Source organism: Silurus aristotelis (assembly GCF_946808225.1).
Source record: "Silurus aristotelis genome assembly, chromosome: 4".
NCBI lineage: Eukaryota > Metazoa > Chordata > Actinopteri > Siluriformes > Siluridae > Silurus > Silurus aristotelis.
This window is the reverse complement of record NC_139577.1, coordinates 19858611-20002789: the sequence shown is the minus strand read 5'-3', so window position 1 is coordinate 20002789 and position 144179 is coordinate 19858611. Positions and strand designations below refer to the sequence as shown.

At 38.8% G+C, this 144179-nt stretch overlaps 5 protein-coding genes and 1 pseudogene across 11 annotated transcripts; 4 read left to right on the top strand and 2 right to left on the bottom strand.

Moving 5' to 3' along the window:
- Nucleotides 1-32566: 32566 nt before the first annotated feature.
- Nucleotides 32567-38279, top strand: fgf8a (fibroblast growth factor 8a). The gene is made up of 5 exons (XM_083539662.1): nucleotides 32567-33355; nucleotides 33457-33493; nucleotides 34127-34307; nucleotides 35789-35895; nucleotides 37187-38279. Exons 1-5 carry the CDS (start codon nucleotides 33324-33326, stop codon nucleotides 37460-37462), a joined length of 633 nt encoding a protein of 210 aa, XP_083395788.1. The 5' UTR covers nucleotides 32567-33323; the 3' UTR covers nucleotides 37463-38279.
- A 7900-nt stretch (nucleotides 38280-46179) lies between these two features.
- Nucleotides 46180-97006, top strand: LOC310724763 (annotated as a pseudogene). The gene is made up of 15 exons (XR_014538343.1): nucleotides 46180-46563; nucleotides 51681-51776; nucleotides 52543-52728; nucleotides 55197-55329; nucleotides 55709-55803; nucleotides 65631-65696; nucleotides 70837-70977; nucleotides 72365-72506; nucleotides 72599-72731; nucleotides 79610-79673; nucleotides 81893-82046; nucleotides 82228-82377; nucleotides 87069-87171; nucleotides 91163-91324; nucleotides 93278-97006. The product of XR_014538343.1 is annotated as an uncharacterized misc_RNA (transcript).
- A 619-nt stretch (nucleotides 97007-97625) lies between these two features.
- Nucleotides 97626-100130, bottom strand: cyp17a1 (cytochrome P450, family 17, subfamily A, polypeptide 1). Its single transcript, XM_083539431.1, has 8 exons — nucleotides 99757-100130; nucleotides 99477-99615; nucleotides 99109-99338; nucleotides 98924-99010; nucleotides 98632-98841; nucleotides 98293-98462; nucleotides 98084-98187; nucleotides 97626-97987 (listed from the first exon to the last, which is right to left on the bottom strand). The coding sequence occupies exons 1-8, from the start codon at nucleotides 100066-100068 to the stop codon at nucleotides 97695-97697; spliced, it is 1545 nt and encodes a 514-aa protein (XP_083395557.1). The 5' UTR covers nucleotides 100069-100130; the 3' UTR covers nucleotides 97626-97694.
- A 4698-nt stretch (nucleotides 100131-104828) lies between these two features.
- Nucleotides 104829-106616, top strand: borcs7 (BLOC-1 related complex subunit 7). The gene is made up of 5 exons (XM_083539462.1): nucleotides 104829-104994; nucleotides 105261-105323; nucleotides 105451-105494; nucleotides 105617-105637; nucleotides 105746-106616. Exons 1-5 carry the CDS (start codon nucleotides 104863-104865, stop codon nucleotides 105795-105797), a joined length of 312 nt encoding a protein of 103 aa, XP_083395588.1. The 5' UTR covers nucleotides 104829-104862; the 3' UTR covers nucleotides 105798-106616.
- A 2264-nt stretch (nucleotides 106617-108880) lies between these two features.
- Nucleotides 108881-128364, top strand: cnnm2a (cyclin and CBS domain divalent metal cation transport mediator 2a). Its single transcript, XM_083539412.1, has 9 exons — nucleotides 108881-110795; nucleotides 110967-112711; nucleotides 120919-121062; nucleotides 121180-121317; nucleotides 121618-121787; nucleotides 123935-124028; nucleotides 124439-124501; nucleotides 125294-125472; nucleotides 125649-128364. Exons 2-9 carry the CDS (start codon nucleotides 111262-111264, stop codon nucleotides 125859-125861), a joined length of 2451 nt encoding a protein of 816 aa, XP_083395538.1. The 5' UTR covers nucleotides 108881-110795; nucleotides 110967-111261; the 3' UTR covers nucleotides 125862-128364.
- Nucleotides 128365-129389: 1025 nt separating this feature from the next.
- On the bottom strand, nucleotides 129390-142234 carry nt5c2a (5'-nucleotidase, cytosolic IIa). Of its 6 annotated transcripts, none has more exons than XM_083539417.1 (19): nucleotides 142124-142234; nucleotides 141247-141363; nucleotides 139259-139297; nucleotides 138087-138160; nucleotides 137358-137475; nucleotides 136423-136518; nucleotides 135979-136070; nucleotides 135807-135864; nucleotides 135447-135540; nucleotides 135291-135344; nucleotides 135091-135174; nucleotides 134401-134442; nucleotides 133725-133832; nucleotides 133496-133562; nucleotides 133234-133404; nucleotides 132907-132958; nucleotides 132623-132683; nucleotides 132337-132513; nucleotides 129390-131943 (listed from the first exon to the last, which is right to left on the bottom strand). In XM_083539417.1, exons 2-19 carry the CDS (start codon nucleotides 141342-141344, stop codon nucleotides 131713-131715), a joined length of 1716 nt encoding a protein of 571 aa, XP_083395543.1. In that variant the 5' UTR covers nucleotides 141345-141363; nucleotides 142124-142234; the 3' UTR covers nucleotides 129390-131712. The 6 variants fall into 6 exon arrangements, with proteins under 6 accessions (XP_083395543.1, XP_083395542.1, XP_083395544.1 ...); XM_083539416.1 differs by having other exon boundaries at nucleotides 142111-142212; XM_083539418.1 differs by lacking the exon at nucleotides 142124-142234 and adding an exon at nucleotides 141917-142098.
- Nucleotides 142235-144179: the final 1945 nt, after the last annotated feature.

Sequence of the window (144179 nt, the reverse complement as noted above, 5' to 3'; positions counted from 1 at the left end):
GCCTTCATTCTTTGTTAAAAGATTCACATATAGCACTATATTTATTAAATCCTCTGCAATATCCATACTCGTCTGGTTTCATAGAGATCTTATGATATGATACATTTTCAATAAGCACTCACGTCTGGTTTCAAAGAGTCTTGGTTCAGTTTTTATCACACTTTGGTTTTAAATCTCTTTGAAGAATTTAAAATTCTTTAGTAATTCAGACTGATGAGTATCCAAACTGGTTCATCTGGAGATTAACATCTTAAATTTCTTGTTAACCCTGTTGTGAATCATTCATTTTGGCCTGTTGTCTGGAAATCTGGGTGGAAAAAGAACTTTAAAACCTAATGTGAACAGATCATGTTATATGTTCTGCTCACCAAATTTGTTTGCTTTTGAACTTAAATTAAATTAAAAGTGAATAAACACCGTATCCATCTACAGTAGGAAGTATAGACTTAAATCAGTTACAAAGGCTGACATAAATAACAAATTATATCATAACATACCATATACTCTTTCTCTCTCTCTCTCTCTCTCTCTCTCTCTCTCTCTCTCTCTCTCTCTCTCTGTCTGTCTGTCTGTCTGTCTGTCTGTTTGTCTGTCTGTCTGTCTGTCTGTCTCTTTTGAATAATTTTCTATACAAATGACCACTAGAGGGTGCTCGGGACACATTTATAATCTTTAGGTCTGAAAAACTAGAAGCCTTTGGTGCAAATAAGGGTCAAAGGTCATACGTTTTAAGCTACAGATGCTAAAAGGAATGTGTGGCGCAAATAATTAGGTCTAACAAAAATAAAAATATATTTTTTAAGGTACGTCATTTAAGATATAAAACCTAATAAAATTAAGATTAACGGTTGTAGAAGAACATTCTAGTCTTCATAAATTAGACATGATACATTTCTCTAATTCAAATAGGCAACTGTTACCAACTACCAGATACTAGATCTGGGGGGAAAAAATGCTTTTAAAACATAGATGTATATATATATATATATATATATATATATATATATATATATATATATATATAATTGCATGGATTATAATACATGTACATTAATTGTTTATTCCACCTACTGTCTTTTGTAAAAATGCATGCACATTAATGACAAAGTGACAATTAAATTTTTTGTTCCTTTAAATGTAGAATAAATACCCATACTTTTGCTTTTTGTATGTACTCCTTACTGCTCATTTAATGTTTAATACATGTATTTATTTTTTATTTTGTACTTTGCCTGTACTTACACGTTTTTGCCTTGGTACTACAGGGATAAATAAGGTTTATCTTATCTTAAATGGTTTGTCTAATTTGCTGTGAGCATGAACTCTACACCCCCCCCCCCACCCTTTTTTTTTTTTTTTTTTTTTTGCAAAATGCTGTGAAACTCAGCCCAGTGTTATTTGGGGACACCCTGGTCATCCCAGGTCACCCTGTATTATTGGCTACCACGACTCCACCAAGTTGCCATGTAGACCCCTGACCAGTCATATGAAATAATGCTGCTGTGTAACACAATGCAGTAGTTAAACCCTGTGGATTTGCATTTATTTCACTATAACTCTGACTCCGAGCATCATCAGGGACTGTCGGTTGATGTTATTCTGGTTCTAGTGGCAAATGTAAAGATCAGAGATTTTATATAAATTCTCAGAATTCTAAACTATCTCATTCTCTCTCTCAAAGGTCATGAGAGAGCCAAGACATCGAATCTCCATTCATTCACAAATGCTGGGAGACATTTTACGTCTTAATTTACAACTGCAAAACAATAAGCCAATACACAGTTAGAATACGCAAGGTACGTGTGTCTGAGACCTGTATTTCCTTTTATACTGCTCTAAAGGGAGTTTACCTAGAAACCTATTTGAAGTCATTGTGCTTCCATTCTTTTTGTGTAGTGGGCCGAAATTTCAACGAGTGGTGATAGTTCGCAACTACCTGTAATGGTGGAGTACACCCACTAAAAAGAGCATGCTGAATGTCTGCCCTCTACGAATAACAATAAGCACAATTTCCCAGTTTGCATTGTGCTCTGTAGTCAGTGAGTGTGAGCACGACTCTTTCTCAATCAGACAGGGCATTTCTTTTACTCTTCAGGTGGCACTTTACAGCTCTTTAAAGTAAAAGCAATGAAAGGCTGTAACCGGCCAGGAGTTATTAAGTGTTCTTGAAGGCAAGGGCTTTAACCTTTAATGGTCTAGGTCATCTGTTTGAGATGACCACATAGTCCAATTACTCCTTTTAAGTACATCTAGATTACCTTTCAGAAATGATGCACTTTAGTTTAAAAAAGGGGGGAAAAAAATACCCACTCGAAATGTCTGAACTTTCAGCAGGCCGTCCATAAGTGCTGTCCTGTCAAAAGCCAAACAAACAGCTTTTATTCAAAAAACTAGTATTAGTAAAAATATGAGGCACTGGCAGATATAGTGAGCATAAGAAATCGTGGTGTAAGCTTTTGGGACTGTTCAGCAGCTCTGTGCGGTGGTGTCTGGATCTAATTAGCACAGACAAATGAGCACTCCCACAGCAGCAGGTGCTGAAAAAATGTCCTAATCGTGTGCCGATGAATGGTTTGTATTAGAGGAATGTTATCTGTTGGTTAAGTGTGTATATAAGTAAGTATGTAAGAGTGAAAGCTTTGTGTTGGAGGAGAGGAGCCCCAGCAGACATCCCTTATGCCATATATTGCAATAGTAAAATATTTTCTTGAAAAAGAGAGACAAACAAAGGAAATCTATCTATCTATCTATCTATCTATCTATCTATCTATCTATCTATCTATCTATCTATCTATCTATCTATCTATCTATATATATATATATATATATATATATATATATCAGCAAAATACTTAAAGCTTTAACCTTTAACTGTGTATTCATTTTTAAACATAACATCTACACACCATTATTCAGTTATAACGGTGAAACTAATTGGGAGGGTTTGTAGTTCAGAATTGTCTTGTGAGTTTAAAAGGATTAAAGTATCTCTGTCCCTCTAAACCAACACATCCAGCACTGTGTGTATAAGTAATTCTTCTTTAAACAAAGTGAAATCATTATCCAAGAGTGAGGAGAAAGCTTCCGTCCACTGTTTGTCTGACACATCCTTTGCATTAAAACAGATGTTTATCAGCCTCTTGGAATGTCAGACTAATTTGTCAGTTTGTCAAAAGCAGCTTTATTGGATGTTGGTTCATTGGAAAGTAATAGAAATGTTATCTCCTAAACAACGTTTCATCTTTTCATTGTTAATTAAACATTTCCACAGCCAGCAAAGGGAAGTTTTTCCAGACTCCACGTGAGTCTAACAATTTTTTTTGATACAAAACAATTTTGGAATAATTACTCTTTTCCTCCCTTTAATTTAATGATGTGCTCCTTTTGTGTGGCAAAGGGACACATCCCCAGTGACTACACACACACTCATTGTAATACTCCCAATTGACTTTTTCAAAGTAAGCCTAATAACATGTCTTTATACCCAGTGGGGGCTTTTTCATGTCGTATTTATGAGCTAGCTGCACTTTACATATTCATTCTGCTGGTGTTAAACAATTGCCAGTGGGTTGCCTCTCATGTCCCCAAAGCTTTTGCAAAGCCGCCTACCACTTTGGGTCACAGCTGTGGGATCGGACTGGCACATCATTCAACCAGTGGCTGACAGAACCCACCCCTCTTTTCTGCCACACTGCTACAAAACAGTCAGAAAAAACATCTTCAAGCTCAATTAAAAAGATACTACTGTATCTAGCTATAGTTTTGCATGTCTAAGCTTTGTCATTCAGAGCAATGAGTTACAGGACAATATGGATAAGCCCTTCTTAAAATCTTTCCCTGTGCTCTTACAGAAGTGACGCAGTGACGTGAAAGTGACATCCACAAACACAATGAAGTAAGGATAGGAGTCGCTCTACTCTGGACTAACTGAAGTGTGATGATGATGGCGGTGGAAAGGTGGGGGTATTGCTGTAACATCGCAGCCTTCAGCTTTACAGAGCTCGTTGAACACAAACAGGGCATCCCTAGGCTCCGGGAGACAGGCAGGCAGATAGAAGGCCAGTGATTGATAAGTCTCCCCTGCTAGCACACTGACAGCTCATGTCAAGGATCTAGTGAGTTCTGTATCAAATGTATCAACTGCTCTCCAAAACAGGTCTTATTTCAATGACCACCCCCATTCTCTCCTCTCTTTTCCCGCCGACAATACATCAAAACTCCTATTCAGCCCGTTCATTTGTCAGGCCCTTCTATTTCCTCTTAATGTAATGTCAGTAATAAATCAAATTTTGGCAATGGTGCAATCTGCTAGTATGTGTATCTAATGCAATTAATATAACTGCCGCATTTAATACATACAATAACCATAGATTACTGAAAGTATCTAATCTAGGAAGATCCTATGGTCTGACTGGATTAATTTTTTCTCTTAAGGTTTTTCATCGTTTTGATCATTCTGAGGATAAAACACGATCAAACACAGCAATACTGAGAAGAACTGGTCTGTTAAGGAAAATGATGTGATAGTAGTTCGAGGTGGCCAATATATAAGTGGCAACATAAGATGTTATTTGACACTGAGGTCTATTTCTGGGGGCTTTGATAAGGAGTTTTTGAGCTGGTTGGGTGGCGGTGAGGGCAGAGGGGTGACACTCAGAGACAGGGCAGCGTGTGAGAGAATAAGAGAAAAGGGCAGCAGAGTCCAGTACAGGGTTATCAGGACGTTAAAATATCTGGCTCCCTCTGTCAGCAGAGCAGGGTGATTAACACATCGACAGCCTCGAACTGGAAGACAGGCGGGCAGAGGGGTGAGAGTGGAGAGATAACAAGACTGATTGACGTATGAAGGGTGAGAGGAGAAAAAAGCGAGACGGGGAGACTGAGAGAGAGAGAGAGAGAGAGAGAGAGAGAGAGAGAGAGAGAGAGAGAGAGAGAGAGAGAGAGAGAGAGAGAGAGAGAGAGAGAGAGAGAGAGAGAGAGAGAGAGAGAGAGAGAGAGAGAGAGAGAGAGAGAGAGAGAGAGAGAGAGAGAGAGAGAGAGAGAGAGAGAGAGAGAGAGAGAGAATGCCAGTGGAATGCTCTGTTGTCCACCACTCCCCTCTCCGTGTCTTGCATTTACCCTGTCCGACTTAACATTCTTAAAAGCATTCCTGACAGTTCAACCACTATCGTCCTAAATAGCCCATGTTTACCAAATTAGGAATTTTTTAAAGGATTATAGGAATACAGAGATATTTTATTAGATGCAATGATATTACAATAACATAATTTTTAAATAAACTACTTAATATTGGTCAATTCTGCAATGACTATATTTTATGGTAAGGTAAATTAGATCATTTCAAAATATTCAACATGTAATAGAATCACTTAAAAATCACATAAAACGTGTAAACACTATAAAACAATATAAAGCCGTACTCATGAAGGGCCCTGTTGACACATTAAGGCCCCTGTCGAATTTAACAAGCTCCCTGTCCCTAGACAACCCAGGCCCACTTGAGCTTTGGCCTCTGCGAGGTAGCTAGTTAAGCGTGTCACTTAATCTAGCTTAATAGAACTTGCCTCATATCCTTTTTTTCAGACACTGAGTGTGGTCTAGAGATAAGTGCTCTTATGTACCTACTGGCTATTCAGTTGGTCCTATCTCTGTTTTAGCAACATTTTATTCATGCAGCCTTATTTCATTAAATTTGGAACATCAAGGTTTTGTCTATTCTTGGATGCATGAGCTAATTTTCTCTGTTCTTTAACAGTAATGGAAATTACACATAAGTGTAAAGGTCAATCAGTGTCTGTAATTCAAGGGTATGGAAATATGTACTTTAGTGAAGTGTAGCTGATCTTTGGCCTCTTTGCTGCTGGGTCACCCAATACGTTAGAAGTTAAAACAGAGCACATGGGCCTCATTTCTGGACCGTGCGTGTGTCACGTCTAATTGGTTCCCCAGGTTGTCCACGAAGGTAACATCTTGTTTCCATGCTAATAATGCTTCACTATGGTTTTACAGCTGCAAAGAGACAGGAGGGTTTAGAGGGTCAGGCGAGGTGTGAGGACGGCAGGCCTTCACTCTGCTCGTGTTGCCTCTGAAACTGACCTCAACACAATGTGGATACAAGCATAGCTTTTACTGCCGGAACATTTGGGTTAGCTTGTGTTAGTGGCATGTGATGTTATGTTAACCTGACTTATGACTTAAATTGCTATCATTGGGAATGTGGCTATAATTTTGGATTATTTTTGCAATGTTTTTTTTTTTTTAATTGAAGTTGTTTTAGTTAAGATTTTTAAATATATATAATGTGTACATGTAAGGAATTGTCATTAGAAGAATATAATAAAATGAATAATTATTTGAATACATTTTACAAGTAAAATATTTTAAATGGACTTTAATTCTTGATTTGTTATGTTAATATTATTGTTCAATTTTTCAAGAATTAGCCTGGATTTTACTGACCGGAATTCTTGACTACTTGAATTATTTTTTTTATTTTAACCTTGAATAGTGCTTAAATGAACAGTACTCAGAGTTATGCACAAATTGCACAAGGTACTGCACTGTCACTGTGTTCACTAACAAATCAACTGAAGCTGCATGCAATGTGGTTGTAGTATGGAAAAATAATTAAGCTATCCTTTGAAGAGGACTATATAAACACTATAGGTCTCTACATGCTGCTTTTTCAATCTATCCATTCGCTTTCATTTGCACAGTTCTTATTGAGCATTAGCTTTCATTCATTCCTCACCTTAATCACCAATCCTAAAACAGTCTTTTCTCATCCTTCACTCTCAATCTCACTTGCAAATTTGTGATTAATTTAACATTTAATTTCACAGCTATAAAGGCTAGCATTAGGGTTATAATTGACTTTTATACTTTTTCACAAATTAGTTGATTAAGATTGAAGAAACTTGTCTTCATATGTTTGAATCCACATTTTTATTAAGATTAGATTCGATACTCATAATCAACACCCTACAGACTTTGTCTTGGCTATATCGTTCAAATGTTTATAAGACATATCTAATTGTATATGCATATTATCTCCTGCATGTGTGTTGCCAGTGTAGTGTCTGCTAGACAGGGGTCTGTGATGGGAGTGTTGGGAGGCCTCTGGCTGAAACATGATCTGCAGAGCGGGAATTCACTGAGGCATCTCTGTCTTTTTTCCCCTCTTTCTCAGCTCTCTCTGCAGCACAGGGATGATTGAGAGACGAGTCAGTCTCCCACTGGGCCACTGAAATCTCTTTCTTCTTCAATGCTGCCTTTTTCCAATTGGTTTTGTTGAAATCACCCTTACCCTAACCTTGTCTTCACAGCTGTTCTGGCCAAATGAGTGTCTATGAGGCCCAAGATTGAAAAGGTGAGTTTTAATAGAGTAAGAGAAAAAGGCTGTGAAACACATTGATCTATGACAGGGTAACAGACACATGGAAATAGAAAGAGACAGTTTTAGAAAGAGAAGAAAAGGCCCCAGAAACTTGAAAATATTGCATGGTTTATATTAGATTATTAGATGAAGGACAATAAATTAAGAATAGAAAGTAATTAAAAATTAGTGATAGAAATGTGTCTATGCTCTACAAGCTATTGGGAATATAAAAAAACAGGGCCAAAAGCAGGGTCGAAACAAGAAGAGGTAAAAATACACACACACACACACACACACACACACACAAACACACACACAAACACACATAGACACACACGCACACACACACACACATATATTTATATATATATATATATATATATATATATATATATATATATATATATATATATATATATATATAAAGAGAGAGAGAAAGAGAGAGAGAGAGAGAGAGAGAGAGAGAGAGAGAGAGAGAGAAAGAGAGAGATGGGTCTTAAGCTAATATCAAGACCAGAGTGCTGGGTTTGGGAGAAAGGCAAGCCATTTTGAAACTAAGAAAAAAGTGAAAATGATTCACTATCAATATCCTGAAGAAGAAAGAAACTTCTGGTGAAATAACAACTAGACATCTAACAGATCAGCCAAGGAAAACAACAGCAGTTGATGACAGAATCATTGTCAGCACTGTGAAAAAAGTCCCAAAACAACAAACACTGACATCACCAACAACCTTCACAGGGCAGGGGTGAAGTTATCACAATCCACAGTTCAAAGAAGACTTCAAGAGCAAACATTTAGAGGCCATACCACAAGATGCAAAACATTCATCAGCATAAAGACGCTGATGGCAAGATTAGACTTACAAAGAAATATAGAGAGATGTACCACAGATATTTTGGAACCTAGATTAACCTACCAAAGTGATGGAAAGGCAAAAGTGTGAAGAAAGAAAGGATCTGCTCATGATCCAAAACATGCAAGCTCATTGGTGGAAGTAATGCCAAGGCTTGAGCTTGCTATTTCTGAAATTGACTCACTTTATTGACACTGCAACTCATGATGGTAGCAGCAGGATGAATTAAAATATATTCAATCTAATTGGGAGGAACCCAAACCCATTAATAGGGAGAAACCCAATCGTGCAACATGCACATTATCAGTCACAGACCCTACTCGAATAGAGCATAAAAAGCATATCACCTCCGGAACAGTAAACTGAATTAAGAATCCCCAAAAACAAACAATAAATGAAAGAAGCTGCAGTATAAGCCTGGAAAAGTAAAAAAACAATAAGAAAAATCTGGAACAGTGAATGAGAATCCTAAACCCAAGGTTGCAGTGCAAGTTATATACCATCAAGCCCACTTAATGCAGATGATTATATCGAGCTGTAATCTGTAAAAAAGAAAACTGCATAATTTTTGCAGTTATGTATTATATTTTGCATTTACGAATAGATTTTACAAGTGAATGCTTATTCTATAATCTAACCAGGGTCATAACTGATACTCATAGGCCAAAGGTAAAATGAACACAACTGTAATTTTCATTTCCAGCAATATACCTACAGCTTTTGATAGCCTGCGGACCCTGCATTTGGATTCAGTATAACTCTTTGAAGGTTCTGCTACTTTGTGGTTTTAAACATGCGCCTGTCTGTGCAATGCCATTTGCCAACTAAAAGGGATTATTTCCCACGTTTTTCCCCAGCTTTGCTTACACAAAGAGTAGTGTTCAGTCTCCTTTACCCACATTGCTTTACCTTGTGCTCCTGCAGGAGTGTGTCTTTTTATGTTAAGTCCACCACTGTCAAATTGAATCTGCTTAAAGCTGTCTCATACATTTAGTCACTTCTGGTGGCTAATACCCAGTGGTGCTGACCTGCCAGTGCTTTTACAACTTCTGCCTCTGTCTCTGTGAATGTAAAAAGCAAATGCACTGAGAATGGGGCAACACTTGGAGGGAGTCCAACACAACATTCTCACAAATGGACCCCAGACCCTAGCACAAGGCGTGTGAAAAATAATGACACAGTTGTGGAATTTTTTGATAAAGCATCAATACAACCAAGTCTATACTTAGAAAATAATTATCAGGTAAATTGTTTTAGTATCATTTAATGGACTTAGTATATATTAGCTTTAATAAACCTGCCTAACAGGTTGACCTTAGACCAATGTAACCAAAGCCTATTGCTTGCTTATAAAGAAACCACAACAGAGACCATTTAGAAAAAGACCACCATGTTTATTAAGGACGACACTCCCAGTGGGAACACTTAGGGAAAAGATGACAAGGACGACAAACCAGCCAGGGACTGTTAAGAGACAGACTATGGTGGGGCTCAGAAGACAGGGACCCACAGGGGTCAGGCCCAAAGCCAGACTCAGGCTCAGACTCAACCATGATGACACTGTCAGGAGACGCCCAAGGAGTAGGAGGAGAAGAGGGCCCATGAGGAGGATTGCAGGGAGAAGTAGGGGAATAGGAAGGAGAAGCACCTTGACGAAGATCAGGCGAACTAGGCCCTGAGTCAGGCCCAGAATCAGGTGCACTGTCAGTGTCAGAAGAGAGGGGAGCCCCAGAAGGAGGACTGACAGGCAGAATCAACACAGGGTCAGTCTGAGTGCCCACATCAACGGAAGAAGGAGAGGTGTGGGCAGTAGGGGAAGAAGTAGGACGATCAGGACCATCACAAGGGTCGACCAAATAGTTGTCCAAGTCATCAAGCAAACGGGAGATCTGAAAATGGCGATAGGGAGAAATGGGAGAAGTGCAAACCCTAGAGTAAGGGAGAGATCTCTTGCGTCTAGTGGTCTTGTAACGAGCTAAAAAAACACACAGAAAGAAGAGAACAAGACCAAGGTCAATGAATAGCATGGTGGCAACTAAATAGGAAGAACCAGTCTAGTACACTAGGTACTGAACTAGTGCACAGCCAAGCTTAAGAAAAATATCTAACACACAGCCATATAATCAACTATAACCATAGCATTAGCAGGAAAAGGTACATAAGAGCATTAAAATGAAGGTCTAAGGAGAAATATATAATCATAGAATAAGGTAAAATAAGAGAAGAAACTTACGCATAATCAAGAAGAAGAAAATAAGAAAACAATCCAAAGGAACTGAAGGCTAGTCCAAAACAATGTTGCTCAAACGAGAGTTAAGACAAGAATGAGGAAGATAGGACAAGTTTTAAAAAATAGATCCCCAAGAAGGCCCGAAAATAAGGGGATATAGGTAAGAGAGATCACGTGGGAGAAATGACGAAGGGAAGAGGAAGAACCAGGAGGGAACGAAAATAATGGGAATTAGAATTCACCACGTGATGCATAATAATGAGTAGGAAGGGCCCAAAAATTAGATAGATCAGAAATAATGGGATTTCGAGTAGAACCATGCAAATTAAGGTAGGAGGCGCCTAGAGGCGCCTGCACATAAATAAGAGATACTCTCAGCAGGGTGTGTGTGGTAGTCGAGTGTAGTCTCTTGTTGAGCAGTAGGATTACCTTCAAGACCGGTCTGAAGACTTTCTTTTCGGGGTTTTATTTGGTACTTTCATCTTTTGGTGAGCTCTGATTTTTGGAAACTACCTAGAGGTTCAGGGTGGAAATCACCTTAGGTGATTTACCCCTTAGGTTTTGGGGACTTTCCTTTTGAAGCGCTTGCAAGCATCTATTATTCTGAAAAGGAGTTTTTCTACTGGATTATATCTGTTTTGGTGATTGATCTTCTCTGCAGAGAAAAGAAATAAACTTGTATTTTGCTGTCCTTCTCATCCAAGTCTCTGGGCCTTTTATTGGGAGTTCTGACCGAGTTAGTGTCAATTAAGAACCAAAGAGGTAAACTTGGAGCACTCCTGAGGTGTTTGGTCTCAGAGGGGATTCTGAGATCCGACATTTTATTGGTGCCGAAACCCGGGAGCTTCTTCAAGGGATCGAACCAGGTAGCCTGAAAGCCTGATCCAGGGACCACTTACCCAGCAGTCTACAGAAGCCGGCCTAAAACAGATCAAGGTAAGCAGACACCTTTTTGAAATATAAAGTCTGTGTAATTTGATATATCTGTGGCCTGCTGTGGTGGGGTGGCCCCGGAGAAGGGTGGACGGCACCTGACCCAAAGCCAAGAACCAAGGCAAAGGGAGAGGCTTGGATTGTGGAAAACAGCCAGAGTGAAAAGACAAAGATTACTGGCGGTGAATCAGCCAGGGCTGACGGGATAGTCAGGCACTGTGGTATAGCAGTGGGATAAAGATACTAGCGGTGAAACAGCTAGGGCTGACGGTATAGTCAGGTGGTTTGAAGTACTGGCGGTGAAACAGCCAGGGGCTGCACGAAAGCAGTGGTTGGGGGGCCCCCGGTGTTTAATGCAAATGTGTCTATGAATAATATGTGATTAAGCTCAAATGTGTTATTGATATTACTGTGATATTGAAATGCAAATGTGTTGTTGATGTATTGATGAATGACTAAATGCTGTGTGTTTGATGCAAATGATAGTCGAATAAATTAAAGAAGGGTGTAGTAGTAGGATAAGGGATTAGGGTGTTGGGCCACCAAGAGTAAGTTGCAGAATATAATAGAGTGGATGAGTGTGCTAGAGATAGAAACGAAAGGAATCAGGACACATTTCTTCGACGAACGAACGTACCTAGATATAAACGGAGTAGAGAAGTGGCAGACTGAAAAGGAAATAGCAGACAAATTGTGGGAACTGACAACATTCGACAAATTACAGGCGCTAAAAAGGGTATTCCCAGAAGACAATTGGGAGAGGGTGATTAGAGAACTTTGGCGACCCCGAGTATTGAGTCCCGTAATACGCACGTTGTTAGAAACACCTAAACCAGGACAGGCAGTAATACCGATAGCAGAATTAGTACAAGACCCGTGGGACGAAGACAGCGAACCAATTGTAGAAGTATTTGCAGCAGGGCCAGAACAATATAATTATTGCTCAGGACTGACAGCAACCGTAACCGTTGAACCGCGAGTGGTGCAGTGGGAGAGGGGAGCGGCAACCTCAATCCTAGTAGATAAAATAAATTCATTGGGGGGATTAACTAGGAAGAACCCATACAGAAGCGGGGTAACAGTGAAAAGAATACACGCAAAACTAAATTGGGTAGAATCAAATAGAAACCCAGGACCCAGATCAGACGCAGCAAGGGCAAGGCAAGGGTGCATGATGGAAAAGAAACAAAGCACACCACTGGTAACCCCAGTGTGGATTATAATAAATCACCACAAGGATGCAGGAAAAGAGATAGAGAAGTACATGAAAAAGTGGCACGAGCAAACGAAAGGGAGCGTGCAGTGGCCTGAGGAAGGGTCATTTAATGAAGAAAAATGCAAAAAACTGAAGGATTGGATAGAATACAGGGGAGAAGGAAAAAAGGAAAAATTGGATAAAATGAAGAGAAAGTGGGAAATAGTTAACTGGTTTCAGGAAGAAGGAATGAGAAGAAGAATGAAAAATGCAGCAGAAGGAAAAGAAAAGAAAATACCACGATGCAACTGCCGAAATGATTGCTGTTGTGAAAACGGCGAGGCGTCGGGAGAAAGAAAGAAGGAAAGGGAGAGTGAAGGGACTGCCCCACCATGGGAGAAATGTGAGGAGCAGCTGAAGCCACCCCCTTACAACGAGAAACCGCCTGGATATACAACAGGGCTGTATCCACTGCTGCCGCAGGAACTTGGAGACCCGAAACGAGTCACCATAGAACTAACAGGTGGCATGGTGGAAGGACTTGTCAGAACAAGGCACAACGTTGACAACAAGCCAGAGATGGCTGAAGATGAGAGGGTCCATTCAAGAGGGAGAGAGAGCAATAACCGGAGTGAAAAAGACCTAGAGGAACAAGAGGACATGCTGGAGAGAGAACAACCCCGAAACAGGGAGGACGAGCTGACGGCAGGGCATGTGTCGGACCCTGGAACGTGCCAAAGTGATACAGAAAGAGTGGCTGGATGGCAAAACTACAGTCTCGGATGCAGAGATAAGCAAATCAAGTACAGCACCCCATATTCAGGCAGACAAAGAGAGCAGGAACAGGGGGACACACAGGAAGAACAAGAAGAAAGCTGGAGAAGTGTGACACCAAAAGAACTTGCAGATGCCTGTAAGGAGGAGCGAGGAAAGAGAAGAAGGTCATCAGAATCAGTAAACCTAGGAACCCCCATGCATTTTGGTAGCGAGGGATCCCTGGTGAGCAAAAGGCCAGCAAAAGAGAAAGACCCAAGAGAAGAGCAACAGAGCTGGGAGGAAGGAAAAATGGAGTATGATGACCTGGACTGGGACCCCGTAGGGGTACAGTTAAAACGACCGGAAGACAAGAAAAGAAAGCAAGGACTGGGAGAAATAGTACATCTGGAAGGAGAAATGCGACTAGTCCCAGCGAAAAACATGGAGAAAGGAAAAGTGGGAACACAACAACTCCTGGAGCTAAGCCATAGCATGCTAAAAAATTTGGATGAAATGAACCAAAGCATGTCCAAACTGAGAATGGAACAGAAGGCTGCAGTGAACAGAGAACACCAAACAAGAGAAGCACAGGCAGAAGCCATGTATCACTTAAAAAGACGGGTGGAACAAGTGAAAACTGAACAAGGAGCAGCAAAGGGCCACGAAAGCCAGGCTAAATCCAAAACAGCTGCAAGATTGCATAAACCCTTCATAATATCCACATCCCGCATAAGCACCCGCTCCATGACTAGGCAGAAGCAGAAAGGAAAAAAGAAGGAAGAATACCCTAGAAACCAAGGTCAGGTCAACGAAGACACGAGCAGCAGTGGGGAAGAGACACCAAGGTCCGAGGACGAGGAAATGGATGAAGAAGAGGAAGCCAGCGAACTGCCTCGCACAAAAATGCTCCCCCTGCTGGTCAAAGACAGGAAAGTTACGTACATACCATGGACATTTATGGATCTGACGGGCCTGATAGGCCGCCTTCCGAACATATGGGAAGGAGCCCAGAAGTGGATCACCAAGCTGGAAGAACAAACAATGGGCCAATGCTTGGCTGTGGGAGATATAAAAGCGATCCTGTCCCAAATACTAGGAAAAGCAAAAATGACGGAGATCCTGGTCCAAGCCCATATCCCCAAGACAGCAGATGATCCAAGCTATGACCATGTACAACTGGGAAAAGTGAGACAACAACTGTGGGATGCTCTGAGGGTACTGTATCCAACAAAAGCAGACCCAGGAAGAGTGGAAAAGATGAAACTGCAAGACGACGAAAGACCAGCTCAGTTCATCCTGAACCTACAAAATGCCTGGAGAGAGGAAATGGGGTCAAGATGGGATGAAACAGAGACCAACCGAGCTCTGTTCAGAATGATGCTGAAAAGAGCCCTCCCGGAGGAAGTACAGAAGAAACTGGAGGCAGTGGTAGGGTTGAACACCATACCCTGGTCAACCTTTGAAGCCAATGTGATTCACTATGTGGAGCTAGAAAGAAAAAGAGAAAAGGAGGAAAGAAAAGCAGCTGAGAACCTGGTAATGCAACTCCACAAGGCACAGTTGGGGGAATTGGCAAGGACCAAACAGAAGGGTCAGGAAGAAAAGAAAAAAGATGACAAACCAGTGACCCAAGCAGCCATGATGGTACCGGCGACAGTGCAGCCGATGATGCAAGTATCTCAACAACCAGCGGTGCCAATAGCGCCCCAACCTGTCATGATGCCACAGCCACAGCCACAAATAATGTATCAACCCCCAGCGCCAATGATGGCGCCGGGGAACTACCAAATGGTCCCTCAGTATCAAATGGGGCCCCAATACCCCCAACAAAGAAATTGGGGAAACCCCAGAGGAAGAGGAAGAGGGGGACCACCAAGACCCATGTCCAGAGGCCAGTGGGGCCAAGGAGGACAACCAGGAGCCTGTTGGAACTGTAACAATACAGGTCATTTGAAACGAGATTGCCCCTACCAGCAGAATACGGGACAAGCAGGCCCACCTGGAGGAATGGGAAGAAACCACCAAGGACCAAACAATTGGGGAGGACAATGGATGGGACCGGCCCATAACCAAGGACCTGTCCCACCTGGAGGCAGCCCTATGGGGCCAGCCCCAGGAAACCAATGAAGATGCCCAGAGAAGCCAACAGGGGAGTTGGTGCAGTGTGCCACCTCACTGCATCCAGTTCAAGAGCCAACAATGATGGTGGTAATTGGAGACAACATAAAAGCGCCATTTCTGGTAGACACTGGGGCAACATATTCATCGATAGGAAAAGAAGGCTCGAAACTCCCCCTTACCCGTAAGGCAATAAAAACAGTAGGCATCTCGGGAAAAACACAGACCTTACGTTTCACCGAACCCCAGTGGATAACAATCGCCGGAATAAGCATCCAAACACCTCTACTCTTCTCACCAGCCACACCAGTAAACTTATTAGGCAGAGACGCACTATGTAAATTAGGAGCCAAAATACATTGTGGGCCCACCGGTGTATGGGTCACACTACCAGATGCAATCACATCCCAGTATCCAGTATTATGGAGAGAACGAGAAGAAGACTGTCCAAACTTAGACAAAGTCTATTGGCTAGAGATCTGGGAGAAAGAAAAATCAAATCTCTGGAAAATATTCAGTGAATGGAAACCTTGGCTCCAACTCATGAGACCAGATTGTCGCGAGGCTAGAGACCCATTACATTGCACAATAAAGTATGATGATGGGGAACAAGATGAAGAATACAACAGACTGTGGGATCAAACTCAAGAAGGAAGAAGGTGTGGACTAAAAACCAAGTCCATCATTATAGGGCCAGAAGGAATAGCCGCTGAAGTAGAACTAGCGGAAGATGTAGAAGAATGGTACCAAGTACATCAGGCAGCACCTCACATCACTCTAATGATCGGGCAAAATTTTGAATCCAAAGATTTAGGGACAATGGTTAGACAAGCACGAAAAGAACAGGAATGGTGTCAGACACATAATACAAATGTAACAATAACTAAAGATAGGAAGTATTTGAGGATCAAAGGGGAAGGCACAGAACAAGTAGTGGCAACTCAAGTACTGGTTAGCCCTAAAAATAAAAGTGAGGGAAAAGGAAAAGCGGAAACGCAAATGACCCTAGTGTCGGCAGAACAGGAACTAACAGAACAAGAGAAAGAAAACGCCTTAAAAATAATCCCAGAACAGCTGTGGACAAAGCACGCCACGGATGTAGGTCTAGTCAAATCATCAGGACAAGTTAAGATTCAGGTTAAACCCGAAGCTACCTTACCTTACCAAAGACAGTATCCTATATCACAACAGGCTGTAGAAGGGATAGGACCAACCATAAAAGGCTTAGTGGAAGCAGGGGTATTGATCCCAACTCAAAGTCACTGCAACACTCCCATCTTTCCAGTGAGAAAACCAAATTCAGACAAATGGAGGTTAGTGCATGATCTGAGACCAGTAAATCAGATTGTAATCGCAGAAACTCCCGTGGTCCCAGATCCTCACACATTGTTGTCAAACATTCCAGAGAGTACCCAATGGTACACGGTAATAGACTTATGCTCTGCATTCTTTAGTATCCCTCTGCACCCAGACTCGCGCCATTTGTTTGCGTTCACATATGGGGGCCAACAGTACACGTATACACGGTTACCACAAGGGTACTGTGAAAGTCCATCAATCTTTAACCAGGTGTTAGCGCGTGACCTCCAAAACTTGCAAATTTCGAGCCGCCTCTTGCAATATGTAGACGATCTACTCATCTGTTCGGAAACAAAAAAACAGTGTCTAGAAGACTCACTAACAGTGCTAAAAGCCTTAGCAAAAAATGGACACAAAGTCAGTAAAGAGAAGTTGCAATTCTGCAGCAAAAAGGTAGAATACCTGGGAAGGGTACTAGAAGGCACGACACGAAAAATTTCGCCCGCACATCTAGAGGCAATAAGAAATGCACCACGACCGGAAAACGTGCGTCAAATGCTGTCATTCCTGGGTATGGCAGGATTTAGCAGACCGTGGATATGTGACTTTGCACTCAAAGCACAGCCACTAAGAGACATGATAAAAGCAGCAGGTCAGAATAAACCCAGTGCAAAACTAGAATGGACGTCAGACGGTCAGGCAGCGTTTGAATTAATAAAGAGCACAATGGCTTCGGCTCCAGCCTTAGCATGTCCAAATTACAGCAAGCCATTTCACCTGTACGTTTCTGAACGACAGGGATTTGCGTCGGCTGTACTAATGCAGCACCAGGAAGGAATGGGGAACCAACCCATCGCCTATTTTAGCACCGCGCTAGACACAGTAGAAAAAGGCATGCCCCCATGCTACAGGGCTATAAGCGCAGCAGCGTTCGCTTACCAAAAGGCCTCATCCATCACAATGGGGCACCCAGTAACCCTGTACACATCACATGCACTGTTTTCGCTCCTAACAAGTCAAAAGTTCGTAATAACCAATGCAAGGAGAACAGGGTATGATGTGATTTTGTCATCACCAGAATTGACAATAGAACGCTGCAATACAGTAAACCCAGCAGAGAGGATGGTGCTGCCCAACGATGGCACACCGCACTGCTGTAGAGAAGAGTCAGAGAAATTTCTAAAAGCACGAGCAGATTTAGAACCAGAACCGCTGGAAGACTCACAGCGGATATTTTTTGTAGATGGCTCATGTTACCGGACAATGGAAGGGAACAAAGCAGGGTATGCAGTGATAGAGTATGACCCTGAGACACAGGACCACAGAACAATAGCACAAGCCCAGGTCCCACAGCCATGTTCAGCACAACTAGCAGAAATCAAGGCACTAACTGCAGCTTGCAAACTAGCTGCAGGAAAAACATGCACAGTGTACACAGACTCTGCATATGCCTATGGGGTATGTCACGTGTTCGGACCAATTTGGGCACAGAGAGGGTTCCAACGTGCAGATGGGTCTACAATTACTCATGGGCCGGCCATAACAGATTTGTTGCATGCTATACAATTGCCACAGAAACTAGCAATAGTTAAGTGTAGGGCCCACAAAACAGATGGAACAATGGTGACCAAAGGTAACACAGCGGCAGATGAAGCAGCGAAGAAAGCAGCAGTAGGCGAACAGAGTGTAATGGCAGTATTGATACCCGGAGAACCAGAAGAGAGATCAGAAAATCTAACACTTGAAGAGATAGTTCAAGGACAGGAGGCAGCAAGCCCAGAGGAGAAAGAGTGTTGGAAAAAGAGAGGGGCATGGCAGGCAGAAGACGAAAAGATATGGAGAAGTGCAGATGGTATATGGGTGGCACCAAGAGCGCTACTACCCATGCTGATCAGGGAGGTGCACGGACCAGACCACTGCAATAGAAAAGTAATCATTGACACAATCAGGCAAGAATGGTGGTCGCCCTATTTGGCAAGCATGGTAGATCATGCATTGAGACAGTGTGAAGTATGTGCCAGGAACAACGTTAGAAAGAACTTCACAGCCCCCATCAGTCACATTCCAGTCCCGATGGGACCATTTCGACACTTGGTAATGGACTTTGTGGATATGCAGGATAGGGTATCAGGGAAAAGATACATCCTGGTGGTAGTGGACAGATTCAGTCGATGGGTGGAAGCGATAGCAACAGCTGACAATACTGCAAAAACAGTCGCTAAATTTCTGTGTAGGGAAGTGATCCCTAGATTTGGAATCCCTGATCAGATTCAGTCAGACAATGGACCACATTTTACCAATCAGATAATGAAGGAGGTACTGAGAGCATTGTGTGTAAAACAAAAACTAGGATGTGTGTACCATCCCCAATCCCAGGGAATGGTGGAGAGGGCAAATGGCACTATCAAGGCAAAAGTGGCAAAGATATGTGCAAGCACCAAGTTAAATTGGGTACAGGCATTACCATTGGCATTGATGAAAATGAGGGCGCAGACAAACCGGACCTTACATCTGTCACCTCATGAGATAGTGACAGGACGGCCAATGCCAATGTCGTTCACAAGAGGACCCTATAAAGGTCCAGGATTGGAGCAATTGGAAAAAGAGATGTCTAGCTATGTGAAGCACCTAACCGAAATCCATAGAACTGTATACCCACAGGTGTGCGCGGCCACACAGGCAAGTGAGGGTCCAACAGACAAAGAGGCAAGGAAGCTCGCGAGAGTTGAGCCTGGAGACTTTGTCTACATTAAGGTGTTTAAAAAGAAACATTGGAAGACACCCAGGCGGGAAGGCCCGTTCAAAGTGGTGTTGGCAACCCCCACCGCAGTAAAAGTTGAAGGTAAGCAACACTGGTATCATTTGAATCATTGTTGCAGGGCTCACGTGGAAGAACAGAAACCCACAACCAGTGCACAAGACAAGCCCTCAGACGACGACGACTCGGACGACGAAGACGGCCCGAGCACCTCGCAAGGACCAGCAAAACGTACCCGCGCACAAGAGAAGAAGAAAGCAGAGAGATTAGCCAAAAGGCGGACAACACCAGAACCACAGGCTGAAGACTCCCCGGCTACCCCACAGCCGACCCTTCAGTCATCTCCAGCTCCGCAACTCACACCAGAAGACGCGCAGGACGACAGTGCAGCCATCACAAACGTCCCTGCAGACATCCAGCCAAAAGCACCAGACGTATACCTCCCGCTCCCGTTTTCCCCGTCTGACTTCTTACCTCTAGATCTCCCAGATTTATCGCAATATACAGGAGAACCATCAAACGACCCAGTCACGCCCACGCTTTCCCCCTTTGCTATATTTGACCCGCCACCGCTGTACGACACCCTCAACCCCGCCGACATAGCCTGGGAACACCAGTATGACTAAGTTGCAGGCCGGAATGTTAGATCCCAAACACAGACAATACCTTAGACGATATAGACCTAAAGAATCAAAACATATAATTGTCCTTATAACAATTGTAACACTGTTCTTGTATGGCATCGTATGTGCAACTTTAGCAGCAATACAAAATACCCCGCAAAACGGTACTGTAATCTCCAATGAAACCTACCCCAACATGACCAATCTCACGCAGGCGCCGCAAACGAATCATTCCAGAAAACGTAGGGAGACAGGGCAGGGATTTGCCTACATAGCAGGGGTCGAAGTGTTTCGTTCAAACTTCACCCCAGTACTCCCTGACTTGTGGCCACCAGCAAACGGCTCAATAGGTAATCATATGTGGTGTGCCCTAAATCTAATGGTAGCCGCTAACCATTCTCAACTTGCCCAACCTGCGGCCCTGTTCAGAAACAAACACTGGTATCATATTAGCTACTCGGTTAGTTACACCGGCCCCGCCATCCCGCACAAGGTAGACATACAAAGTTGGGCCGATAATGCATCCAATTCGCACTTTTTACTTACGGTGGAGGTAGGCGTACGACGGCCAAATGTGCTAGACGACTTAAGTGATCCGACAATAGCCATTGTAATTACAGGAAGACCCAAGCATGGTGCCTGTAAAAGGCTTCATGGCATCTGGCTACATTATTATTATACGAAACACTCATCATCTCAATCCGCATCGGTACAAACGAGCAGCGTGGATTCTGACACGGGAGCACGAGTCTATGCTCCTGGGGGCCAACCAGGCCTCCAACCCCGCCAGGCCGCTATAGATTTCACAATCAGATGCGAAGGGTCAGACAACAGTAAACCATCCATGTTCCCCGGGATTAAAAACCAGAACTTTACTTCGTACTATGTCCCATGTCACAGTGGCCAACAGCTGAGCCATTTCTTTCTTCATATGGCCCTAAACGACTCCTGCCCAGACACTTGCCAGTCGCCGGAAGGTAGAGTGTGGGGAATTGATGGTCGCTATAATGTAAGCGACTCTCCCGTCTTTCCCCCAAACGTTTCGTCAACCGTCACCCTCCTCAGCGTCACCATACACAACGATACGGACTATCATGCCACTCAACCAAATTTGTACTACGCCTGGCTTCAAGACACGGCTCGTCAAGCGCACCCCAACAGCACGTGCATAGTATGTCATAAACGATCAAGGCACATACCTTATGCAATGCCCACCAGAGGAATTCGCGAATGCGCAAAGACCCCTTATAATAGCACCCACTTATGTCCCGCGGCGTGCTTACTAGGAGCAGCCGCTCACACACATGGAGCAGAGTGGATGCAGAATTACAGCAGATCCTGCTCACACACACCGGATACAACTGAGACCCCCACAGCTTTACGAGTGCGTATCCATCCAGACCAGAAATTCCCACTCTGCATTAGGGGAAGAGGACCCATACCCGTTGGTTGGGTCTCTAGAACAGCATGTTTAGATACGCTGGAGGCCAACCACCCCATCATTAACATGATACCTAGTTGTAACACCTCACAGTACGGGTGTGAGCCCAACACCACCGTCCAAGTAATCATCCCTCAACTTAAATTAGGTACTTCACCGCTGGCTGACGTATTCTGGTATTGTGGAGAACCACAAGTATTGCAGGTCCTCCCGAAGTATTGGGGTGGACTTTGCACGCCAGTCCTGCTGGAAGGACATCTCACTGTATTCGAGCTAAATGAGACCAGACTGGAGCAACTCCTCAAGCACCCCGCACACGCGCGCACTCGCCGTGATGTCTCCACGGCCTTGAATGGAATAACCCTTAATAAGTATTTTACATTAGGAAACTCCACACACCTACCGCAGTGGGATACTGACGCTCTCATATATGTAGACTGGTCCGGAGAACCAGCCGGCGTACCAGAACAATATCGCGCCCAACAAGAAGCATCCTCCACGGCCTGGACTATATTCCTCCCCCACGTACAGACACATAGAAACATGAAGTGGATTAATTACATATGGTACAATCAGCAACGATTTATTAATCACACCATATCAGCCCTAGGACTTATGGCAGAGCAACTCCATGCCACCACAATGATGACTGTACAGAACCGCTTTGCCTTAGACACCATGCGCGGTGCAGACCAAGGAGTCTGCACTCTTTTCGGTTCAGACTGCTGTGCACTAATACCCTTACATACCGGCCCAGCAGGACCCCTGAATGCTGTATTCAACAAAATGAAAGCAATGCGTAAGGAAATGACTCAAAATAATGCATCCCCCGACCCCGCCTGGTACAAATGGTTAATGTCAGGTGATTGGTTGGCGGGCCTGATAAGAATTCTTACAATAGCAGGATTCGTCCTACTAGCGGTCTTAGCAGTAGTATGCTGTGGCATCCCACTTATTCGCTCTCTTATTGACAAGACTGTACACTCCCTTTTCGGCCAATATCTCATGATGAACGCCAGATTGTCAGACGACGACGAGGACAATCAGGCACTTTTGAACCACTCTGACACACTCTACCCTCTGCTCCTGGCAGAAGATGACAAGGCTTAAAGAAACAAATCTCTGTATAGATACATGTACCCTGCCCTTTGCTTAACCCCCTTCTAGTTAGTCGCTTTGTGTGTCTCTTTCCCTCAGATCATGGCACTCCAACAGCGAGGTCCCTTACGAACGCACGCCAGACATTTACCACAAAGTATTCAACGTCCCTTTGGTACCTGTTACCTCACATGCACCTCATCCTGCGTTTGTCCCACAGACATGCAACCTCACAGACATTACCATTTCTTCACACGACACAACCTCGGCTGCGGTGCCTGCCAACGCCTGTTAATGTATCTCCGACCCCTGCCAGATCCCAGTCTTCAGCTAGTTATGTTAGAAGTTATCTCACTTGCCAACGCAGTTACTGCGCACCCCTACCCCCCGTTGGCTGAGGTTACAGAACTGAACCATGCAACCTGGTCTCCCCTGACCACTGACCGATATGTCTCCTTCCTTATTCATAACTGCAACCGAAGAGACTATCGACCGCTTCCATACATCATGGCACACGCCGACATCACCCTGCGATATACACAGTGGATCCATGATGGACCCACTGACATGTCCTTCCCTCTCACATCCAGGCTCACCCTCACCGTACACACTTACACATGTCGTCGCATTATCACAGTGGCACACGCCTATGGAAGCCACTCCCATCACGCGTTCCTTATTACCCCGAATATCCCACTACAGACTCTGATCCAGTACCACACCGTCTCCTTCTGTGGTTACCAGCTATGGACGTCACTAACTCCGCACTGCAAACGCCTTTTGCAACAGCTCCCGAGGAAACCACCATACCGCGTCCCAGTCGGTGTGGACTCCATTGTGTGTGTGTCACCTACACTCCGGCACCAACCCCTTACGAAACAAGATGTATGGCAGAACCTTCGGGCTGGACACAAACTGAACGTTCCTCTACCCCTCAGCATGAAACAGTTGGCACCACACCACGAGTGGTGGTGGTAGCCGGACCAGACACTTCAGCCATTCCGAGGTTTTCTGTGTTGTTGCTCTGTATATGTATGTTTCTGTATAGGTCCAGACAATGGCAGCCGCCCGCTTACCTCCTGGACTGCCCTTGCCTCCGTCACGCCCAAGACGAGTGTCCTGCCGTCAGCGCCTTGACTTCTTATCCTGCACTGTCCGCTGCGTCTATGATCCAGGCTACCCTTCGCAGTCACCAGGCAGCGCTCGCTATGCTTACACCTTCCTTTCCAACAACTGCCACTGCGGAGCCTGCCACACCATCGCACGCTATGCTCAGGCACCTTCGACCTGGCTCACCCCACAAGCCCTACAGCAGCTCCCAACCCACATCGTCCGACGCAGCATGGCTCAACCGTACCCACCGGACCCCCACATCCATGGCTTGAACCAACAGCTCCAGTGGACCACGCTCGCTGAAGATGGCCCTCGACCTCTATCCCTCATTCTAAAACACGCTGATTTCACTCTGTCCAGTCAACACTGGGTCCACGAACATGATAGTTGCACGGACTATTCGCTTCACCACACACGTCCACTCACACTCACCACTCACACATACACCTTACGCCGCCTCATATCTGTAGCCTCGGCGTACGGTGGTATAACCACACACGCGTTTTTGCTCACCCGAGACATTCTACAGGAAGCCCAAGTGGAATATCATTTTGTCTCCTTGGCAGGATACAAGCTGTGGTCCAGCCTGTCCAAGGACGAAGTGCAGATATGGAACACCATACCCAGACAACCACCTATTCACCCACTGTTTTACAATACAGACTCGTCCATACATGTTTCGTCACGTGCACATCTCACAACCACCGACAAGTTCGACATATGGGCCCGAATGGAGGCGGACCGCAGGATTACCGCCCCCTTGCCCTTCTGGACTCGTCACATGACCCCACGACACCATTGGTACTGGCATTGACACCCCTGTCAAGGCCCCTTCACATACTGCCAACCACGGATCTGGTGATCATGTCACACTGTCGCGCCACGGCGGGCAGAGTGGGAATTTTCCCTCACGATCGGCTACCGAGGGTTTTTCGCCCACTCCTGATCCATGTTCGAGAAGGCCAGTATGTCTCTGCTTTGTAACAAGTAATGTAGGGGGTCATAATGTGGATGGAAATATGCTATTTTTGTGGAAATATGCTATTTTGATTTTTATTTGTAATGTGGATGGAAATATGCTATTTTTGTGGAAATATGCTATTTTGATTTTTATTTACTATATTGATTGGATTAATGTGGAATTATGCTATTTTGATTTCTATTTACTATATTGATTGGATTCTATCGTATGGACATATGCGATTTTATTGGAAATGCTTTACTGACGGATATATAACCTTTCTAAGTAATACTACTGTTTAACGTTTAATTTTAACTTCCTGACATCTCGTGTAGTTTTAGGGCCAGGGCTTAGTAGCCGTGGCCTGTTGATTTACTTTACCTACAGAGCATATGTTAGACATGTAAGATGTATTTACTATCTTTTGCTATCAGCAACATGTTTACTATTATTTTTCATTTATCTATGGTCTGTAAAGATGCATGCAAGCGCCAACATGAAAAGAGTAGATTGTGTGAAACTTTTCAGTTTCAGAGGGGGAAGTAATGTGGAATTTTTTGATAAAGCATCAATACAACCAAGTCTATACTTAGAAAATAATTATCAGGTAAATTGTTTTAGTATCATTTAATGGACTTAGTATATATTAGCTTTAATAAACCTGCCTAACAGGTTGACCTTAGACCAATGTAACCAAAGCCTATTGCTTGCTTATAAAGAAACCACAACAGAGACCATTTAGAAAAAGACCACCATGTTTATTAAGGACGACACTCCCAGTGGGAACACTTAGGGAAAAGATGACAAGGACGACAAACCAGCCAGGGACTGTTAAGAGACAGACTATGGTGGGGCTCAGAAGACAGGGACCCACAGGGGTCAGGCCCAAAGCCAGACTCAGGCTCAGACTCAACCATGATGACACTGTCAGGAGACGCCCAAGGAGTAGGAGGAGAAGAGGGCCCATGAGGAGGATTGCAGGGAGAAGTAGGGGAATAGGAAGGAGAAGCACCTTGACGAAGATCAGGCGAACTAGGCCCTGAGTCAGGCCCAGAATCAGGTGCACTGTCAGTGTCAGAAGAGAGGGGAGCCCCAGAAGGAGGACTGACAGGCAGAATCAACACAGGGTCAGTCTGAGTGCCCACATCAACGGAAGAAGGAGAGGTGTGGGCAGTAGGGGAAGAAGTAGGACGATCAGGACCATCACAAGGGTCGACCAAATAGTTGTCCAAGTCATCAAGCAAACGGGAGATCTGAAAATGGCGATAGGGAGAAATGGGAGAAGTGCAAACCCTAGAGTAAGGGAGAGATCTCTTGCGTCTAGTGGTCTTGTAACGAGCTAAAAAAACACACAGAAAGAAGAGAACAAGACCAAGGTCAATGAATAGCATGGTGGCAACTAAATAGGAAGAACCAGTCTAGTACACTAGGTACTGAACTAGTGCACAGCCAAGCTTAAGAAAAATATCTAACACACAGCCATATAATCAACTATAACCATAGCATTAGCAGGAAAAGGTACATAAGAGCATTAAAATGAAGGTCTAAGGAGAAATATATAATCATAGAATAAGGTAAAATAAGAGAAGAAACTTACGCATAATCAAGAAGAAGAAAATAAGAAAACAATCCAAAGGAACTGAAGGCTAGTCCAAAACAATGTTGCTCAAACGAGAGTTAAGACAAGAATGAGGAAGATAGGACAAGTTTTAAAAAATAGATCCCCAAGAAGGCCCGAAAATAAGGGGATATAGGTAAGAGAGATCACGTGGGAGAAATGACGAAGGGAAGAGGAAGAACCAGGAGGGAACGAAAATAATGGGAATTAGAATTCACCACGTGATGCATAATAATGAGTAGGAAGGGCCCAAAAATTAGATAGATCAGAAATAATGGGATTTCGAGTAGAACCATGCAAATTAAGGTAGGAGGCGCCTAGAGGCGCCTGCACATAAATAAGAGATACTCTCAGCAGGGTGTGTGTGGTAGTCGAGTGTAGTCTCTTGTTGAGCAGTAGGATTACCTTCAAGACCGGTCTGAAGACTTTCTTTTCGGGGTTTTATTTGGTACTTTCATCTTTTGGTGAGCTCTGATTTTTGGAAACTACCTAGAGGTTCAGGGTGGAAATCACCTTAGGTGATTTACCCCTTAGGTTTTGGGGACTTTCCTTTTGAAGCGCTTGCAAGCATCTATTATTCTGAAAAGGAGTTTTTCTACTGGATTATATCTGTTTTGGTGATTGATCTTCTCTGCAGAGAAAAGAAATAAACTTGTATTTTGCTGTCCTTCTCATCCAAGTCTCTGGGCCTTTTATTGGGAGTTCTGACCGAGTTAGTGTCAATTAAGAACCAAAGAGGTAAACTTGGAGCACTCCTGAGGTGTTTGGTCTCAGAGGGGATTCTGAGATCCGACACAGTGATATGGAAAGCTTGGCTTTGCCTTCACCTGAGAAAACTGAATGAAGTATAAAAGTAAAGGTTGTGGTGGTGGCATGATTGTTTAGTTAATTTTCATTTTCATTCTTATTCTTTTTCTAAATAGAACGTCATCAGATACTATGCTAGAAACAAAAGTCTTGGTTGTTCATATAAAATCGGGTTAGACATAAAATACGAAATTGGAGCCACAAGTGCAACAATGTACATTTTGCTTATACAGTCCTCTTAGCATAAGCCAAATGCTTACGATAGAAAAAAAGCAAAAAGACCAGAGAGGCACAATCTATTTAAAAAAGTCAGAATAACTTATACATACACTCGAAATGCTCTCTATTTACTGACTCATTCTTTACTTTTTCATTCCCTCAACAAGATATTACAGTTCCTCAAAAAGAATGTGTACTTCACAAAAGATCAGAATGCAGTTTAGACCGATATACATGCTAAAACCAAGATAAAAAAGATAAAGAGAAAGGTGTGGGCATGTAGTGTGTGCACATGCATGTATAAGGTGGTAGATCTGTTCTGGTGCATGCCTTACTGCATGGCCTTCACCCCCCTGCTGACGGAACCTTTTGAACAGGGCAAGATGCTGCTCTTTAATTTACCACCCAGGAGTCAACAGTGAAGCAGTAAGTCTGTGTGATGGAGTACAATTGCACTGTAGGAATCTATTTTATGTCCAAATTAAGCACTGTCCTCATGCAGTACAAAACAACAACACCAGAATTAGAAAATGTGCATGATTGGATATAGCCTCATTTGCCATTATTCTACATTTCTTTACTATTGTACAAACCACATCTATATTTCAGTAGTAAAAACTGGTAAATTATTTTTCAAAAGCTGCATGAATAGATTTCTTGTTTAAAGACTATATTTTAATAACGGCAGAACGCTCAATGTTGAAACCATAATGTGCAACATGTCCATATGGAATACATATTACTAACATATGCTCAGAAAAAAGGTATGTTTGGGTGAACCCAGTGGGGCTATGAAAAAAAAAAACACTGACTTTTTGGTATGGCAAAGTTACTGTATTTGCAACCAGAGATTTTCATACGTGGATACTAGGGAAAGCCATTTCTCCATATGGATAAATATTTTAGAAGGTCCTTATTTAACGAGCACTGTACTTGCTAAAGAGTGTTCCTGTAGTGCTGGACAGGGATAAGAACAAAGAAAATGGCTGCACGTTAATGGGGTGCTCAAACGGTTACATGGTTTTTATTGCATAATTGAGTTTTTAAAGTGTTTAAAAATATTTTAACCCCTTATACTTCTTCATGCCATCATTGTAAGCAGAGTTCTCACTCATTGAACTACAGTGCAAACCTTTCCAATTCTTCTCACTTTAGTTACTGAACAGTTATTGCATAATCTGTTATGACCCCTTTATAAGATTAACCAGTGAGGTCATTCGAATGGAAATATATTTGTGTTGTAGCTGATGAAGTTCCCTCATTAAAAATATGTTCAATCTGTTCGCGTCACTGTTCTTTTTGGCAGCATCAATCTCACCATCATCTTGATGGGATGAAATCCAAAACTGTCAATGCATTTATGATAATAAGCCACTGATAGTTGTTTAATGGTTATTATTGCAGTATTTGTGTATTTGTTCTTTAACTTCGACAGACTTACTTTACCTACCACACACACACACACACACACACACACACACACACACATTAGCAGATGTGAATAGCTCCATGAAATCAAATCACTATAGCCTCACTTTGAAGATCATTTGCTTGCATTGGGCCAATCACATTCTTTGCATTCTGTACTAATCTGAGGCTCTGCTGTCGAGGTTCCTCACCATTAGTGTGTTTGTTTATCCATTTCCTTCCCTCCCTCCAATTAACATGTCCCTCATTCTGGGTTTGTTCTGCCAGTGTGTGTTGCTGTGACGCCTGTCCATCACCCTGAGGCCCTATGAAAGAACACTTTAAAAGTGAGAACAATGGCACTGCCCCTCCGTCAGCACAGTAGAGCATTGGTACTCAAATGAGTCTTCTTCCCTGGGGTGTGTTTTGTCTTGGTGACTCTTCTTGCTTCACTCAGTGAGCTTTCTGATGTATCTGACTGTAAGCTGTCAAGCGTTACCGTGGCAAGCTGAGGGACAGGGAAGGCGTCCAGCGTCATCGTAACGTGGCTGAAAGCGGACGGATTGCACCGGGAGCCACTCCTTGGGCACTCAGCCCCTCCTGGCCTGCTGTCCCATCACTCTGGAAGAGTCATCAGGCCCCAGAGGCAAACTGCGGGGAGCCTGCTCCCTGCAGCCAGGCACAGGGCCTGCTTGCCCTCCTCTTAACCCCAGGAACATCGACATCCATCTCGGCCACCGTGGGGGTCCTTCTCTAGTCCTGCCCTATTCTTCTCTCTCTTTTTTCTTTTTTCTCTCTCTCATGCCACTCAGTCTGTCTCAAAAATATCAATCTTCTTCATTCTCTGATACAGCACCAAATCAGGTTTTCAGAAGTTGAGTTCAACTTGTTGGCCATTTTTGTTTTCTATTTACCTTCTATTTAAACAGTTACCCTAGACTTATGCTCTTCAAACTAAGAATATAAGTGTAAGTGAGATTAAGCTTGACTGACTTTGTCAAAAGTGACAAATATGACATATATACTGTATAAGGAGAAAATTATTTATGAACTAATAAGCTTGCTGGAGGAAAAAGGTCTTTATATAAACTTTTTAGAAAAGAGGTTCTACATGATTGTAGAGTTTGCCAAATATATTTAGAGACAATTCATAGATAGATAGATGAACGGATGGATGGATGAATGGATGGATGGATGGATGGATGGATGGATGGATGGATGGATGGATGGATGGATGGATGGATGGATGGATGGATGGATAGATAGATAGATAGATAGATAGATAGATAGATAGATAGATAGATAGATAGATAGATAGATAGATAGATAGATAGATAGATAGATAGATAGATAGATAGATAGATAGATAGATAGATCTTCTAACAAGATCAAAATATCAGTCTATAAATACTATAAAAGAATTAGTTTAGATATTTAAAAAACACATGCAAGGCAACACCTTGCCTTAATCAGAAATGGTTGTCAACACTGTCAGGACAGATATGTGCTTGTCTGGAACTCACACACACACACACACACACACACACACACACACACACACACACACACACACACACACACACACACACACACACACACACACACACACACACATTCACAAGTCAGAAGACCAATCAGAAACCCAGTAGATTTTTACACATTAAACAATATAAGACATCATATATACAATTTATACCTGTCAAAATTACCTTAAATAGTCATCAAAACAGTATGTTAAAAATAACAGTAATTACACCATTTATAGCCAATATTTTATTTATTATAGCTAATATGTAATAAAAGTAATCTAATGTGGCAATCCATTAAAACATTCTATTGTAAGCCCGCTTGTACCAGAGCACCACGACAGGAACTGGACTCACACATAAATCCAAGTACCCCCCTTCTATGCTGGAGTCGTTGCTCCATGTGCTAAGCAGCAGTGGCTCATTCCCATGTTAGTATTCCTGCTGCTTGGTTAGGCAGTGAGCGACTGGAAGCTGGATGTAGGTTAATGGGGAGCTCAGCCCTGCCTTAGGCCATGCAGAAGTGCTCAGCCATGGCCGCACACTGTTGACTTTAATGGCCCATTAATATTGGGCCACTTCAACACAAAACACGATACAGACAGCAAAAAAAGGAAAGGCGAGAAGAAAACTTGGCCAAAAGAATGAAGGAAGTAAAGGCGAGCAATGTGCATTTGTGTGGCTCCTTCATTTATCTGTTTGTTTTTTGAAATGCCATCACAGAAAGACAGAGAGGTTCATATGCTTTGAACTTACTGGCCCCTATGACCACAGTCACTACGACCACCCATCCATAAGGTGCTGAACACACATTCCTTAAATATTACTGTACATAGATATTAAGTGTCAGACATAATGTGGGCAAATAGGCTAAATCAAAGGAGACTGATGTGCTGCCCTCTTGTGGCACTAACAATGTGTTTGTGAAAGTCGTGAAAAATCGACTATCGACATGAAAGAGTAAAAAAAAATAATACAAAATAAATACAATAAAATAAATAAATGCGCGTGTGTGTGTGTGTGTGTGTGTGTGTGTGTGTGTGTGTGTGTGTGTGTGTGTGTGTGTTCAATTAATTATTGAATTCATTAAAGCACTATATGAAATATATGCATTCTTATATTTTTTATTACATTTTATATTTATTATTAAGATACATTAATTTAATTGCATTTCATTCATTTATTTAACTTTTCATCTCCAAAAGTACTCGGGCGTCGGCTGTATTTTGCGTGGGCTATTTAACTATGTGAAGACCTGCAAAAAGCTTTATAAGCGCCCAGAGAATCCTAATTAATGACTGGCCATCAGTAAACCCGGTGGGTGTGGTAGAATTATGTTATGGCGACTCAAAATAAACTTTAAAAGAGATGATTAATTTAACATGATGATTCACTCGAGACCTCTTATCTTGCATGCCCGGAGAACCATTCAAATAAAAAAGAAATACGGGTGGGCTAGAAATAAAAAAAAAATAAAAAATCAAAGCTTGTATATCTCAGTGTGTCTCTTTGAGTATTATCGATACTATGAATCTAAGTGTTTTATTAACAGTTTTTTATTTTCAATATCCATGTTAAGACAGACATCCTTACAGCAAGGGAAAAGTGTGTCGTTTTTAAGGGAGTAGAGAAAGGTCCTATTAAAGAAACACTAATCGTCTGTAATCCTTTTAATGTCTCACACTTCTCTTTGACAATACACAAGTCTGGATGGAGCGAGTTGTGGCGCTGCACAATGGCCTCGGTTTCAGCAGCCAGATCCCAATTAACAAAGTTAAACTTGTTCCTCGGGTCCTGAGAGACAGGCTGTGCTTTACAACACACACTAACTGTACTGAATTAGAAGGTCACTTCATACAGTAGTATGAATTTTTACTAATCCATAGCTGGTTTAAAGGTCTACTTTTTTATTTTCTTTTTTTTGTGGGGGGGGGGGCGCTTTGGATCTTTCTAAACAAGCAATATGAGTATGAAGTTCGAAAAAGTAAAATACGCTGACATTTATAATTATAAGAATGAATCAGTGTGCACATGTTCTCCAGCAAACTGGCGCACACACGCTTTTGCGCGTTCTAAAGCCTTTCCCAGCTTCCCAGTTCATCTCCAGCTCAGGTGAAGTATAGTTTAAATTCATAGGGGGGAAGGGAGGGGGGTGAAGGGGAACGCTTTTGTTCTGCAGAAAAAGGGGGCTTGTTTCTCCAGGACCAACCTACCACTTTAACCGCGGCTGTAAAGCGCGAGCGGGGTTGACATTGGAGCCTGCATGGGAATGGGAGAAGAGGAGGGGATAAGAGAGGCTGCTCAGTCCAGCAGCACTGTGTCCTGAAAGACATCATCATCACTATCATCATCATCTTTCTCACTATTCTCATCTCCCCAGCAGCAGCAGCAGCAGTAGCAGTAGTAGTTGTAGAGGTGTGGGATGCATCGTCCTGATTCCACACACTGACACCCAAACGGGACTTGGAAGAAAACGTCAGGGGAGACCTCTCTGGAAATACACACAGCCACCATTATTTTGCTGTCATTTTTTTTTTTTTTTCAAATGGGCAAAATGACTCAATTCGTTTTAATTTAGCTCTTTTTTATTGAAATATATGATTCTAAATGTGTTTTTTTATTATAACCTGGGAAGCATATATCGCACGGACTCGATCGTTTCGTTTTTGTTTTCTTTTATTAAGTGCACTTCAGTCTTTCTTACTGAGCAGAAAATTGACCGCTGTGGGTTCGGGGTTAATCTCAAACCTGCTCGTGTGCTGAGACGTCCTTCATATTTTGGATTTTTTTTTTGTCCTCTTCTACAACTGAGCAGACTTTACAGATTGATCCTGATCGCATCCTCGTCTTCATCCTTTTGGATGTCCAACAAGATTAAGCTTTTCAGGGACAGGACGCTGTCCATTTCCACTGGAAGACCCTGAGCTGTTATCTGTTCGAAATCAGACGCTAATTTGGTCTACTAACTTTTATCTACGAGGTCAACAATGAGATTAATTCCGTCGCGATTAAGTTATCTGTAAGTACTTTCCCTCTCACCCCTTAATATAGCTGCGTTTTCCCATCGGTTCATTGCATTAATATATTTATTCTGTCTTTTTTTTTTCTTTCTCAATACAGGTTCCTTCATCTCTTTGCATTTTGCTACTATGCTCAGGTATGTGCATTATTTACAATGTATACTGTAAAATAGTTTTGCTTGTCAAACTAACGATAATAATGATTATACTGCATGATTATATATACAAGTACAGTATAATATTATTTACTAAAGAAACACATTCACGGTGCTTTTGAAATAAATTAAAAAAAAAAAAGCACCGCAGAATGTTTTAACAATATGTCAGCGCATGAACCGGATCCAAGTTTGAAAATGAATACGTATTAAATTCAATACATATTTAAAAATCCCATTGTTTATTTAGTATAGATTGATATGGATATGGAGGTGAGCAGGTTCCCCCTGAACAGACGCAGCATGGCCAAAGCGCACAGCGCACCCTGGTTTAGTGTCTTAAAAACCGGCCAAACTGTACACACTACAGTCCTTTATCCTGAAAGAGGAAAAACACAAGAATAAAACTGTCTTAGATGCTTCACTATTTTATGTGTTTCACTTTGAAATATTGTTTTCCTCTGTATTAAATGTGATTTATTTATTTTAATAAATATCTTACCGCTGGACTACTTTATTTAATACTTTTAATTCTCACGTAATTTATAGGCCTCTTTCAACGATTAATGCGGCAATTCTGCAGGTATTGATTATGTCACACTTAATTTCTGACAGGTAACAATTCAGTCCCCGCCTAATTTTACACAGCATGTGAATGAGCAGAGTAGGGTGACGGACCGGGTCAGCCGCAGACTCATCCGGACCTACCAGCTTTACAGCAGAACGAGTGGCAAACATGTCCAGGTCTTGGCCAACAAAAAAATCAACGCCATGGCCGAGGACGGAGACGTGCACGGTAAGAGATTTATTCCATCACACATCAGCACTTCTTCTTCTTCTTCTTCTTCTTCTTCTTCTTTTTCGTTTTTCACACATTCTCATATTAAAGGTACTATAGGATATACGTGTCGTGTTTTCTGCAGCTTTCTTGTTAAGACTTGTGTTCGGTAAAGGAAGAACTTATGGTATTTAGTGAGGTCAAGCTGAAAAAGAAGTTTTGCAGAACTAGAAAAAAATGCAAAATGGATTTTTGATGGTTCTGTTGGTGACTCTCTGGAGAGTGCGAGCGCGTCTGGAAGAACCATTATAACTCATCTCACTTCAACCTCCTGAAGATTTCCTGAAGAACTGTCGTTTTGCTTCTGACCAACTTCTAAAAGAAGCTGAATTCTTGCTTTAATACGTGCGCTTTACACACACACACACACACACACACACACACACACACACACACCCACACACAGAGGGAGAGAGAGAAATATTCTAGCAAAAATATTTAGGATATTTTTTTTCTCCATTTTTTACCTAAACATATATACCTCTTAAATAAATGTAAGTAATTCTGATTAACAATTAGATTTGATAATTAAACATTTTAAACAATGAAATACTGTATATAGGCCAGAAACCAAGTTTCCCATGAGTCTTAGCCTTACTTCCAGCTTTCTTGTATGTGATGTCAACACATCCAAAAGCCGTGTGATTACCAGCCTTGTTGAGGTATTTTAGGAAGGCTGGCTCGGGCCCTGCACGGCTGTGGTGACATCCGTGTCACCTGAGCATGTTGCACAGACAGCAGGGTTGTTATCTCGGGCCAAAGTCTGACTGCAGCTTGGGGCTTGTGGTCCACCAGCAGGTTCACTGACCCCCTCCATCTGAATCACAACTCTTTATGATCACCAAAAGCATGGGAGAATCAAAGAGGGCGGCAAGTGCTTATCTTTGGCACATGCATTGTGGAAGAGTAACTTTTATAGAAGCCATCTTTCCTGGACACATGCACAGCTTTCTTAGAAAAGTTATTATTATCATTTTTCAGAAATTGTTCTTTAAATGTGGTAGTTCCCAATTTTTTATTCAACCAACATTAATTAACTTCATTAACCTTAATGTATTTAAAGTAATTTACAAATAACACGTATATTTCTAACTTGGAATCATTTTCTAATTGGAATAAAATAGATTATAAAAACAACTTAAAACTCAATCCTGCTGGGCTAAAATGCTAAAGGTATATATTTTGATGGTCTTAAATATTTTTTGTCAAGGTGGCTTCTTCCTTTTCTAAAGAATTGAGGTCCACCTGTTTTTATCATTTTTAAAGAATGTTTACTGGCATAAATCCTAAGAAATGGCCCCCTATAGGTTTTATGTATGCTTCTTTGAGAGTCTGTGTATGAGCACTTAAAGAATGTAACTAAATAAAACATGAACTGTACAATTTGTGGTGTTTCCCATACACTGTTTCTGATCTAAAATTAATCTTTATATTTACAGCAAAACTAATTGTGGAGACAGACACATTCGGCAGTCGGGTTCGAATTAAAGGAGCTGAGACAGGATTTTACATCTGCATGAATAGGAGGGGAAAGTTGATTGGCAAGGTAAGAACAAAAACATGCATTCCAGAAAAACCTGTCACAGTCCTTGATGTAACAGATATTACTTCCAACATTTTTTTGATTAAATCAATGGATTATTTTGGATTAGTTCTGATGGGTGGATCAATAGGAAGCATAAAGTACAAACATGAGCTACATTGCTCTGTCATAGATCACAGTACTCCTACTGTTCCTGTACCGAAATATTATAGTAGTAAAACCACAACATCCCGTGGAGAGGTGTTGTAAGCAAATAGAAAGCTTCCACATTTTTCCTTTTGTCTAGTAAATGCTTACAGTTTGCTCCAAGCCTTTTCTAGGTTGTATTACGGGATATGGAGTGTAAGGAATAGGATCTTTCCTCCTTTTTTTAGCTGGGCACTCTTGTTCCAGGGTGGATTTGTGCCTCTTTCTTGCTGTGAATGGTAATAAAGTGGGATGGAGACTTGGCCCCCACCTCCTAGCACCCTACCAGGTGGACCATCTGCTTGGCACCCCTGATCTTATGCTATCTGACATATTGGCTGCCCAACGACAGCCTGCACGAGAGTTTTTTTTATATTTGTTGTTGTGTTTTATTGGTGGTTATAGACTGTGAGCAATATTCTGAGCTCTGAATTTGGAGCTAGCGTTGCAGTGCTGATTTTCTACATTAATGAAATACATGACATACAGTACGTTTTTGAAAGGGTTGGGTTAGGAAGCATCGTTGTTCAGAGATGTGCATTCTTTTTTGGATTACAATATCTGATTATAGCCATTACTGTTACAACACTTTAAAATCAAATGATGTTCAGACCACATTCTGAAATCAACTAACAGTAAAAGTAGTAGTAGATTTATGGGTATTGCATTTGTTAAAATACTTTTTATAAGGGTAATGTTATAATTATGATCGGATTGCTTGACTATGAAGGATAAAAAGAGCATCTATGCAGGTAAATTACTCTCTGAAAGCAAGTCTTAAAGAAAGCATTGCCCTCTGAGGAGCCCAAGGTGGATAAAACGATTAATCTCAGAGGATGAATCTTCACTGGTGTTTACCAAAGGGGAAAGTCATTGGTTACTGCTGTCATTTCTCTTTCTCTTGATCTTGAACTATAATGACTTAAGCATATGCTGTGTGTGTGCATGTGTGTGCGCAAGTGTGCATGTGTCTGTGAGAACAGGCTTTCTTTAAATTACTTCTGGCAGATTAAATATTTTATTACATTTATAAATTACCTTTAACTGAAACATTGATATGGAATTAAAATACAATTTCTGACTCTAAAATGTTCTTTCTTGTTCACAGAGGAATGGTCAGGGGAAAGACTGCATTTTCACAGAGATAGTGTTGGAGAATAACTACACAGCTCTTCAGAACGTAAAGTATGAGGGCTGGTACATGGCGTTTACACGCAAAGGAAGACCCCGTAAGGGCTCCAAAACCAGGCAACACCAGCGGGAAGTCCACTTCATGAAGCGAATGCCCAAAGGACACCACATCGCAGAGCACAGACCCTTTGATTTCATCAACTACCCTTTCAACAGACGGACTAAGCGCACCCGTTACTCAGGAGAGCGCTGAAGAGTGATGCAGGAGAAAGAAAGGGGGACTAGTTAATGAGCAAGAAAAAAAATACCATCTCAGATAATGAACAGAATCCTCTTATGGACTCCTAAAATCATTTTTGTACTGAGCATTAATATGCGTAACATATAGTTTTCTAAATAATTTTCTAGAAAAGAAAAACACATGCTGGAAAAAAATATACCTGGAAAAAGTTCTATTTTTGTACTCCAGACTTTTAGTACTGACTTGTGTAAAAATGTTAGGAAAGTGAAGCACATGGCTTGAGATATATGTGAGACATCACATTTTAGTAGTGTGTGGACTTCACCATCTCATTGTTTGATTTTGTTTTGTCAGTTTTAGAGTAATTTATACTCTTCATATTGCTGCTCATGGGGACTTGGAGGGCCTGAGAGAATGCACTGACAAAAAAAAAAAAAAAAAGCTGTATTGAGTTACATGTACAGCCAAGGCACCTCTCGACCACCCAATGATAAGACACCCAGCTCATCTGAATAACCTCTGTGGCTCTTGGTTCTGGATTGTCCAAAAGATAAACAAAGTTAAAGCAAACACAGCTTTAAATCCGTATATTATTGTGGCAGCTACATTTTGATAATCAACACTTTTCCTACCATAGTTCTATCTGTTGAGGTGTGTTCAAGGTGTATAAATGCATTGTTATGAAATGTAGGGGGGAAAAAACGTTTGTTGTGTCATTGTGTCTCTGTTTTTATACATATATAAATATATTTTTATTTGAGGATGTGTAAAATAATTTTAATGATGGAAATATTTATTTAAAAATGTGTAATAAATTTACCTTAGGATACCCGAACTTGTCTGTTCTTTTTGTTTATTATTAATTTAATTCATTAATCTATCTTTTTTGCACCTCATATATATATATATATATATATATATATATATATATATATATATATATATATATATATATATATATATATATATATATATGTTTCTTATTTAGACACCTCTGAATAACTCCTCAGACATAATCCATATAACATATTCCTGCATAAACATAGCATGTATGTATAATGAGTAAAAAGTAAAACTCAGGATGTATTGCCAGGTCCTCACATTTAAACTATGTATTTGCTTTTAGTTTCAGCGATAATTGCTGAGTAGTTAATAATTGGTACTGAGTAATTTGCAAAAAGAAAATCTATAAAAAAAAATCTTCAGTAAATCACACAAACACTGAAACATGGCAACAGCTTAGCTTTATGTAATTGCATCATAATAAATACCAAATTTGTTTGGGTAACCCTTCTGCTTAGTGGCTGCTGAAGCCAAAGATGAAGGTACCATGTAAAGGCATCTCCCCCCCGATGTGTTTGGAGTCGCTTAGCACAGGTCAACAGCTCAGTGGGACTGACACTCCAGGGGTCCACGTGCTGTTTGGCCTCTCCTTTGGTTGAACCGGACATACTGCAGTTCCCCAAACTCTGGTTCCTAGCCATCAGACAGGTGTTTTTCTTTAATCTGAGACCTTTAACACCCTGTAGCTTAATCTAATTTAAAGAGTCTACGTTTTGTTCCAGGAGGTTATGCGTATTTGAAGACAGGGTATTGAGGAGGGAATGTGAATCAGTGAATGAGAATTAAGAAGGAGGGCAAATGTTACTGTTGACTGAGATAAACAGAGCTTACAATCATTAATGGCTTCACACTCTGTCACATTAGCTTGCAAAGCTTGATATTTTTTATAAAATATGGAATTATCATGAAAACACAAAAACCATATGAAGCTCATAATTATAAATCATCATTTTAATTTAATTCTACACCTATTTGAACATAATATATTATTTATTGCATTGTGATTATTGTTTGTTGCTGCAAATGAATGTATGTGTATATAATGTACATATTTGCAGGTCTATTACTAAAACCTGGTTGAGTTTTTATGGCATAGTCCACCATGTGGTCTGCCTCATGTTATGCTAGTAGCTGACCCAGGGTGCAAGGGTCAAACTTGTGGAAAGGCCAGTATCTCAGCAGGCTCACTGAGGCACAGCGCTTCTGAATTTCTTTAGAGGCCTCTGCACTTTAGACCCATTCTGGTCTGCTCAGCACTATTTCACCCCATTTGCAAGGACTTCAAATGACCTACAATGTACTCCAATCCTTGGAATTATTGATTTTATATATTACTTTATATATACTATTATTATGAATGTGTATATGTACACATCCACACAATGCAGTGTTTGGGGACAAAATGTCTGAATATCAAAAACACTTAAATATGTATAAAATGTTTTGTATGATTTAATGTTATATGAAGACAATTATTTTGGGTTCTCAAAAGTTCTGAGACTCCCTGTAGTTTTAGATGATCACTACTGATTAACAGAGCTTGAAGATTTGCCACAGTCATCCTGTATTATCTGTTCTTGGTTTCCCCTTAAATTTGTCTCAGTAACCATAAAATTGTAGAAAACCAGAGGGATCCAGCAGGTTGTGGGAAAAATCACACCTTCTGTGTAGCTTGTGATGCCATGCAAATGAGGGGCAATTCCCTTGAAAAAAAGGGGGCAAAAAACTGCTTTCATCCATTTTATTGAGCTGCAACCGTCATCCTTAACCCCAGATAAACAAACAAAGCTACCTTTTTAATTTGCTTAGGGAGCAATTTAGACTTGTACAAGGCCCCCTGCTGAATCCGTAGAATGCCAGGGTGAGAGAATGAGATGACCCAGACCTCTAAAACAGTCTTAAGGAGCTCAACTGATAGAGCAAGACTTTCCAATAACATAAATAATTCAACTTAAATTTAAGCTTGAGTGGATGTTTATGTTTATTTACAGCATGTAATATTTCTATGTTTATTTTACAAACCTAATCCAAAACTAACACGTTTCTTTGTCCATGTAAACATCCAGTTACACTAGTTGAATGCACAACTAACCTGCAGACATGCTGAAAGACATAATTGAAATGCAAACACTGACCAAAAGGGAGAGTTTGATTCCCGACAGTTTAATTGTTTATAAATGGGACTTATGGAAGACCTGTTGACTTTTCCAATTGGATCTGTAATCTTTGTTTGCTCATGCATTTCTAAAGCTGATTGTTAGAATGTTCGGAACAATTACAGGCTAAATGTGTTTGCCAGCCTCAGAGAGCACCCTGCACCCTCCAAAAGAGATCAAAAGAGTCTCCCCCTCTTTTTTATTTCCTTTTAGTTATGCCAATTCAGCTGGAACGTCAATGATAAATGATTTTTTTTAGAAACTTGAGTTTTGGGGACATGGACATTCATGGGGACGGAATGTGGAGCACTGACTCGTTGTGGTGATGCATATTTCATGTACACATACTGAGCACAACTGATCAAAGCATCTTTAGTGTTCTCTCTGTAATCAAGTAATCACTGTAGGGGACTTAGCACCATTTATATATGTTTGATATCTAGAATGTTTTTAAATTGGTCCCAAACACACTGATCAGAAAATAACACATCAGAAAGTACCTGCTTCAGGCCAAAGCTAATATTTTTTTTATTCAGTTAAAATATCGAATATAAATGAAAAAAGTCTTAGACGCATCAAGTGATAATGGTTGGTAATATATGTCAATTAACAAACCTTTTAATAATGTAGAATTACTTAAACCATTAAAAAATTATATGGCAAAATGTAAAACCTGCAGTGCAGAGGGACCATAGAAGCAGAACTTTTTGGAAACACTGCTCCGGAGCCTTAAACTACTTGGTCAGCACTTTGAATAGGTTGAGGTCAAGCTAGCACTTCTTTCTTAACAAAGCGCCTATCAAGTAGTTGCATTTCTGACAATCACATACCATAACGTAGGATCAAATGGGTCCATTGTGAAGGCAATATAAAAACATGTACTACAATGACAAACACTGAATGCTAAGATGAGATGGGATCCCCGGTCAAAAAGGCTTGCCATTCAAAAAAACAGAGGCAGGAGGAGAAGAAAAACATCAATGCAGTTGGTGGAGCCAAAGTGAGGGGTGGACATGGAGAGGAATTGGAAAAGAGCTGAACGAAGAAAAGAACAAATTGCATTCCACAAGCAGTTGAGCATGTCCACCAAGAAATCTAGTTTGGAAGAACAGTGAATACTGGAGCTGTGAAAGGACATAAAATGAAAAGAACCGTTTATAGTAAAGTCCACATTTTAAACAATTTTAATAAAGCCTTTCTAGAACACTTTTCTTAAACCATACAGAGAAAGTTAGTGGTTTTTTTTCATACACAAGCATCTTGACTGATAATATCCTGATTTTATAATCAGTGCAATTAAGACATTTGTAGTTGAAGTAGCTGACTAGCTTTATCTGCTGAAAAAAAAAAAAGAATTCAGTTCTCAGTTTCTAAAAGAATCATTTAGCTCGTTAAATCAGGCTAATACATGGTGAACTATTTCCAAAATATACAATATATGCATATTTCCCATATGTCATGATATCATAATGATACTAAATAGTTTGAATGTCCACGCATAGAATTATGTTTGCATTACAGTGCATTCCACAATATGAAAGTTAGTCATTTTAAGTGTTCTCTTAAAAGCGACTTGTCAAAATGACATGCCTCAGCTCTATTGCATCAAGGAAACTTTGAACAGGCAGCACAGCCACAAAGACTGGAGTTTGTTAGGTGTTTTAAGCAATGTCTGCAGACCCAATGACAGTAAAAAGGAAAACTCTAATATCTTGTGAATGCAAAAAGAGGACTGGCTGCTTCCTGCCACAATAGCCTGCAGGTGTACTATGGCAAAACATTTAATTAAATGATTTTTAAAAAGTTTTTTATTGTAAAGAAGGTCTCTTTTAAAACATATCCTTAAGAGTGTAAAAAATGTGCAATCTGAGATTCTCTTACCTGTGAAAAAAAATAAAAATACTGCTCAAATAACAGGCACGTTACCTAAATGTGTAGAACCATATACTGTAATGGAAAATTTTGGAGCTGCTGAGAGTTTTTACTCACAAAACACATATGTATTAAGCATTATAGAAACAAGGTCATATGAGAGATTAAAACCTTACTTGCTTTGGTATTTATATTTGAGGCGGCCAGTGAAATAGTCTAAATCCTGAAGAAATTGTTAAATATATTAACTTTGATAATGGTGGCAAAGTTGGCTAGCAGGTCACATTGCCATGTCATCTCTGTGCCTAAACCTTCTCTATGTGGTTTTAGAATTCTACTCTACATCTGTGCTGTTTTCCCCTGTGTTCTCTGGTCTCCTTCCACTTTCCATGCCACTAAGTGGATCGGCTACGTTAAATTGCTCAGAGGTGTGAATGAGTGTTTTAATGTGTCTGTGCATGGTGCCCTCTAAAGGACCGTTGTCCCATCCAGGGAAGAATTCTCCCATTATATGCCTAATGTCACATTTATGATACTGATCAGGATAAAGCAGATACACATCAAAATAAATGACGTAATGATCCAACAAATTAATGACTTTTAATAATATCTTGGTAATTCTTACTCACTGGAATTTTTTATTAATAGATGCGTCTGTCTGCAGTGTTGGACAAATATGTGGTTTACTATATATAATTAGAAAGGAATTCACTTTGAATACCCATCTTATTCTTCTTATTTCGGCTGCTCCCGTTAGGGGTCACCACAGCGGATCATCCATCTCCATACTACCCTGTCCACTACATCTGCCTCTCTTTCAAATTAACACCCTGGCCTTTTTTTTTCCTCCTTCCTGGAGGCTCCATCCTCAGAATTCTTCTACCGATATACCCCATGTCCATCCTCTGCACATGTCCAAACCATTTCATCTAGTCTCCATCACTTTGTCTTGTCCTACATGCGCTGTTCCTATAATAAACTTGTTTCTAATCCTGTCCATCCTCGTTACTCCCAATGAAAACCTCAACATCTTCAAATCTGCCACCTCCAGCTCCACCTCCTGTCTTTCAATTAATGCCACTGTCTCTGAACCATAGCAACATAGCAGGTCTCACCACAGTCCTATAAACTTTCCCTTCCACTCTTGCACCCACTCCACAATGCCTGCATTTTTTTCTTCACTTCTCTAACTAATTACTTTGCACTGTTGACACCAGGTACCTAAATTCTTACACCTTCACTACCTCTTCTCCCTGCAATTCCACCTCCACCTTGAACCAGTTGGTGGTTCCTTCTGCACACCTCACTGCTGTCACACTGTCCTCATACATGTCCTGCACCACCCTCACATACTTCTCTGACACACCTGACTTCCTCATACAATACCAAAACTCCTCTCTCTGCACCCTGTCGTACGCTTTCTCTAAATCCACAAACACACAATGCAACTCCTTCTGACCTTCTCTATACTTCAACAACATTCTCAAAGCATTCATCAGTGCTCTTTCTCGGCATGAAACCATTTTGTTGCTCACTGATGGTCACCTCTTCTCTCAGCCTAGCTTCCACTGCTCTTTCCCATAATTTCATGGTGTGGCTGATCAACTTTATTCCCCTGTAGTTACTGCAGGTCTGCACATCTCCCTTATTCTTGAAGATCAGTACCAACACACCCCTTCTCCACTCCTTAGGCATCATCTCACCTTCCAAAATCTTGTTAAAAAACTTGTTAAAAATGTAATTGCCATCTCTCCTAAACATCTCCAAGCTTCCACTGGTTTGTCATCTGGGCCAATCGAAGTTCTACTCTTTATCCTTTTAATCGCTTCTCTCATTTCCTTCTTTCTAATCCTATCCACTTCCGGCTTCACCATCTCCACATAATCCAACCTTCTCTCTCTCTCTCTCTCTCTCTCTCTCTCTCTCTCTCTCTCTCTCTCTCTCTCTCTCTCTCTCTCTCTCTCTCTCATTTTTCTCATTCATCAGCTGCTCAAAATACTTCCTCCACTTTCTTTACACACTCTTCTCACTAGTCAACACATTTACATCTGCATCTTGTATTGCTTTAACTTGCAGCACATCCTTCCCAGCTCGGTTCTCTGCCTGGCCAATCGGTACAAATCCTTTTCTCCTTCCTTAGAGTCCAACTTCTCATACAGCTCCTCATATGCCTTTTGCTTTGCTTTTAGCCACATCCCCTTTTTACCTGCTTCTCCATCTCCTTGTACTCCGGCCTACTTTTCTTATCTCTCTCTGCCGATTCCAATTCTGTTTCACCAACCTCTTTCTCCTTATGCTTTCCTGTACTTCCTCATTTCACCACCACATCTCTTTATCTTCCTTTCTATTTCCAGATGTCACACCAAGTACCTTTCTAGCTGTCTCCCTTATAACTTCTGCAGTAGTTGCCCAGTCATCCAGCACCTTTTTACCACCACCAAGCCCCTGTCTGACCTTTTTCCTGAATCTCATACTACAGTCTTCCTCCTTTAGTTTCCACCATCTTATTCTCTTTTTTTAGTCCTCACTCTCCTCCTCTCCTTCTTCACCTCCAAAATCATCCTACAGACCACCATCCGATGCTGTCTAGCTACACTGTCCCCTGCCAACACCTTACAGTCTGCAATCTCCTGCAGGTTGCACCTGTGTGCACCTTCCTCCACTCTTATACGTCACCCTGTGATCCTCCTTCTTCTTAAAATAAGTATTCACCACTGCCATTTCCATCCTTTTAACAAAATCTACCACCATCTGCCCTTCCACATTCCTCTCCTTATCCTCCTCATCACCTCTGGTACCTTCACCTACATGCCCATTGAAGTCTGCCCCAATCACCAATTTTTCATTCCTAGGTACACCTTCTACCACTTCATCTAACTCACTCCAGAATGTTTCCTTTCTCTACATTTCACAACTAACTTGTGGAGCATAAGCACTGATGACATTTATCATCATCCCTTCAACTTCCAGCTTTATGTTCATCATCCTATCAGAAACTCTCTTCACCTTCACTACACTCTTACTGTACTCTTCCTTCAGCATCACCTCTACACCATTTCTCTTTCCATCAACACAATGATAGAACAGTTTAAAACCCCCCTCCAATGTTCCTGGCCTTACTCCCTTTCCACTTGGTCTTCTGAACACACAACATCTGCTCTAACATATCAGCTAACTCTCTCCTTTTACCAGTCATAGTACCAAGAACCACTATAACCTCCACTCTCCCACACTTTTCCTTTCACTGCTGTCTTTGTAGATGTCCTCCCCCTCTCTTGTTCGCCAACAGGTTAGTTTTGTGATTCGCATATTTGATTTTGATTTGACACGTTTTACTCTGGATGCCCTTCCTAATGCAACCCTCCCCATTTATTTCTATATCTCCTTTCACAATGGACATTGTCTCAAAGCAGAGACAATCTCCTGCTTTGAGACAGTGATATTTGTGCTTGGGACCAGCACTATGAGTGCACTGGCTAATGGCTCGATTACTTTTAATACACATCTCTTCCACAGTAAATGTTTTTAACCACCAAGAGTTTGGGTGAAAGTTTTTGTTAAAAAATACTACAAAATTGCATGCGTTATCTTATCTCATCTCATCTCATCTCATCTCATCTCATCTCATCTCATCTCATCTCATCTTATCTCATCTCATCTCATCAGAATCAGTTAGAATTACTGCAAATTGGCATGCATTGTCTTATCTTGTATTATCTTATCTTAAATGACAGGTTAGTCACGTGACTGTGTAGTATACAAGACCGTAGTGTGTACTAAAGTGCATACTTGGATATAAAGTGTCCACTGAATGAGCATGCAGTGCACAGCCGTGCCTTTTTAAACACAGCCCATGTGACTGCGCGAGCAACACAGAAACCACGTGATCTAGTGTCAGTTTGGAATGGCTGCCATCGCTCTCTGTGTTCCTGCGCCGTGTGAAAATGGGATTCTCCATGCGCCTGTCTGAAACAGACAAATCTATCCACCATAAAGACGTTAAGAAGCATCTCAATAGATCCGACGTGATAGCTCAGAGCGTCTGGAGAAGGCCAGCATGCTATTCTTTCAGTTACCAGAGGATGTTTTGTACCTAATCTTATCGTACCTGGACTACAAATCGCTATGTCGCCTCTCTCAAGTCTGCAGGAGAAGCCATCAGTTCACTGTCCGAGACGTCGTGTGGAGGAGAATAGCGAGACACTTTATCAACACTGGAATGACACGGGAAGGAATAGACATGTGAGGACTTATTTTAATATCGATAAAGCTGTGTAGCTAGACTGCTAAATGGCTAAACTCTGGCCTTCGCGAACCAGACGTAGTCTCCGGAGAGTGAGTGGTGTAGAGCGTGTCCTCCGCAGAGAAAGTGCGTTAACAGTGGATTCTGTAAACTGCGCAAACCGTCACTGAATCATTTAAAGTGTTCCAGAGTCTGTCCATTAGCACGTGTCCATCACCGCCCTGAGATATGAGCCTATAACTTTTACTTCTATATTTTATTTTTCAAGGCCAATCATCAAACCTGACTAGGGCCAGAAGTAAATGTTGACTTGTACCAAAGTTGGTTAGTTTTTTACAGCAAAGTGAAATTGTTCCTGGGCTCAGCCATGATGCAGTGGCGCACAGAGGATTAAGGGCCTTGCTCAAGTTTTTAAATCTTGTATATTGCCAGGTGAGGTCTTCATTGATGAGACGTATGAGTCCAGCACATCCTACAAATGCTCAATCAGATTGAGTTATGTGAAATTGGCTTTGTCAACATCTTGGTCATGTCTATTCCCCAGGTTGTTTTGATTTGATTCATTCCTGCAAACACTACACCCCTAAGAACTAAATGTCTACTTTCTACCTGATATATCCCACTACTTTTGAAAGGTGCAATTGTAATGAGATAATCAGTGTTATTTATGTCACCTGTCAGTGGTTTAAATGTTACACCTGATCATTGGATAGGTGGATTTTGTAGGTAAATAATCTCCTAATCCAGGCATTGATGGAAGGCGAACAACACAGGGCCAGATATTATTGGTGGTCAACTATTCACAGAACAACAATGACGCTGGCATAGTAGTTACGTGATGCGGCTTGCTGTAGTGGTATGAGTGTATGCAGTCATGCACAAGAACATTGCACAAGTTCTTTTAACAGCTCAGTGTCATTATTGTTGTTAAAAAGCAGTCTGCCCAACAAAAATACCTAGCCTAACCCGTAGCCATAAACACTACCACAGACTGTTAGCTAGTGTTGTGATTACGAATATAATTTCATCATATGAGCACGTGACGTGTAAATATCTCCATATCATTAAGATCCTTATAGTTGGTTACCTGGAGTACAATATATTTTCTATGTATTTAATAATTTATATTTTTCTTCTTCCATTTTGTTTTCTCTCTGTTCCCTCAGCAATAACCTGATAAGTCAGTGTGCTTTTTTTTTTTTGGTTAACTCTTGGAAGGGTTCAAAACCATTCACAAGTAGATTTGAAAAATTGGCTACATTTTATCTACCTTTTGCCCACTGTTGTAAAACTGCAGCTAAATCTGAACCGTTTATACCAACGCCACAAAAAACACGGTCACTGCGGTGAAAACACTTTGTTACACTGTGTGTATATATATTTCACTGCAGTGACCGTGTTTTTTGTCCAGACAAATTGTGTGTGTGTGTGTGTGTGTGTGTGTGTGTGTGTGTGTGTGTGTGTGTGTGTGTGTGTGTGTGTGTGTATATACACCGCAGTGACCGTGTTTTTTGTAGTGTTGGTATAAATGGTTCAGATTTAGCTGCAGTTTTACAACAGTGGGCATTAGAATATTAGTTTAAGATTATATTAGTAAAAGATAACACAAGTGAACACAACATGCAGTTTTTAAATGAAGGTTTTTATTATTGAGGGAAAACAAAATCCAAAACTACATGGCCCTGTGATAAAAATGTGTTAAAATTGTGGTTTATCACACCTGAGTTAAATTTCTCTAGCCAAACCCAGGCCTGATTACTGCCACACCTGTTCACAATCAAGAAATCTCTTAAATAGAACCTGCCTGACAAAGTGAAGTAGACCAAAAGATCCTCAAAAGCTAGACAAGGATCCAAAGAAATTCAGAAACATATGAGAAAGAAAGTAATTGAGATCGATCAGTCTGGAAAAGGTTATAAAGCCATTTCTAAAGCTTTGGGACTCCAGCGAACCACAGTGAGAGCCAATATTCACATGGCAAAAAACATGTAACAGTGGAGAATCTTCCAAGGAATGGCCGGCTGACCAAAATTACCCCAAGAGCACATCCAAGAGGTCACAAAAGAGCCCACAACAACATCCAAAGAACTGCAGGCCTCACATGCCTTAGTTAAGGTCAGTGTTAATGACTCCACCGTAAGAGACTGGGCAAAAATGTTTCAAGACGAAAACCGCTGCTGAGTAAAAAGAAAGGTTCTTTTCTCAGGTTCATCTCAGTTTTACGAGACAGAAGTTGAACTTTTTGGAAGGTGTGTGTCCCATTACGTCTGGTGTCAAAGTAACACCACATTTCAGAAAGCAGTTTTGCTGCTTCAGTACCTGGAAGACTTGCTGTGATACTACAAAATGTATGGTTTTATTTATGTTCAGCCATCTGTTCGTGACCTCAAGTTGAAGTGAACTTGGGTTCTGCAGCAGGATCCAAAACACAACAGCAAGTCCACCTCTGTATGACAAATCTGAGAAAATCAAAATAAAGACTTTGGAGTGGTCTTGTCAAAGTCCTCACCTGAATCCTATTGAGATGCTGTGGCATGACCTTAAAAAGGAGGTTCATGCTCGAAAACCCTCCAATGTGTCTAAATTACAACAATTCTGCATAGATGAGTGGACCAAAATTCCTCCACAGCACTGTAACAGACTTATTGCAAGTTATCGCAAACGCTTGATTGCGGTTGTTGCTGCTACAGGTGGCCCAACCAGTTATTAGATTGTGGATGGCAAACACTTTTTCACACAGGGCCATGTAGTTTTAAATTTAGTTTTCCCTCAATAATAAAAACCTTCATTAAAAAAACTGCATGTTGTGTTTTATATATATATATATATATATATATATATATATATATATATATATATATATATATACATACATACATACATACATACATACATACATACACGCCTGAACAAAATCTTAATACCGGGGTAAACTTTTCAAATATTTGCATTTTGCTCTAGTGGATTATAACCAGGTTGTAAGAGCTGCTTCAAAATGTCAAAAGAAAAAAAAGAAGCAAGAGGAAAAAAACCAAAAAAACAGAGATTGGCAATTTTTTGAAAATTGCATTTAAACAGGCTGTTCATCAGCTGATCAAAAGTTTAAGACCATAGCCCAAAAATACCCACAACATAACTGAAAGTGTCAAAATAGGACTCAGTAGTGAGTAGCCCCACCATTCTTGTTAATAACTTCAAACACTCGTTTTTGACATGCTTGGTGCTGTTTCCAGGAGGCTGGTGGGAACGTTGCTCCATGTGGTGAAGATGGCTTCACGAAGGGCATCCACAGTCTGGAACTGCCGTCCGTTTTTGTAAACTGCCCTCGCCATCCAGCCCCAAACATTTTTAAGGGGATTTATATCAGGGATGCAGGATGGTCCAGAAGAGTGCAGCGTTATTGTCCTGGTAGATGTTCTTCGTCAGGCGGGTGTAGTGAACTGCAGTGTTGTCCTGTTGAAAGACCCAGTCATTACCACACAGTCGAGGGCCCTCAGTCAAGAGGGATGCCTGCTGCAACATGTCCTCATAGCCAGACGCCGTATGACCCCCCTGTACAACCTGAAGCTCCATTTTCCCATTAAAGGAAAAAACACCCCAGATTATGATGGAACCTCCTCCACTGTGCCCTTAGAAAACATCTCCAGTGGGATCTCCTTGTCATGCCAGTATCAATGGAAGCCATCAGGACCATCCAGGTTAAAAAAAATTTCTTGTCCAAGAAAAAAATTCTTCCAGCTTTCAATGCCCATGCTTGGTGCTCCCTTGCAAATTCAAAACGGGCAAGTTTGTGGTGTGGGAGGAGACGTAGCTTTCGTAGACAATTTTTTGCTCTTTAAGCCTTCTCTCGCAGATGCCGTCTTATAGATATTGGGCTGCAGTCAGCATCAGTAAGGGCCTTAATTTGGGTCGAGGATCGGCCTGTGTCTTCACGGACAGCCCGTCGGACACTACGGCTCATTGCAGGTGACATTTTTTTGGGTCTACCACTAGATTTTTTTTTGTCCTATAACTCTCCGGATCTTTTAAGAAATTTAAAATGACTCTAACTGCGTCTAACCTCGGCAGCAATTGCGTGTTGCTAGAGCCCTTGCTTGTACAGCTCAACAATCCTGCCACGTTCAAAAACAGGAAGCCCTATTGCTTTTTGCCATCAGGAGATCATGACAGTGTGACTGTCTTAAGGACAATGACATGAAAGCCATATTTTTGCACAGATTTTTTTATTTTAAAGGCTGTGGTAGTTTTCAATACATTGCCTCCTCTCTATTTTTTGTCTCTTGCTCTTGTTCCTTATTTTGCCATTTTGAAGGAGTTCTAGCAACCTGGTTATGATCCACCAGCGCGAAATGCGAATACTTTAAATGTTCACCGCAGTCTTAAGATTTTGTTCAGGAGTGTATGAAATTCTGATGAAGGACTATTGTCATTCATCAAAGGGCACTAAAGACAACTATATTCGTTGTCTATGTAGGTTGTCTCCACTATCAAAGACATGAATAGAAAAATATAGCACATCGTTCTTTTCTAACCAGCAGCACAGGCTTTATAATGTAATGCTGTTCAAAAGCAGTTGCAAGGCCCTGAGAATGTGTGCCTACTTTCAAAGCTACTACTGCAAGCAGCCTAACCAATCAGCTCAGGGAGGTAAGGTTCAAGAGTGCCTTTCTGTTCATCTTTCTGTTAAAAAGCTGTCAATGAGCCTTCATAAGCTTAAAATAATATAAGCCAGTATAAAATGTTATCAAATGTTAAATCAAAAACATTTTACTGCTATATACATATGTTATGGTTTAAAAGTCAAGTTGCACATGCAGCTCTCCTTTTCTACCTCTAAGTACATCAGAGTGGTTTTATGGTTAACTATCAGTACAAAACGTGCCCCAGACAATGGGCTTTACTGTAAATTAAAAAGGGCAGTGTAAGCTAACATGGATACTATTATTACAATTCAACAATTTACAGAAGCTCTTAACTCTTAAAAATAACCCAAATGTATTTTGTTATATTTCAAAGCAGCAGTTACTGCTTTCTTTTTTAAAAAGAAAAAAATATTTGGTAAATTGTGCACCTTTCTGTGAGCATGTGTCTGAAAATCTTGAATGTGGTGTTATAGATACCCTGCCATTGCACTAAAGGACAGAGTGAAGATTTCCCAAAATTGGAGTCATGGAGTTTGTCGTTACAACGTCCTCCTCAAGTGGAAGATTAAGTAAGTTTATTACATATTAGAGAATGTCTTGAAATCTTTTGTTACTCTTATGGTGTGCTGAAGAGACTGGCACATTTTGTCAATAAAACAAAAAAAAGGTCCACATACTTTCATGGAAGAAGCCATTTTATTGTCATGTCACATGACCATGCACTTTTTTTTTTGTAGCCTGTCAGCAAACATGCAATTAACATAGTTTCAAATATGTGATTTCATGAAAAGTTTAAGTCTAGCATATCTTGCACCTTTCATGATTCTGAAGCTTATGGTGACATTTTCAGAAAATCAGCTTAAAAAATAGGCCAGTTAATGTATTTCTTTGTGTTATTTTATATCTCTGTCACAAAATATTGAAGAAGAAGTACCATTATGGGATATGTATAATCCAGAACCTTTGTTTCAATCAGCTGATCACATTTAGTAAAAAATACAACAGGACCAGTTATGCAGAGATATGTAATGCAGTGCACTTTTTCTTTTCTTTCTTCTTTTCTTTTTAAAATTTTTTTTTTAAACATTAACTATATTTCTTTTCTTCATACATGACTTATCAAGCCTGTAAATCTTTTTTTTTTTTGTCTATCCCATGATGAAATCATTTCTTTAAACATGATTGTGTTTGTTTCTTTGATCACCAGCTGGGACAAGAAATCACAGTCCTGTTTATTATCCACTTTATTACCTATAAGATCTTGGAAGCCTGATTGAGCTACACGTGTAGGAGAAATGTCTGTCGCTTTATGTCTGTCGCTTTATTCTCTCATAGCTTGTTGCCGTGGCTACAGCTGGATGGAGATGTGCTGTATCTTTCTCAGGCAGCAGACATTGGCGTTTACGATCTCAGGGGGTCTGAGAGAGGGTTTCAACATAACAGGGTGGACGTTTTCACAGGACATGAAGAAGACGTGTGTCGATTCGCATTGACTGACGCACATCTCGTCAGTGCTGGAGGGTAAATAAATTTTTTATTTAGTCATTGTATCTTTTTTTTTATTTAGTAGATTGCTCCTGATAACAGAATTTTTTTTAAACAATATAATAAGGAAAAAACATAAAATGTATCTTGATAAATCTTGATCATTTTTCTAATTCTTCCAAAAAATATTCTTAATTGGTATTTGTTTGAAAGCAATATCCACTATATTGCCAAAAGTTTGTGGACACCTGGTCATAAGCATGGTATGTGCGTTTTGAGCATTGCATTTTACATTTAGTCCCAATTTGCACTTATAATTCCCTCCACTCTTCTGGGAAGATGTTTTACTAGATTTTGGAGCGTGACTGTGGACATTTGTGTTCGTCAGCCACAAGGGTGTTAGTAAAGTCAGGTAGCGATGAAGGTGAGGTGTGGAGGCCTAAGGTGCAGTCAGTGTTCCAATTCATCCCAAAGGTGTTCAGTAGGGTTGAGGTCAGTGCTCTAAACCATGTAAAGCAGTTATTTAAGGAGCTCACTTTGTGCACAGAGGCATTGCAATGCTGGAACATGTTTGGCTTTCCAAGTTCAAGTAAATGCAAAATGTTATATTATCACATCCAAGGCTTCGACTTGACTAGGATTAAAACCTGCACTGACAATAGCCCTTTGTAAATAAGGCTAAACAACACTACAATAAAGGGACAGGTGGACCCATCTGTAAACATGAGGAATATTTAGAGCCTTTTAGGGTGCAATAATTTTAAATTGCACTACTAAAAACATTTAGAGTTTAAAAAAATAAAGTTTAAAGCATAACAGATTATACTCACTACTGGCCACTATTTTGGAGACCCATCGATGCTTTTATCCAATTAGCCAAACGTGTGATAACAGCACAGTATAGGGTGAATGGGAATTCCTATTACAGTTTTTCTAAGTCGCTTTGGAGCATTTCTCAGATCAGAAATAAAATTCTCATAACTACTTGTTCAACCTCCACATCATTTAGTCATTTGTGCTTATCATAAGAACATTTCTTGTTGCTTTGATTAAATTGCGAATGCTTTTGTACATCATTTAATCGATTGTGTACAAGTGTCTGCTTTTTCCTACACTATCGGTTGTTTGTCATGTTGATCAAAATGTATTATACTGGTTTCACCTAAATGGTCTTAACACTCAAAACATTTAGGCACCAGTTCATTGGATAAGTCATTAAATGCAAAATGGTTAAACCAGTTGTCAAAATTTGTCAAGCTCTTCTTCTTCTTCACAGTTCTATTAAACTTTTTTGGTAAATGTGTCTTGAATTGATAAATTGTGCAGATGAACCTTGAATGTCACTAATGAAGGGGCGTGTTCACTTTCAGATCAACCAATAATCAACTAGTTCTCTAAAATAGGTCAAGGCTGAATCTCGTAAACTTTTACTGTAATTGGCGAGTGTAATATAAAAAGAGCAAAACACAGATTTACAATTGCTGAAAATGGATGAACAACTAGGAAACGAACATGGTCGAGAGCCAAGAATAAAGATGCATGCTGGAAGTGTAAGGAGGAAGAAGAGGCCAGAGACATAGACACATTTCAGATTCAATTAGAGCCACTTTTGTAGACCATGTTGTCAATCATGGCCTCACAATGGTATTGTAAGGGATGATATCTGTTGTGATGGGGATGAAAATCTGTGGCCCAACAGACTGGGACGTCAGGGGGGTAGAGACAGATTGCACTGTATAGTGCGGCAGTGACTATAGTTACTGTATTTTTTTGTCAGTCCACTAGTAAAGAAAAGAAAAAAAAAAAGTGTGAATCCTGTCCCAGTCTCTTACAATCAATATCCCACATACAGTAATGTGTACATTTGTGCTGTTGAAATTCATAGTTGCCAATTTAGCTTTGTGCATTTTTAATACTTGTAATCCAAAACATAGTTTACATCAAGAAATACCAAAATGAAGCATTGTCATATTGAAAAAATGACTAAACAGTTTGACTATCTTGTTCGTAAACAATGATAAAAGGACTTGGTATTTTGATGGCAATGATATGTTCATTGACACAAATACTTACTTTTGAGAGAAGTACTAAAGATTTTGAGCAAAAAAACAGGCTTTTGCAAGAAATCCAATGTATTGTGCTGTTTGTTCACATTGTTTTGAGAATGCACTGATTTGTAAATCTTAAGGATGATTAAAAAAATGCTCCAAAGCAACTGAGAAAAACTGTAAAGTGAGCATATAGTGTGTTCCATTGGAATTAAAAATATATTGATTCAAATTCAGAGTGAAAATTTTTTCTATTTTGAATTTTTTATATCAATTGTCCATAGTATAAAAGTATAAACAATTCTTTTTTTTATAATTCAGTTCTTATAATTCAGATTTTAGAATTAACATTAGAGCTGACACAAGTTTAATATGTAAACTTTACCAATATTTCACTTTTTATTTATTTATTGATCACTGCTTTAATAAATGTTAAATCTTTTGTATGTTGGACAGGGATGGGAAGATCACGGTCCATTATAAAAACCGTGATTATTCAGTGGAGTATTATGGCCATAACCAGGAGGTGAACTGTATTGACTGCAGGGGTGAATTGATAATTAGTGGCTCTAGAGACAAGACTGCTAAGGTAAGATGATACCATGATGATGTTCTATTCTTCTATTTATAGTCATTTAAAGCAATGTGTTATAAAGCATTTATTCAGGTTTGAGCTGTAGCAAACCAATAATATCCTGCCTGGAGAAGATGATGGGGAACTAAAAAAAAAAACTGTAAACAATGTTTAATGCATTGTTTCCTAGTTACTGTTTGGATTCTCAGACAGTTTTTAGTTTTAGTATCATGTATTCTGTTCTTGATTGATTTTTTTTTAGGTTTGTACGATGAAAAAGGCTTTTCTATGTCTATGAAAGATGAGGGGCATCTTTTAATCTTTTTTGTTAAATATGTATGTTAATAAAACTTTGTTGTCTTGTTCTTGTTTTGTTTTTTTTTGTTTTTTTTAGATGTGGTCATTAAATTCAGACCAGTTGGGAAAATGTCTTCATACCATCCGTACTTATGACAGAGTGTGGTCAGTGGCCATCAGTCCCTCTCTGTGGTGAGTCAATGTTTTAGTTTTAATGTTTTTGATGGTTGTCTTCTTTTCCATTAGTCAGACACAACACTCCTTAGTCCATTATTAGTGGAACTATAGGAGTGGAGTATAGGAGCTGGACATTTTGCTTTTAAACATGGCAGGAACATGATCAGGAACAGACCTGATGTTTGAGGTCAGAAGGTGTTAATACATTTTCTATAACCACTTGACTAGGGGAGTGGAGACAGCAATAGATCGCAAATTGATAATAACATGCTGATTTTAATAGATATTTCCTTCTACAGCAACACCTTTGTTTATATGGATGTGTATAATGTAAGATATAATGAAATATGTTGTTATTAAATTAAATATGAGATTGTATACTTGAAGCTTTTTAAACTAAGGGTTTTAATTTTTTTTACTCGTATGGACGGAGTTTTCCATTACAGGAGAGATAAATCTCTTTGTTCTTTCTGTTTTTATTGGGGGGGGGGGGGGTTTCTTTTGTTTTTTTAATTATTTATTTATTTACGTATTTATTTATTTGTCTTTTTAACTTCCAGAAAGAGAAAAGAGAGAGAGAATTAGTGAAATTATGGAAAGAACATCAGGTTATAGCTGCAAAAATGTAACTGATAGCAGGATTAGAAACCCATGAATGCTATTAAATGTAACCCTAAATGGTTAAAAGCATGACTATTAATAAAGTAAAATGGTAATTATTTGCATATAGATAATTCTCACTAACTGTCTGCCTTTGACAGCATGACCCCCTTGTGTTTTATTTTTTATAGCACATTTTGTCAGTTATTGTATTTATTATTACCTAATCATATAGAAAATTTCTTACAAAGATCATATAATTCACCTAAAGGAGACTTTCTATTTCTCCTCTGTTTCCTGTTTCAACTTTGTTAGTTTTAAGTTTCACTCCGTAGTACTCATATCATCATGAGACCCCCAACATTGGCCTGCTACATATTATCAGGGGAAATCTGAGATTGTCCAAATAAAAAAAATGATCCAATGGTTTGGGAAAAAGGGAGAAGGGCTTAGGCCAGCATTTCGGGTAGATGGGTGAATTAGTCAAAAACAGTGTGCACCAATGCAGGTGGCCAGACTTTTTTTTTATTTTATTTTTTTATGTTTTCTCCAATTTATTGCCATGCCGTTTCTTTGATGTCAGTTCGTAAACACCTCTGTAATGCAGATGACAAAGAATAGGACCTTGGTTCTAAATGATTTGAAAGCAGAATTGTGCCACCTCATGGTGTGGAACCTGCAGATTTATTTGGTCTGGATTATCTTTAGGTTGTTATAATGGTAGAACCATTGTTTCCTGCCTGTTGTATTAATTAATAAACTTTAAAGAAGGATCAATTTAAATTTGTATATAGTACTTGGTCCCTGTATTTGTTTATTTATTTATTTTTTTACTTAAATTTGAATTCTTTAAAATATATTTAGGCTTAGAGATGTCAAATTGTTTTTGTTTTTTTTCGACCTTTACTCATTTACAGCCTGCAAACCCTTTCTAAATGTGATGAACTAGGTAAAAAAATAAATAAATAATGTGAGACAAAGCAGTGAGGGACATGAAAGGGGAAAAAACCGAGGCAGGATATAATGTCGAAGCAGGGTTGCCTTCACTTCTGTTGCCTTTGATTGCTCAGCCATGTATACACCCACTCACTTAATGACACAGCCACATGAAGCTGTAACACTAGTACTGAGCCTCCACCTGCCTCTGCGTGTCAGGCAGCTGATCTATCAAGCGCACCTTCCCAGCGCTGTTGATTGAATGCAATAATCTGGCATTTGAAGCAACTGCACAACAGTGTTGAGTTCTTCGTAGTTTTCATCTTCATTCACACATCCTGTGTGTGACCAAAGCAAACAAGGTGGCTTAGTACTGCTGTATTCGTTCGGCTAAATTATTAAACCCTGTTACCCTGACCGATCACCCATGGATTTAAGATTTCTGAATAAGAAACGATTATCCACATCATTAATTCTCCAATTTGATGGCTGAAATAGCAGGCCTTTGAAACAGACTGTTGCCTCCAAATAATTGACAGGAGAAGTTCATTTAATGCTCTAAAAGGTGTTACCTAGTTTGGCTTATCAAATTCTTCTCAGTTGTTTAAAATCATTAAAAGTATAAGTCAAATAAATGTTTAAAAAAAGAAAAAAAAAAGGTCAAATTTGACTTTTGCAATGAGTAGCTCTTAACATGACAGAATAACTGCAACACCTGTTTGATTTGTTATAATTGCCTGTTATTATAACCTGTAAGTTATAATCAAGAAGCCAAGCCAATCTTAAGGGTGGCAGTAGGGGGTTTACAAAATGCTGATTGTACAGTGTGTGTGTTTTTTAATTTGGGAAGCTGGGTGACGAAGAGACCCTTGTGTTGCAAATGTAATTGTTCCAGCTTCACGCCTGAGGTATCTAAAGGACAGGGAGGGAGTGAGACAGGAGGCACAGAGAACAACAGTATCCTAAAGAAATGGAGAGTGGGAAGAGAAGAGCATGAGAGTGAAGTGTGGGTGTGCTTTTGACACAATCATGTCGTACATTTTTATTGTGTAATTGCAAAAGTGCAAAACACCAGTGGTATAAAAAATGTTTTTAGTATTCTACTTCTGCTATACTTTTATACAACTATTTCTTATTTTTTCTACTTTTTGGCTAATATTCTTTCTGTCTTTCTGTATTGCGCTTTCTTTACTCTCACTCACATTTGCTGTCAATTTTTCATAATCTTAAGGTTTGTTACAGGGATACTTTGAATGGATAAAAAAAAAAAAGCTAAGGTTGATTCTTCTTTTTCTCATATCTCTTTGCTGTGAACATGATTGATCTCAGCAGTGTTCTTGCTACTCCTTTTCCCAGGATTGTATTTCACAGTTGAATTTGTTACCATGCTAGCACAATTCTATTCTTGTTTTTTACTGAATCATTTTTGCTCAGAAACACATACAATCTCTTAGTCTTAGAGTTAAGATTAGGGTGTTATGGTTAGGGTCTAATAGAGGGGAGGATTTTAGCAGTGAAAGTAATCTATCTAATTTATATCAATGAATATAATATAACATCTTTGTATACTTTTCGATCTGAAAGTGCATCACTGCTATTTCTCTTCATTGGCAACCCATTCTGTCTATTGACTGTCTCACATGAAAGCCAGAGTGAACAAGCTGATGGCGATAACTAAAACCATCTTATGGTGTTATTTATGGTCTTGATTCGTTATTATTACCATCTTCACCTCCAGTGCTTGTTTTTTCAAGACATGGTCACCTTGGTCGCTTAGTATTAAAGCTAATTCTTTTTCCGCTGCTGCTAGTCTATAATATATTGTTGGTTATAATACAATCAAAAAGTAGCTTGTTTGATGAAAGTTGCTCTTTCAGGACTCCTAGTGCCTGTAATTAGAGCATGGTACAGGTCGACAGTGTACATAATAATAATAATAAAAACTTGCACTCTAGCAATCGTGTCAGGTGAAAATATCTTGAATTCGTCTAAAATAAGTTCAACTGCCAATTGAACAAGCATGAAATAAACCCTTAAAAAAAAGTTTTATTTGTTTTTCCTGCAATATCATAATGAGGAATAATAGGATAATGCCATCCAATTCACCTGTGTTCACATACTTGGGTGTCATTCCCATTGTTTAGTAAGCACAGCGTGGTCTGCATTGTTTATCTGAACTCCCTGAATTTGCAATTTAAAGCATGTATGAAAAGAAGTGCCTTGATTATGCAATAAAAAATCTCATTTTAATTAATAGTAGATCACTAAAGTGATTATATGGATATATAATCTATGAGCCTGAGCTATTAATAACTTAAATGCAATTTAGAACAGCTCAGCACACTACAAAATCAGTTTTCTCCCTGTTTTTAGGCCTATTTTTCTCTTATTTTGCTTTCCTGGTGAATTATAAGGAAGCATTTGAGTGTGTGACTAATAGTCAGCTAAATTGTTTCCTGTAATGTCAAACATGTCAGACTTTTGCTAGCAAGCTAGGGCTTGCACAGTCTAGAAGACTCCATCCAAGAGAATGTAACTCTAGCCGATGTGTGTACACTCACAACTCCAAAATCATTTGTTCTCAAGATTCAAGGGCTTTCTTTCGTTTTTATGCTAGTCTTCACACAAGCTAAAATTACATTTTACTTTAAGTGACTGTGACAAATGGCAAGATGATGGTTTTAATGTGCAAAATAAAGCGGATCTTTGCCCTAACATGTCCCCTTTTTTTTTTTAGGGTTTAATTTTCCATAAGCATCAAATTTGTTAGATCATGGTGTGATGGTCCTAAAGCTAGATTAGTGTTGGGAAATGATTGGTTCTTTGTTGGGCCTTAATTGATTTTTGAAGTAGTGTACTGCTTCTGCAGCGTTTTGTCTCTGAATTTATTTACAGTTTTCCCTAGTAATATTCCTACATTATGTTTTGCTGGGAAATTGTCGATTACAGCATCAGCGATCATACATGTGAGTGAATAAATATAAAAATTAATGGGTGTATATGAATGATTTCTCATAAGCTGAAGCACATATGGTCTGCAGGAGTTGTGATGTAAACACGATTGGTTTCGAGGCTGTGACAGTTGATCTGCATGCGTCAAAGAGCAGAGTAGACAATGCCTCAGCAGTTGTAGTGAGTCTACATTGATCAGACCATGGGAGATGAAGGGGGAGGGGGTGCAAGGCATCGAAGAGAGAAGCAACCCCTAAGGAGAGGTGAGAAAGGGTCCTTTTTGGCAGAATCTGTTTTGTCTAGGGTTGGTCAAGCACAACTACAAAGATGTTGCAGGGGTACTGCCTTTGAAACTTTCCAAAGAAAATTATTGTTGGATAAACCGCCCCCAAATCGCCTCTCTCTGGCAAACAGAGGGAGCATGACCTCTGACCCTTCGTATCAAAGTACATGGAGAGTCACCGTTCTTCGCTGCCCCAACCCCACCCGCCACGATTTCACCCCCATTGCTTCACCCCACTCAAACACAAAAAAAGGGAAAAGAGGGAAAAAAAAATCCTGAATCTCATGTCTTTCATTCCTCCTTTCGTCTCTCTCTCTCTCTCTCTCGCTCTCTCTCTCTCTCTCGCTCTCTCTCTGTTAGTTGCTTTCTCAAGTCTAGTAGACCGAGCTGTGTCTTAGGAGTCAAGAATTCAATTAGTTAAAAAAAAAAAAAAAAGCAAGTGAAAAGAAGGGGGTAAAAAAGCTTGCAACAATAAAGCGATAACGGACAGAATGTACGTTCCCACATGTTAAATACAGGGCGCTTACTACTGAAAGCACTGCATGGGAGCTATAGCTCTTGACTGCAGGTGGTGTCCTGAATAATTGCAGTCAATATGCCCCTTCTATACAGGCTTTGCAGAAGCAGATCATTAGACACATGCCACATACAGGTGTTCCCTGGGTGCATTTGAGATGGAAACTTCTGGTACTCTGTGAAAAGCATTTTTCCCTTAGATGTGCGGTGAGTATGTAGACCCCATTTTGAGTATAGATTGCTGATTCATACAGTGGTGCCAAATGTTCATTTGGTTTGCTTTTTAATAGCAAAGAAGAGTAAGTTTACAGAAATTAGTTGTAAATAAATATTCAAATGTTTAGTTAATCACAGTGCCTCTTATTAGAATTTAAACAAGGCGACTAAACAGACATGAATCTTTCTGGGCTTCCTGCAGCTCCAAATGGGACAAAACATTCAAAAAATGTGATTGTAAATTCCAGAAGTAAATAACAGTGTTACCAAACGTGGCTGCAGACCTTTGCATTGCACTTTCCATGTGTTGTAATAAGACATAATGAGTCAGGTGACTAATGGCCTGCAGCAGTAATGACAGTGGGCTGCTGAGCTTCTCATGAATTTTCTGTTGTATTTTGTCCAAATTGATCTGGGGATGTTCCACCCAGCTAAGCAAAAGGCGGTGTGTGGAATGTTCCTCTGACCTCAGACACAGGGGACATGAACAGAAAGCCAAAAGGTCTGTGAACTCGGGTGTGAGTTGAAGGTGGGGGGAGTGGGGGGCTGAGGCGGGGGCACAGACACAGAGAGAGCGAGAAAGAGAGAAAGAGTGAGGGAGACCTCTTCTATTGTCCTTTTCAGAGCGATATAAATACATCATAACCCTTTTCAATTCAAACATATTTAGGGGCCGAGATGAAAGCACTTTTACAAACTAGATACATCCCTTCTTACAAAGCCCGGGGTCAACCGTAACAAATGAACAACCTCCTCTGGGCCCAAAGCTATCCCACTTAAAAGACATGCTGATGTGCTGGGCTTACACTTGCTGTGAACCTCATTTGTACCCCTGTGTTACTCACCATTCACAGTGACTGATATGTACTTATATATTGTGTATATAAAAAATATGGAAGTCAAAATTGATATATTTTTTAGATCAAACTTATACAATATTAATCTTTTTTTATTTTATTTTTATTATTAATTAAATCCATGCTCAAATTTAAGCTACCCCGGCATCCACTTTAATAGGAGCACCTGTAAATCCATCCTAAATTTATGCGGGGCAAAATCTCAGTGATCTCTGTAACTGTTGCACAGTGTTTGGTGTCTGATGAGCTGATTATTTCTGATTATTTCAGAAGCTGATCTTCTGCATTTTTCACATACAACTGTCTGCAGAGTTTACACTGAAAAGAAAAAAAAACAAAAACATTGAGCAAAAAACATTGAATGGAAAAATAAAGTTCAGAAGAAAATGGCCAGATTGGTTTGAGCTGCCAGTAACTCATAAATCAACACTTGTTTGATCCGTGGTGAGCAGAAAACCATCTCATCGTGCACAAAACACAAACAAACTTTTTAAATGGATGTGCTACAGAAGCAAAAGGCCATAGTGGGTTCCACTCATGTCAGCTAGAAGCAGGAAGCTGAGAGCATAATGGGCATAGGCTCACCCAAACTAGAAAGCTAATAACTAAAAACCTGATCTTTTTATTTCAGATTTCAAATGTTTAGTTTTGGTGAGTATGTTCCTAAAATGGCAGCATATTATGCTTTTGTATGACAGGAGTGAAACGTAACCTGGGTTTCTGCTGTTGTAGCTCATCCAGAATTGATTTGCTGTGCGTTCTTGGATGCTTTTCAGCTTACTGTTGCTGTAAAGAGTGATTATTTCAGTTATATAGAGTTCTTACAGCCAGCAGACCATGCAATATTTTGGTTTTCTAGAGACTGTTGGGTATGAAAATTCCATGTGTCCTCCTGCAACGTGATCAGTTGACTGGTTAACTGCATGAATGACCAGGTGTACAGGTGGTCCAATTAAAGTTTACATTGCTAAATTATAATGTCTTAGTAAAACACATCAAGGCATTTCTTTTTTTTCTTTCTCTTTTATTGAATGAGCTCATAAATCTATACATTTTACAAATGAGTTCCCTCATGTAAATTGAATGTAATTGTCTGTTAAATGAAACTAAGGTGTAGAGCTTCTATTTTACATAGTGAAACATTTCTTTGCTTATGCAATAATCTTCACTGATACTTGGAGTTGGTTGTGTTGTTTTGGCCCTAACAATGTTGTTACTGTTGGAGTTCTTCTCTCAGCAGGGGCTGGATTAAAGTTTGTGTGACCCCGGCACTAATTTCATGCTACACAGTTCCACGAATAATGATGTCAGCTGATTAGGTTACCAAAATGGTGTTAGCAGTGAACCCCTGACATGTTCTAATGATCCAAAGGGGCACTGTGTTGGGTTAGGGGAGTAGTTATGTTTTCCAGGTCGTTCAGAGGGGGTAGTGTGGGCCATTGGGGTGTTGTCGATTACGTCCTTCATTCAAAGGAGTGTGGGCAGTATGTGGTCGAAATGGGTTATGGGGGGGGTTAAGTTAGGCAAGATGGAGGCTTTGACCTTTAACAGCTATAATATCACTAGGACTCCTTTTTATATCTGTCAGAAGTCCAGAGGACAAAACTGTATTTAATTGTTATGTAGTGTTTTTTCCTAATTTTCTTTCTCTCATGTTTTCTTTCTCTCAACAATCAGACGCAGTGAGGGATGAGTAATTAAAGTAATAGAGAGTAATAAGGGCTGGGAAGAGAGAGCTTGGCTTTGCCCCTATTGTATCTTGTGTCACACAGGTTCAGAGGTCATGCAGCTTGCATATTCTATTAGGACACACAGCCTTCATTGAGGCAAATGAGTTTACCCAACAGTAATTAAAATGCCAGCACTGGCCCAGCAAGCTGAATATGGTTGATGGGCCACTGCTAACCGGGTTGACAGCTGCCATGGCTGTCTTTGCCAATAGGCTTGGGCCCTCAGTGAAGAAACTAGCCAATGCCAGCAGAAGCATCAACGCTTGTTCTCTCTCTTTTACTAGTTGTGTCTATTTCTTCCTCCGATACATGGCTTTCATGTGGTGTTACTGATAAGTATATTATACAGAATGAGTGTAATGCCTTTTAATTTGTGACAAATTATTTAAGCATACCAAGTATGTTTTACCAAAAGTCAACGCAAGTAAAAAAATGTGTTCAGACTGATCCTTTTTGTATGAACAAGTTCTTGGTCTTGTCTCCTTGTATTACAATTACCTTCGGTGTAAAACGTGACCTTCAATCCTGTATTATCTCTCTCTCTCTTGCCTGCTCACTCTCTCTCTATCTCTCGCTCTTATTCTCTCTCTTTATCTCGCTCTTTCTTCACAACTTGCTGGTTATGGTTTAGGGTCACTGTCCTTCATTCTGGTTTTGTGCTCTGTGTTTAAGAGTTGGACCCCAGGCTCTAGAGAGCTTATTCACACAGACTGGCTGTTAATTTGAGGCCACACTGGTATTCCATTGTGGAGTGTTTTTTTTTTGTTGTTTTTTTCCTCTCCCCTCTCTTCTGGTGTTGGGGGCGGAGAACCCACTGCTCGGGTGTTCTCTGGAGGTATGAAAGTATGCTAAAGAAAGAGTGAGAGTTTCAGTAAGCAGCTTTGGGATTTATTGTGTGCAAGCTTTCAAATCTTTGTAGCCTTTCAAATCTGTCACACTATTCATCAAAAATCTATATTTGTATTAAATTTTGGCTCATACAGACCTATGCATGTGAACACACGCTGGTTGTGTTTCTTTTTTTTTTATTTTTATTTTTTTAAGCTAGGCATAAGACTAAGAAGTCAATTGGGCTAGGGGGGGAAAGAATTCATCCCAGCAGGACATTGTAGGAATACCTGGGTGCTAAAGCCACCACATTCTTGGCTGTTCAGTAGTGTGGGAGTCCTATTGTGCACCTCACCTCCACACACAATGCAGGGAGCGGTGGAGGCTTGGAGCCTCACCTGCCAATCCCAGCTGTCCAGGAGGGCTATAATCCCTAACTATCAAGCAGGTCAAAACCATGGAGTGCACATGCACTCACACCCTCCTCCCTACCTGTTCCAACTAATTTCAACCTGTCATCCAAATCAAAGGGGTACCAAAGTGTTTTTGTTTCTCTTACTTAGCCACCCCCTAACAGCTTGGTGAAAGAATGCACATCTTTGAACAAAGTCAACTGTCTTACCTTACCGCTCAGCTTTTCTTGCACCTTCAGTATTCAGACTTGTTTGTTCGTTAAAGGTTTTATAAGTTGTGTGCTGGCAAGAATATATGATAAAGTAGAGATGGTCAAAGCTCAAAAATGTAACCATATAAATGCACTTTGTCATATGACAAATGATAATAGATGATATGCTATTAGACAGGTTTTTTTTTTATGCATATACTGTAGATATGGGACAAACTGACAGCCTGTGCTTGGATTAATATATGCCTGTATATAATGAATCCATTAGTAAACACTTTTTTATGTATCTCTCCCAACAGTACATTTGTAACCGGGACAGCATGCTGTGAAAATTTTGCCCCTCTTCGGATATGGGACACAGAAAGGTAGTTAACATTTTAACACTTCATTCTCTAATCTGTTCATTTTCTTTTATATTTGTTTGTAGATTACTATTAAAACTTATTTTATCCTTTGCATTTCTTCTTGAAAATATTGTAATTGTGTTTTCCAAAAAGATTAGAGATGCAGCCTGACAAAATCACTGACAAGTTCTGTTCAATCTCAGCACCCTTTAGTATTTGTCAGTATAATTAATAACAAGTAAATGTATGATAATATTAGTTGTTGTTCATAAGCTTCTGAGCTATCTTTTTTTTAGGTTTTTTTTTTTTTTTGGAGAAGTTCAAAGCTGACTTCAAAATTCCTATCATGAAAGGCCTGGCTTAAACCTGATACAACCTGACTGGCTTCTGTAATTCCCCTGCTTTACCTGCAGAATTCAGCCTGCTTACACGTTGTCAGTAAGGGGAGGAAAAATTAAGAAGGGGGAAAAATGGTATGTTCGGCACCAAATGACAAGGAAATTTGAGAATGGTTGGTGGGAAGGAGGAGGGGCGCTTCACCATGTATATCCCTGGGAATCACATATTACAAAGAAGAGGAGAGATTTTGGCCAGGAGTTAGATGGGCAAAGGCTGAGGTTTGATCTGTGAAGTATGGATATGTTGTGCCAGACTGATGTGTCTGACAGGCTTTATTTTTGAATTATGGGAGCTTGCATCTAACTGTTATGGAAACCCTTTCAATGCGCACAGGGATGTGGTGGCCATATTGGCAAATTAAATGATCGATGCCTCCATGTGGAGATGTTGGTCTTTTCTGTTTTCATGTTTCTTTTTCTTAGTTTATATTTCTTATTGTAGTTTCTATTGTAATACATGGTCTCAGTAGCATTGCCAGACCTGTCTCACAACATGGTGTACTCTCTTTCCTATCTTCTTTGTGCTGTGTTCACGTTAGAAGTGTCCTTCCCTAATGTGTTCCTGTCTGGTAATCAGGTGCACCTTGTGCGGAGCACAAAGCCGCCAGTCACAGGGGGTCAAGAAAACAGCCATGAGCGAAGGGGCGGTGGAATGGGGGCTGTGTGTGCGTGTCCTTTTTTTTTTTTTTTTTTTTTACGTTTCCCAGACAGACCACCAGCATATTCTTTAGCCACTACCAACATGAGACAACACATTAGGATGGCAACAATATCAGTGATAAAGGCAGACATCAGATCATAAACATAAATATCAAAGCATCACAGTTTTCTGCTGTTTTTCTATTATTTTTTCATCTTCGCATTAAACAGCAAAATGTGTTTATAATTTTTTCAGTTAAGTCTTTGTGGAATCTCATGGAAAATAAAAATATTATGAGCAGTGTTTTTAAGAGCAAAGTGCTTCACTCAACTAAACTTTACTTCACTAAAAGCCTTGCATGCTATTTTCATTCATATTAAATAATCAAAGTGTTGTGCTGTGGCCGTGTTTGTAGTGCAATTAGAACGATGAGAGATCTTGTATTCCCATCTTTTGTTTATCTCGTTACCTCAAGAACCACTTTAAGTATAATGACAAGTGTCCCTGACATTTTTCACAAAAGATGGGGGCACCTTTTTGAACACTGCATGTTGACTGGAAAGGAGAATAAAAGAGGGAGACATGTACAGGCCAAGATCTCTCACACCCTCATGTCTCAGCAGCGCAGCTGACCAGCTGGTGGGAAAACAGACTGAGGAGGTATGACAGCACCAGTAAGCAGCACGCAGTATTCAGATGGCAGGAGAATATCAAGTACTTTACAGATGGCCTTATTTTTCCTACAAAAAAAAAAAAAAAAAAAAATTGAATGTACATGTTTCTATTCACAAATAATAACTTATAGGGAACAATATTATATTTTTAAATTAGTAATACACAAATTATGCTTTAGGTGTTACATTTTTCCTGATTCTCAAACTGGTACGCACACCTGATCAGAAATGAATTTTTATGGTTCACATCCTTTGTATAGTCCAGAGGTCTGTGATCACCCCAGGTCCCACACAAGTGGTGCTATAAAGGCACCCCAACTTTTCATGAGGCCGTCGGTCATGGATAAACAGAGAGAAAAGCCATCAAAGAAGCATACAATTACCCTGAAATTCTTTGCATTCTTCCCTGAAAGAGAGGGTTAAATGTCTAGATCTGGCAGGAGCTGTGTTTTACAAATTGCAATCTCATTGTTTTTTAAGAGAACGCGTGTGACATTTAAAAGTCTCCATTGTCCAGCCCCCTGACATTCCATGCTGGGCTTTTTTCCCCTCTCCTTCTTTTCTCTCTCTCTCCTGGCTTGTGGTTATTTTAACTCTCAGCTAATTTGGTTGACGAGCAGACGGTGCAATGCTATTTCTGTTTGTTTTAGGCACTGAAAACCACAGCAGGGTTCTTTATGTACCTGTCTCACATCCTTTCAGGGTGCTGACTGTTTCCCATAGCTTCCCTGTGCCAGTTTACCCTCTATACTTAACCTTACAAGAGCGTCAATGAGAAATTACCTTTTCTGTGGCTCCAATACCCAAAGAAATGCCCTTAGCCTCTCCCTTTTTAAAATCCATCAATTCATTAAAGGTCCCTTTCATAAAGTGTGTATGTGTGTGTGTGGCCCAAATGGCTACAGAGAAAGTAAGGATGGACTGAAGAGAATAGCCCGATCATTTTGCTTCATTGCTCTGAGACCATAACTCACAACTAATCACTAACACATGTCATTCTTTATAGCCCAAAATTATTATTTAACAGCTTTTAAACCATATTAGGACATAAAAATGGATGGACTATTTGTCACATTGTTTTATTACACTCTTTCAGAAAGAATAGCATAGATCGCTCCTGGGGCAAAAAAAAGAAAGAAATCCATACATTTACAAACATATTACTCCCAATTACTAAAATATAGGTGCAAATTGGTGCTTTGCAGCTCAGACCTAAATGTGTCCAGGGGTCAAAAAGGATTAGGGTGAGGTCAGGAACCTCCAAGGAGTGATTTAAAAGAGCCTAGAATATAAAGCATTTTCCCTCTTAGTTTGTCTTGCTGCATTTGGTGGTAATTTTGTCTGTGATCACTTTAACAGGTTGCATATCTCAAATGCCCCTAACTGGTCTATGTGTGACCTCTTAACTCCCCCACAAGTTTGGATGCTAGACATCTTTTTAGAAAACAGCAAAGAGTGGCAAAATAAAGACATGATATAATCCTAATCCCTTCTGCTCTTTGGTCTTGGATATCCAGAGAAGCTGCATGTCTTTGCGCATTCAAGTGCATAAAGGAAAGACGACTATTCTGTGTCATTCTACCCTCAAGGAAAAATTATATTGCCTCTGCGATCTTACTTTTGTATCATAGCAAAACCATAATTCTTTGTTGTCTGCTATGATCTCTGATTTTACCCTCTGCAATTAAAATTAATACCACTTCAGAAGTTTTAATCATGTATCTTTTCGCTTAGTAAATTACATTTGTACAATATAAGCATTCTTGATACAATATAGCAGAATTGGTTTGACCTGTGCTTTTCAACATGCTAAAGCCCTCTTTTCATAGTCAAAAGCACTCGTTTAGTCAAACCCCCATTCTTCCCTGTCATCATACATCTAGAAGGACAGGTATGGTTTCACCTGACATTTGCAGAGCTCTCAGAGCTCACCCAAAATACTTTGTGATGCTGTCAGATCAGACAACAGGCCGGCTGTGTAGAGAACAAGGCTGGCCGCCATCAGATGCAGCAATTTGAAAGATTACATGGTTATTCTCCATCCTGTAATCTTCATAGGTCCTCTTAAGGGGGGAAAAAACAGCATACATAAAACCTGTGACCTAACAATTTAAGAATCTTGGTGTTTGCTCCTCTGCTTGGAACAGTGCTATTACTGGCTTTAAAATCAGAGCACAGATGTGAGGACTTCTTTTACGACGCTTGTTTTTCTCGCTTCACGCTTTGACATTTGCAGAGAGCCAGGCAGACACCGGATGTGCTGTATTAACGAGTTTACACATTATTCCTAACCAGTCCATAAAACCACGTGAGGCGAAGCACTGTAATGAGAAGTTTTTTTTTTTGTCTTTGTCTTTGTCAAGACAAATTGAGTGTTTCTATTGTTCAGTACTCTATCTTTAACTGTAGGTAGTCGATAAGCTGCTGTTTTAGCGGTAAGGGGTAAATGATGAGTTCTTGCTTAACATAGACACCCATGGGCCAAAGAGGCAGTTTGTCTGTTAGGCCCACCAGGGGTATTGCCTTTAATTCTGGAGGCCTATCTTTTAAAAAGCCTGTGTCTAATAAGACCCCCCATGTCCCCTGGAGCGAAGGTTGGGGATTACCAGTCTGCCCTTGGTGAACAAGCTCACAGGAGACCCCAAACGTGGGGGGTGGTCGCTATGGCCATTGGACTCCTCTAAATAGTTGCTAGGGACCAGGTATCAAAGGTCCACAAGTCGCACACAGTCACGGTCATGAAGGGAATTAAACAGCAACAATGAAATTGTTATTCTACAATAATCTGGCTTCTGCGGTGTGGGTCGGAGAGGCGAGGAGAACGCAGCAGGCCTGTTCAGCCTGTGATCATAGGAGCGTGGTGCTAACATGGGCATCCCCCCTCCCTCTATCTCTCCTTCTCCTCCTCAGACCCTCTCTTCTCTCTGTCCTCTTTTTTTGCTCCCATACACATCTAAGCATAGGGCCCAGTGCTGGTCATAATCTGCTTTCTCACCCCATTCAGCTAGGTGTTTACTTTTTTCTCCTTCTCCTAGGATTTTAGTTATCCTTTGTGTGGTCTATGAAAGATGGGAATATGGGAATATAGTGGGATTTGGAGGTAATTAACTGGGCAAATTAAGGCATTTGGTCTGAAATGACGGCTGACAGATTGGTCACACTAACATGCCAACTGAGATTTAAGACCTTGAGACAACCTTATGAGTGCATCTAATAGATTGAGCAAGCAGTGATGTGTTAAATAGCCTCTCTTTCCAAACCCTTTTCTTTCTTTTTTTTCTTAACTTTTTTTTTTTTTTTTGGCCCAAAGTACACACAGTGGATTTACTCTCCTGTGTCAACTTTGAAGCCGGTCCCTGTAATTTTTTATGCCTGTGATTCTTTCATGATGTTTGATGAGGAATAGCCTATAACTTATCTTGTGGTGTTTTCTCCTCACTCTCCCACAGGTGTGACCTGGTGACATGTCTTGGCACAAAGTTCCGCAGAGGTGCAGGTGTGTTGGATATTGTGTACGAGTCTCCCTTCCAGCTCCTCACCTGTGGATATGACACCTTTATCCGCTACTGGGATCTGCGTGTCTGCTCCAGGTAAGTGAGGTGGGAGGAGAAGGGGATCTCCCATGTCCTGGAAGTGGAGTGTTATGAAGTGTCAATGCACCTTTTTATAAACTTTTTTGCACAGCAGAACGCTAAGCGTTTCTTCTCATGCACTGCAAATCTCATGTTCGGATTAAATTCGACTTGGAGTGAATTGTGCTGTCAGCAGAACCGACTTGTCTGCCCAGAGTAATAAAGTTAGTTAGTGAATCTCTCTCTGAGAGCTTGTGAGGGAAGATTAGTGTTCTCAGTTAATCTAATAAGCCCTCCTGTGCATAGAGCACCATTTAGACAAAAAAAGGAGCCAGGCCTGAGACTCCTCCAGGCTCGGTGGACACTATTGTTCCTTCAGGCTGCTGAAAGGGACCCCCTCTTTAAGAGGGACTCTCACTGTAGGACTCTGACCCACCCAGGTCTGCACCGCTCGGTGGCCATATTGATGTGGTGCTGTGCATCTCCAGGGCAACGGGGTGAGCTCGAGGGATCAGTGAGCCGCTTGTGAGGCAGACAGGGCCCCTATGTCAGGCCATGGCAGGGGACACGCCTACACACAATCGCATATGGGCAGTCATGTAACACAAATCAGAGATGATTGAAAGAGGCCCTGGAGATTTTGGGGAGGCTCAAATGTCCCCTCTTAAGATATCAATAATTCACAGTGTGACCAGTCAGGTGCCAGCATGTATTCAGTCCTCAGGCAGAGTAAGTAGTCATGCGAAATTTGTTCTCATTTAAAATGAATGCACACTGTGTGAAATGCTAGGGACAGGTGTAAGTGTGAAACAAACCATTGTCACTGTCATTACAATGCTAGTTTTTTTTCTGACAATAATAGTTGTTCACTCGTACTTGTTTCTGTCTGTTTACATTTATAGCATTTGACAGGCACCATTATCCAAATATTCTCAGGGGGCTATAAACCTGAGGTTGCAGTTTCCTTTATTGAAACTTTGGTCAGAATGGCCATATTTGTTTATACCACAGGTTCACAAGAAGTAGTTCAGAGGCATTGAAATTATTTGCAGTAAAAAGTGCACAGATGTTCTTATGTTCTTGCATACATAAGACCTAGAGAGAGGCATCTCATTTTATATGGTCCTTCTGCACTAATGTCTGTTGCACACACCACTCACATTGCTTTGCTATGATTCATTTACCACCATCATTAAAAGAGAATTGACCTCGACTGGATTAACACATCTGACCTATTTTCCTGGCCTGTTGAAATGAAGCAGTTGTCTTTAAGGTGCACAGGGAAGCAGCCGCAGTGTGATATGAGCTGGAGTGACAGTCATTGTAGAATAGAACATATTCAGTATGAAATTTTGATTGCATCAATTTATCTGAACTTTACATTGTAAATTGCTCTTGTTAACAGGAAGAGTGTGATGGAGTGGGAGGAGCCTCACGACAATGCACTTTACTGTATAAAGACTGATAATAATTATATGGTCGCCAGCGGTTCTTCCTACTACGGAGTGGTGCGCCTGTGGGACAAACGACAAACACGCTGTTTGCAGGTGAGTGTGCGTGCATGTAAAATAAGTGTCAAGCTTTTTTTACTTTGTAGTAAAATATGATGTTTAATGTCCCAGTATGTTAACCATTCCAGATGTTCCAACTCGCCTCCAACACCAGTAGTCCAGTGTACAGTCTGTGCTTTAATGCCACTCACCTGTATGCTGCCCTCGACTCTGCACTCTACTCACTGGACTTTAGAACTTCAGGGCCCAGGCCCAAGAGATAAAACAGCTCACTTACAGTGCTCTCTCTCTCTCTCTCTCTCTCTCTCTCTCTCTCTCTCTCTCTATCTCTATCTCTATCTCTATCTCACACACAGTTACATGTGCCTTGACTTTTAAGTGCATATTACACAACTTCAACACCGGTTTCCTCCAGGTCTGACATCAAGCCTTTGACCTTTTGCCCTTCCCAAAACCTTAGCTTTAGAACTTCAGGAACCCCATTAAAATATCTGTACCTAGTGTGGCCTTGGATTGGTGCCACAGATAGTAGCAGATAGTTGTCATTTCTTCACTAATCTGTGTCACTGGCTGTTGAGAGGAGCGGAGGGAGCAGGGTTCGTGACCTTCTGTGACCTAAGCTTTAACGGATTTAACACATTGCCAGCGACCTGTGGGATTATAAAACAAACACTGCTCAGAGCTGCCCGAATGCCCAATGGGTATTTATGCTGAAGCGCATACAATACAATACAGTACAAGAACTTTTTTTTTTCCTGCTATGTTTTAGCTGTTTTGGCTTTTGTTATTTTGCAAAGGAAAAAAAAAAGTTTTTAGAATTTAAATAAGTTGGCTTAGCAATGTTTTTTTTATTTATTTTTTCTGGTCAGAGACATTAAGAGACATTGTAAAGCTGTTGCCTTTATTCAGCAATTGTTTTGTTTGCTGCCACTTTGGGCAAATAAAGATTTTATACTGTAAACAAAGATACATGTCTGCTTAGGTCTGTTTGGATTGGAATCTTGCAACATGCCAGGGAATTTCATTTTGAGAGGTTTTTCTATAGAATAATGACCGACATCATTACATATGCTTAACATTTTGTTTTAAGGACCTCAGTACTGTTTAGATATATGCATTTCAATTAAGAAGTGTTCAAGTTTCAATTTAATTTGTACAGTGTACAAATACTTGGTTTTTTGAAAGAATGTACTATTTGTATGTTGCGATAACGACAAAATATTAGCGATCAGGTTGAATAAAGGTGCATGCTTGCTTTCCTCTCCGCTGCTAATGCATGTTTTTGTTGAGATGTAATATATATGTTTTGAAGCTTTTAACATTGAATGGGCTCGACAGCTTCAAAGGAAATGACTCACCCTGTTGTAACATGCAAGTTGAAAGAGTACTCGGAAAACGCCGAAAAACTGCCAGTGAACGTGCTAAGGAGGCTTTTCTAGGGGGCTGCTTCTTAGGTGTTTCATTGAATATTTCATCTCTTACACATCAGAAAGCTTGGGCACCTCTGCTATGGGTTGTTTTTTTTTTAAGGAAAGTGAACATTCTTGCTGCAGCAGCCTTAATGCCTGTGTGTGGCCATGGGATCTCTGGTGGTCATGATGTTCGAGCACAGACATCTGCCGGAGGGAAGAAGACAGTAAGTGCAAGTGTCTTCTCAAGGAGTGCTAAATGCTGTTTCACATCGCACTAGTGTCTGAGTGAATGACCATTCAGAGAGGGCGAGTAGGGGCCTGTACTGACATGGTTAATTCACAGACCTTCCCAAAACAAACTGCGCTTCCCTTTAATGTTAAAGCCCCTGGATTTGACCTGACAGAGGATCACATCGGAAAGGTGTTGGCCCTTAACACTTTACTCGGGTCTCCTTTCTCTCCCAGGTCGCTGTGGAAAACCTCAAACGTGAGTCAGACCTTAAGAAAATAACTTCAAAGTCTCAAAGAAATGATGTTCAATGAAAACATTGTCAGTGGAAAACCAGCAGAAAGCATATAAAACGCGACCGTAAGATAAACTAACATCCACACACAGTGTGTTTAGAATGTACATCTTTGAGATTCAGGATTTCTAACACTGGAAAATGATTATGTATGTATATATTTAAATATGGTATTCACTTAAATGTGCTCAAAGCAGCCAGTTAAATTTTTGTATGCTGTTATACACCTAAATACTACATTCAAAAACCGAAAGAGCTGCTTTACAGATTAGTAGAAAGGGGATGCTTTGTGTTAGAAATTGATTGGGGGTGTAATTTATGGACAGTAATTGAATAAATGAGATCATATTCAAACTGGGACAATCCATTAGCTGATTTTTCCCTGCAGCATGAAAGGTATGTCTACATGTCCATGCAGGGACTGTACAGCAATGCAGGAAATATGGCCTATTGGGGCATGAAACAGCGGTCAGGTAAATAAATAATTATTCGTTGTTTTTAGGCTCAAATGGAAATGAGGGCTCGTGCCCATATGTTCTCCTTAACACCAACTTGAATTTATCACCAAATTCAACATTAAAATTTACTTTTTGCTTTTTCATTGCTTCATACTTTCATTGTGGTAATGCACACAGAAGTATAGTTGAATCAGCCTTTAAAGATCAAATTTAAATTATTATTATAATAGGTGCTTATTTCGTCTACTATATAACTCAATTCTGTAATGAAATCTTTATTGAAATCATGAAAAGAGGTCTTGACACTTGCAGAAAATGTATTTGAACTTAATATGTGTATAATGAAACTTTTCACACATCAGGGACTTGGAAATGTAGTGCATGTGATTTTAGATATGGTTTATTTTTCCTCATTTGATGTCTCCTATTTTGGTTTGTGTCACGAGTAATCCCATGAGTATTTACATGTGATCAAAGTATTTACGTGATGTTATATATGTTTAGAGGAATTCGCATGTCCATTGAAGATTTGCTCAGACTCCACGTGGGACTTGCTGTTACGGGACAGTAACTGTTTTGGTGAATATCGTTTGCAAAATCTTTGTGTCATTATAAGACTATTACACACGAGTTCATATGCAGGAGGACCACCTTATTTTCTTTGCAGAGGATTTTACACAAATGCAGAGCACGCGTTGTTTTCCATCCGAGTGAGTAAATAAACTGTCGAGTGCAAGAAAATTTCATGAAAACCTTTTTATTGGAAAAACTTTTTAGAATGAGATTTTGTGGCACGTGACACCATTCATTTCTCTCATTCATGTAATACGGTGTTATTTCTAACATATTTACTTATTTGTTCAATTCATTTGTTCACGTTTTAGAGGTAAAATTCACAATAAGGCTTTACTCACCATACTCCCATACTGTGTATATTTATTTGACATTTTAAACAGACGCACTTGAAAAGGAGATATTCACGCGCAACATCTGTATAAGGGCGCAGCTGGATTAAGGAGACAGAAGTGTTTCTGAAAATATCTTAAGATGTTGTTAAACTAAAGGATATTAAATTGCACTGTCGTGGGCATTATATCGTATAACTAGCTCTGTCTTATGGATAATGTTTTCTAAAGGTTCACTGAGAATGATAAGAACTAATGGCTGATATTAATATTATTAAGCAGCGCTCTGAATATCCTTAATGGACATATATAAACGCCCATCGTTTTTTTTCCGCATGCATCAGGTGGACAAAATTTGGTGAAAATGTAATCATGTAACTTTTCGTTGATTGGTTGGGTTCAAAACAAAGTAAAATTATCCAAACGGCTGTTACAGGAGGTAATTTTGTTGTAAACAGTAGTTATTATTTGTTATTTTACCACTTGGTAAATTAGATTACATTATATAGAAAATGTGTTTTCTGTAGTAGTGTGGGATCAAACGCAGAGAGTTTGGAGGATCACGTTTTGGATCCTCTCATTTGGACATTCAGAGGCATATTAAAGCTGCTTCTGCACTGCAACTTTTGTTTTACTTTGGCATGGGTAATAGTTTCACTTCTTTTAGACTTGTTTGTACAATCTTTTTGAATCAAAGATTAAGACAAAAATAAGCTTTCTTCCTCATTTAACTGTGTATTTAAAGTATATTTACAAATGGAGTCTAATGCATACTAGGGGATCTGGATTAGTCCCTCTACAAGATTTATTTATTTAGATATTTTTAGATTCAGGATTTCAAAAACAGCACATTTTGCTAGTATTTGTGTAAAAAAACAGTGATTTTTTTTCTTTTTTCTAAAAGTAAATCATGCAAGAATAAGATTCAGTTACTATTAAATGTTAGTTACACTGTGATTCCCTCGGCAGATGTTTAAATAAACGGTGCAAGCAAGTGGGCAAAGAGAACAAAGTAGTTAGCAGGTGAAACACTATCCTTACCAGACTGAACACACACTTTGTCAGCCCATTACATGGTACTATTTCCAGAGGACACCACCATAAATTGGCAAATAGCGAGTAAACGATATGCACAATGTGTCCGATTTGAAGAAATTCTCGGAATAGTTCATGACCAGGATTAATGATTGCAGTTCAAACCAGATCTGGAATCTGACTTGCTTTTCGCCTGAACTTCACAGCCACAATGCAGAGAATGGGCAAAGTAACATGAGAAAAAGTTGGGTTAACACTATGTTGTGCTTGGCCAAGTTCACTGGACTTAAATGGAATCAAGGACTTCCTTTATAGAGCAGGTGACCCCTGTTTCCTACAGGATGATGCCTCTTTCCAAGCTGCATTAACTTCTGCTCGCAGTATCCAGTGACACTGTCTCACACAGCCCCCTTAAACATTGTGGTAATTTGACACAATAGTGCCATCTAAAGGTCATCAAAGAAACTTACATGGTTTCTAAAAGATTTCAAAAGAACACAAGAACCAAACAAATCAAACTTTCCCCCTGAAACACGTTTGAAAGTATGTGGCCTTAAGTACCATGAAACTGCACTGTAAATATCATTCACAGTATGTCTGTATAGACATTTGCAAAGACAATTTTACTTCCGTGATTAAATTTAGGATTTTATGTTGAAGGTACATGGTACATATTTAAGCTCAGCCTATATACAATATACAGTACAACCCTTTTTTACCCGTACATGCATTATATTATGAATTTCTTTTAAGTTATATTAATACACTTCTTATAAAAACATATAAACATTAGCAAGGCAGTCAATAAATACTGTGCTGTTCTGAATTTATTCCAACATCTTGATTTGCTATACAAAAAAGAGAGTGGAAAAAGCAAATCAGTTTGATCTATCTGTCAGACCTTTTTCTGTAGATGTGATGAGGCTTGCATTATAATAGGTTTGATGCAGAGGGTAAAAAGATAGCTCAGCTTGAGCCCACCATGCTTCTCCACCTCTCTATCTTCTCTGCTGTGGGAGAAGCCCAGGAGCTGTCAATCATCTGCTAGAGTAGGACCTGAAGAATAAGTTCCTTTCATACAGACCTTGGAGTTTCTTCTCATGGAAACTTATCATCATTTGGTCAAGGATGGCCCCCTTACCAAGAAGAGGGAGAAGAATTTTTTTAAGAAACTCAAACCTACTTTTCAAATCAGGCAGTAGATACCTGATTGTCACTCTAAGAGTTGGGGACTAATCCTTTTGTGTTTCTATAGGATTACTTGCGCCAGGTCCCACTCCCCTTTGGCACTGCATGGGAGAATAGACAGATTAAGGGGATTAGCTTGTATCCTCCTAACTTGTCAAGCCTGGATGTAAGAAACCATTGACTTCTCTGTTCTGAATGAGCGAAGTGCCTAAAAAGGGGGAGAAATGAAAGGCACTGAACAAGAAAAATTCCTGAAAGAACAATGCGATTTGTTTGCTTTTGTTCCTTTAAACTTGGTGGAACGTTTCAAAGGACCTCACCTAAGGAGCAGTAGTCCAGAGATGGAAAGAAAAATATATCTTGGGAAAGTTGGTCTGAGCCCATTTTTATGTCTGTCAAAATAACACTCTCTGAAGAACAAGTCCTTAAAACATAGGCTATCAAGAATTATTTCAGCAGAAATCCACAGCATGCACAAGAATACCTTATTTTAGTGTATACTATTTTGAAAAAAAAAAGATAAGAATAGAATTCTTCTTTGGCTGCTCCTCTAAAGATACCCTTACATTTACTGAATTATAACCCTTTCGCAGAGTGTCCCAAAAGTAAAAAGAGTTCCAACTTGAACCATTTTTGGTTTTTCTTAGGGTTTAATCCTCCAAAAAAGAGTTTTCAAAAAAATTATATTCAGGATCTATTTATTTCTGTAGAGCTGCTTTGTGACAAGGTATATCGTTAAAAGTGCTATTCAAATAAAATTAAACTTAATACATTGTTTTTTTTATTTCCTGTTACTTTAGAATATTTTGCTTCACAAAAAAAAAAAAAGAAAAAAGAAAATTTCTTCATGTAAAGCTCTTTAAAAACAATTCTTAGATTTTTTTTTATTTTTTTGTAATACATCAATTCAGATCAGTGGAGTTCAGTAAGGTTTAAATCTAAACAGATGGCAGTTTAATGCAGTCATGTTGAGTCAATGAAGCATTTTTGTAATGAAGTAGATAATTTTCTTGTTCAAAAGCCAAAATATGGCTCCTCGTGGCAGCAGAAACTGGGATTTGGGCTTAGGTATCCTGCTACTTCACAGAATGAAGTCACCATTTACATGTAGAAAAAAAGGAAGGCTTCACTGCAACATATGTGTTCATTTATTTGTTTAATTCATTTTTCTTCATTAACCACTTTATTATGATAAGGTTGGTGGTGCCCCTAGAGCAGGGATCACCAACCTTTTTGAAACTGAGAGCTACTTCTTGGGTACCGTTTAATGTTACCAGTTTGATACACACTTCTGAAATAACAAATTTGCTCAATTTACAATTCATTATATGTTCTTATTATATTTTTACTTTTATTATATGATCTTCCTCTATGTGAAGACACTGATCATGTTAATGATTTCTCAACAATCAACAATGATTTAACAAGGTAGGAAACAGATAAATATTAATATGCAAAACTTTATTTATATAACTTATATAAACTTATATAACTCTATACAACTTTATACAAATGCAAGTGTGATTTAAAAAAGAAATTTATGCAGCTCATTGGTAAGTGGCGCTATGGTGAGCTATTTTTAGAAAGCCCCGTGGGCGACTCATGTGGTCCTTGCAGGTGACCATGCGGGCACCATGTTGGTGACCCCTGCTATAGAGCCTATCCTAGGAACACAGTACAAGTGGGATACACTCCCTGTATGAGATGTTTGTCCATTCAAACTACTATCTGCTCATATGCTCACACTTATTCACATCTAGGAGCCTCTCTGCCTAACAGGAGAACTTACACACAGTGACACAAGCTCTGGATTGAACTGGAAACTTTGGAGCTGTGAGGTGCTACTTGCTGTGCCACCATGCTGCTACGCAAGAACCCCAGAGATATTTATTTTTCGTTTACTTTGGTCATATTCTACATAATGTTATGTTTATATGCATAAGATTAGTTGATAAAAGTATAACCTAATATTTGGTCAAAGGTAATAATAAAGAATCTCTTAAATGAAGAATCTCTAGTCAGAGCTACAGATAGCATGTCCTCTAAGCCTGATGATAGCGTTATCTTATTTATTCTGCTGATGTGAGTGTAATTTCATACAACTTTTCTAGTAATACATTAACTCTTGTGACATTCACTCAGCTTTCACTTGTTAACATTCCATTGTAGGGTGCAAAACATGAAACAACACATTAACTCAATAGACTGATTTGTAAAATTGTGTCTTCCTGTCTTCCTTCATCTCACCATGACTGGGTGTCTACAAATTGACTCTCCTCCAATTAGGTATTACCAAGTGATAGGCCACTCCAGGAAGTCACTGTGTTGCGGCTACCTGTTCTTCCACTCCAGTACTTTTAGTGTTAGCATTGCCCCACCTAGTGGCATGATTGTGGTGGGGTCATCTCAGAATGGCCTTCCAGTAGGTTTAGAGTATGCAGGTTTCTCGTGTCATTGTGGCATCTGATTCTCACCATGCTTCAGAGATGGCAAAAGTACACACATCCTTCACCCAATTAAAAGTGCAGATACTTATGTTTTAAAAGACTCTGGTAAATTTTTATGTACTGACTACACTTTTTTAATCAAGCTAAAGTAAAGTAGTTTGGGCTCTGACATGTACTTAGGTAAACAATTAGCCATTACTACAGCATGTTTTAGTGTCATGCTGGTAACTGTACCTCACCTCATATTAATATATTAATACAAAAGAATTTCTTATTGTGTTACCTAATGAATGCATTCAGGCTGAACATCCACTATATAGAACAAGAGCAAAGCAAAAATTATTATGATCAGTACTCAGGAATGTCCCTAGTGGTCTAGTGGTTAGGATGCGGCGCTCTCACCTCTGCGGCCCGGGTTCAATCCCCGGTCAGGGAACCAACCCCAGCCACTCTTAGTGCCGGTCCGAAGCCCGGATAAATGGGGAGGGTTGCGTTAGGAAGGGCATCCAGCGTAAAATGTTGCCAAATCAAACATGCGAATGATCCACTGTGGCGACCCCTGATGGTAGAAGCCGAAAGAAAGAAAGGTAATCAGGAATGTCTCTGTTCTCATCATCTCATGTTTACTTTGCTGTCTTCCTCTGTCTCATACACGTTAGCCAAACTTCTTTTTGCCTTCCGCTTTGCTTGTTGTAGCTTTGTAGTACATCTATGGTGTGTAAGAGCCAGAAAATGATACACAGGTGGTAGATTGAAAAAGATGCTCAATGACAAGAAATAGTTTGATGAGCTGAAAACAGCACACGGTGAAAAGAAAAAATATTGATTATGTCAACAGATAAAATAAAATGTGAAGTAAGGAGCCTGATTTGAAAATGTAATAAGTAGAAAGTACAGATATTTGTTTAGAAAGTGTAATGAGTGAAAGTAAAATGTTGTCCAAAAAATAAATAGTGATGGAAAATACTGATATTAGAATAACCTACTTACAGTACACTACAGTAATTAAGTATTTGTTCATCATTACTTCCTATCTCTGCCACCCTTGTTAGATATAAGAAGTGAATCGAACCCAGTGAATGACTCCAGCTGCTATAAGGTAAGTGACAACAGGAACCAAGTTGTCTCACAGATGTTTCACAAAATTAAATGTAATCATGAACGTTTAAAAATCGTCTTTTACTGGAAAAAAATAACTATTGTATTATTGTACAAATTGCTAAAGTATAAGAAAAATAAACATTTGAATAAACATCAGATTGCCCTGTAATACTTCTTATTACATGTGACTGTATCAGTGAGTGCTGCAAATTAGTTAGAAAATTATTGTTTATTTAAAAATAAACACACGCTGCCAGTACATGTAATCATAAGTAAATACCGCTGACATCAGGTTTTAAAGTTTGCTTTCCTTTTCTACTTTAACTCATCATCTGCTCTCTTTGCAATCAAGAGGCAAGAGTTTGGCCACCAGCAGTCACACCCTGTACAACCTCCCAGGCCGTGACAGCGCCGCAGCTGCTTCAGACGGACACATCGAGCAGCCAATGAGATCACAGTGTTACTGTAACACCAGGAAGTTTCCTCTTAAAATCGCCAATAGCGATGTAAGAAGAAGGCGGGACTTAAGAGTGTACTTTTGGAGTTGTGCGGCTAGCTGGCTAATTAGTTCATAATAATCAGAAGAATAAGATTTATTATTATTGATAATAATAATAATAATAATAATAATAAAAAAACCCTAAAACAACAAAAAACAACAACGAGGGTGGCTCGTGTGTGAGCTAAATGTCCCAACGCATCGCAGATGTACGGACGGCAACCAGAAAGTGCGGTATGCTGGAGAGCGAAAGTACAGCGCTGAAAATGGGCCTGTTTATGATGAACGCCGTGGTCGGAGCGGTGAGCACAGGAACCGCCGAGGGAGCGAGCACGGAGGTAGCGTTTAAACACAGCGCAACACGGGCAGCCAGCGAGCTAACACCCTACCGGCACTCACTCACTCACTCACACTGTCTGTCGAGCTCATCTTCTTCTCTTCTCCCATCTAGTGTATTATATTGTACAGGCAGCAGCTAGCTCCGACATTACTCTCTTACCTTCAACTCTTCCAAAAACGCTGTCATTAAAAAAAGACACACCGCGTTCGTCTTTCTGTGCGGCACTTTGTGTCAACTTCTTCAACTTTTCTCGTCTTGACATTATTTCAAAGTTTGGTGTGTCCTCTTTATAAATCGGTATTAAACTGTAACTTGTGTAAGCTTGGCCATAGGCAGCCTTTTAACTCCACACCAGATCAGCGAGATCCATCATCAAATCAACTCCAAAACAAACAGGATGATACTTCAAATATCGGTTTGAACACTAGTATCTGATTCTGGTTTGCTAACTAGACTTCCTTGCATCTTCTCGGATTTCTTTCTTTCCCTGTTTCCAGGTCAGTAGGTTTCTTGTGTATCTATTAAGTTTAAATTAATTGCGAAACCGCACTACTCTGTAGATGTTCAGCCAAAGCGACTCTTTGTTCAAAAGGTGTCACGGAAATGTCATTAATGTAAAGTGTAAGCCCGGAGGGGATAAAGACAATCTGTCTTACAGTCGTCTCTGTAGATGTAGACAAACTTTTCGCTCATTTCTTTATTTATTTTGGTCCTTGCAACAGTTAATGTTGGTAAACATGAGGCTCTAAATATCTTCACCTTAGCTGAGGCTGACTGTGGACTGTTGAAAAAGTGTTTAATCGAAATGTCTATTGGGTTAAAGGGAGTGGATCTTCATAGTGAAGTAAAATTTCACCTTAATACAACGGCATGTTTTGACAAGACATCTCCCAGAAGTACTCGCGCAGCGACACTGATTTTACTGGAACAGAACATGTCAAATATCCAGAGAAAATCAGCACCTAACTGATAAGTATGGTTTAGATGTGCACTATGTACACTGTATGCTATGATAAGTAAATTATTTGTGCTGACAGTGCTGAATCTGTACATTACTGACAGTGCTAAATACTGACAGTTCCTGAATCTGACTGGTTCTATCTTTTACTGAAACAAACAGTTCTTTTGATAATTATTTGCTTTTACATTTATGGATTTTGCCACATGTTAAGGGTTAATGGCTCTGGTACTGGGATTTGAACTCACAACCCTCTTAGGCAAAGTCTAACACCTTAACCAATGAGCATCCCTAATACTACTAAAGAACTCCTAAGAACTAGTCATTAATCGGCTCGATGGATAATAAACCCGTCTATGGAAGCATGAAAGTGTTCCTACCAATCAAATAAGATTTTTTCTGCTTTTTTTCTAATTACACTATATGGCTAAAAGTTGTAGACTCCTAAACATCACATCCCTATGTGGTTTCCCAAATGGTTGCAAGTTGGAAGCACACAGTTTTATAGTTTGTCTCTTTTCTTTAGTGTTAAAATAGTGTTATGTCCCTTCACTCAATTTATGGGGCTCAAATCTGTTACCACATGACTATGCACATGTACACAAGGCAAGGTCCATGAAGACATTGTTTGTCAAGGTTGGAGTGGAAGAACTTAAGTGGCCTATATTGAGCCCAAACCTCAACCCACTGAATCAGAAACCCAATCCAGTTTATTGGCCAAGTGTGTTGACACATCCATAAATAACGCTACACATTTAGCTTGGACTATACAAGACAAAACAGACTAAACAAGACAATACAGACAATGCGAGACAATATAGACAGTATTAAATAGGGATACAGTGTATATGACAGATCAGTAATGTACATAAAGTGTGAGAGTACATAAAGTGTGAACACTGAACTGAAAGAATGAACTGGATTACTGACTACACACCTAGCCTCCTCACCCTACATCACTTCCTGACCTCACTTATACACCTCTGTTTAAATAGGCAAATGTTCTCAGCCATAATCCTGATTCGCAGAAGAGTGTTTGTTAGTAAAACAGAAAGCCAATTTTTTTTTACTAGTTGGTACACTAGTAAAAACTGTCACTCTTGTTTTTTTACATTTTAGTTTTAACCAACGTTTAAGTGATCGATGTTTTGATCAAAGTAGGACCAAATATTATTTTAAGATAGGGCAAAAGAGGAAAAGAGTACACAGTGGTAAACAAGCCATTGTTCAAGCATATAGATTGTGAGCTTAATGTTTCTTAAATTGACCTAGACAACCGAGTTCAGAACTCGCAGCTTGGAAAATTAGCGGGTTCTCACTTGTAACATAACTAACAGCAAGTTGCGGATTATTTTAAAATTCGTGGAAATCCGCAGCGCGACTGAATGACCAGGAAATGATAGGAATAACAGTTTAAACTATGTTTTTACACATTATTGTATTAAAGTGATATGATGTCCAGATGAATTGACTAAGGTACCATAGGGGCTGCGGGCGGTGCGTCCAATATTTGCAGATTTTCAAACTTGGAGCGTAACCCCCGCGAGTGCCCCGGGACCACTTTACTGCAAGGATGATCATGTCCACCTAATTTACTTGATTTGAATTTTGTTGACACCTACCCAGTAAACCCATATGTGCTTTTTGAAAATCCAATTTTGGAGATTTCCCAGGGGTTATTATATTCTCTACTCTTCTAGGGATGTTATCCAATAGCTTTTGGAACATGGCTTTGAAGATTTGTGCTCATTCTCCATAAGAGCAATAGTTAGGTCATTCAGTAATGTCAGGAGTAAGGTGAGGAGGTTTGTTGTGTAGTCAGCGTTTCACTGAGGTCAGGGCTCTGTACAGGCCACCTGAGATCTTCCAGCTTTCTGGATCTTGTTTGTTTACAGAATTATTGTCATTGTCGAACATGTTTGAGCCATTTAGTTGTAGTGAAAAAAAATTGTAATGCTACAGCATACAAAGAAATCATTCTTAAACATTTGTGTGCTTTAAACTTTGTGGCAACAGTTTGGGGAACCACATACTTTCGAATTTAGTTTCACTTCAGAAACATATTACAGATCACAGTTCAAAAGAACTATGTACATACAGATGCCATTAAGACGACCACTAGTGTTATATAGTGTTGTCCTTTGCGCCATTGAGCCTGGCAGTTGTACCGTCCAAAAAAGACAATGTCTCTGAAGTGTGAAAGCCAAGTAAAAGTTGTGAGAGTGGATGGTTCTATCCATAACCTCAAAATAGTCTTTTTGGCAGTGCTTGCAGCGGATATGGTCCTTTTTTGATAAGCATTTAACTGGAGAAAGGAATTGTCTCACAAAAGAAAAAGCAGCGGATCTCTAAGGTATATCTAAATACAGGAAGGGAACCAAATACTTTTGTGAATGTATTGTATTTTTGGGTACTTAATGTGACTCAGGATAACAGAGTAAATCAAAGTGGTAGCTCTAAATTCACTCAGTTGCAACTTCTGGGCCCATGTGCAAGACCCTTAACTTTCAACTGCTCAGTTGTAAGTTGCTCTGTTTAGGGGTGTCCACTAAATGCGATATAAATATACTATAAAATTAGTTTTTCACTAATATTTAGAGCTCATTGCCAAACTTTCTGCTATTAACTTAGTAAACTACAAATTTACCGGGTCTAATTATTGGTAATTTCTCATTAGTGTCAGTAGATGTTTCTGTCCGATAGAACAGCACAGAGATGTGAATTGATAGCATGATAATGAATCGGTGGAAGAGTTGACCTTGCGTCACAAGTTTTAGGTCAACCTTTGACATTTAGTTTGTATGTGCTAGAAATGGAACATTACCAAAAATGGACTAAAATAATAGAAATAAACAAGGATATGCACCAGGATCTGCTTGATATAAGACAGCCATTTTATTATTACAATAAGTAACATATGGATGATATAAAGCTTGAAACATCTTGAATATAGCAAGGGTACATATTTTGTCTGTCTGTGTGTGTGATCCGTGCGTCTCATAGACTGACAGGGAGAGGCAACACTCTCATCCTGTTTACTTGCATTCCCTGGCATGGATCGCTGCATTCTAAATGCGTGTGTGTGTGTGTGTGTGTGTGTGTGTGTGTGTGTGTGTGTGTGTGTGTGTGTCCGTCCCCGCACATGCTTAACTTAAAACCAGCCATCAGACTTTGAGTACTATGTGTAGCTGCAGAATAGCCTGGACTTGACCATCCTTGTGTGTCTAACTGTGTCTCTATGCTAAGCTTCATGCTCTCAGGAATACAGTATGCCTTTTCATACACGTCTCTACTAGGTAATTCCCAGCCAGAACTGCAATGTCCCAGTTAGTGTTATTTTAGCTGGTACATGATGATCCTTGTGTAATTATGCAGATTATTTTTCTCTGGTGTTATGATGGTCTTGGGTGTGATGACTGTCCTTGAAGATAATTCAGCCAAATAATAGTGACTATTTCATGCATCTCTGAGCTCCTGATCATTGTGTTTATTTCAAGCAGAAATGCTTTTTAAGGACAGCGGGTCCTCACTGCAAAAATGCTAATGAAACATGTTTCCAAATCATTTATTCTCGTTGCTTTACATGCTGTAAATTGTCCCAGCGATTAACTTCTTGTATATAAGTTTTATTTGCATTCTCTTTGTTATAATGCCAGAAACTAATTTTAAGGTATTAAGACTGTTTTTTTTTTTTGTTGTTGTTGTTTTTTTCCCCTCAAATTGTTTTGCAGGGCAAGCTGCTGTGCGTTGGTGTGAACAACCAGACACATATCTGTGAGACAGGACACTGCTGTGGAGAGAATCAGTGCTGCAGTTATTACTATGAGCTGTGGTGTAAGTACTACTATTGCTTCCTTACTTGTTTACAGTCAGGTGAGTCTATGGTAACTGTAAAGTACATAGTTTGAGTGATGTCATGTAAGTGTAGTGTACAGGCTTTGGTCATGTTTGCACAAGCAGTGCACCCAGCCCAGTGTGTTTAACTCAGGATTCCTTTATACTACAAGGGATTTTCTAGGATAGCCATTAGCATACACCATGAAATCTTATGGATGACTGTATGTATACTCATACGTTTGATTTAAATGATTTTTGAGAACAACTTGGAACAGAATAGAATAACAATAAAGTCTGTCAGTATCTTTTAACAAGCTTTAAATAGCTGTGAATGATTTGCATTGTTGTCACTGGTGATTCTCCACAGAATATCTGTTATAATAATTAAGCTTTTTTTTTTTTTTTTTTTTTTTTTTTTTTTTACAAAAATGATTATAACATGCTGCTTGGTTATTTACTATTTACTGCATGACTTCATATAGAGCAAATCAAGTCACAACTCCCATTTAATAACAGTTGTATAATTCTAGTCATGCAACATGATGCCTGTCTGAGGTCAGCCTCCCCTCTCAGCATGATATCATTATTTATTCCTGATATGGAAGTTTAAAGCTGCTCTAAATCTAAGAACTTTTGTTTTTCGGTTTCTATTTAGAATCTACATTTTACACTCTGAGAATGCAGGATATGACATTGTATTACTATACTGAACCATGTCTATAAGTTATTTACACTGTTAAAGAGTTGGATTCTCAGCTGAACATGGTCAAAGTAAAAATAAAATAAAAGCACTTTGGATGTATGATGTATTTGGAGTATTTCTGTGCCAAATATACACCTTCCAGGTTCGTATGGGTTTTTTTTGTTTGTTTGTTTTTGTTTTTTGTTTGTTTGTTTTTGTTTTATTGAGTATGGCTTTTCATGACGTCATGACAGGCAGATTTCCTCTTCACCCAGAAAGAGCGTAGACACAGCAACCAGAGCAAGAGCACGCCAATCAACATGCTTCAATCGGTTACGGAATTCAGCGGTGATGCTGCACAGGGCTTGCTTTAGAAAAATGTTTCAAAGAATGCGTCTTGGGATATGCGTGAAGGATGACTTTGTTCAGAACTTACCATATACACACATCCTGCTGTAGTCATTGTTGCTGCTGTTTTTCTTGATGTTCAGTTTCAGGCTCAGGATCCGATTCCTGATTAAACATGTCTGGCTGGATCTGATTGTTAACCATAGTGAATTTAACAAACATTTTTGTTCCTGTTTTAGATATAGCAATCTTACAGCTTGCATACAATCGCTACCCAAAAAAGCTGTGCATGCGCGTGACTTTAGATCCGCCCACGACACACCTTTAGGGCCCCTGCCCTAAATGAGACTGGTGAAACTGTGTGTTATGTCCCTTTTAAGGGTATTTGATTCATTCCAATCATACATACATATTGAAGCATCTAAATTATTTGCATAACTGATTCATATATATATATATAACATGTTTTAGTGTAGATTTCACATACATTCGGTGGGCACATGACATGGCTTGAGTGGACAACTATGAAAAACACTGTAGAAACTTGGTCATGTCCCAAGGGGTTCTTATACATTTTTCGCTAATGTACTGCTAAACTGGACCATGGCTACCTAACCTTAGCATCTGTACACTGACTGTAGCACAAGGTTTACTTCTTTGGAAGTGACACTGAGCATGTGTCACTAACGATCTTATGTAGGAGGATGCAGCATGCTTTGATTCGACTCCCTCTGACATTTGTTGCTCAGTGCCATTCACACCCCCGGCAAACATGCAGTATTATCAGATTACAGCAGAGACTGGGATATCGCACAGACTCATCTCTGTGATAATTATGGCATATCATCTTCTGAGTCAAAGGCTACACTTTGTTGTTTTTCAACTAGCAGCTAATACAGCTGGTCCAGACGGACTTGTCCCAGTGTAATTCAATCAGGTCAAGTTCCTGTAAACAGAAGCATTGAGCCTCTCTATTTGGAGAAGTAGAGACCACACACCCGAAATGACTGCACTTTATTGGGACAACGTTTCACATGCATGGATCTCATGATGTCATTGACCTACACTAGCTTTTCCACTGGCTAGCAAGAATTCCTGCTTAAAGTGAAACACATTCTCTTCCACTGATTTAATATTGTCATTAGTGCAGTAACGAAGTAAATGTATTTAGTTACTGTATTTAAGTAGCTTTTCTGTGTATCTGTACTTTACTGAAGTATTTCCATCCGGGGAGTTTTTTACTTCACTCCATCTCAAAGTCAAATATCTTACTTTTTACTTAACTACATTTTGTGAAATCAGTTTTTTATTTTTTTTATTTATGAGTGGATAAAAACTTAACTGGTCAATCACGCAGCAAGCCACTAATCAGGAAAGATCACACGCCCTGTTTTGATTGCCGCTTTGTGGTATCTACTTAGCACAAACATACAGTTCAGCATCTGTTCAACAACAAGCATAACATTGGACATTGGAGTCTTTTTACATCAACTAAGTTAAGCAAGAGTCTTGTGACAAAAAAAGACGATAGAACATTATAGCCATAATAAAGCATAGTACTTTAAATACTTAAGTACATTTAAAGGCAAATACTTTTAATCAAGTGAAAGGTTGAATGGAGAACTTTTACTGGAGTAATAATTTACGTTATCTGAAGTAAATGGTTTGTGTACTTGGTCCTCCACTGGATATTAGATGTGTATCAAATCTTATTCAATCTTATTCGATGTGTCCCTTGTTATGGAATCACCACCATATGAAGCTATTGCATTTGTCTTAGTCTTTAGGGACTTTTATGGTGAGTTAATCTGTCCCTCTATACTAAGGCAATCCAAAAAAATGCAGTGTATAGTAAGTGTTAAATATTGGCTACTTCATATGGTGAACAGTCATGCTAATATAATGTCAGCTGCTGAACTTGGATTCAGGAGACTCTCCTGTGTTCCTTAGAAGAAATTAAGATGAGGGGAGTTTTTCGGGTGGAATTTTGTTTGTTTGGTACAATTTTTAACAACCCATTATCATTCTTGCTGCCCTCATTACAATATCTTACCCTGTCCATTTCTGGCAATATTTCTTTGCATCAAACTGCATTTAAAGTTATATTGCACTGAATAGGTAAAAACAGTCTTGTGTGTTTACTTTTTAAACAGCTTGAAAAAATTTTTTTTCTTTTCTCAGTATTGTAGTGATGTATGCAATAACCGAAAATATTCAGATTTAAAAGTAGAAAGAGAGAAAGAACATGGCAGCTTGTATTTGATGGAAAGGTCGATCCACTTATCTGGTGTAAATGAACAGGAATTTTTTTTTCCTTCCTCAGCAAAACTTGTGTGCAAGAATCTGTGTATGTGCCAGTACCATAATTGAAAGGCTTTTCAATATAGAGGGTAATAAGTTCAAATTGGTGCTCAATCCTAAAACCAATAAAATTGTAGATATGGTTCCTATCAGAAAGCACTTACCTTGTTTAATTAAGCTGTTTGTCTTGCTATGCCTTGGCTTACTCATTTACCTTTTGCACCCAACTATATTATTTTAATATTATTTAGGTTTATACCACAGTGCTGTTGAATTTTCAAGTCAGAAGGTCTGGATTGAATGGCTATAAGCCTGCGAGCTTTAAAAGTGATTTTTAAGTAATGTTACAGGCAGATCTAGCATGCTCATTTTTATGTTCTATGAACAGCTCATTCATAGGATCATGAAAGGTTGTCTGTGTCTAATAACAAGTTAAATCTAGGATGTTTCAATATGAAAGTTAAAACAGTCATTGATGTAGTGAAGTTTTTTGAATATTTATGGAAACAGTCTCACATATCAGAACTGTAGTCATTAATAACCTATTGTTAATAGCGGACACTCCATAACATTGAAATGTAACCAAAATGGGTTAATGCAGTTAGCGATTGTACAGTAGTACATATAAAATAAAAGCCTATTCATCTCTATTTTTAGGGTTCTGGCTGGTTTGGACCGTCATAATCATCCTAAGCTGCTGCTGTGTTTGCCATCATCGCCGCACCAAGCATCGCCTGCAACAACAACAGCGGCAGCACGAGATCAACCTCATTGCATACAGAGAGGTTCACAACTACACCTCACTGCCCTTCTACTTCAGTGAGTAACCTGATAATTACTACTACAAACACTGTATACAGTGCAACCTCGTATACTCGCGGGGGTTACGTTCTACGAGGTTTTGACTCTCCTTTTGATGGTTTCTTTTTCAAGGGGAATTGTACATGTACTGTACTGAAAACTCAACAAAAAGTTATAATTTCTTGTCATACATTTTTTTATTTACTATTTTAAATGAATAATACAATAATGAAATAGTTTTTCAAACATTTTTATGTTATTTATTAGTACAAACTCTGTTTTGAAATGTTACTCCGAACTTTTGAGCCACTTGCGGCTTCTCGCGAACCATCAGATTTTACGCGAGTTACACTTAGACCAGTTCCAAATAATAAGTCGTGGAACTGTACCATATACTAAGGAATTAAAAACTATGTGAAGCAAGGATGATCCAAATATATTATGCATTTTATATTATATTTAAGATAACTAAGTGATCTGTGAGTAACTTTGCAAGCCAAAAAAAACAACAACAACAACAACTATGAGTTTTGCACTAATGACAATGCATAACTAGTTTGTAGTTGTTGTTTTTTTTAGTACTGAAAATGACAAAAACAGTCACTTTTTGGCATTCAGAACAGACATTTTGTGGCCTTATTTTCGGTGTTCTCTAAATAATGATGGGTAGCCGAGCACAAAGATATGTTTACATAGTATGTGAATAAATTAAGACAGTGATTACAGTAGATGTACCAGTTGACATCACAATCTGGCTCTTATTCGACTGTTACATAAAAACCACACATTAGTAATATTCAGAAACTTAAAGAGAATGCAGTAAAGTGTGCAGTAGGAACGACAGACTGGTTCAGGGTGAAGGTTGGATTGCATCAAGGATCGGCCGTGAGCCCTTTCCTGTGTGCAGTGGTAATGGACAAGTTGACGGACGAGGTCAGACAGGAGTCTCCCTGGACTATGATGTTTGCGGATGATATTGTGATTTGTGGTGAGAGTAGTGAGCAGGTTGAGAAGAGCCTGGAGAGGTGGAGGTACATGCTGGAGGGAAGGGGAATGAAAGTCAGTACGAGTAAGACAGAGTACATGTGTGTGAATGACCGGGAGGGCAGTGGAGTGGTGCGGTTACAGGGAGAAGAGGTGGAGAAGGTGAAGGAGTTCAGGTACCTGGGGGGTCAACAGTGCAAAGTAATGAAGAGTGTGTTAGAGAAGTAAAGAAAAGAGTGCAGGCAGGGTGGAGTGGGTTGAGAAGAGTGACAGGAGTAATTTGTGATAGAAGAGTATCTGCAAAAATGAAAGGGAAAGTTTATAGGACTGTGGTGAGACCTGCGATGTTGTATGGATTAGAGACAGTGGCATTGAGTAAAAAACAGGAGGTGGAGCTGAAGGTAGCAGAGCTGAAGTTGTTAAGGTTTTCGTTGGGAGTGATGAGGATAGACAGGATTAGAAATGAGTTTATTAGAGGGACAGCCCATGTAGGATGTTTTGGTGACGAGGTGAGGGAGGTGAGATTGAGATGGTTTGGACATGTGCAGAGAAGGGACATGAGTTATATTGGTAGGAGAATGCTGAGGATGGAGCCACCAGGTAGGAGGAAAAGAGGAAGGCCAAGGAGGAGGTTCATGGATGTGGTGAGGGAAGACATGCAGGTAGTTGGGTTGAAAGAGGCAGATGTAGAGGACAGGGTGGTATGGAGATGGATGATCCGCTGTGGCGACCCCTAATGGGAGCAGCCGAAAGAACAAGAAGAAGAAGAAGAACAAAAAGAGAAACTTAAAGAGAATGTATTCTAAAATTGTGTTTTTGTGATGTTTTAATGAAATTTGTTACTAGTTACTAAGTTACTAAGCTATAAGTTTTTGGTGATCAGTTTAAATGTGTATATATAAATAGGCAGGTATAAGAATGCATTAGTTGGGACAATTTAAGAAAATGTTACTTGAAACCTTTCTTATTCATAATTTTGATTTCCAGGGTTCTTGCCTAGCTACCTCTTACCTGCATATGAAGAGGTGGAAAACAGACCCCCGACTCCACCTCCACCCTATAGTGCCCCTCAGCCAGGTCAAGGCACAGATTTAGTCAGTCCTGAGCAAGGTGATGAGCTGCGCCCATCGCTACAGACAGGCTCCCCAGCCACTGCATCAGACACCAATTCCACTGTGCACTGCATCGAAGAGACAGATCGGCATTCTGCTCATAGGTCGGCATGTGATGCGCACAAACCCTATCTGAGCTTTGAGGAGGATGACCAGCAGCAACAGGTTGCATCTGCCACTTCACCCGAGATAACTAAGACTGGCAAAGAGCCCTCAAAATCTGGAGATCAAGTGCTTGATAGTTGTCCCGAGAGCAAGGAAAAGACATTGGGGCGCCATAGACGCTTTACCGGAGACTCAGGAATTGAAATGTGTGTATGTAGCCGTGGGCCAGGGGAAGGAGAGGATGAGGATGAGATGAAGGAGCTTACTGGACTTCTGGACAGGGAGGACTTCTGTGATAGTTGTAATCCCCATAATGATAGCCTTCAAGGGCCAGTGGATGAGGAGCAGGGCTTTGCAGGCCCAGAGAGGAGCAGTGAGCACAGGGAGCCACCCCTCCAGCGTCTCCCTATCAGCCTTCATTTACACACCATTAACGAACAGGAAGCTCCTCAGCAAGGAAATAGTGCAGATCCACAAAGCTAAACACCACCGTGTACTGAAGTGACTCTCTCTGGTTTGCTGTCTCCCTTTACTTTCTTACTGTACTGTTGCTTTGGCTGTGTGTTGGAAGAGTGAATGTTATGCAGTGTTGTTAGATTCATCGAAGAATCCAGCCAAGACATTTTTAAAGACAGACTGCGATTGATGACACTGCAAAAGAAAATTCATTTGCTATTCTTGTAACCTTTGCTTACCACTCAGAAGGTTTGTCAATTTAATTTCCACTTGTTGCACATAATAATGGTCATTGCTCATGGCTGATAAACAAGGGGTTTAAAAAACTGATGCCAATATTTACACTCTGGTTGATGATGAGGCTGCTGTTGAAAGTTGTTTGTTTGTTTGACCGGGTAAGTCAGTGTAAATGTTAAACCGGAATTAATATATTTAAACCCCAAATACACGCAGATTTCTTTTTGACATTCAGTCGGTCACCCCCTTAAGTAAGATTTTCCTAAAGTTAGACAAAGCCACTCCACAGTTTTCAGAACTGACAATGGAAACTGGCTGCTATGTGTATACACAAGATGTTTGTTTGTTAGTTTGTTTTAATTTGCCCCAATATACAAGTCTATCACTGTCATTGGTATCATGCTTTATGAAGGGTTACTCTATTTCTCCAGCACTGTCAACCTAATTTTTATGTACCATTTGGCCAAATATATTTGGACACCTGATTGTAACACCCACATGTGGTTCTTCACCAAACTGATGTTACAAATTGTGAAGGACACAGTTGTATAGGAATCAGTTTCCCTTTAATGCAGCTAAGGTATCTAATCCCCTTTCTTTATGACAGAATGTACCAGATGGTCTTAATTGACCTCAGTGCCTCGGAAAAAGGAAAATCCTGACTTACTTGTCCAAAAATCTAGTGTAACTTGCCCACTCTTATATGCAAAGGGACATCGTGAGTGCAGGTATTTTCAATCCAATCAAGCAGAAGCCACATCAGATTTCATTTTACTTAGTTGCTCTTGGTCTAAAGTTATAGCTGCTTCTTGGTTTGAATAAAAATTTAAAATAAAAAAAAAGACATCCCTGATTTATTGGAAAGTCTTCGAAGAAGAGTGAAGGGTATTAGCAACTAACAGCAAATGGTTTTACAATGTGTAAATATGGGTGGTCAAGTGCCCACAGTCTATTGGCCATGTAGTGTATATATTTATTAAATAGGCAATCTAAATAGATCTTTGCTATTTAAAAAAAAAAAAAAAAGATCACACCTAACAAGGAAGTTAAAGAGGTATAACAAATTTGATATTTGGAATATCAATATTTAACTATGCTTCTTAATTTTTATGCACTACATAAATTGAAGGAAAATATGAGAACAGTCTATAGTGTAGCCTCTATCAATTTCTCTTAGTTAATGCATATTTTGTTTTCCCTATTTGAAAAACACTGTAGGAAGTTAAAAATTCTGTAACAATGCAATGGTTGCCAAGTAAAGCTTTATTGTTATGGATTACATTAATAGGTATATTTGATCTTTATTTGGGTGGCTTTATGTTTCTTGTGCACATTTATGCGCACATATGTGGCTTTGCATTTTTTGATTAAATAATACATCGTAAAGAATCTAAAATTAACACAGTAAGTCAACAATAGAGGTTGGCATTAGTTGAGATTTGATTTGAATAATAATTAAAAAAAAAGAATATACTGTTATTTTCTGGTAACATGATTTGCTTATTTTGGTGCTTTTGTTGTTTGTTTCATTTGTCTTAATGGAATATTTAGGAAGGTGTCTTCTGAAAATCAGACATTTTAAGAGTTCTCCATACACAGTTTCTAGCAAAATGGAGTTGTAATGGTACTGATCCGGTAATATATTGCAAATATAGGTTTTTTTTGTTTTTTGCAGTTTGTCTGTGTAAAGGTGCTATAAACAGCAGTTTAAAGGGTGTACACCATCTTTATTTAATTGTAGCCCATCCACATACAGGAACTTTTGGCTTTGAAGCCCCTAGATGTCACTCACCATTTGGTGTTCAAATAATTTTGGGGTTTTCTTTCTTTCGAGGTTGTAATGAGGATATTTTTATTTTTTTTTTCCACTGTGGCAATAGAGACTGCTCAGAGCCGCTCCACTGCATTCCTACACTGTGTGTGTGTGTGTGTGTGTGTGTGTGTGTGTGTGTGTGTGTGTGTGTGTGTGTGTGTGTGTGTGTGTGTGTGTGTGTGTGTGGGTTTATATATGTTTGTGTCTGTGTGTCTGTGTGTGTATGAGAGAGAGAGAGAGAGAGAGAGAGAGAGAGAAAAGCAATTTACAGTCGAGGTAGTGTGTTTATTTGACCTTTGGTTTGAATAATCAGTAAGGCTTCCAGCGATACAGGGTGTTTAGATAGTGTTCAGTTCAAAGGGCACACGTTGGCCTCAGAGATAGTGCCAGGCGAGGGTGTCTGAATAAGTGGAGGACAAACATCTTAAGCAAACATTATACATCCGACACTGTAGCTTCCTTCTCAAACAGAGTTTGACTTGTTAAAAATTTTAAGCTGTAATTTCCTTGTTCTCAAGTCCTTTATATTCTAAAGCATTGAAGCATTCATGTGCCATTCATGTGCACTTGTTCCTCCTTTTTTTTTTTTTTTTTAAGTTGTTGATGCTTTAACTGTAAAGAGTTATGTACTCATGTGTTCTTTTCATTTTCTCATTTCATTTTTAGACCAAAAATGCACATTGTTTAAAAAGAGGAAATCAAAAATTGTTGATTGTTGCAGTATGACCTTTTGTGGGTTTTTGGCCTCAGTAAGATGTCATTGCACTGTTCTAAATCGATGCAGTTTAGCTCGAAGGTGACGAAGGCTTAAGAAGCCAATTGCTAATTAAGTTTAGCTCTGACATGAGACTTGGTACTATATTTTAGTTTTGTATCTGTAGTTCCCTTTTTATAAAACTGCATTTTCTGCTATGGGTAACATTTTGTATAAACCCTCAACCAAATGAGTATCAAATGATGTACATTATGAATAAAAAAAAAATATTAAATGCCATATATTGTTTTGTGATAACTGTTTACTCATGGTTATATTCTCTGAATTTAGACAAAAATGGAAAACAGGCCATTGATGCAAAAGAAATAAAACATGCTGTTCATATTGTGTAAAGAATGAAATGTAAAGCCACACCATGATATTGGCTTGTAATTAATAGCAGATTGGCTAATTTTTTTCCTCTACTAAACATGATTGAGCATAAAAGGATTACAGTATAATGCATTGATTGCACACATTATCTTTGTCATTTTAGCCCAAGAAAAAACACAAGCACTAAAATATCAATATAATACCTGCCTATATATCAAAATAATACCTATAATACCTAATAACTGCTTATTTTTAACAAAAACAAACAAAAAACTTTTTAATTATTACACTACATCCATGTCTTATTAGCACTCATACCTGGGTACAAACATTTAAGAGCTTTTAAGAGTAATTCCATGCATTAGTAGTGGGTTCATGTGTTTTTGCGGTTCCCTGAAAATAGAGATGCATTTTTTGTCTCACCTGCCCAAAGTTAATACAACTAGTGAGCACCATGAGCACATCAATTGCTTAGTAGTGAACTGAACACAAGGATTGAGAGGTATCTATTAAAAACCAAATCTCTCTTTTTCAAATTTTTTACTAGCAAATGTTTGAAAGTAGTCTGAGTATAAAATGAAAATGATTGACATATTAGCCAGATTCAGACTCTTGGCTCTGTAGCTTCTTTTCCCAGCCTGTCCTAAGCCTAGCAATGACTTTATATTTCTGCGGTTGAAGAACAACTCCAAATTTGCCCAGCAGCTCGGGCAAAGGCTGACCAGCAGGCACCTCCAGAGTGAACCGCTGCAGAATCCATGACAGGAAGAGGAAGAGCTCCAACTTGGCCAGAGCTTCACCGAGACACACACGTACTCCAGCACCAAATGGTAAATAACTGAGTGATGGACAGCACAGACTGTTGCCTTCCTCATTCAGGAACCGTTCTGGGGGTAAAATAATGAGTGTCATGTAGGCTTTTCATCCCCCAAGCATTTTGTCTCTGAATTAAATATAACAGATCGTTCTGAGTTTTTACTTACCTGGGTTAAATAGCGCTGGGTTTTTCCACTCTTTTTCATCGTGGTGCAAAGACCACAAATTGACTATGACTCGTGTGCCTTTCTGTACAGCATACTCTCCTATACTGTAACACAGCAGGAAGAACTCAAAATATATATAGATGCATATCTGAGTTGCAACATGTTTCACCTGGTTGAAATAAAATGCTCTAATAAAAGTGATCTATTACTTAGAGTCTGATTGAGCAACGTGCGGGATGAGAAGTGGTGAGACTGGACGGATTCTGAGCACTTCTCTGATGGTGGCCTCCAGGTAGGGCAGATTTCCTCTGTCATTAATCTGGGGGTGCCTGTCCATCCCAATCTTCATGTCCAACTCGTCCTGAATCTTTTTCTGAACCTAGAAACCATACACATGGAACACAATATGTCCATGTTATTAATTAATTTCTCATTGGAACCTGTATGGTGCATGCTACTGACGCTATATTAGTAATGGCTAAAAGAAGATTTTATCAATATTTGGAATTTCATGATGAATTACACATAATGGGGAAATAACCAGTTACCTGGGGATGATGTATCAGATAAAGAATGGACCACTTCAGCACAGTGGTTGTTGTCTCCACTCCAGCACCAAAAATATCCCCTACAGTCATGAGTAGATGGTCGTCAGAAAGACCAACATCTTGGGTGCTTGTGTTGTTATTCTCCGAGCTGTGCTTGGCATGCAGTAGGGCATCCAACAGGTCTCGCTGGATGTTATCACTAAAGTCTGCCTGCAGATGGAGACAAATCTCCGGTAAGGCATAGTGACTACACCAAAACGTGACTATAAGTTATTTGAAGATCGATGTTTACCTTGTGTTCATCATATTTCTTCTGAAGGAGTTTGTCTCTAATGGCGACGCAACGCCTTAGAATTCTGAGGTCTTCATTTGGAAAGAGCTACCAAAAGAAAACCAAAAACAACAACAACAACAATCATTGGTTTGATATTTTGATGTGAAGTGTATGGTATATGCATTAGTGAGTTATATGTTCACCTGCAGCCATGGAAAGATATCCACCAGACTGTCCTTGGCAACTGTATCCACAATTCCTTGGCTGTACTGTAGCATAGATTCAAACTCAGGATCTCCACGTTTATACGAGGAGTTAAAACAGAGGGTGCACACTACATTAGTGACAGCACGGGTCAGCTCTGGGGCCAGGTCTACTGCACAGCTCTGCATGTTAGTCAGGATTTCACACATAGAGCTCGCCTCTCGGCAAACTAGGAGGAATAAAATCAAAAGATGATGAGTGTTGTAACTTGACATATTTCTTAAGAATATCACCGTTTCCTATTGTTTGAAGGGATTGTTGGCTTTGAAGGTTTACTGATTCGGGTGTCTGTATGATTTTCACTTACTTATTTTCTCAATGGATGTTGTTCCCTCTCCAAACATGCACAGAGCTCCATGTACGATTTTTCGATGAAACCTCCACGTGGCACTATAGTCAGCAAACGCTATGTCTTTCCCATCTCGTGTCAAAATGTCTGTTGTCACCTTGAGAAGAGATGTTTACTTGTTTATTAAATGGCTTAATGGATAGTTTCACACAATGCAGACTCTCCACCATGTCCAAAATGAACAAAATGGAAGAAATCTTTGTGCTTGGAATCTCAAACTGATAAAAAGGTTACTTACAGTGTGGGGTCTTCCTGCAAATATTTTTCCTTTCTTAAGGAGGACCTCTCTTGCATGATGATAATTGTTGACGATGATAATTTTATGGGAGCCCATCATAAGTGAATAAATATCTCCATATTTCTTCTGCAGTTGTTGAAACAAAATATGTGGTGGACTGTCGCTCCTTAGGCTCAGAAGACTCCCAATAATTGGGAGAGAAGGAAGGTTTGGAGGAGTTCTGTTATCCACCAAAAAGCCATGGATTTTCCTTAGATAAAGCGCGACTGTAAGTACTGCAGCGAATACACAAAAACAAAAAAGCCATGCCATCTTTACGTATTAAGTAATTTCAATTGGACCTACATCCAGGCACTCCACAGGCTGTGAGAAAGTTTACAATGGTATTTTATATGCCTTCTTCAATGTCACCTCCTTGACCTCCAAATATTTTCACCTCGGCTATCTTTAACAGTCAATGTCAGTTTCAACTTAAAGTAGCAGCACGTATACATGTACTCACAGTAAGTTTTTTTTTTTTATTAGTTTTTTTATTAGTTTTGCTGTGCATCATTTTACAAAATGAAAATGTCAATTTTGTGTGCATAATGAACATTTCATACAGATAGATTGATTGATGAATAGATAGATAGACATTCAATCAGACATTGTTTACACTGCAAAAATTATGGCAAGTAAAAATAACTAAAATATAGTTACACTTATCTACATTTTCTATTATAACATTACAATGAACCAAATATAACCAAATATTAAACCTTTCTCTATTTTTTGCACATTACATTTTTGTTTCTGTTGGCAGATAAATGTGGTTCTTTATAAAAGAAAAAAAAAGAAAAAAGAATAAATGGTTTTAATGAGCAGCATTGCCTCCCAAATAATTTTATATTATACAAATTATTTTTAATTAATACAAAAAAATAAATGTCTAGCAATAGGAATTAGAATAAAAAAAAAACAATTAAGAACAGATATTAATTTAGAGAGAAAGGAAAGAGAAAGAGAGGCTAGTGAATAAAAGACTGTTATATTAGTTTCTAGCTGATATAAATGAATTTATGTTGCACATGTTCTGTATGAATTTATCTTGCACATGTTCTGTAACACTGTTTTGATTTTTTCCTATAAAATTTAATTTAATTGCTTACATAATGTATACTGTACATTATATATTAAAATTGTATGCAACAGCCAAAAGCATTACTTTAAACTGTTTCATCATAATTTCTGCCTATTTGTTGGATTTCTGTTTGAACAACATCAACATTTCAAAGTATAACAAATACTTTACTTGCTAGCACAAAGCACTTTACTGGCTAGCACTTGACTGGCTAGTTCAAAGGAAAAACACAGGCCGAGCTGGTAAAGCTGGAACACCATCTTTGTCTGTTGTTAAGTGCTGGGAGAAAGTAAGGAGTTGAATGACCAGTACTACTTTCCGTATAATAAACACCTTTAAAGTGTTAAAAGAATTTAGATTGGGGTTCATATTCAGACTTTAAATTGGTGCATGATGTTTTGTTCTTGCTCTAGTGGTTAATCCATTCAAATTCAATTGAGCAGCAACACTGACCAAGTTCAGTTGATTTTGGTCACGATGAGACAGTTTTGCATATTGCTGCTTATTGCCTTGGTTAATGATATTGAATCACTACGCAGATCTTAGTAATGCATTTTAATTAGACAGTATCTCACAAAAGTCTAAACTTTAGGGACACTAAAAAGAAATAAAACTTGGATATATTTTAGAATAGTCAATGTGCAGCTTGTTTTACATCACAGATGTACTGTCCTCTGATAATAACTCACCATACAGCCATTATTGTCTAAATAACTGGCATCAAAAGTGAGTACACCATAAGTGAACATGTCAAACCTGTGTCCAAAGTGTCAGTATTTTGCATGAGCACTATTGTTATCTAGCACTGCCTTAATGCTGGGAATGAAATTCACCAGAGATGCACAGGTTGCTGCTGGGATCCTCTTCCACACCTCTATAATGACATAACGGGGGTGCTGGGTGTTAGATACAATTGTGTTTCTCCACCTCAATAGGGTTCAGGTCTGGAGACATACTTGGCCACTCCATCACCTTCAAGTTCAGCTCCCTCAGCAAGTCAGTTGTCATCTTGTGTATTTGGGGTTGTTATTATGTTGAAAAACTGCCGTTTGTCCCATTTTCTAAAAGGAATTGCATCATGCTCTGCTTCAAAATATCACAGTACATATTTTTTCCTGAATGAACCACAGCTCCCCAGTACCAGCAGCACTCATGCAGCTCATAACCATGATACTACCACCACCATGGTTGACTGTAGGCAGGACACAATTTTATCAGTACTTCTGACCAGGGTGTTGCCACACATTCTGGACACCATCTGAACAATACAAGTTTATCTTTATCAAAGGAAATTGTTCCAGTAATTCATGCTCTTGGACAGGGTGTCTTCAGCAGACTGTTTAAAGGCTTTCCTGTAAGCTAGCTTTCAGTATAGGTTTCCTACTGAGATTACTGCCATGCAAACCAACTTGCTACAGTGTGTGACATATGGTCTGAGCACTGACAAGGGGACCTTCTGTTTCTGCAACCTCTTAAGCAATGCTGGCAGAACACGTGTTTGTTTTTTTAAGCAGTTTCTGCACCGTACAGCATGAGGACAACTTTTTTGATGGACCCTTGTGGGGCCTGTTCCGATTGAAACCCGTTTTGGAAAACCTCTGTATGACCCTGGCAACTGTACTGTAACTCAGTTTCAGGGTGTTACTGATCTTCTTATAGCCTAAGCTCTTTGTGGAGAGCAACAATACTTATTCTCAAATCCTCAGAGAGTATTTGCCATGAGGTGCCATGTTGAACATCCAGTGGGCAGTATGAGAAAATTGTACTTAAAGCATCAAATTTTAACTGCTCTAGCAGACAAAATCATGAAAATGAGGAATAGGACATGTGGCTTTGCATGGGATTTTATCACTTAGGGTGTACTTACTTTTGTTGCCAGCTATTTTGACAATAATTGCTGTATATTGAGTCATTTTAATCTGTACTGCTATACAAGCTGCACATTGACTACTCTAAAATATATGCAAGTTTTATTTCTCTAGTATTGTACTCACTTTTGTGAGATGCTGTATATTCACATGCTATATAATGATTCTACCCATTTTAAGAAGAAGGAGGGTCATAGGGTGGCGTATAAGAGTGGAGGAAGGTGCACACAGGTGGACTATGTTCTATGTAGGAAATGCAACCTGAAGGAGATTGGAGACTGTAAGGTGTTGGCAGGGGGCAGTATAGCTAGACAGCATCGGATGTTTGTAGGATTGTTTTGCAGGTGAAGAAGAAGAGGAGGAGAGTGAGACCTGAAAGAAGAATACAGAGTACAAGGTGATGCGGCAGCAGGTAAAGAGGGATGGGGCAACAGCCAAGGAAAAGGCATATGTCTGAGGAATGGAGAAGGAGTGTGCTGGTACTGATCTTTAAGAATAAGGGAGATGTGCAGACCTGCAGTAACTACAGGAGAATTAAGTTGATCAGTCACACCATGAAGTTGTGGGAAAGAGTTGTGGAAGCCTGGCTGAGAGAAGAGGTGACCATCTGTGAGCAGCAGTATGGTTTCATGCCAAGGAAGAGCACCAAAGACGCATTATTTGCTTTGAGAATGTTGATGGAGAAGTATAGAGAAGGTCAGAAGGAGTTGCATTGTGTGTTTGTGGATTTAGAGAAAGGGTGTAGAGAGAGGAGTTGTGGTATTGTATGAGGAAGTCAGGTGTGTCAGAGAATTATGTGAGGGAGGTGCAGGACATGTATGAGGACAGTGTGACAGCAGTGAAGTGTGCAGTAGGAGTGACAGATTGGTTTTAGGTGAAGTTTGGACTGCATCAAGGTTCGGCTCTGAGCCCTTTCTTGTTTGCAGTGGTGATGGACAGCTTGACAGACAAGGTCAGACAGGAGTCTCCATAGACCATAATGTTTGCGGATGATATTGTTATTTGTGGTGAGAGTAGTGAGTGGGTTGAGAATAACCTGGAGAGGTGGAGGTATGCGCTGGAGAGAAGGGGAATGAAAGTCAGTAGGAGTAAAACAGATTACATGTGTGTGAATGAAAGGGAGGGCAGTGGAGTGGTGCGGTTGCAGGGAGAAGAGGTGGAGAAGGTGGAGGAGTTCAGGTACCTGGGGTCAACAGTGCAAAGTAATGGAGAGTGTGTTAGAGAAGTGAAGAAAAGAGTGCAGGCAGGGTGGAGTGGGTGGAGAAGAGTGGCAGAAGTGATTTGTGATAGAAGGGTATCTGCAAGAGTGAAAGGGAATGTTTATAGGACTGTGGTGAGACCTGCGATGTTGTATGGTTTAGAGACAGTGGCATTGAGCAAAAGACAGGAGGTGGAGCTGGAGGTAGCAGAGCTGAAGATGTTAAGGTTTTCATTGGGAGTGAAGAGGATGGAATGGACAAGATTAGAAATGAGTTTATTAGAGGAACAGCGCATGTAGGACGTTTTGGAGACAAGGTGAGGGAAGCTCGATTGAGATGGTTTGGACATGTGCAGAGGAGGAACATGGGGTATATCGATAGGAGAATGCTGAGGATGAAGCCACCAGGAGGGAGGAAAAGAGGAAGGCCAAAGAGGAGGTTTATGGATGTGGTGAGGGAAGACATGCAGGTGGTTGGGGTGAAAGAGGCAGATGTAGAGAACAGGGGGGGTTATGGAAACGGATGATCCGCTGTGGCGACCCCTAATGGGAGAAGCCGAAAGAAGAAGAAGAAGAAGTCTCACTGACGTCAATTGTCCAGTCATCTTGCGCACAACTCTCACCCAGTGACGCATCAAGGCAAATAAACCTTGATATAAAATAATGAGATTATAAATAGTCTTATTAGTACAACAAGAACTAAAAAAGACTCAGTATGTGCAGGAAAGTTGAAAGTAAAAAAGTGTATTGTACAAATAAAGTTGTTTATTTATTTGTAATTTTTTTTATTTATAAGCTCACTCGTTTTTATTTATAAATATATCATTTATATACAAATGTAGTGGGTTTTATAATAACTCCTCGGGGTGTACGGCAGATTTGTCAGGTTTGTCCCTCGAGGTGCTCCGTAGTTTTCTGTCATGGCTTCCTCAGAACCGCATCCTCGGTTTGGTCAGTCTGTGAAAGGTTTATTGTCTGATAAAGTCGGTTCTTGCAGTGGAGATGTAATTGCTCTTACACGCCAGGTATTAAAAGGATCTCGCAGCCAAGAGGTAACTGTTAATCCTGTGCTAAAACCGGAATTTTTTTAAAGCCAGTCAACGAGCGCTCTCCGATCATAGATAGCATAACATTAGCATGCAATAACTTTCGAGATTAGAGCTCATATCTGACTCCAGTGTGATTTGCATTACAAGTAAACTCTAATAGGCAAATCTGTGACTGGAAATGAGAAATGTATCTCACGAGTTACTAATTAATTCACACACATATATTAATGATATATATATTTTTTTATATATCTGCTGTGATTATTTAGCTGCTCGGGCAGGCAGCAAGAAATATGGTTGTCCAAGAAGATGCTATTCTGCATTCTGAGGATGTAAGACTCTTTTTTTTTCTTGGTATATAACCAATAAATGTTGAAGCGTATATAAAAATGCTTTGTCAAATTCGTAAAGAGAAAGTCAGATAGACATGAACACGGTTTTTGTTTTTGTGTGTTACAGAGTCTTAGGAAAATGTCCATAATTACTACTCATTTGCAATACCAGTGAGTATAATGACACTGCTTCTGATCTAAATGTTTTGGAAACACCCTGATTGCAGACAGTGTGTTTCAAATATACAGCTGGAGTCTAAACAATCATGCCTATGTTGTTTTCTTTGCTTTAGGCAAGAAGCCATCCAGAAGAAGTAAGTCAAAACAGAAATACTGTTGATGGTTGTTATGGTGGTTTCATCTGTCATTCAGTGTCAAAACAAGCAGTGATGATAACTGTCTGTCCTTTGTCCTCTTAACAGCATGGAGCACTCCAGAAACCTTCAGGACCAGCTTCGGCACTTGCTAAAATAATGCACTGCTACGCAAGCTATGCTATTGACACGTTCCACTCTGACTTTGGCTTGTTCCTCACACCTTGTTGCGCTCCGAGTGCACGTGTGCTTCGATTTCCCTCTCAATAACCCTCATGACCTTGAGGTAACAGCTCATGTATAGGATTGATTTGTATATTGTTGCTTTTTTTTATGTCAGTGTTAGTTGAACTTGCTTTTTGCAAAAACAACAAAAAAACGCACACAGCTTACAGTTTTTGCACGTAAATGTATTGTCTTTATTTTAATGATTACATTTGTCTTTGTATGAACATTTCTCCATGTTTGAGTGAAATCACATGTCCTGTGCAGGAATGCCAGCTGAATGTAAAATAAAGCCTCACACACATTTAATATCAGTAGCACTTCATCAAGGTCAAACAGATGTCTGTCCTAGAGCATAGCCTTGATTATTACTCCCAGGAAGCTTTGAAGTACACTTCAGGGTTTTCACTTATCTCTGTACATGCATTTAGACACAACCAGCTTTGTGCAAAAAAAAAAGTAAAGAACACTCTTTAAAAGATTTAGTGTATAAATATTGGTAGAAATGTATCATCTTCACATTTATCATCAAATCTAGCCTATATTACAGCTGTAATATTGAGTTTTGTAGTATTACAAATTTTTATACAAAATGTTGTTCAAGCTGTTTTGGTCTCTTAATGCTTGTAAAAAAAAAGCCTTAAGATAATGAAAAGAATGTCGTGTGACCTTGTAAAACTAGGAGTAAAGGAAAAATAATGGTGTAGTTCATGTAGATAGTTGCTGGATTGAAGGTTGCGATTGCTTTTCTTAAGCCCATTGCAACAACATGCCGTATGTCTTTGTCTAATGGTTGTACATTTCTGGCTGCGCATTTTAAAAATATTACACCGAAATCTTGTAAACCCCAATTTTTATTACAAGCAATAAAAATTTTGTTTTGAACAACTTTACACTTTTTAGCAGGTACATTGTCATATCCCACCCAGAGTGGGGTTAATAGTTATATTCTCAATAGTCTTCTAAAAAATTGTATGTACATTTATGATTAAGTAAGAGGTGCTTTGGCTGCATTTTTAAAACTTCGAACTTGATGCCCGCTGGTAAAAGGGAAATAGTTTCTGAAGAACTCTTAACAATTTCACATTCAAGAAAACAGCATAACAACAAGGAAATTTGGAAAAAGTAATAGACTGAAAATATTTTTGTATACCAGCTCATCTAGCTTGGCGTGTTATTTGTTAACCCAAGATACAAAGCTTATTATTACTTATTTCAGCATGCAGAGTGCAGGCTTTCAAATTTCACTGTCTTTTTCTTCTGTTGTTGCCCAGAACTGGCATGTTAGCTACGGTTTGCATTATAGCTTGAGTAGTGTGGCACACGCATGGGATAGGGTATAGGGATAACATTTCTCAGGTTAGCGCATGTGAAGGGCAGCTGATAATTTTGTTTAAAATTACAAAATGTTTAACAGTTAATACTACCTTAGTTAAAACCTGTTGATGCCCCAAAGAGACTCTCCCAGTTCTGAGAATCCATCTTTATCAGTCCTCAAGTTTCATCAGAGAGAGAGAACTTTATGCCAGGTAATGCTGTGGAGAGATAAAAGAAAGTTGGTCCTATCTGTTTGGACAGGAATTACATAACCCTGCTTCAGACTTATGTAAGTAACGTTCATTTATTCTGGAACCATTTGTTTTTTAAGCATTAAAAAAATAAAACATTTACATATTATGATTGATGTTTGGAACACTTGTCTGCAACTTGGTAAAAATGGACAGGGCTGAGTTTTAGAGATTTCCTTATGGTCTGAAACTTCCTCTGCTGGCATCGCTTTACTCCTGATACCGCACATCTACCAAGGATATTTAATAGCGTTATGTTTAATGGATTTGGCTCCATCTACAGACAAACATTGCACAATGGACTTTTTTTAAGTAAATATTTTTACAGCAGTGATTTGAAACATTCCTCAGGACTTGTTGCACTATATATGTATAAACTACATGCACAGTTTTTTCCGGATCTGCCTCACCTCTTTTACTTGTAATATGATAAAAAAAAAAAGATCTTGATAAATGATTCTTGTTTCTAGATTGTGAAATGAAACTTGAAACAACTCCATCCCAGTACTTGTTTGCTTATTCTTGGGGCTCTATTTAAATTGCATTAAACACCTTACCTATACAGTCATGTTATGAGACACACTGCTCTGAGTAACACTGAATGTTATTTCTGGTCACTTTCAATATCTGCGCTATGCTTGTCAGAGTTACACTGAATCAACTGAGTCCTGGAAATACACGTTGGATGAGGACAACATATATACACACATTCGTATATTTGTTTACATTTAAGGGAAATTATTTTGTCCAGTCTCCCAATAGCATGTATTTGCAGGGTGCAAAGAAACTGGAGAACCCAGAGGAAAACTACACGGACATGGAGATAACAAAGAATGACACTCAAGCATACATACACATACACGTCTAATTTCATTTGCGAAAATTTTGTTTGAATGGTTGAATTTAAGTTATTTTGCTGCCTCTGGCCTTTATAAATCTTGTATTTTAACAGCAAGAAAGACCTTCAGGTGGCAGTGCTATGGTTGGGGTTACATGCACTATTATTAAATGTGTAAATATGAGGTTTGATTGCTTATGTGCTGCAAGTGTGTTCTTTAAATTTTAAAATATTTCAATAGGATTTAAATCTGAAGACTTAGAAGGCCACTACTGTAAGTTTTCTAGTTTACCATATACAGCATAACAGTCCACCTCAGAATGACACACATTTCTGCTTGATTGACAATATTATTCATCTGACCAAAAGCCTATTAGCCTATTAGCTTCAGACAATCAGCTGATCCAAATAGTTCCAGTTTTGTTTTGCCACTCCATTTAACTGTGTTCAATAACTGTATGACCATAAAGTGCTTGGTTTTGATTATTTTATGTTATCACTAAAACATGTCCTAGTTTTCATCTGATTATCGTCTAGTTATTTTTATTTTTTTTATTTATTTATTTTTATAGTAAGAGGGGCTTTTTTCATTGTCCTGATTAGCCATCCTGATCTTTTTATTTTTTTCCTCCCTCCTGCCATGCAGTTGTGCTGCTGCTCTATACGTTTTAAATGTACATACAATGCCCCCAGTGGTGTCTCTTGAAATGTTTTGGAAATCTTTTGCACATTGCTCTGTTGGTGAATAAAACAGTCTCTTCTCTCAGCTTTTATCCCTTGCACACACTTTGGTAGTTTTTATATAAACACCACAGCTGACTCCCCTAAGAATTATTCATGCTTTAACCTAATAATGTCAGTATCATGCTTTATATAATATCAAACCGAGGTTTGATATTATATAAAGGATGAAGAATTGTAAAATGCCATTATATGTGTATATGTCTTTCAACTGATTATCCTTCATTTTTCATACTTTGGTTAGTTGGTTGAATATTTCTGATTGCAACTGTATATAGCATGCATACATGCATAAGGAAAATTAATACATTTCAGCAAAATGTAATTATATTGAAGAAATTCTCTACGATTGTTTTATCTTAAATATAGATAAAGAAGATAAAGTATACATGAAGTGTATTAGAAAGTATATACAGTTCATATCTTCTAATTAGATGCAAGTCTCTGTAAATTGGCATGCAGTTTGTTTCTATAGATTTTTTAATTTGTTTTGCTGCTACCATTATCCGCTTCAGCATGAACACATTGAACAGATTGTGCACCAGTCCAAGAAGCAGCTAATGCATGCCAAGGCATGACACTCCAATGTGCTTTAACATTGATCTTGTATGCTTTGGATCATGAGCAGATCCTTTGGCCTTTCTTTTACTTTGGTTGAGGTTAATCCTCCAAAGTGTTTATGGCTCCTCTTTGTATTTCTATGCTAATTCCAGTATGTGCATCAGTCATCCTGAAGTCTTCTTCAAATGGTGGCTTGTGATACAGTAACTTTACCCCTGCGCTGTGGAGGTTGTTAGTGATGCCACTGACTGTTGATTTTTATTTACAGCTGTTACAAAGTTTGTTATCAACTGCTGCTAATTTCCTGTTCGATATCTAGTTGTTATCACATGAGTAGTTTCTTTATTTTTGAGGACATCCCAAATTGTTTTGATGGCTATGCCTGAAGCTTGTGCAATGGCTCTGATTATTTTTTCGGTTTAAAATTACTTGCATTTTTCCTATAGGCTGATCTCAGTTTTTGATCTTGGTTTATATATTTTATGCAGGTAAAGCCCATAACGCAACAAAAAATATTCAGAACTTGTAATTATTCAATCTATCATTTTACCAGGGCACACCTGGGCAACAAGATCAGTCACATGTTCCAATATATTTTTGATCAATTGACAAATAAATGGGGTCAAACAAAGTGCCATGTTCTATATTCGAAGACAACAGATTAACACATCTGAATGTTAATACCAGGAAATTACTGCAGATTTCTTATATACATATTTATTACACACGTTACAATTTGTGTGTAATCTTTTATATTGTTACCATTATGATCTAGCTAAGAAACACTTACAGTGTGACACATCTAAGTGTACTTATAGTATAGTATATGTACTTATAATCCCATGCTGGCATTTAGCAGGACTTTCTTACTGTTCATATATTTATAAAGGCTAGAAGAAAAAAAGGGTTTAATGCATTGGACTTTGGATTGGAATGTCATGAGTTCAAATCTTATCCACACCAATCTGCCACTCATGGGCCCATGAGCAAGACCCCTAACTCCATAGCTACTCAGCTGTATAAATGAGAGAAATGTGAGCCATTCTGGATAAAGGCCTGTGACTAATGTAATGTAAGGTAGCAAAGAAAACCTCAAATAAAGAACTGTTTGGAAAGAGTATATTTATGTTCCAATTATGATTTTCAGGGTTGAAGAAAATCTGAGTGGGATGGTGGTGCTGCTTTACAGCTCAAATGTTCGATCCTGAGCTTGGGGTGACTTACTGTAGGTTCTCCCTAATGTTTGGATTCCTTTTGGGTTTAGATAATATAATTGCTAAACACTTGCAGTACTTTAATCAGAAACTGTATTTTTTTTTTGTTGGCAACGTTAAAAAATGATGCAAAAAGCGTTCACTTTATACTTTCTGCATCACGTCATTTGCTGCACGTTCAGGTTGATCCCGCCTTCATTTGTGTGCTTGGTCCTGATTGGTCCCGGGGCCCTGTCAGTCATCAGCGCGCTGGAGTGGAGTAACAGTAGAGTCTGAGGGAGCGCGCTGGAGTGTCATCGGGCTGCTGCGAGCCGCGGTGTGTAATGTCAATCTTATCACCTCACACAGGACAGCTCGTAGCAGAGATGAAGGCCGACTCGGACTCTCTCTGATCGCTGCATCCAGTTTTCATTCAAGCAGAACCTTGCCCCATGTGAAATAGGGCAAAGCAGTGTACTGCAATTGCCCACTTCTAATATGGCGGCGCTCAGCCCGGTTGGATCGCTGACTGCTATTTTTTTATTTGTCACCGGCGGTCTGATAAGCCGCTCGGACGGCAGCGAAGCGGCGGAGGAGACCGTCATCATCGGCCTGCGTCTCGAAGACACCGACGACGTGTCGTTCATGGACAGAGGCTTATTGCGCGTTAGCGAGAGGTCGCGCGTGAAGTTGCGGGTCTACGGGCAGAACATTAACAACGAGACGTGGTCCAAGATCGCTTTTACGGAGCAAGACCGCAGCAGCGTGTCCGGAGTCTCCGACAGTTCAGCCGCTTCCAACCCGGGGGACGCTGCTTCCTTCCAACTTTGTGGCATCCGATCGTCCGATATCATCATTCTTCCCAACGTGGATGTGAGCCGATCGACGTCCGGCGTCATCGAGATAGAAGTAAAACCTCTGCGGAAAACGGAGAAGAGCAAATTGTACTACATGTGCGTTGCCGCACCACCAGCAGCAGCACCTGCTGCCGGCGGTGTGAGCGACGCGTGGGCTGAGAACATCTGGATCTACCACGAGGGGCATGACACCAAAATGCTCGTCGTGGAGGAGAAGAAGTTCTTGCTGCCTTTCTGGCTGCAGGTGATATTTATTGCAATGCTTTTGTGCTTGTCCGGCATGTTCAGTGGACTCAACTTAGGACTCATGGCACTCGACCCCATGGAGCTCAGGATAGTTCAGAACTGTGGCACAGAGAAGGAAAAAAATTATGCAAACAAAATCGAACCAGTGAGGAGTCAAGGAAATTATTTGCTCTGCTCACTGCTTTTGGGAAACGTCCTTGTGAACACCACCTTGACCATTTTGCTGGATGATATTGCAGGCTCTGGTCTGATCGCAGTGGTTGTATCAACCATTGGTATTGTAATATTTGGAGAAATTGTGCCACAGGCTATATGCTCAAGGCACGGGCTTGCTGTTGGTGCAAACACCCTGATTTTAACCAAGTTCTTCATGATCCTTACGTTTCCCGCATCATATCCGGTCAGTAAACTTTTAGACCATGTGCTGGGACAGGAGATTGGCACTGTGTACAACCGAGAGAAGCTACTAGAGATGCTTAGAGTTACTGACCCGTACAATGATTTGGTCAAAGAGGAGCTGAACATCATCCAGGGTGCTCTGGAGCTTAGGACTAAGACCGTGGAGGATGTCATGACTCCTCTGCGTGATTGCTTTATGATTGCAGCCGACGGAGTCCTCGACTTCAGCACCATGTCCGAGATCATGGAGAGTGGGTACACACGCATCCCTGTGTTTGAGGGGGACAGGTGCAACATTGTGGACCTCCTCTTTGTCAAAGACCTGGCCTTTGTGGACCCTGATGACTGCACTCCTCTGAAAACAATCACAAAGTTCTACAGCCACCCCCTGCATTTTGTCTTCAATGACACCAAGCTGGACGCAATGTTAGAAGAGTTCAAGAAAGGTACAAGTCTTTTTAGCACTCTTTAGTTAATGCCTAGTTTCTAACAACAAGACGTACACTTATTTATAATGGCACATTATTTTATGCTATTAGAGCATCATGTCCATGAATAAGAGGAATGTATGCACTCAAAAGAATATTTTTAAGCATTATTTGACAGTATGTCTTTCTGGAATAACACTTTGGTTTTTTGTAGTGAGTGGCTTTCTCATTCAACCCATGAAAGACTTCCACTGGCGTTCACGTGAACATCAACTTTAATTTAGTTTTAATTAATGCCACGTTGTATAAAAAAATTAAGTCACAGTGGCCAACAGAATATACACAAAAGGAATACGTTTTGTCAAAAAATACAAAGGTGGATCCGATATATGTGGCGTAAAAAACAGACACAATTGATTGACTCTAATTTTCTTAACATGAAGAAGCTTGATTTTTTTATGTAGCAGATTCACTGTTGTCATCTGTCCAATCACACACACACACACACACACACACACACACACACACACACACACACACACACGTGCACACACACACACACACACACACACACACACACGCGTATTGTGAATCGATGCTATTAAACAATTAATTGAAATCTGTATCTGTAGATAAACAGAATAAAAAAAAATATATAATATTGTAACTGCTGTAACTATTCAGTTATTTTAAGTTGCTTATCCAGGCATTTATTGGCAAGAAATTCCTGTAACTGGATCTTTACAGATTTTAGTTGTAAACCCTTGGCCTATATCATGTTTTACAGATGTATTGGCAGATTTTTTTCTCCCTTTCCAATGATGGTAGGGTTAGTATGGGTTAAATTTAGTTTAATTTGTCCAAACCCAGTTCTTTCTAAACTGTCTTATGATATTTTATAGCCAATTGCAAATTGATAGCTGTATTTTGAATCTATTTGTATACTGTTGAAGTGTCTCTGCATGCTGGCATTTGACAGCCTATGCCTACATCTTAAAGAGAGCGAGAGAGGTCCTGATATCTTGGCACATTCTTTAATATCATTGAAGAAATTCTTTAGTCAGCTTGAACAGTAGTCATCTTTCACGCACTGTGTTTTTTTAGTGTTTTGGGACTCCCCACATTGTGCGTTCATCTTTTTCATTTTGAAGATTCATATTTATAATGGCCCCTCTTTCACAATACTTTTAAAGACTTTGTGACGTACACACTAGCTCTCTTGTGTATGTCTTGTTAGTAAAAATGAACTAAGAAGAAACATTTCCTAAGAAGAAGTGACTACAAAACCAAACCCCATAGACTCAGGCTTCGATGATGGTTTATGTCTTTTTCAACAATAAATGCAGTCTTTAAGGGTAAACCCCTATAGTTTAAAAAACAAAGCCCAAAGAATAAATATAAATATTTTAATTGTCCATTCAATGATTTAACAGGGCGCTTGTGTGCAACAAGAAACGCCTGTCAATCACGTCAGTTTAAATATTTTTGATGACTTGACAAATGGATGGGTTTAAACAAAGTGCTGTATTTTAAGTATTATAGCTGATTAACACATCTGGATGTTAATATCAGCAACGCTAATGTTAAATGTTAAATCAGGAACTCTGGGCATTAAGCAAGAATAATCCCTGAATGTTTGCACCCACATTTGTGACACTCTGACATATAGGGCTGTGTTATATTAGCCAATCCATATATATTGATATGTTTTTGGGAGGTGTGAGGAAACTGGACAACCAGAGGGAAACAAACACAGATATACACACACACACACACACACACACACACACACACACACACACACACACACACACACACACACACACGGTCATGTAAAACTTCACTGCCTGAGGGCAAGTTTGAACATGAGACTTTGGAACTGTGAGGTGTAAATGCTACATGCTTTACAGTATGTAAATTTGTATTAACATTTTAACATTTGTAGATAAAAAAAAGAATAAATAAATGTATTAAACAGTATCAGTATATGAGTTATTGGGTTTAGTGAAATAGATATTCGTTCAGTGGACACTCCAGCATTCCACAAATGGTTGCTCAAAAGAAAATGGACTTAAACAGATTTGAGTAACAATTAACATGATCGTGTTCTACAGTCCATATACAAAGCCTGTCTTTAAAGGCCCTATGTTTCCTATGTAAAGGACTTCGTATCACCCACATAAGTGATTCTCTACTGTTTGTCGTGACATTCTTGTGAACTGAAGTTTACTAAAAATAAAAGAGAGCAGATGCTTGATAGGCCTGCACATTACTAGGGGTGTAACAGTACATGTATTTGTACTGGAACTTTTCAGTACAGGCCACAAGTGTACCGAATGCAATCCTTTTACATGCGGAACACAGTTGCAATCTAAGTTCCCTCAGGAGTGGCCGGCCGCAAGTTTGTTTAGTCTCCGCCTCGCACTTTGAGTGCATTTTTAATATTATTATTAACTATTAATTACTATTATATATTTTCTATTATTATTTATTAACTAATAATTATTATTTATTATTTGATTGATTGATTTATTTTTATTTTTATTAATAATTGTTATTAATAAACATAAAGAAAGACACTAGAGTTAGCACAGTGTCACTGTGGCTTCTCACGCCATATTGGAAATAAGATTTGTTTTTTTACACATGCATGAAAACGCTAAAGAACCCATAGCGCTAGTCTTAGCCCCTAACCAAGAAGTGGCTAGCGGCAAATGCTAGCGCTATGGATTCTTGTGGTTTTATGTCCAGCTTCAAAAATTTCTCTTAAAAGGAGAAAATCCTGACATTTCAACATATCGAGGGAGTGAATGAATAAAGAATAGAGGAAATGAAAACATTTGTAAAGTATGCTGAAAGAAGTTGAACAGTTAAGTAGATCATATCTTTAAAACACACACACACACACACACACACACACACACACACACACACACACACACACACACACACACACACACACACTCTTATATACACATCTTTATTCCCCAAATAGGATCTGACAAATGTAAACTATTTAATGGAATTTTTAAATGTATTTAATTAGATTTAAACAATTTAATGTGCGCCAATTTATTTGATTACTACATTTAATCAAGTTAAATGAAAAAGTGTATTGCATAATTAGATTTATTATATTTTATCTTTATAAAAAGTATTATAAAATATTATATGTATTACTTAACCAAGCAGGCTTTTTATGTAAAATTGTTTTAAAAATGTAAACTGTAGATGACCACACATTTTAAAAAATAATAAACTGCGTTAATAACAAAGTACAAGCAATTTTATGTTTTGCATTTCTTCCCCCTAACCATACCAAAATTTGATCGAACTGTGACATAAAAAACGAGGTACATAGCGAACAATGAATTTTGTGTACTGTTACACCCCTACGCGTTACTGCTAATGGTTACACGTGTAGATGGACAGTGCTCTTAGATGCTTTTCTATTCACCACAGTTGTAAACCCTGGCTATTGGAGTTACGATAGACTGCATGTCAGTTTAGACCAGTCTGATCATTCTCCTCTGATCTGCCTTATCAACAAGCTGTTTCAGCCTACATATCCTCTAATCACTGGTTATTTAGATGTTGTTTTTTTGCATAATTTCTGTGTAAACTCTAGAGACAGTTATGTGTGAAACTTCCATGTGATTAGTAGTTTCTGAAATACTCAAACAAGCCCATTTGGGACCAGAGCCACAGAGCCAGAGATCGCCACTCATTCTGGCGTTTGATGTCAATATTGCCTAAAACTCTTGATGTGCATCTGCATTTTTTTGTGCATTGTGCTGCTGCCACATGATTAGCTGCATAAATTAGCAGGTGTTCCTATTGAAGTGAATGTAAATGAAGTTCTGGTTTACAGGATTTCGTCATGTTATGTCAAGTAGGAATTCACAAGGTTAATAACTTTTGCACACTGTATTGTAGCTCTATGTTGTTTAGTGTAGCACCAGGGTTCTGGAGGAACGTTGTTTCGTTTATACTGTGTACTGTGGACCACTGTGTATAGTAGAAATGACGATAAAAGCCACTTGACTTGTATGAGAAGTTGGACTCTAAGGAAGGAGAAAAGGATTTATACCGATTGGCCAGGCAGTGGGACCGAGCTGGGAAGGATGTGCTGCAAGTTAGAGCAATAAAGAATGCAGATGGAAATGTGTTGACTAGTGAGGAGAGTGTGTTGAGAAGATGGAGGGAGTATTTTGAGCGGCTGATGATTGAGGAAAATAAGAGAGAGAGAAGGTTGGATGGTGTGGAGATGGCGAAGCAGGAAGTGGATAGGATTAGTAAGGAGGAAGTGAGAGCAGCTGAAGGATGAAGAGTGGAAAGTCGGTTGGACCAGATGACACCAGTGGAAGTGTGGAGATGTTTAGTAGAGATGGCCGTGGAGTTTTCAACAAGATTGTTCAAAAAAATTTTGGAAATGGAGAGAATGCCTGAGGAATGGAGAAGTTCTTTAAGAATAAGGCAGTATGATAAGGAATACAGTTGATCAGTCACACCATGAAGTTATGGGAAAGCGTAGTGGAAGCCAGGCTGAGAGAAGAGGTGACCATCTGTGAGCAACAGTATGGTTTCATGCCGAGGAAGAGCACCACAGACACATTATTTGCTTTGAGAATGTTGATGGAGAATTATAGAGAAGGTCAGAAGGAGTTGCATTGTGTGTTTGTGGATTTAGAGAAAGCGTACAGCAGGGTGGAGAGACTGGAGTTGTGTTTTTGTATGAGGAAGTCAGGTGTGTCAGAGAAGTATGTGAGGGTGGTGCAGGACATGTATGAGGACCGTGTGACAGCAGTGAAGTGTTCAGTAGGAATGCAGGTAGTTGGTTTACAAGAGGCAAATGTAGATGACAGGGTAGTATGGAGACGGAGGATCCGCTGTGGTGACCCCTAATGGAAGCAGCCGAAAGAAAAAGAAGTAGAATCATATAAAGACACAGGATTAATAAATAATTCATTTAGAAGTTTAATTAAACTTGTTGAGTTAAATACATGAAATTCTACATAATAGTGAAGATATGGAAAGGGGACAGGTAGGGGTGACTCCTTACCTGCTGGAATTAAAAACAAAACTGGCCTCAGCAGAATCTTACACAGATCCTTATAGTCATCCTATCGCTCCTCCTTAAATTAAAATTTCAGTAAATGTATTCAGATCAGGACACAGAGAACTGAGTTAATATGAAATTGCACTGCAACAAAGAAGAGAGCCTTTACTGCTTATTACACCCAATCCCCAATACCACAACATTTTACTTATTCAATGACATCATAAATATTTTCCAGCCATAGTAATGTTTAATGATGTGGAATGTTTATGAAGTTCATTCCTGTTAACATATATTACTGTGTTATATTTTCCCACCAGTCTCTCTCATATAGACAGAAAAATGCAACCATGACAGAGATGTATTTCAGTCACAAAAGTTTTATTTAATTTAATTAATCATATTTGCACAATTATATATTTATACAACACATGTATAGGTTAAAGGACCTTTCTGTGCTCATCATGCCCAGCTTCTGTCTATTTCACATCTATACTTTCAGATGATAACATGGCTAAATGAGATGAGACTAAAGCAGTGCTCACTTGGTCTTGCAAGAAATAAATTCTTCACATCTAGGTCACATAAATGACATCTCATTATAACACAATTTTGTGCATTAGAGTTTTAATAGTTAAATTGTACATATTCATAGCACATAGATATTAGATGTTTTAGTTGGATGCTCCATTAAATGTATTTATTTTTTATTAAAGATGTATCATCATCAAAATGAGCAGATCATTTATTTAATGGATATAAATGCAACTAGGAGGTATGGGTTTGGATTTAGATCGCACAGACGACAAAAGAAAAAGAAGTCTCATGAACAGGAGATTACTTTCATGTCAGTGAAATTGACTCATCAGATGTAAAGCTCAAAAAAAGACCTTGTTAATAAATAAGTGATGGTCAGTTGCTAACTATCTGAACTATCTGGTCGTGGTCACAGTGGTTTAAATCACGCTACTACTTTGTTTATGTTTATTTTGAAATAAAATCAATTAAATTCTTTTAGAAAAATCTCAGCAGCAAGTGCAAACAAAATACCTTCGGTAGTGGCATAAGAAACATTCTCACACATATTTTCCTAGTGATGTGAGGTTAAGGAAGTCTCATTTATAAATACATTTAGAATTCAAAAACCATGATGATGGTGATTTCTTTTTCTGGCTTTTTCAGTTATTTTTTGTTTTACAGGGGCATAATGGTAGTGGTCATGTTTGATAAAACAACAAAAAACATTATTTAATTTATGCTGTGCCTAATTTGGGATTACATTAAACCTTTACGGATAATGGCAGTGATTTACACACCCCTAGTCTGTTCTAAACACAAGTTCCTTCTAGTTTTTGGCATGTAATATAATTGAATTTATGATTAACACTTAACAGTTTTAATGGCGTTATGTGACATTGTCTATATTGCTAGATGTGCTTGTCATTTCAAAACAGGACACTTCCTCGAGTTAATCATTCCTTAGGCAGGTATTCATAGTATCTGCTAGTAATAAAGTGCTGCTTGTTAATCATTAGCATTCTGCTATTAATTGTAATACATGCATTTTACTTTAGGTATATGGTTTATATAGCACCTGTACCTGTAAGTTTTTTTCTGAAGTGCATTTTAATGCTGTAGGTTATTGTGATCTGCAGTTTGAGGAATTTTAATGTTTTGTTTGTTTTTTTTACAAAAGATATCTTAATTATGAGGCATGGGGAATATATTTACTTTTACTATCAGAGACAACATTTGCTGTTGGGAGAGATCAATTATTTTCTTTCACAGGGTCTTACTGCTCACTTAGATTTTGCCATTCAGATTTATGATAACTGGCAACTTTTATAATTTTACATGTAAGTTAGTGTCTGGAAATGGTGAAGAACTGACTGATTTTTTCTCTTTGGAATCTGTTATTTTCTCATTGCCTTATAATACCTTAGACAGAGGTTTTACTGGAATATCTCTCACAGACTCACCATCAACAGTCTCATGGACTATTTATAGGGAACCTCCATCATGGAAAAATCTAAGAAAATACTTTTCCACAAATAATGTGAAAAAAAATGTAGACAAGTGTGTGGTCTGCATTGCCTGTCATAAAACAAATTACTCTTAATAAAATACATCTATTTGGTAGACATGTGAGCAAGAGCTAATTGAAGTCATTTTGGTAAGAAGCAGTATGAAATGAACTCACATCACACTGTGTTAAGAATCTAAATGAAATGGTTTCTCACAATTATCCATGGAGTGACGTGCTTTAGGAAATGTTTGGGCAAGAGACAATATGTACGTATGTGAAAAACCAACATTTAGCGAACAAGCATTTTTTATATTGATTTTTGGTCATTCAAGTCACTGTGTCTTTGCTTCTTATGTGTGAGAATCGGTTGTGTCTCATTACATTAGATGGTTTGATTTCCTCATTACTGCTCTCACTAATACAATAATAATAATAATAAAAAAAATAAAAAATTAATTGGTCTTTAAAAAAACTAAATTTCCAACATTTCTAGCATTTTCTCAGAATGCTTTAATTGGCATACTAATGTCATGCTAATTACCTCATGCATTACAACCTATTACAAGCCAAAGCCTCACAGTTTTCCTTAATTGGTACTGGGATTCAGAGAAACTTCACGCAGACACTCAAATTCCTCCATTGTCACCCCAGTGAGAGCATTTGCCCAACCGAAGTGGAAACTTTATTTCAGGTCTAATATTAGATCAGGCCCCTGGAAAATTCCTTTTAAATGATCACTAGCTGAGAAACAGGAAAAGAATTTTCAACAATTTGGTTGATAGTGCTGCTCAGGAATTTTTAAACAGCGTATTGAGGGGGGCCTGGGAAAACAGATGTGGAACCACAGGAGATTTTACTTAGGAAATGCAACAAATTGATGTTTGACCAAATCCATGAATGTTTAAACAATTTCTGGGTCAGTATCATCATTGTTATCTTTTCTTATCAACCAAGCATGGGGGATTCTTTGAATAAGCAAATCTAAAACAGTCCCACAGAACTGAACTGATATGATTATTAGTTTATGTAAGGTCACGGGTTGCAGCAAATGATATTCAGTAAATCTTTTAAACACAATTCTTATGTATGCATTATTTTTCGTGTATATGACATTTGTGGATACTGAATTTTCTTTTTCAGGTAAATCCCACTTGGCCATTGTACAGAGAGTGAACAATGAAGGAGAAGGAGACCCTTTTTATGAGGTTTTGGGTATTGTAACATTAGAGGACGTCATTGAGGAGATCATTAAATCTGAGATTCTAGATGAGACTGATCTATACAGTAAGTGTTTCCAGCTTTGATTTACATATGGATGAAGATCTGCTTATGTTTAGCACACTTTCAGAATGTACTGTTTGGAGTATTTTTACACAACATGTTTGTGTTTCCTTGTAAAAGCTGACAACAAGACAAAAAAAAAGATAACTCATCGGGAGAGGAAGCAGGATTTCTCAGCTTTTAAGCCAACAGAGAACGAGCTTGGGGTCAAAATATCACCACAGCTTCTACTGGCTACCCTGCGTTTCCTAGCAACTGGTACTGATGTCCTCTGTGTGTGTGTGTGTGTGTGTGTGTGTGTGTGTGTGTGTGTGTGTGTGTGTGTGTGTGTGTGTGTGTGTGTGTGTGTGTGTGTGTGTGTGTGTGTGTTTATGTGCGTGTGTGTGTGTGTGTGTGTGTGTATGTGTGTGTGTGTGTGTGTGTGTGTGTGTGTGTTTGTGTGCGTGTGCGTGTGTGTGTTTCTGAGAGAGTGTGAATGCTTGTGTTCTTGATTAGGACCGAACTACAGATTTACTTCACATTCTCCATCTTTTTTCTACTGTTTTTGTTTTTCTGTAGAAGTCGAGCCATTTGGTCCAGCTCAAATGTCAGAGAAAATCCTTTTGCGTTTGCTCAAGCATCCCAATGTGATCCAGGAGCTCAAGTACGATGACAAGAACAAGAAAATGTTAGAGCACTTTCTCTTCCAGAGAAACAAGCCAGTTGATTACTTCATCCTCATCCTGCAGGTCAGCAGCTCTCAGTGTATTTGTAAAGTAACATTTTAGAGCTTTGGGATTCAAAGATCTTAATATAGGATTTAAACCATTGATCATTATAGCCAACTGTAATGATGATACAGTGCCCTCTGAAAAACACTCAAAGCAACAATTATTTAATATATAAAAGTCTTCCGATATGTGGCATTTAGGGACTGGCAGCTTTTTAATGACAGTTAAAAAAGAATGAAGTTTTTATTGTCATAGTGTTTTTGTGAGTTAACTTACAAAATAAAAGTTTCTTTCCTTACACCTTCAAAACCCAAGTTATAAAATCTGTTTAGGGAAATGTCTCTCGATATGCCTTAATCGTTTTACTTTAAAAATTAAATATGTTCAATGAACACATTTAATGATGAAGATCACATGCATTTTGATTTGATTAAGAAAATCCAAAGCATGACTCTCAATATACTTTCAAATGTTACTAATATTACCTCATTACCAGGAAGTAGCTTACTCAGCATAATTGCACCAGTCAATTTCAGTTATCACCGGCAACATTTCATAGATATTAAGCATTATGTAATGTTATTATAGCATTTATTATACAGGTAGTCGTCGACTTACGACCACAATTGGGACCGACAAATCGGTCGTAACACGATTTGGTCGTAAGTGGAGTAGGCTATATGTACAGTACTGTGAAATGATGCCGGAAGCTGGTAAAAAAAAATAACGTACACCGCGGCTAGCGATTGTGCTCGTATGGTCAAATGGTCGTAAGTTGCATAGGTTGTAAGTCGACGACTACCTGTATAGTTATTTTATAAACATGCACACACACAGTGGATTTAGAAAATATTATACTCTTTTTGTGGCACATCGTATTGTGTAACACGTTTAATTTAAAATGGATCACGTTGAATTTTTAGTTGATTATTGATTTACACACCATAACCTGTAATGACAGAAATGCAACAAGAAAACATTTATGATTTATTAAAAATAGAGAAAGCTACAATATCTTATTTAGGTAAGTAAATACAGCCTTAGCTAAGGCATTTAAAATTAAGCTCTGGTGTATTCTGTGTTCTGTAATTACCTTGAGATATCTCTAGAACTTGACTAGAGTCCACCTTCGGCAAAACTGAATTGATTCATGATTTGGAAAGGCACAGACCCATGCACATAATGTCTCACAATTCACAGTGTATGTCAGACCAAAAAGCAAGCTAGGAAGTCCAAAAAACTCTCTGAAGACACCCACAATTAAATTGTTGTTGTGACGTAAGGGTATAAAGCCTTAAAGCGTTAAATGTCTACATTAAAAAAAAAAAAAGAACTTCATCAGTGTGAAAAAAAAGTTGTTCAGAACTAGCACGACTTCTCTTAGAGCTGGCCATCCAGCCAAACTTAGTACCTGGGCTAAAATGGCCGTGACTAGAGAGGTGACCAAAAACCTACTGGCCTCTCTAACATATCTCCGAAGAGATGTGAGAGCATGCTGGAAGGACATCTCAGAAATACTCCATCAATTAGGGTTTTTTTTGTAAAATGACTAGACGAAAACCACTCCTGATTTATATTATTTTATCCCCACTGTGAGGAAAATGAATCAAATACTGGAATCCTTGAAACTAAATAACTGGTAAGATCCAGCTACTGATTATCTTGAGAAAGCTGAAGATAGCAGTTTTACAAATATTGCCTTTTTAATCTTAATGAGCTTTTGATGATTTGCCTGGACCAGGCAAAAACAGCTGTGCAATTCTTGAAGAGACATACATAAGAAGACTAGAAGTTATAATACTGAAGGCTCCATATCTCAGTGGATAAATCTAGAAATACTATTGGGCTTGTTTGTGTTTTCTCTGTGCAATTATGTATAGAATACAGTACTCTGTATAGAATGTGGTATATGTGCCATTGCCCACATCACTGCATAAACTGTCCAGACTTGACAGCATGGCATTGGGAGCTTTGTAGGGGAATGAGCTCCAGACTCAAACTGTTAGTAGTATTTTAGTGTTCTTTAGTGTCCTGAAAAGGTCATTGAGTCCAGAAAAATAGAATTTATGCCTGAGATGTTCAAAACTATTGTCACATAATCATCATTGAAACCTAGCTTTTCTTTTGTTTTCCTCAGTTAATTTTCTCTTTCTGTTTATCCTCAGGGAAAAGTTGAGGTTGAGGCTGGCAAAGAGGGAATGAAGTTTAAAGCTGGGCCCTTTTCCTACTATGGAATGATGGCCTTAACATCATCACCAGGTCTGTGTAATGAAGAAACACACCCACACTGTATTTGACTGATAGTAAATTAACTCTCCTGCAGTTACAGTTCAGTGCTTCTGGTAGCAGAGTCTACTGACCTCAGGTTAATTTGCACTGTTTAGTGCAGTGTTTTACTTGAATGACTGATGGGCCTTTATTCTCGGCACTGTTATTAGGAAGCTGAATTGTGTATATCATTTTCTAGGATTGCATGACTGTCCAATGTGTTTTTCATCTGTGTATTTAGTAATTTTTGTAGTAACGTTCTTCTTGAATTAGTAGGCTGTGGTACTCTGCTAAATTACTATTCAGTTATTTGTTAGAGAACTCCATGGTTACTGGTTTATTCCGCTGACTCCCCTTTCTCTGTCTTTTTTTCTGCACTCTTTCTCTGACCTATTCTTCAGTTCCACTCTCCTTGTCTCGAACTTTTGTTGTCAGCAGGGCAGAGTCACTTGCAGGATCTCCAGGTAAACCACTCATCCTTTTACTCTTTTCTACACATTCTGTTATTTTTTTCCTTAGTCAGGAGAAATGGGAAGCTTGTTTGGTTGTAACATTTCTTAACACAAGCCCCTGGTCAATAGGTTTTGTTGCACCTATTCTTTTAAACAATTGTAAACTTTTTATTTATTTTTTTTTTTTTTTACTTTTATAGTATTTGTGTAAAGCTGAAATTATTTTATTCTAAATATAATCTGCTGTGCACCAAATGCAACAAGCCAATTGGAAAAACTCTGTAAACTTTATCACACATAGATCTGCATACTAATTTTCACTGCTTTGACTTGTTTTACATAATCATTGTATAGCAGTTAACATCTAAAATCTCTTTCCCAATTTGCAGCATTGTCATGTGGATTATTAAACATTATTCAAGTTATTTTTGAATGATGTACAATTACAATTAATACAAGAATCATTAGTGTTTAACCATATTTTTATTAGCAATCATTGTTGTTGGTTTTTTCTTAAAAAAAAAGCTTTTAGTTAAGCTTTTTGCATAGATTTGCTACTCCTAGACTAAGACCAAGAGTATGTTTAAACAGAGTCTTGCAAATGGTCACAGCTTTAATAAATTAAGTTCAAAAGCAAAACATTTAAAGTGACAAGACCAGTATTAGGTCAAAAAAAAGAGAAGATACCTCCATCATCTAGTGGTCCTGATAGCAAAAGCAACTGAAGGACAGATGATAGCAATCTCTGTTTGTTTACACCACATCAGCACCAGTAGGTAACTTTAGATCATGTTTGCTACACAGAGAATAAGTCACCTCCCCGACCTTTTGGACTGAACCACTCGGATTCTGTGAACCGGAACGAGCGCATGGAAGCCCTCACTCCCACCCTGGGCAGTAGCAACAACCAGCTCAATGCCTTCCTACAGATCTATGTGCCAGACTACTCAGTCCGTGCGGCCTCCGACTTGCTCTACATTAAGGTTAGGATTCCTCACTTTTGCATGTCTTTCTGCCATTGAGAAGAAAAGCACCATATTAAAAGACAGTACATTCACAATCCATTATAGTGTACCTATTGAACCACACCAAACAGGTTAAAAGCTTCAGGATTTAATGATTCTGCCATCCGTGTTGATCTGACTGTTTTGTATGGCAGGTGTCCCGGCAGCAGTACCAGAATGCTGTCATGGCCTCTCGCATGGACAAGACACCTCAGTCTTCGGACAGTGAGTTTACCAAGATAGAGCTGACTCTGACTGAACACCAAGACGGACCAGGAGTTGAAACGTCCTCGTTTCTCATCCAACATCAGAACTCTAATAACACACACAAACCCAATCACATCACACACACTGATGGAACTATCTAGGAGAGACAGGAAATGAGGTGAGACGGCTAAAATATTTTCGGCCAGCCGAAGTTCGGGGAGCTTTCATTGGGCAGCTTCTCTGGGATCAACTGAATCCTGTGATTTTTTTTCTTTAGACGTGTAGACTTTTCAGGGGATAAGAGGGCATGGTGAAAAACCACAAACCACAAAATGGGATGTGCTCAAAAAGTGAAGAACCTAGGAACCAGCAGATGTCACTTCCTCACTCACACAGCCACACTCGCATCCAACAGCAGAGAGAGACCCGGAAGGGCGTTGCACTGTCCAATGCCCACCATCGCCACCGCCTATTTTTTTAACAGCGACAATGACCGTTCATGCCCCATCACTTCCTGTCATCTAAGATTTAGCACAGTCTTCTACCAGAGGTGGCAGTGCAAAGACGAACTAAAAGAGCAGTGTTAAATATAAAACATCAGCTTTTGTAAACGGTACACATCATTCAGGGACATGCACAAGCATGAGCGAGTTATCAGGAGATTCCTGCAGTGGACTTTATTCAGCATTGGTGTATTTGAGAGTTTGTTATTAAGAGGAGCAGTAAGAACAATTTGACATCTAGTTTGGCATTAGTTTAAGTTTTTTTTCTTACCTCAAATTCAGCACGAAATCTTGGAGCTGTCTGGGTTATGTATATGCCGAGGAGAGTCTAGACTCCTTAGTAATTTAGCATTATTTACAAAGAAGTATACCCTTATAGGAAGTTAATTGTTTGTTAAAACCTTTATATATATATATATACATACGTGAAAGAATGTTGGTTTCTAGGCCGACCTGATTATTGAAATATCATTCACTGAATGTTCATCAGGGAGATCAATGACAGTATATAAAGACCAATGCAGCTGCATTTAAGTCTAAAAAAAATCCCTGACACGCTGAACCACATAGAGACACTTTCAGAAGAATCTTGAGCAAAGGGAGAGAACCTTCTTGTGAATTTAATATATCCAATAAGCTAAAGTTTGTCAGAGTGTCAGTCGCGATTCCATAAAAGCAAAATGAATCGAGTGTCTTCATTTCTATGACTAACGATTTTCCTCGCAGATACAGAGCAGTTACCAAAGCACCAAGTCTCTGATTGTCAGTCATGAAGATGAAGACCCTAGACAGTATTGTGCTGAGTAACAGCAAAAAAGAAGGGATGAAGCATTCACTCGTGATTAACCCTAATTTATAGGATGCAGGTTTATCTATTTCTCAGAACGCATGGCACTGAAACGTTCAGCTCTTTCTTGCGTCATGTTTATGACAGCAGTAACAGTCGGGGTTTCGACTGCGTGCATGTAACAGGTATACAGATGTGCCATGTAAAGTATTTGCAGTACAAAGACATTCAGTGAGTTTACATGTGAGGGAATTGTTTTCATGTACCTTACAGTGTCACATATTACAGTGAATAGTGAAAAATGTTGGACCATTTTGTTAACAATAACCTTTTTGGTTTCTAGTATTTTTAATCATGTCTTAAACTGTATTTAAAATGCCCCACCCCCACCCCAATTTAAACATTTCTAGTAAATCTATGCTGATTTTTTTTATGATTTCATCATTTCTGTGTACCACATGAAGTCCTGTTAACAAAGTAACATGCTAAAACCCAAGTACCTTTTCCACCTTTTATGTTTTCACTTCTGTCTGGAATAGATTTTTAATGTATAATAATTTCATTGATATTTAGTATTTCAGTTCATACACTGTAAAATGATGATTGACTGTGGCGGCTCTATTGCAATTCTAATGGCTAAGAACCGCTTAAGTATTTATGTAGCAATCCGTCAGTGCAATAGTGTATCCGTTACGCAGGGACAATCAGCAGCATTACAGCCCACAAAACACACACTGTCAATTGAACAAGAACAGAAAATCCCCTGCTGTGTGGTTCAGGACAGGAGCTCATGTGTTAATAATGAAACCTGGATCAAAATATGCAGTTTCTTTCTGTTCACTGGAACAGTATATTTTTTCCCTGTATGACAAATTGTTAACACTCAACCATGTCATATTGTACAAGTAATTAATTAATGCCATGCACTTGAAACGACAAATAATCTACTTCAATATTTACAAGGAATGTTCTTGTTTTCTCAGAGGAAAACGTTTTTTGTCTTAAAGACTGTAAAATGGTTATGGCCCAACTTAGACAGAAAACAGAAATGTGGTGCTCAGGCATTTTGTTCGAATCCACCGTATTTTGCTGCTATTCAGAGTTTTGAATGTCTATAAAGATGCTGTAAGGAGCATTAAGAATAGAGAGTTATTATATATTATATACTTATAAACTATCAAGAAATTACTATATCTATATAAAGAAATTGAATGTTGCTATTATGAAAGAATTGTTTTGACAAGAAATTTGCTTGATTTGATGGATTTTTTTTCTTCTTGTTTCTCAAATACCTCTTTAATTTAACAAATACAAGTAACACACTGAAGACTGTGTATTTTGTAGTACAGAGTAAAACTCAGTGTATTCTGTGTATTTTATGTCTGGTGTTATTTAACTTGTTTTACTTAAATCTACACTTCATTTCCACCTGGAATATACACCGATCAGGCATAACATTATGACATTGTAACTTTATGACCGGTGAATGAATAACACTGTTTATCTCTTAATCATGGCAAAGGCCACTCAGGATCTTTCACTCCAACTCCTGTAAAACTAATTTTTATTTAACACTTTGTCATGTTGGAACAGGTTTGCGTCTTCTAGTTCAAATAAAGGGAGAATTTAATATTATCGCATCCAAAGACGGTCTATACAATTGTTTGCTTCCAACTTGTGTAACAGTTTTGGGGCGAACCATATTTGACTGGAAAAGTCAGGTGACCAATCACAGTACTCTTGTCCATATACAGATAGTCGTCGACTTACGACCACATTATGTTCGTGTTATGACCGGTCTGTCGGTTCCAGTCGTGGTCGTAAATCGACGACTACCTATAGTGTATTTCATACTTTTTTTTTTACGTCCAGCAGGTGGCGATAAAGTGCTCATGCTAAGAAAACAAAACGTAATAATAGCAACTTGAAATATCTGTTACTGAAATTGACCAACAATGTGCTTGAATTGAGTTCATGTTAATGTAAGAATCAGTGCAGATACTGACCCTGCTACTAGAACTGTGTACTTCTTAAACTAGTGCCATGTCAAAAGTTTCCAAAAGTGACACCATGTTCAAAACTGAGGACATTCATTATTTATGTGCTGCAGTAAAAAACAGATTTCCACTATATATAACTGTATACTATTTATTTATTTATTTTCAAATTAAGAGTATTACAATCACTGCCAAGTATAATAGCTTTGGAAACACAGATATAATTACATTAGGGTTATAAATGTACAAAATCAGTGGTGTTATTGTCTGGTTACAGGTGTTCAACTTAAAGATTGGGAATAAAATTGTTTCTGCACCAATACAAACCACTTTTTTGTTGGTTTGTTTTTAATACAGATCTCCAGCATGCTACAGGTTACAGAAAGGAATAAGGACAGAGGGTTGATCACAAAAACAATCTTTATTTTAGCAGTAAAATTACAGAATGTTATCCTGTATTTGTTTTTCATTATTAAAACTGTAACTAAGGCAAAATAGAACACAAACTGCAATAATTAAACAGGTTTTTTTTGTTTTGTTTTTTGCATGATTGTAACTGTGTTTACTGCTTTTTAAACACCAACGCACTCAATGTTTATAAACTGGGTTGCGTATTTTAGTGCAAGGCCAAATGACAAAATCAAAATTCCAGACTATTCAAGCGCATGTGTGACCGTGTTCTGGTTAAAGCCCATTTTCAGTGTGGAAGCGGACGCATGCAGTCTAAGCTTTCAACGTTTTACATGTGCGTCACTCATTTAATGCTGTAAACATGCTGCCTTTTCCCCATAATATATAGCTGTTTCCATGACACACTCAAGGTGATACTGCTGTCTGGAAAGGGGCTAATGTGCATGTTAATCACTGAAGCATGACCTTGTATTATCTCTGCAGGCACACCAATGAGGACTTGCACAGTAAATGTTTTGCACAATCAGTAACATGCTGATGAATAAACGGCATCTGTTAAAAGCATCTTACACCCACGTTATCAAAAATAAACAAAACTGGGAGAAAAGTGACTTTTTTTTTTTAAAGCAATGGATTCAAAAGACAAACAAAAAAACAGACAAGGTTAAAGACAACTCAAAGAAAACGTGCACTACAACCCAAACTATTTACAAACAAATGTGGTTTCTGAACACAGCCATTTAAAGAGAGCACTCTGGGTACAGATTACTCCTGCACCATCTGCTTGTGCAAACAATCGAACAAAATTAATTGTTTTTATTTATTTATAATAATAATAATAATAATATTTATAATACTGAGACTTTTGACCCTTTTCAAAAGTGTCTATAAAACATGCATTTAGATGACAAGGATATATTATGCACAGTACATAATGCAGCATGTTAAAAGCAAACCGTTTTATATTAAGCCAATAATCTATATGCTTTTTCTGGATTAAAATAAATTTAAACAGCAGAATTACCAATCGGTGATGCCATAACTGATTGTATTACACGATTTAACGTCTACATGTAATTAAATAAAAGGCAGTACTCAGTGTGGGCTGAGTGCTCGAGTCAAAGCAGGACATTGGTGGAGAAACCACAAATTACCATGAATTAATCAAAAAGAACTGCTTCCCTGAAGCACATGATTACAAGTCGCAATCTATTTTTAGAAATAGACCCGTTTGTCAATTAGTAGCAGGCAAACAATAAATCTAATAATAATCATCTAAAGAAAAAAAACACAACAATAAAATTCAGTCAAACAACAGTGCTCAAGTTTCAGATCAAAACAAAGAAAACATTAAAAGGAATATATTCATTTTGCAAAAAAATATATTGTAAATCTGTAATGAAAATAGCTGATCTGGGAATCTGTGTCTGGACAAGTGATCCAGATTCTTCTTCTTCGAGTTTACATACTACTTTACAGCAGGTGAGGCGGTAAAACTCTCCAAATTCTCTGAGATTAATATTGATGCCGCTGCCCTCCGTGTGCAGGTCCAGTAATTCAATCCCTTTGGTTGCATTCAAGACAAATGCATAGTACGGGAGTTTCTGTGCTCTCTAAAACCGTGTATGCATATTCCATTTATTACAGTGGAAACAACAAAAGGTTTACTCAATTCTATGTTGCAACAGCTCAATTATTCAATGTATTGTTTTAACACATTATGAGCAAACAGTTCCTGGCAAATAAAGTTTGAGAGTGTGGCGTTTTACTAAACATTAGTTATAGTCAGCTTTGGTTAATGAGAGATGCAGTACTGTAATGAGAGGTACAGTTCCCATCATACAGTAGGGAGTCACTTTGAAGGGAACCTGCCACATGAAAGGTAAGGCCATTGCATGCACATATTTTCTGCTTAAAAATGCAAGTCCTGTAAGGCAAATATGTTTGTTCTCTTAATATCATGCAAAGTCATGGTAACGGGTAACAAAAATGAGTAGCCGTTTCCAGCGATTTAAGAAAGCAGGCTGATACTGCCGTCTCGGCCTTAAGGCAATAAGAGGAAACTGCTCAGATGGTCACACTGTGGGTTACAAGGTGACCCAGATACATAAGATTGCCTGAACAACAAAAGGCACCCTCAAAGCTTCTTAGCTTTACTAAAACTCTAACAAAAAATTATAAACTGGGGGGAAAAAAAGAAAAACAGAAGATAAAGAAAAGAAAAATGGTTTGTGAATTATAAAAGCCATGATATACAGATTTCTTGATAGGTTGTAGGTCCTAAAAGACCAGTTACATTATGGCCTTTGTACTCTTACTCTTCCTCCTCTTCCTCATCATCGTCCTCATCATGGCAGTGTGTGATTTCCTGTGGTGTCTGCGGGAACAGGTGAGGAGGCTGAATCTCGCTGATGGAGCGGGTCAGCTGGTGTTTCTTACACTCGTGGTCTCTGTAGTCCACAGAGTAGCGGTTGCGTGTTGCCATTGGAGATTCTAAATCATTGATCTCCACTTGAGTGTGCTCTACAGTGGACTCGTGTGGCATCTGAATTTAAAAAAAATATATTTATAGCTTGTATTGTATTGTATAATACTGAAATGTTAAGTTAATACAGCTTTACAGCATTTGTTGGCAAAGTTTAAACACATACATTATATATAAAACATTGTTACTGCAACTAATTTAGCTTCAACAAGATTCAAAATAACTGTTGCTCTTGATGACAAACAAATAATTCACTACAGCTGAACAGCCAGTCAGAATGGCCAATCCATGAATGGATAATTTGTTTGGTTAAATTCACACTTTGACTAGACTTGTAAAGTAAGGACATGTAAATGTTTTTCTGTAATTAGCCCCAATATTGAAGTCAATGCAACTGCAGTTTGTGGACAATAGCAATCCTTGGGAAATGTGATCACAACGCTCCACACTCACCAGCACATGTGCAGCTCTGAACAGGTAGCTGAAGGGGTAATACAGTAGGTTGATGAAGGAGGCAGCATATAGGTCAGCATAGCGCATCACCTGCGAAGCAAACAGGGTCTGCCGAGAGCCACTGCGGAACAGACTACCCATCATCCCATAGCACATGTCCATGTCATGAGTTACTTTCTGTTAACAAACAAACAAAAAAAAACCCCACTTTATTTCATTGTCCAATAAATGATGCGATTTAGTATTGTCTAGCTCACTTCATTTTAATATAACTACAGCTCAAGACCTTTATCCGCCTCTGAAGTGAACTAATGTCGGGTCTCTCGTTACTGCTGCTGTCCAAATGCCTGTAAGCAAAAAAAAAAAAAGAAGGTCATGGATCGGAAGTGGTGAAAGAAAAGAAGCAAAAGCAAACACATGCAGAAAAAGAACGTAAGAAAAGCCTGCAATGTGTAGCTCTTAAAATAAAACCCCATTTCCTCAAACATTTTAGTGACTTCAGATTTACAGAACAATGCGTGTCCTTGTCTTAGTTTTAAAAGACAAGCCACCACATTCAAAGACACCTACTTGTAGAGTTCTGCTAGAAAAATATCCAGACCCTGCAGTTCCTCAAAAAGAGCTGAAAGAAAGAGCAGAACAATACAATTAAATCAACACTCAGCTCAACATTCATAAATTACAAGAAATCAACCTATTCCAGCCAACTTAGTAATCATATACAACAAACAGGTCCTGCTTACTTTTTTTCCCTACTGTTTCAAACAGATACATGTCCATTCCTCTGACATCACTCGTTTAAAAATAATGCTTACTTCAAACAGACTAAAAACACTTGTTAAAAAGATTCTTATTAAAAACTAATTATAATAAATTCATAAGTGAAGTGAGACTTACAACTCTTGTCCGTCCACACATGCAGCTCTTGAGCCAACTCTGGAATCACAAGGAACGTTCTCCATCCCTGACGCTTCTTAGACTTAAGGATGTCACCAAAAATGTGGTCACCAATATACAAGATGTCTTTCCCTTTAGCCCCCAATAGATCACACACAATGTCTGAGGATCCTGTAGAAAACACAACGCAATTATTTTCCAGCATACACAAAGAAGCACAGTAAATAGTCTAAATATTAGGCCTAGACATAGTATTACTTACCACCAGAGTACACTATGCCATGCTGCAGTGGCCCTGTGTAGGTCCCAATCTTTAGTCTCCCAGTGGTCTATAAGAAGAAAAAGTGAATCTATAGTCAAAAACTGATCATGTATTATGACTGCACAGCTAAAGATGAAGCACTGGGTAAGTTGGATGAAAGTTGTGCATCACTGGCAGATTGAGAGGTTGCTACATGTTCCTAGACACAAGATGCACTGTGCCATCGTACTGTATCAACTTGTCTCAGGACTGTGCCCTCTCCAAAAAACACAGGCTTCCTGGCATCAACCAGAATGAGGTCAAAGTAGGATTGCCAAGGCCGATGAGGTGTGCCAACCTGAAAATAACACAAGCATCAAGTCAGGACAAAAACCTTTTGTTCAACTTACACATAAATTAAGGGTTAACAGGTAAGGGAAAAACCACTGAAAACATTTATATATTTTTATTTTAAAATTATATACACAAGGGTACAGGAACAGAGACAGGGAAATTTAGCTATATCCTAAATAATTTGTTAACTAAATAAACTGCTCTTTCACAGCGATCACTGGTTAATGCATTATAATATGTATTTAATAAGTTTCTTTTCGGCTTCTCCCGTTAGGGGTCGCCACAGCGGATCCTCCGCACGTTTGATTTGGCACATGTTTTACGCTGGATGCCCTTCCTAACGCAACCCTCCCCAATTTATCCGGGCTTGGGACCGGCACTAAGAGTGGCTGGGGATGGTTCCCTGACCGGGAATCGAACCCGGGTCGCAGCGGTGGGAGCGCTGCATCTTAACCACTAGACCACCAGGGGACCTTTATAATATGTATTTAATAATATATATTATTTACAGTCAAGTATACCAGGTATTACATTAGCACCATTACAAGGGGATGATAATTGTTTCAACTTACTTTTGGACCATGAGCGAGGTCGAACAGATATGTCATAATTTTCTGAAAGTGTAGAGAGAGAGAGAGAGAGAGAGAGAGAGAGTCAAAAGTTTGGACACACCTTCTCATTCAAAGAGTTTTCTTTATTTTCATGACTATGAAAATTGTAGAGTCACACTGAAGGCATCAAGGGCTATTTGACCAAGAAGGAGAGTGATGGGGTGCTGCGCCAGATGACCTGGCCTCCACAGTCACCGGACCTGAACCCAATCGAGATGGTTTAGGGGTGAGCTGGACCGCAGAGTGAAGGCAAAAGGGCCAACAAGTGCCAAGCATCTCTCGGGGAACTCCTTCAAGACTGTTGGAAGACCATTTTAGGTGACTACCTCTTGAAGCTCATCAAGAGAATGCAAAGCAGTAATCAAAGCAAAAGGTGGCTACTTTGAAGAACCTAGAATATGACATTTTTCAGTTGTTTCACACTTTTTTGTTATGTATATAATTCCATATATAATTCCACATGTGTTAATTCATAGTTTTGATGCCTTCAGTGTGAATCTACAATTTTCATAGTCATGAAAATAAAGAAAACTCTTTGAATGAGAAGGTGTGTCCAAACTTTTGGTCTGTACTGTACAATATGTTGTCAATATTTAAATATACACGTTTTCAATACAATATGTTCGTTAGACAATATGCTGAATTACTTACATCAGTGTACTTGTAGTCACTGTTAGTGACCAAGAAAACTTTGGAAACTTCATTCATGCGACTAAGAAGCAAAGGCAACTTGGCCTTGTAGGAAACAAGAAGCACATATACAAAAACAAATTAAAAAAAAAAAAAAGAAAAGAAATTGAACCAATGCACTGCGTAACAGTGTTTTCACAACAGCAACTTGTGTTACTCACATCTTTCACCACATATTTCTCTAAGTTTTCAACAGTCTTCTCTTTTAGTGAACCCTAGAAGAAAAAAGAAACCAAAAGAAACACACTTATTAGCCATTACAGTACAATGCAACCTTGATAAATAAATATCTCTGTTGAAAAGTAGCACAATCTTGCCTTGAAATGGACCCAGTCAACTGCATCTCTGACATCCTGGAACATGCTCTTGAAAGACATGAAGAGATCACCATCCTTAAAGCCATTCACACAGCTTTGAGGAACAAGATCAACACATTTTATTAGCGAGTAAAAGATCAGGCATGACAGGCTGTATAGCCAAAGCTTCAACTGCAAAAAGGAATAAACATCCAGATATTTCACTACTTATGACAAACTGTTTTTAGAAAGAGCCTACAGAATTCAGATCAAACCCTAAATCAACATATCTAGAGATATGGAGTCTAATTAGAAGAAGCTTTATATTTATATCAATATATAGATTATATCAAAATAATTTTTATACTGATATAAACTAACCTAGTGTATCTGGAGCAGCTGGTGAAGAAATCAACCAAGCAGGCAAAAAGGTAAGTCTCTGGAGAAAAAACAAAAACATATGAATATATACTGAGCAAATAAGACATGCTGTCAGCATTTAATATATAAAATAAATATGAACAACATTATTATTTTGATAATATAACATTACCTGGGAGGTTAAACAGTGTATTAAGGATGTAGAATCGATCTGTATCACCACGCTGGATGAATTTATTCGGATATAGTTCTCTAGTCTCTGGCCTATGCAACACAAAGAGAAATAAACAAAGCAAAAACTGCATAATTACGCATCCCTCAAATGTCACCATGAGATATATTTTGACAGAAATAAGTAAAACTGGCTGGTTTCTGATGATTCATTCAAACACCACACAAGCCAATGCATGCCAGAAAAGGTTCTGAGAACAACACTCCAATCAACAAGCCATTCAAAATACAAAAAAAAAAAAAAAAAAAAAAAAAAAACCTATCCCTATTCAAGCTGTATTTTCCAACTTTTTGACATAAAAAAGCACCACAAAAAGCTCAGTGTTCAATTTAGCCCTGTGCTCTCAGAACATATAAACATGCAACACTTTTATTGGGTACTCACCCACGCATGAAGTTAAACCCATGGGCACATACCAAAATGTTGCCATAGGCATCTACTTTCAACAGATTACCATATAATGTATCAAATACCAGGCCTCTGTAAAGAGCAAAACATAATTTTTAGAAATAACATTTTTAAAGAAATAGAGAAGTATAGTTACGATTTTATATATATATATATATATATATATATATATATATATATATATATATAGTAAATTATAGTAAATTTTAATATATAGTAAATTATAAAGTTCACCCCTCACAGATAGCAAACATTTCAGTAACTCTTCTCAAGGGACTATTGAAATAAAACTTGGATATATATTTGAGTAGTCAAGGTGCAGCTTGTATAGCAGTATAGATTTACTGTGCTCTAAAAATAACTCAACATACAGCCAAAATAGCTGGCAACAAAAGTGAGTATACCCTAAGTGATAACAGCTGAATTTCACGTCATTCATCATGTTCAGGTTTTGTCTGCATGACAGGACCATACAAATGTGTAACTTGTATTAGAGTGGTTAAGATTTGATGCTATGCGTACAATTCTCTCATACTGACCACTTGTTGTTCAATAAAGACTCTCTGAGGATTTGACAATTTGAATTGTTGCTCTTCACAAAGATAACCTTGGCTATAAGATCAGTAATACCATGAAATTTTTAAATGTTCACTTAGTGTATTCGTTTTGTTGCCAGCTATTTTGACAATAATGGCTGCATGTTGATCTGTACTGTTATACAAGCTGCCCATTGACTACTCTAAAAATATATCCGTTTCATTTCTATTATACTGTCCCTGGAGAAGATCTAGTAAAATAGTTGTGGAACTGTGAGGAGTGAACTCACTTTTGTGAGATACTGTATACAACATATACAAACATTTATATTAAATTATATATTTATACTAACAGAAAATATGTTTGGAGTTTACCTGGTTGGAAAGGTAGAGTCATAGACAAAATTTAGAAGCTCTTGTGGATAACCAATGGAAACCAACCTCTCCACTGTCAGGTCGAATCCTAGAGATTCATACTCAGGAGACTTATACACTGTGGACATAATGTAAACAATTAGAAATATACAGGAAAAACCTCACTTTTGTGACAAACAAATGTTTACAAATATAGTGTAGAGGACAGAAAAAGAGTGTTAAGAATAAGACACATGGACTGTGGCATTTTGTCTTACTGTTTGTATTTCAGTGCTCTGATTTTGCTATTGAATAAAGCATGTTCTAATAAACTCTAAGACTGTACGGCTTGCTAAGGGACTGATTTTCAGGTCTAATCATACACTTGTATGTGTAATACGTACATGCACTTGACTACCAGCTTTCCCTTCAAACTAGTAGATTCCACAAAAGGAGGTTTTTAACAAGCTGCTTTTCACTTCTAGGATGTGTGCATCTTCTCTCCAGTCTATAACTGATAAACACTATGGCTCTCTGGGTCAGACAAGGTGCTTAATAATGACAGTAAAGTACAATGTTGAATAGCAGATTATAAAAGCAGAGTATGTCTTGTCAAATATTCTCAAAACACAATTGTTTGTAATACAACTCAATATATAAATTCACTCTGAAACATGCTTAGTGCAATCTAAAGCCTTAGGACATCCCCTAAGCTAAATGTAGTGCTGAGTGAAAAAGCATGGTGCCTACCTGCTAGAGTATAATCCATATCAAAGCCGAAGCATTTAATCTTCTCCATTGCCAAACTTCTGTTAACAAATACTCTGAGAAAGGAAAGAATAACATTCAGTTGTGTGGCTGTAGTTCTGGAGCCTATAGGCTTTACCCCTTATCTGTTTGTAGTGTCTTTATAATAAAGTCCAATATAATAAAACCTAATTTGTCAGTGTTCATGTAAAAAAAATAACTGTGGAGAGAACATAGTTAAATATATTTAGAGCTCAAAGGGTTAAATTAACAGACATTTTTATTTAGTCTTAAAAATAAGTTTATTAGTGAAGAATTAAATATTAGCAGTTAGAAATGTAATTAATTCCATTAGAAGATTTTTAAATATATATTGTATATAGAATATTTCAATAAATTGTGATGTTTTTACTAAATAGCCTTTATTGTAGCTTATACAGATAAATAATAGAAATTATAAAAAATAAAAAATAAAAGCTATGAATTTTAAGCTAACCTGACTAAACCAGATCCTCTTCAAGGAATTTCCAGGACAGCATAAATTACAATTTTAAGTTTTAAAATGTAAAGTATTAAACATTTACAAAAGGAGTTTTAACCACAACAACTGAGTTTTAAGTGACTAATTAAGGATTTTTAAATGATTATATTTATAAAAACTGTGGACCAAACACAAATGATTAAAATTGTAAATATCAGTCACTGTATTGAGATGATATCCAGCCCTGATCACTTCTGCCAATGTACTGTATAAAAAAAATGTAAAAAAAAAAACGTAAAAAGATTAAACCCACATAGTATGTCCATGCCAACTGTGATTCACGGAGTTCAACACAGAAAAGAAAAATAATTAGATGAGATCTGTGAGGTTAAATAATCACCTTTCTGTAAAAAATTAATAAATAAAAATGACACTGAAATGCCAACGTTACAGATAAGTCGGGAGATGATATAGTAAGTGTAGAAAAATGAGAAAATGAAGCAAAGGTCACACACATATGGAATTCAAATAAAGACCAAAAATTGGTCTTTCTACAGGCACCTAACAGAGGCCACACCATAGAGTCAGGTGAGTAAAGATGAAAAAGGCTTTTTAGAAAAAGGTGATGATTTTGGTGGATATTCATCACTTACAAAAGTCAATACCTCAGGTCAATGACAAAACTTTCGCATACCTCATAGCAGGATGACATTGGGCCAGTTCCCGTGGTAAGCTTTGTAATAAAGGAATAAATGTACTATACATTACTATAATTTTTTTCATCAGCTTATTGCCACTGCATAGTAATAACAGTGATGACGTGTTGATCAATAAACACAAAAGACAAAATGACCAAGCTTATTTACCTGTCTTTTGTCTTTACAGTTAAATATTCAAATGACATTGTTTTGATTTCTGTTGTTGCTCATAAATGTTAATCATAAATGCATTTTTCCTCCCATTAGGTAGAACAAAGTCAGTCTTTATGAACCCAGAACCTCTTTTAAACAATGCATCCGGAAAGTATTCACAGTGCTTCACTTGTACACATTTTATGTTATAGTCTTATTTCACAAATGTATTACATTTACTAATTTTCCTCAAAATTCTACAAACAATACCCTATAATGACAACATAAAAGATGTTTGTTTGAAATCTTTGCAAATTTATTAAAAATTTAAAAAACTAAAACAAAAAAAGATCACGTGTAAATAAGTATTCACAGCCTTTGCCATGACACACAAAATTGAGCTCAGATGCATCCTGTTTCCACTGATCATCCTTGAGATGTTTCTACAACTTGATTGAAGTCCACCTGTGGTGAATTCAGTTGACTGGACATAATTTTGAAAAGGCACACACCTGTCTATATAAAGTCTTACAGTTAACAGTGCATGTCAGAGCACAAACAAAGCCATGAAGTTGAAATTGTCTGTAGACCTCCGAGACAGGATTGTATCGAGGCACAGATCTGGGGAAGGGTACAGAAAAACCTCTGCAGCATTTAAGGTGCCAATGAGAACAGTGGCCTGTGAAGTATGGAACCACCAGGACTCTATTCCTAGAGAGGGAAAGCAATCCATTCTAAAATACTCTAACACACTACCCTGGCCTGAAGTATTACCTAGACCAGTGTTATTTGTTTCTTATCTCTGTAAATTGGCTTTAAGCATTAGGATTGTTAAGGTTGAATAAAGTTACAATATATTTCTGAAAAATTAATTACACACAAAAAACTTGGTCTTAAGTTAGTTTAAATGCTAATAAATCTAATAACCTCAGAGGGTTGACAGTCATGAAAGTGATAGTTTTGTTTAATTGAATTGTCATAGTGACTATTACAGTACAGAACAAGGATTGCTGTAAAACTGTCCTACCAAGTTTCCCCCACAGTACGGCTGAAACGATTCCGAGTACTCAAGTAATTTGAATACAAAAATGCATCGAGGCAATTTATTTTCTTTTTTTTTTTTAACTACACATGGAGCACAGTGTTTCCCCACGGACCATTATTACTCACGCACCACCCACTAAACTCTGGAGTGCTCTGGACAGGTAAACACAGAATATGCTGCAAAATGAAAAATGGAGGAACAGGGAGAAAACAGAAGATTCAGGCCAAAGGAAAAAAAAAGTTCTAGAAATTTGGGATCATGTCAAATTAAAACATAAAAAAAAAAAGAAAAAAAGAAAAAAAACACGGTACAGTGTGTTTACCTTTTTTTTTATAATTGGAAATTAATTTAATAGTTTTATATATCTGTATTTGCCTGTTGATGTAATATGGCAATTAAATGCATTAAATGGGATATTCTTGCATGCAATTTCAGCAATAAAAATTAACATTTTTCTAAAAAGGAAACAAATTTGAATACTTGATCCTTTTAAGAAACCGGTCTTATTTTCTCTTGTATATTTAGTACTGCTCTTTAATAAAGAAAAAGTAAGAATACCCAATTACTAAAATAATCAGTAGCTAAATAAAATCAATCAACCAACCAATCAATCATCTAAAATAATCAATAGCCACCACAGAAAATGTTTGCACTTAAAGAATGCAATATGTCTGGATTGAATGAGAGTGTATTACAGACTATAGCATACATTACCATTACTATTAAAAATGGCTCATGTACATAATAGCAAAGACAGGTTTTAATTTTTGTGCTTTAAATTAATACCTGTGATAGGCTTCTCGTCTGTACTTCTTCATAGATAAGCCATCCATGTTGGCAGGAAGTTCTGAGTAGTTCTGAAGTCGATCACTCCAAGAAGTCATCTTTAAACGTTATTGTGGTCTGAAAAGAGGGGGGAAAAAGGTTAACAGAGACAGTCTTTTCATCAAATATGATTTCCCCTTTCATTTTCATCTTACAACGTAAATAAATTGATGGGTGAGTGAAAGCAGGTAATCCAAAAAAAAAAGCTTATGGCTTGAACATTTACATGATACTCTGGTAACAACTTTATTAGCTGGTGTTGATATTTATTTAATAAGCTTTCTAAAATGTAATTTTAATTTATAGATGAGTATATATATCTATAAGTATGAAACAGATTTGTAATTGTAACTAACCAGGAAAGACAAATATTCATATACACATAGTACAGAAATCCAAACAAAAGGCGTGGGTGGGTAGGTCATGCAGACAGACAGACAGACTTAAACCAAAGCACTTCTACATTGTGGTACTCAAAGCTAGTTAACGGTTGTTATTAGCAAACCCTGCTCGAAGTACTCAAAGTAAATTATTTATTCCTAATTACTTAATACGCATTTGTTTATTCACAAAGAAGCCGAGGGCTGCGTAACTAGCTGTAGGAAGTGTAGCTGGTTAGCAATATCGTTACCTAAACGTTACTTCCTCCAGCCCTTGCTGCTATAAGCTGTAAGAGCCCTCCAGCTAACACATACGCTAACAGACTAAATAACTGGTTTGTAATTCGCTTTAAACAAACATTAGCCACGCTTGACGTGTAAAGCTGACATTATTTAATCCTACAGCCGTATAGAAAGTCAACTCAGAGTTGAGTCTTTCACCCACCACTGCTCCTCACCTCGCGAGTCCTCTGGGTTTGTAGAAGCCGCAGTGACGAGCATACTACGCATGCGCACACTGGATTCGTGCCTCCGCTGCTGTGGACGTCGCATCTGCATGAACGCCTAGGGCGGGGTATAAACTGACTCTGAGCGCTATTTCTGCGCCTGGCAGAATGTGACGCCATGAGCAACGTATTTTTATTATGGGGTTGCATTTCGTTCAAACGTGTTCGGCGCGAGCATTGTCATGATGAGAGTTTTTAATAAGTAAGTAATTTATTTGTTTGTTTTAGTTTATTTCATTCTATTTTGTATTATTTATTTATTTAAAACTTCCAGCCGTAGTCAACATCTCGACCAATCATGTGCAAGATCGGAAAGGATTGAAACAAAAAGAACCTGGAGGGCAGGTGTTGCTGTGATTAGAGCGGATTTATTTATGCTGAACTAAAAACGTAAAGCTGGCAATATTCAACGTTGTGCAGTAATTGAACATAAAAAAAATTTGTACCAAATTAACTGCTAACAGTCCACTAGATAAAAACTTGTCATCACTTGGTTCTATGATCAATTTGTTCATCATAAGCAGAAATGTAATAACTTTAAGAAATAGATCGTTTACAAGACATCACCTGCTTGTTACCGTGACGCCTCCCTCCCAGATGCGCTGAACGACTTCAGGTGACCACAGATGGTCACCTCTTCTCTCAGCCTGGCTTCCACTACTCGTTCCCATAACTCCATGGTGTCACTGATCAACTTTATTTCTCTGTAGTTACTGCAGGTCTGCACATCTTCCTTATTCTTAAAAAAAAAGGTACCAGTACACTCCTTCTCCATTCCTCAGGCATTTGCTTAACTTTCAAAATATTGTTAAACAATCTTGTTAAAAACTCCACTGCCATCTCTCCTAAACATCTCAACGCTTCTACTGGTATGTTATCTGGTCCAACCGACTTTCCATTCTTCATCCTCTTAATCGCTGCTCTCACTTCCTCCTTACTAATTCTATCTACATCCTGCTTCACCAACTCCACATCATCCAACCATCTCTCTCTCTCATTTTCCTCTATCTTCTCAACAAACTCTCCTCACTAGTCTACACATTTACATCTCCATCCTTTATTGGTCTAACTTGCAGCACATCCTTCCCAGCTGATAAACACAGTCACCACAAGGGGACGTTTAGCAAAGTTTGCTTTTATGTTTTTGATTTTCATTTTGACACTACATGCTGGATACCTATAAAGTTTTGTGAACACATGGTCGTGACAGTCACGTCTGAAGAGGCTTCAAACTCAGTTTTGGGGTGTGGCTAGGGGGATTTGTGCTCATTCAGACACAAGAGCATAAGTGAGGTCAGACACTGGTGTTGGGGTGTAGTGAGCAATTGAGTTTATTCCATAGATGTTCAGTGCGGTTGAGGTCAGGGCTCTGTGCAGGTTACTCAAGTTCTTCCACTCCAGCCTTAGCACACAATGACATTAATTTGTGCACAGAGGCAAACCCAGCCTTATAGGGACTTTTCCTCCTCAGCTGTCACTCAGCACTATAGTTTTATGTAAATTATATGCAAAATATGTAAAACAGGAAAAGTCCTTATTGTCACATTAACTAATGAGCTCATTGCTATATTACTATCCTGCTAGAGAGGCTGCTGATAAAAAGTTGAAACGACATAGAGAGGCTGAAATAGCATCAGCAAATGTGCAGGGTAAAAAAAAGACAAGCTATTTGATGATTTGTTTTTAAAAAAAGAAGAAGAAAAAAAAGCTAATTCTCATATATTTCAAGGTCTTCATGGCCAAGAAGTATGCTTGCTCTAGAGATTTATGTGACATTCTCACACAGCAGTTTGAAATGAGTTTAATTATCATGAAAATGAATGGAAAAAAAAGGATGGATGTTCAGACCCAATCTTTCCTGCTATAGACAAAGTTTAATCAGTATGTAGTACTCAGTTCTACGGTCAGGCCTAATGGTGGTGCTATAGTATTTCATTTGAGAAAGTACTGTCAGGCCTTGATATTTTTTTCTGCCTTCCTTGACTAATTCTTAACCAATCTGTAAATT

What these genes read in the sequence shown, in the direction of transcription:
- nt5c2a (XM_083539417.1), bottom strand. Translation starts at nt 141,344, where the DNA reads ATGACTTCTTGGAGTGATCGACTTCAGAACTACTCAGAACTTCCTGCC. An exon ending in CAATGTCATCCTGCTATGAG is followed by an intron (nt 138,161 to 139,258) that starts GTATGCGAAAGT and finishes TTCCTTTCTCAG; the next exon opens with AGTATTTGTTAACAGAAGTT. An exon ending in AGAAATATGTGGTGAAAGAT is followed by an intron (nt 135,175 to 135,290) that starts GTGAGTAACACA and finishes GTTTCCTACAAG; the next exon opens with GCCAAGTTGCCTTTGCTTCT.
- cnnm2a (XM_083539412.1), top strand. Translation starts at nt 111,262, where the DNA reads ATGGCGGCGCTCAGCCCGGTTGGATCGCTGACTGCTATTTTTTTATTT. An exon ending in GGCCTTAACATCATCACCAG is followed by an intron (nt 124,029 to 124,438) that starts GTCTGTGTAATG and finishes CCTATTCTTCAG; the next exon opens with TTCCACTCTCCTTGTCTCGA. An exon ending in CCGACTTGCTCTACATTAAG is followed by an intron (nt 125,473 to 125,648) that starts GTTAGGATTCCT and finishes TTTGTATGGCAG; the next exon opens with GTGTCCCGGCAGCAGTACCA.
- fgf8a (XM_083539662.1), top strand. Translation starts at nt 33,324, where the DNA reads ATGAGATTAATTCCGTCGCGATTAAGTTATCT. An exon ending in CATTTTGCTACTATGCTCAG is followed by an intron (nt 33,494 to 34,126) that starts GTATGTGCATTA and finishes AATTTCTGACAG; the next exon opens with GTAACAATTCAGTCCCCGCC. An exon ending in GGGGAAAGTTGATTGGCAAG is followed by an intron (nt 35,896 to 37,186) that starts GTAAGAACAAAA and finishes TCTTGTTCACAG; the next exon opens with AGGAATGGTCAGGGGAAAGA.
- borcs7 (XM_083539462.1), top strand. Translation starts at nt 104,863, where the DNA reads ATGGCTTCCTCAGAACCGCATCCTCGGTTTGGTCAGTCTGTGAAAGGT. An exon ending in CTATTCTGCATTCTGAGGAT is followed by an intron (nt 105,324 to 105,450) that starts GTAAGACTCTTT and finishes TGTGTGTTACAG; the next exon opens with AGTCTTAGGAAAATGTCCAT. An exon ending in CAAGAAGCCATCCAGAAGAA is followed by an intron (nt 105,638 to 105,745) that starts GTAAGTCAAAAC and finishes TCCTCTTAACAG; the next exon opens with CATGGAGCACTCCAGAAACC.
- cyp17a1 (XM_083539431.1), bottom strand. Translation starts at nt 100,068, where the DNA reads ATGGCATGGCTTTTTTGTTTTTGTGTATTCGCTGCAGTACTTACAGTC. An exon ending in ATCTGATACATCATCCCCAG is followed by an intron (nt 98,463 to 98,631) that starts GTAACTGGTTAT and finishes TATGGTTTCTAG; the next exon opens with GTTCAGAAAAAGATTCAGGA. An exon ending in GTTGCTCAATCAGACTCTAA is followed by an intron (nt 98,188 to 98,292) that starts GTAATAGATCAC and finishes GCTGTGTTACAG; the next exon opens with TATAGGAGAGTATGCTGTAC.